The 144,179-nt window shown below is 41.4% G+C and overlaps 4 protein-coding genes across 13 annotated transcripts; all 4 read right to left on the reverse strand.

The window, feature by feature from the left end:
• Window positions 1-200: 200 nt before the first annotated feature.
• LOC110080463 (sodium/hydrogen exchanger 9B2) lies at window positions 201-24,922 on the reverse strand. 6 transcript variants are annotated; one of them, XM_073001850.2, is made up of 13 exons: window positions 23,660-24,922; window positions 20,044-20,186; window positions 16,587-16,686; window positions 13,539-13,719; window positions 9,087-9,257; window positions 8,320-8,462; window positions 6,299-6,426; window positions 5,629-5,804; window positions 4,293-4,399; window positions 3,921-4,070; window positions 2,485-2,593; window positions 1,820-1,956; window positions 201-1,307 (listed from the first exon to the last, which is right to left on the reverse strand). In XM_073001850.2, the coding sequence occupies exons 3-13, from the start codon at window positions 16,674-16,676 to the stop codon at window positions 1,068-1,070; spliced, it is 1,632 nt and encodes a 543-aa protein (XP_072857951.2). In that variant the 5' UTR covers window positions 16,677-16,686; window positions 20,044-20,186; window positions 23,660-24,922; the 3' UTR covers window positions 201-1,067. The 6 variants fall into 6 exon arrangements, with proteins under 6 accessions (XP_072857951.2, XP_078250750.1, XP_072857952.2 ...); XM_078394624.1 differs by lacking the exon at window positions 23,660-24,922 and adding an exon at window positions 23,352-23,630; XM_073001851.2 differs by lacking the exon at window positions 23,660-24,922 and adding an exon at window positions 21,414-23,308.
• Window positions 24,923-26,416: 1,494 nt separating this feature from the next.
• On the reverse strand, window positions 26,417-41,784 carry BDH2 (3-hydroxybutyrate dehydrogenase 2). 3 transcript variants are annotated; one of them, XM_020796398.3, is made up of 10 exons: window positions 41,700-41,784; window positions 41,076-41,155; window positions 39,396-39,474; window positions 37,545-37,641; window positions 36,493-36,601; window positions 33,611-33,671; window positions 30,733-30,846; window positions 29,190-29,248; window positions 28,400-28,492; window positions 26,417-26,818 (listed from the first exon to the last, which is right to left on the reverse strand). In XM_020796398.3, the coding sequence occupies exons 2-10, from the start codon at window positions 41,145-41,147 to the stop codon at window positions 26,765-26,767; spliced, it is 738 nt and encodes a 245-aa protein (XP_020652057.3). In that variant the 5' UTR covers window positions 41,148-41,155; window positions 41,700-41,784; the 3' UTR covers window positions 26,417-26,764. The 3 variants fall into 3 exon arrangements, with proteins under 3 accessions (XP_020652057.3, XP_078250751.1, XP_078250752.1); XM_078394625.1 differs by lacking the exon at window positions 41,700-41,784 and adding an exon at window positions 41,462-41,670; XM_078394626.1 differs by lacking the exons at window positions 26,417-26,818; window positions 28,400-28,492; window positions 29,190-29,248; window positions 30,733-30,846; window positions 41,700-41,784 and adding exons at window positions 31,678-32,643; window positions 41,462-41,670.
• A 4,152-nt stretch (window positions 41,785-45,936) lies between these two features.
• On the reverse strand, window positions 45,937-97,421 carry CENPE (centromere protein E). Of its 3 annotated transcripts, none has more exons than XM_078394628.1 (43): window positions 97,283-97,421; window positions 96,466-96,560; window positions 95,924-96,013; window positions 95,729-95,847; window positions 94,789-94,911; window positions 94,437-94,518; window positions 94,249-94,316; window positions 93,446-93,517; window positions 92,581-92,632; window positions 91,425-91,512; window positions 91,011-91,140; window positions 90,212-90,331; window positions 88,867-89,013; window positions 86,677-86,812; window positions 85,780-85,877; window positions 84,957-85,013; window positions 84,718-84,873; window positions 81,134-81,208; window positions 80,786-80,926; window positions 79,774-79,905; window positions 77,573-77,750; window positions 74,718-74,869; window positions 72,909-73,214; window positions 69,989-70,300; window positions 69,689-69,847; window positions 68,409-68,609; window positions 67,825-68,124; window positions 66,801-67,091; window positions 65,128-65,442; window positions 64,917-65,039; window positions 64,524-64,682; window positions 63,627-63,827; window positions 62,621-62,695; window positions 62,073-62,285; window positions 59,058-59,267; window positions 56,148-56,354; window positions 54,432-54,650; window positions 53,658-53,861; window positions 52,252-52,364; window positions 50,045-50,142; window positions 49,158-49,317; window positions 48,159-48,418; window positions 45,937-46,261 (listed from the first exon to the last, which is right to left on the reverse strand). In XM_078394628.1, the coding sequence occupies exons 1-43, from the start codon at window positions 97,336-97,338 to the stop codon at window positions 46,164-46,166; spliced, it is 6,591 nt and encodes a 2,196-aa protein (XP_078250754.1). In that variant the 5' UTR covers window positions 97,339-97,421; the 3' UTR covers window positions 45,937-46,163. The 3 variants fall into 3 exon arrangements, with proteins under 3 accessions (XP_078250754.1, XP_020652025.3, XP_072857950.2); XM_020796366.3 differs by having other exon boundaries at window positions 79,774-79,908; XM_073001849.2 differs by lacking the exon at window positions 81,134-81,208 and having other exon boundaries at window positions 79,774-79,908.
• Window positions 97,422-100,163: 2,742 nt separating this feature from the next.
• LOC110080449 (radial spoke head protein 6 homolog A) lies at window positions 100,164-110,319 on the reverse strand. The gene is made up of 6 exons (XM_020796361.3): window positions 109,485-110,319; window positions 107,449-107,683; window positions 105,185-105,943; window positions 103,383-103,521; window positions 102,401-102,518; window positions 100,164-100,661 (listed from the first exon to the last, which is right to left on the reverse strand). The coding sequence occupies exons 1-6, from the start codon at window positions 110,108-110,110 to the stop codon at window positions 100,430-100,432; spliced, it is 2,109 nt and encodes a 702-aa protein (XP_020652020.3). The 5' UTR covers window positions 110,111-110,319; the 3' UTR covers window positions 100,164-100,429.
• Window positions 110,320-144,179: the final 33,860 nt, after the last annotated feature.

The raw sequence follows: 144,179 nt of genomic DNA on the forward strand, positions 1-144,179 counted from the left end.
TTCACTATCTGGAAAACCATGAAAAAAGGTTGTTGTAAGCCAGTATTGACTTGATGACACCAGATTCTGATCATTATAATGTTGAAAGACCAACAGCGAGGCCACTCAGCTCCTCCTTTATACTGTCCCCCCTGTACTCCAAACTTTCATGTGTTCCATGCATTTTTTATAAGTAGAATAGGAGTAGATTCATTCAACAGTTTTTTTTTTGAGAGCAAAATATTTATTTTTAACACAAGTACTTATAAAAACGAGACAGCAAAAGGAGAGGCATTCTGACCTGTGCATGACAGAAGGGAAATGCCTCTTCTACAAAGATGCCTGCTGTCCTGCATTACTTTGTAACAGACAATTTAAAAATAATAGAAAATGTATGCTAATTATAAAATATAATTGACAGAGGTTGGAAAACTGAAAGCACTTGTGTAGGAGAAAGTCCATTGAACTATGAGATTTACTTTTGAATACACACAGGTAGGATTTCATTAGTTACACTTGCTTTTGGGATCACTTTGTTTTAATGAGACAGAAAGGGGAAAGATGTATCTTTTCTTAGAATGATGCAGAATTGTTCCAAAGACTGTATATGTCCAGGGTCAGTTTAGATCACCTTTGTCTGCTGACGACTGATCATCAGAAGGGCATCTGCAACCTCTCCCATAAACTTTGTATTTGCTTTGAGTACTGAAACTGGATGTCTTTCCACTCCACAATCAACTCCTGGGAATCATCGGAAGATCTTAATCTTCTCCTGCTGGTTGGCACTTGTATTCCGAATCAAGTCACAGACTGTATTCCAGCAGCTAAATGGCTTCTCCAAATTATGCACTTTGCTTCTTCCAGATATTCTACAAAATTTCCACATCAAGGGTGACAGTAAGATTGGATCCTGATTGAACATCATAATTCTTCTTCTGTCAGTGTATGAACTGCTGTTTTCAGAGTATCTGTAATGTACTCCAAAGGCCTTCAGGTTTCTGCAGGCCCTTACTGGGCACTACGGTTCCTAGCCAGCCACCTTGAGCATCAATCCATAGGTCTCTGTGGAAACACTTTTTGCGACACTCCTATACTGTTCTAGGTGTCGCCATTTCTTCTCCTGTTACAGGGCCATGATCTTCTTGGTTGTTTGAACCAGTAGCTTTGTGGAGAAGCTGAGGTCCTGCAAGGCCAATTATCAGAGCTCCAATCGGAGCTGTGATCAAGATTGCCAGGAAAGCTACTGTCAAGACATCCATGCCGTATTTTTCTAATGTTTCATCTTGTTGAGCTCGTGCTGTATCTAAAGCAACGGAACCAATTGCAGCCTAGCAGGAAACCAAAACAACAGTGTCCATTGTTAAGAAAACATAACCTTTAAAGTTCCCTCTGCACAGAATCTCCCTACTTGTTTTGAAATAATGAAATGTGTGAGTTGACAAGGATGTTTTTAATTACTTATTTTTACATACATAATATTCACTATATAATTGTTTAGCTTTGTTTGAAATAAAAATTATGTAATAAAATATATTTTATTGTTATTAATAAACTATCTGTCCAGTGTAAGAAAAAGAAAAGGGGAGTATGAGAGCCTGCAGCAACTTCCAGCCATGGCTATGGGACTAGAAATGCACCATCAGGCTTTTGTATTTTGTTGCTTATTAAGAAGTGATGTTGACAAAGTAGAAAAGAAGAGGGAAAGATTTACACTACAGAGGAAGACGAGCACTTGATTACATTAGCTCCATTCCCCCCCCCCTAATTTGTTTACAAGGATCAAAATATCCTTCCTACTCATTTGCAAACAATACAGATGGGCTGGAAAGAAATACTGTACCTGAACAGTTGCCTTGGGGATCCATGCCAGTGAAATAAATATTTTCTCTTTGATGTTAAAGCCAGCAAAACACACCAACAGGAAGGTTGCTGTAATTCGGGCGGCTAGTCCAATAAACAGTGTGGCCACACAAAGACCTGCAACAGAAAAATGTCAACATTCCCCTAAGAAAACAACAACCAACAGTACCCCAAATATATTCAACGTATGGGTAAGAAAACCCCAACAACATTAGTCACATATCAGGCAATTTAATACAATAGTACCTCGGTTTGCAGATGCCTCAGTTTACGTAATTTTCAGTTTACAAACCAAAATCGTTAATAAATAAAGCCCCGGTTTACATTGTTTTCTTTTCTTTTTTTCATACTACGAAAGGGTTTTCTCAGGGTGCATTGCGCATATAGCGGTGTCCCTTTTGTAGCATAGTTGCCATTTTGGTTTGCGAAGTTTCCATAATACATAATGTCACATAGAATGGATCCGTTTCACAAACCAAGATACTACTGTACATATAATTGTTGTAATATGCAGTGTTATGTATGTGACCTTCTTTTACTTTGCTTAGAGATACATGCGTTCCCATTTTTAGAAAGATGGTAACCTTTGAAAGATGAGCTACCCACAAATTCACTAACTGTCACAGCTCCTCTAAAATGACTTACCAACTGTTTCAGGTGAAAGGGACGCAACAGATATTTCTGCTCCAATTAAGCCAAAGAGAAAGGGTTGAAAGATCTCCCAGGCAACTGCAATAATTTTTTCTACTTCTTTCTGCAATAAAAAAGACAAAGATCAAAATCATGCACTGCAGGAACTATTTCAACATTGGTCATCAAGTATGTATGACAAATATAAAATCAATTCCCTGTATGGGGTGGTATTTTAAAAAATCTTTTAAATAAATGAATATGAATTGTAGAACTTAAACTGTTTATAGCTTTGTCTCTCTTATTCTATTCTCATAGTTTTTCCATCACTTTTCCAAGATATGGAGGCCTGAAGAGACAATTCTGATGACTTAGTAGACATTTTGGACAAGTGATAAGCAAGCAGTGGTAACCTGTGGGGCCACATCTATCCCTCCATGAAATTTTTTTTTAAATCATGTTTGCTTAAAAGCACACAGACACAAGTCAAAATCCTTTTGCATTGCACAGTAATGTTTGTTACAGAAGATCACAGTGAAATCAGAACCAAAGAAGACTTGAACCCACATATCCTGAGCCCTAATCCAGCATCCTAACCACTATAGCACAGTGGCTATATTGATTCAAATGGGCTTCCTCTATCTATGCCTTACTTTAGCACACTAAGTCATAATAAGAGTTAGGACCATATGAATCAATGGAACCTATGGATAACTTGATTCACTAAATACCCATTGGCCCAATGTGCTTTTACCCAAGTGCGATTTACTATACTAAGGAACAGGATGTTGGTAATATGATAGGTAAAAAAGGTATAAGGAAGCTGGAAGGCTTCCAGGAGTAGCAATACAAGCCACTGTAACAAACAATTGTATTCAAAACAGAATAAAATACACATCGAGGCATTCAAACATCACAATTCAGGGACAGGAGTGCCTGTGTACTGGCTGAATGTGGTATGGTCTCCCTTGCTGGGCAAAACAACACTGCTGATATAATTCTGTCCTGTCCCCACTATTGAAGAAGTTCAGTTCAACTGCATGTCCAACTAGAGGAGCTCCACCGAATCAATGGAATTTATACATTTTTTGTGCTGACTCACTGTTCAGTGTGGTTACTCTAGGTGGGAAAAGAAATCTGTCTTCCCCTGACTTTGATTTTGTTATGTACCCTGAATAGCAACATTCACACATATGGGAGCCATGTCACTTGTAGGAAAAGTAAAGTAAAGAAAGAAATAAGGCCAAAAACAAAAAACAAAAACACCCCACAACTCTTCCAAGCTCTGACTATGTTTGTTAGATGTATGAAGAACCTGGATGGGAGGAGAGAGGAGGCACTCCATGCTTCAATATTTTGTTGCTTATGCAACTTACCATGCGTGCTTCACAAAATCTGGCATTTTGGAATCAAAATGGTTTCTCAGTTGGCGGTTAACTTAAAACACTTACTTTCTCATCCGCCCAGGCTATACCAGCCAGAAAGGCCAAGACGATTGTGCAGAGCCCTCCTGTTCCAGGGAAACCAAAATACATGCTGGCGAAGACGGCGAACATAGACAGGCCCAGCACAAAGAACGCTCTCTTCCATGCAAGGGATACCTAGAACCAGGGGAGGAAAATGGGAGACAGCAGTTGGCCATCTTCACACTTAGTTTGACAGAGATCTTAATTTATCACAGCTGCCTTCAAAATAAACATACAAACAATTTGTTAAAAAGGATTCCTACTCCAGAAACACAGAGCTCATTTTAAGCATTCCCTGCTCCTCCATATTCCAAGGGATTGAAAGATGGATGCTATTCAAACCATTTTCTTCTTTACCTGATCCTTGCTTGGAAAATAGCGAATGAAAATTCCCAAGAGGCCACCAGCTGCTATGCCAACTGCAACTTCCAGCACACCACGGAGGATATTGTCAAGGGTTGAGCCTGTTTGGACAAAGCAGAAGAAGGTCTCAACAGATTTCTTTAAGAGATCTATGCAGGCTCCTACTTATAAGCTCAGTTTTAACTGCCAGCAGTAAGATCCCAAGCCTTGATTAACAAAAGGACTTTCAGCAATGGTAGGCTTTCCCAGCCTACTGCCCTTCAGCTGTGTTGAACTACATTGCTAATCATCCCAGGCAAAAGACATGTAGGGGATGATGGGATAAGTAATCAAACATCTAGACGGCACCAAGTGCAGACATCCATTGCATGGCAAGACAGTTCTGAAGCTAAACCAGACATAAACAAAAACAATGGGTGCAATCAGACAGTGGTGTAGTTTGCATTCTGGACCCATTGTGGTGGTCCAGTTTGAGATAACTTCTAGTCACTAAATTTGATTTATTTATTAGATTTTTATCCCGCCCTTCTAGACAATGTCTACTCAGGGCAGCTTGCAATAAAAGTATTCATAAAACTGTTAAAACAACAATTAAATTGACAATAAAAATATTAATCAAGATGGGAAAATATAAATAAAAATATTTGTTTCATTATTCATTGCATTTAAGGGCTTTAAATGCCATTGTTTCATTAAAAAGAGTATTGCCTTGTGAAAGGAGGATTTGTTCAGCTTCAGCCAAAATGCTGCGAGCCTAAAAATGGCCGGTATAGATCACACCCATGGAGGGTAGAGCTACCACTGGCTGCTAGTGGAGGACCAGAAACAGCATCTCCTCCAGATACCCATTAGTAGGAAGGAACAAGAAAAGGCCATTGCCAGTCTTTTCCATGTGGACATCCTAGATGTGTAGCCTGCATAATTAACTTGTATACTGCACAGCGAATGCTTTAAGTGCTATGGGGTGGCATATAAGCAGCATGCTTTTTTTTTATTTGTACAGGATGTACAAATGGTGCACAGGAAATCCCAAACTAGCCTGATCCTATTCTGTGCTGAATTTGGACTTTTTGGTTCAGTGACATGGGAGTGCTCTCTTTTTTGGAGCTAGACTGGAGCAGATGGGACCACATCATGTACGCATGGAAGAGTTGCTTGGATCCAATGTGATTCTGTATTGCCATCTGATTGCATCCTCTACTACCTAATGCAGGTGATAGTAGAGCTGCTATTTTTTTAAAATGCAAACTACTCTTATAATGTGTTCATGCAAAAACATCAGCTAGAAAAACTGATGTGACGTATCAGTTCTGTGCAGTAGCCAGGGTACCTGAAGAGAAGGCTATGCCTAAACAGGTGTTGAAACCTGTGATGGCCAGGATATCGTCGAAGCTTCCAGCAGCCATTAACAAGGTTGGGACGCCCTTGTCAACACCATATCCTCCTGCCTGTAAAACCAACATAGAGGGGACCACAACAGCAGGAGAAACAGCGCCTAGAACAAATCTGAAGATATACAGGATCAGTCCTTCTGTCCATTTGTGAATTTTTCTTTCTTTCTTGATTGTTTACTGCAGCATGCCCCCCAGCTCACTCTCTCCCACAAAAAATAGGAACTGTATTTTCCCTGTGTTATGAGATGGGCTGTCTCCCCTTCAGTCCAAATAATGCTACTCCATATGTGTCCATGCATGTGCACAGCTCATGGTTTCACACACATATCCTTTAACAATGGAACATAAATATCACCAGGCATCAGAACTCATATACTGTCCAGAGTGGCCTTGGCTGCCAGATGGGTGGTATATAAATCAAATAAATAAACAAATGTCTATTATTTTACAGTGCCAAAATACAAGAAAACAAAGTGTATGTGATGGGCATCTTTGTAACTTAAGCTTTCATTGCAAGTTGGGGAAAAGTTACTTTTCCCCACCTCTGGATTTTATAACTGCAAGCAGAAGAAATGCAACACTTAGAAGCTGGAAAAAGCTGCTTACCCTAATATAAATCCCCACTGCCAAGGTAGACCCATGAGAAAGTGAGACAGGACAGCTGTTGTACATGCTTCGGTCACACAGGGTCCAAAGCTCAATCTTAAGCAGACAGCCTTCAGCTTTTTCAGAGCCTGAGAGATAAAATATAATGAGGAGTTACTAGTCACATTTTTAGTACAAATAAAGCCTCTGAGAGTTTTTCTGCTCTGCACAGCCTTCAAATTAAAGTGTCAAATAAGGGCTGCCGAGATCTGATGGTTGTGAGATTCACATCCTACTCTGAAAACAGCAGAAGCCACTGCCAAGCTTAGAAAAATTGATTTTTGCACCACTGTCCCCAAAATTCCCCTACCTGAATGGCTACATTTCTAAGTTCTAGCTCTCATTCTGCCAGAAGCTAGGATAGGGAGCTGTAGTAAAAAATGTCATGGAGTGAGCATGTGAAGTGAAACATGGTGGATCAGAGGATCTTCTCTCATGAAAAATTCTTATACTAGCCTTATATGTATCTGAAGCTAAAACCATAGCTTAGTATTCATTGAACCTCTAGCTAAGTGGTTCCCAACCTTGGGTCCCCAGGATTTTTGGGAGTTGTAGTCCAAGAACATCTGGGGACCAAACGTTGGGAACAACTGCTCTAGCTCATGCACTTCCCTCTCCTATTATGTAACCATGAGAAGAAGTTTGGAAGCTTTCACTACGTTTCAGATTAACTGTGTCTTACTGCCTTACTTGAAGTGATTGCCACTTGTACTCTACATGACACGGCCTGGCATCCTAGCAAAACAAAGACAGAAACTTATTAAAATTGCAGTGTATGAGTCAAGAATGGACTAAAATGAACAAGATGCACAAAAGGCCACAACCTACAAAATCCACTCTATAAGGGGAAATGGGTTTCTATGCACCGAACATGTAGCTTGTGCAAGAATGTAGACCATATTTCTTGAATGTCTCCCCATAAGGAAATGATCAGAAGATGTCAATGAGGTCTGAAATAGGTTTGTGTTCCTACTCTTGGGTGTAGGCTGAGTTCCCTCCAAATTGTACACCTGTGCTGAGGTGACACTAATTTAGGATGCATTTAGGAGTCCTTTCCATATTTCCCACCATTAAAGACCAGTATGGCACAGTGGTTATTGTGCTGGGTGGAGGCTTAGGAAATTCAGCTTCAACTATGCCATAACATTCACTGGATCACCTTGAGCCAATTATCCTTTCTTATCAACCACACAGGGGTGTTGTATGATAATAATATGAGGAGAATAAGCCATGACCTCCCTTTAAGCTTACTGGAGAAAAGTGGAGAACAAAGGTAATGAAGAAAAAAAATAAACAAAATAAAATAAATTTCAGACAGAAGCTTAGCCTAACCTTCTTCCTGACATGCTATTTTCCTACACAGTGGGAAACTTGTTTTTTTCCTACACATTATGGAGAAATATTCAGACATCCCTGTAGCAGCAGTACCCCCAAAATTCTCAAGTGATACAGTGGTGCCTTGCTTTACGATTGCCCCGCATTACGACGAAACCACTTAACAACCTTTTTGCGATTGCAATTGCGATCTCAAAACGATGGTCTGAATGGGAAAATTTTGCTTTGCGATGATCGGTTCCCTGCTTCGGGAACGGATTCTTCATAAAACGATGTTTTTCGAACAGCTGATCGGCTGTTTCAAAATGGCCACTGGGCACTTAAAATGGCTCCCTGCTGTGTTTAGGGACGGATTCCTTGCTATACAGACAGCGAAAATGGCCGCCGTATGGAGGATCTTCACTGGACGGTGAATTTTTACCCCATTGGAACGCATTGAACGGGTTTCAATGCGTTTCAATGGGGTTTTTATTTCCGCTTTACAGTGTTTTTGCTTAACGTCAATTTTCCTGAAATGGGTTATCGTCATTAAGTGAGGCACCACTGTATAGTCCAGGCACAGCTTTACCACTTCAATGCAGTATGCACCGCATTCTAGTCCAACATTTTGTATGCTTCAAACAAAATTAGATGATACAATACTCTACCTTTGGGTCAAGGCCAAGACCTGCACGGACCAAGATAACAGAGAGGGCAATATTTCTCAGGGTGGCTCCCCATTTCACATCAATCTGGACTATATCACTGATTGAAGGAATATTTCTGAGGAGAAATCCAACAAGTAGCATTCCTACAAGGGATAGAGAGAGTCATCTTAGGGCTTGGTTAGATGGCCACATTGGAGAGGGATGGATCAATATAAATTGGGCTGTTTAAGGTCGCTTAGAGAAGTGTGGTCTGATCCTTGCATCAACATGCAAGAATTGGGTAGTTTGGGGTCAGGAAACCATACCACATCTCAAGCAATCCTGTTTAGCATGATCAAGATCTTCCCTTTAATAGGAAATATTGTTTCCTTTTAAAGATTTCTCAAGATCATTAAGAGGCTTGATGGCTGTTCCTCTGGAGAAGCTGGTTAATAAACTTGAGGAATGCAAATCTTCTCAAGACTTTGGAAGATTTTTTTTTTTAAAAAAAGCCCTGTCAAAGCATTGCTGATGTGCTTTTATCAGTCAGCATCCATTAAAAAGATATTGAAAACTTTCCCTTGCTTTCCCTCCAAAGGTGAGCTGCAAGGAAGGTTTAAAGAAAAGGCTTCCTGTTTCTCAAGATCGTTAAAGGATTTCTCCAAAGCGATAGCCATTTTTTTAAAAAAAAAATTGTAATTGGGCATTGTTGGACGGGGTCTGTAAAAACCAGAATTTCCAAACTCTAATTTGGTTATATTGCCATGATCCAACAATAAAACACTTACCAAGAAGAGGAGGAAGTGGAGGCCAACCAGGAAATCTAATGAGGCCCATAATATTTCCACCAAGGACAGCAAAAAAGAAGAGGAACAAAATTCCAAAGAGGTTCCCACCAGGAAGACATTCATCACCTGTTATAGACCAGATGACAGCCCAGACCAGAACTATGCCCATCCCTAAAAGAAAAAAGGTGAAGACATTTAAGCATTTCACAGAGTATTTTTAGCATTTCCTAATATATGTATTTATAAAAGCCTCCTATATGAGAATGATTTGTAATTAAAGCACTAGAGGAAACAAAAATTGTCCTTGTGATGCCAATATTTTTGGAGCCGTTTATTTTCTTTTGTCCTAGGGCTTCTTTTATTATTATTTTTCAGAAATGTTGATAAATATGCAGTTTGTTGGCATGAATCTTCCAATACAGAAAGTTGTTGGTAAATCAAAAATACATGGGTGTGCAACCAAATTGGAGGAATCCACGTTGCAGACCATGATGACAGCTGTGCCAGCATCTCACTGGGATTTAGAGAATTGGTATGTTTTGATACTGATGGTATTTATCATTTTAATATTAATATTTGTTTAATTCCTTTTTAATGTTTGTATACTTAACATGTTTAGCTTTCAAATACTGTTTTTAATGATGTAAGCTACCTTCAGTCCTTTTAAGGACAAAGGTGGGATCTAACTAAGTAAGTAAGTAAGTAACAGGACTTCCCACATCATGCCAAAAAATGGAAAAGTTACTTTAGGGGACTTCAACTCTTAGAATCTCATACTGGCTACAGGATTCTAGGCATTATGGTTGATTCCACCCCCACCCACCCCAAACTCTGTATCATACACTATTTGCTTTTTAGAGGTAACAATTGCTTTGCAAATCCTTAGGCTTCCAGCCAAGCCAGTTGATAGCACAGAGGAATTAAGGAATCTTTCAACTACTGAGTTTTGTGAGAATTGGTAAGCACCCACATTAAATTTTATTAGTATGCAATAACAACCCCACTGCATGCTCATCTGTTCTCAAGATTACACAATCACCCAGTCTAGGAAAACTGCAGTGCAGCAATTTACAATGTGGCAAACAACCTCATCCCTACTCTTAAAATGCTGTGGAGCAAGCCTTATCAAATGGTAACAGTTGAACGATGCTGTTCTGATGGCCTACGGCAGCCTCTATGTAAGAATGGGTTTAGGACTTATGACTGATGCCTGCTTGTGCTACATGTTTAAAACATTTATTCAAAATTAATTTGGGCTCTCGGTGGTTTCCTATCCATTGGATCCACACTTTTAGTGATGCTGCATCCAGTATCCAAGATTGCTCCTTGGACCCCATTTTTTTCGAGAAGGAGTAATCGCCACTGGCTGTGCAATTACTTTGGTTGAGACTTTTTTTTTAACTGCAAAGCCCACTTGCTTCTGAGCTAGGCACCTTAAACACTTTGCTGAGTGTGCCAGAGGTAATTTTCCTTCTGTCTTCAGAAGTTTTTAACAATACATTTTGCCTGAATAAAAGAACAAGGCACTTCTGTGCATGTTCCTGGACATGGTCCAGTTTCAATACATCTTTGTAGCACTGCAATCTCACTTCCATCTTTTTTGGCTGCTCCTTTCTGGGTGTGAGAACACTAAGATCTGGCATAATGACTAAGAGCTTGCAATTACGCTTAATACAATACTGAGTACGAAGAGAAGGCAAACAATGGTAATGGAGATGTTAGAAGTCTCTACGATTCAAGGAAATAATTTCATGAATGTTCTGTGGGGTCTGCTTAAAGCTCCTTAATTATTTACCAAATTTATACTCTTGGGTAGTTTTTTTCTCTCTCCCAAGAACTTAGAGGGCCTACAGAGAGGTCTCAGGCATTCTGCCATTTAGTGGCGTTTCAGGGACAAATCTAATCTAATTGGGTTTGGTTTAGCTTGGCTCAAGCAGTACAGCTCCATGCCTATCTTCCTTATCACTCTCTGAGCCATCCAAAGTAGCACATGCCTCAACTTTCCAGATGACCCCACATGCCTGTTACTCTGGGATAATGACCCCTTTCCTTAGTTTGAACAATAGATTTATTTCTACATCCCAGAACTCTTCTGTATGTATGTATGTATGTATGTATGTATGTATGTATGTATGTATGTATGTATGTATGTATGTATGTATGTATGTATGTATGTATGTATGTATGTATGTATGTATGCATGCATGCATGCATGCATGCATACATGCATACATACATACATACATACATACATACATACATACATACATACATACATACATACCCTGCCTATCTGGTCGTTGCGACCACTCTCCTCCAGCACCACAATTCAAAAGCATCAATTATTCAGCGGACAGCCTTCTTTATGGTCCAACTCTCACTTCCATACATCGCTACTGGAAAAACCATAGCTTTGACTATGTGGACCTTTGTCGGCAAGGTGATGTCTCTGCTTTTTAAGATGCTGTCTAGTTTCTCATTGCTTTCCTCCCAAGAAGCAGTCGTCTTTTAATTTCGTGGCTGCTGTCACCATCTGCAGTGACCATGGAGGCCAAGAAAGTAAAATCTGTCACCGCCGACATATCTTCCCCTTCTGTTTGCCAGGAGGTGATGGGACCAGTGGACATGATCTTAGTTTTTTTGATGTTGAGCTTCAGGCCATTTTTGGCACTCTCCTCTTTCACCCTCATTAAGACGTTTTTAAATTCCTCCTCATTTTCTGCCATCAGAGTGTTATCATCTGCTTATCGGAGGTTGTTGATATTTCTTGTGGCAATCTTAATTCCACCTTGGGATTCCTCCAGTCCAGCCTTTCGCATGATGTATTCTGCATATAAGTTAAATAAGCAGGGAGACAATATACAGCCTTGTCGTACTCCTTTCCCAATTTTGAACCAATCACCTGTTCCATATCTAGTTCTAACTGTTGCTTCCTGTCTCACATATAGATTTCTCAGGAGATAGATAAGGTGGTTAGGCACTCCCATATCGTTAAGCACTTGCCATAGTTTGTTGTGGTCCACACAGTCAAAGGCTTTTGCGTAGTCAATGAAGCAGAAGTAGATGTTTTTCTGGAACTCTCTGGCTTTCTCCACAATCCAGTGCATGTTAGCAATTTGGTCTCTAGTTCCTTTGCCCCTTCGAAATCCAGCTTGTACTTCTGGGAGTTCTCGGTCCACATACTGCTGAAGCCTACCTTGTAGGATTTTGAGTATAACCTTGCTAGCGTGTGAAATGAGTGAAATTGTACGGTAGCTGGAACATTCTTTGGCATTGCCCTTCTTTGGGATTGGGATGTAGATTGATCTTTTCCAACCCTCTGGCCACTGCTGAGTTTTCCAAACTTGCTGGCATATAGAGTGTAGCACTTAACAGTGTCATCTTTTAAGATTTTAAATAGTTCAACTGGAATGCCATCACCTCCACTGGCCTTGTTGTTAGCCATCCTTTCCACTTGACTTCACTCTCCAAGATGTCTGGCTCAAGGTCAGCAACCACACTATCTGGGTTGTCCGGGACATCCAGATCTTTCTGGTATAATTCCTCTGTGTATTCTTGCCACCTCTTCTTGATGTCTTCTGCTTCTGTGAGGTCCCTCCCATTTTTGTCCTTTATCATGTCCATCTTTGCACAAAATGTTCCTTTCATGTCTCCATTTTTTTTTAACATCTCTGGTTTTTCTCTTTCTATTCTTTCCCTCTATATATTTGCACTGTTCATTTAAGAAGGCCCTCTTGTCTCTCCTTGCTATTCTTTGGAAGTCTGCATTCAATTTTCTGTAACTTTCCCTATCTCCCTTACATTTTGTTTCCCTTCTGTTCTCTGCTATTTGTAAGGCCTTGTTGGACAGCCACTTTGCTTTCTTGCATTTCCTTTTCTTTGGGATGGTTTTTGTTGCTGCCTCCTGTACAATGTTACAAGCCTCCATCCATAGTTCTTCAGGCACTCTGTCCACCAAATCGAGTTCCTTAAATCTGTTCTTCACTTCCACTGTGTATTCATAAGGGATTTGGTTTAGATTATACCTGACTAGCCCACTGGTTTTTCCTACTTTCTTCAGTTTAAGCTTGAATTTTGCTATAAGAAGCTGATGATCAGAGCCACAATCAGTTCAGGTCTCTTGACTCCCTATTTTTTCTTTGGTGTCAGCTCTAGAAGGTGTTGTAGAATTTCAGCCTTTTCAGCATCGGTGGTTGGTGCATAAACTTGGATTACTGTGATGTTGAAAGGTCTGCCTTGGATTCGTACTGAAATCATTCTATCATTTTTGAGATTGTAGCCCAGTACAGCTTTTCCCACTCTTTTGACTATGAGGGCTACTCATAATCATTGGAAGGATTACAATACGTTAAAATGCAAATCAGTAAAATAATGGTACACCACAGGATGCTTAAGAGGGCAACCTTTCTTCTTCATTCTTATGTTCCCAGCTCCTTTATTTCCTCAACTTACCATATGTTACCATTTGGGCAAGTATGCCACGTGGTGGACAAGCACATATTTCCTTTATTTTTCTTAAGGCCATTGACTCAGTCTGAGATTCCTGAGGTTGTTGCTTGTAGCTGTTCAGCAATGCAGTTTCTTCGGTTTGTACATTACCATCAGCAGCTTTGGAATCCAAAACACTAGCTTCCTAAATTAAAACAAAGAAACAAATCTTAACCACAATAATCTCTAGGCTTCCACTCATGTGTCCAGTTAATTAAGGCTGGAACTCATATTTACTACAAAGTGCTACAGAACTACATGGAGCTTGCTCCCGAGTAACTATACTTAGGATTCATTGTAAGTTCCTGACATCTCTGACTCAGGCAGAGGTTCTGCTGTGTAAATATCATACTAATAAATTATTATTAAAAACGTTTGAAGCACTGGGAAAGGCTAAAAAGCTCTCTTGCATTCACATCTGAATTATTGGAAGAAACAAACTCTACTAAAGACATGGATGTTTCGGCAGGCCTTCCCATCAGATAACTCCTGACGTCCTTTCTTCCCCTCTAATTGTTTCTCTTCTGTCTAACACTTAATGCAATGTAATGTTTTGTGTTTCCACTGTTTTCTTAGTTAGAATTGTTCATATCTTTTATTGTTGTATTTTTATGACTGTTAGCTGCCTAGAGTGGTCCTCACCCGACCAGATAGGCGGGATATAAATAAAATAAATAATAATAATATAATAATACAGATCCATTCCAAAGGAACCTGCCTATCAACTGCACTCATCTTCTGAGGACCTGTTCTCTCCCCCAATACAACAGAGAACAAGGCAGGGAGGACCTTTTTGATCAGCTTTGTATTTAGAAGCTGTTATCCCTCCAGCAACAGTGTTTTGTCACTGAGGTTGCTTCTATAGTAAGCAAATGATCTGTAATTGCTAATTTAATCTGTAATCAGATATATGGCACAAACCCAGTAATACCTGTACATCTGACCATCTTTCTGTTTGCTGGGGGGGCTGTCGTTAGCCTTCTAATTTGTTCAGCCTACCTGATGCCCTGTTTCAGTGTCAGAGCCGAGATGTTGGTTCCTGAAAAGCCTGCCATGAAATGAACTTTCCCCATGTCTTATCACGTGATATAATGGGTTCAAAGATTAATTCTCCAGCTTAAATGACAGACAAGTCTAACACTTGTAAAGAAGAAAAAGTCCTAAGAATCTTGGGAACTGTAGTTTGGCACAGCACAGAACTGTCCTATGCTACAACTGCAGACTCAGTTAAGAGAACAAGGAGAAGAAAGGATAGTACGTCTGCCAAAAGAGCTGGAATGAGTTTTAGGGGCTGCAAAGATATGTTTGCCAAACTGCCAGCTAAAAAGAAGGGAGAACTTCTCCATGCTAGCAGGGCCATTTTTCTGAAGAAGGAGGAACTCATTCTGAAACCTGAGGAGAACTAGAACTCCTGCAAACCAGGATTTGGACCTTAAGCTACTGGCCATGGAGGCGACACCAAGCAGCATCATTCTATCTTCAGAAAGAGGACCTTGTTAGCCAGAAGCAGGACAAATGAGCTCTGTGGTGCAGTGGTTAAACTACAATAGTGAACTCAAGCCTCTGCTCATGACCTGAGGTCAATCTTGACAGGCTCAGGTAGCTGCCTCAAGGTTGACTCAGCCTTCCATCTGTCTGAGGTCAGCAGAATGAGTACTTAGCTCACTGGGGCACAAAGTGTTCCTTGCATAATTATATTGTAAACCACCCAGAGAGTGCTAAAGCACTTTGGGTGGTATATGTCAAAACAACAACAACAAGAACAGCAACAAGGTCTGTGCCTGTAGGGTGGGAGTGGGCTTATCCCAAGACTATATATACCCCAAGAACCACATGCAGAGTGTGTGTGTGTGTGTGTGTGTGTGTGTGTGTGTGTGTGTGTGTGTGTGTGTGTGTGTGTGTGTGTGAGTCTGTGTGTGTGTGCACATGGTTCTTTGGGTGGGATCAGAGGAAATGAAATACAAAAGATCATGACAATTGTGTTATGAACAATGGTAACGAAATTTCAAAGGGTTTGTTTATATATCCTGGCAATATGTAAAGGAATGTAGCTAATGTGAAAAGTCTGCTAACACACTAGTTAGTTAGGGGTTTCTGTATGAGGTGTTGCATCAATGAGTTCACACAAACCTTTCTATGCAAAATTTCCATTTTCTGAGTCTTCCCCTACCCTGCAGTCTATACTGCCTTCTTCTACCTCGGATTCTCAAATAATTCCCAAGGATCCCCCATCTCTTACCTCCATCTCCAGTCCTCAATTCCCAGAGTTTAGAAAAGCTACATTATTTTTACTACAGTGCCTAGAATCTCTGAGCTAACAGAGCCATTAGCCCTGCTTGTTAGAAGATTCTTGGATTTGTAGTCCCAAAAAGTAACTTTTCTAGATTCTGTCATGCCCTTTACAACCCTTGAGCTTCCCTCTCATAGACTCCTCCCCCAGCTTGCCATTTCCAGTTGTTGTGCTGTACTCCTCAAACCCTTTCTATAGACTGACAATCCTGTGCTACTTTTTCTATCCCACCCACATCTCCATTCTTCTAACAACATAGGACTGGGAAGAAGACAGATGAGAATTTCTGGATGATGTGCAATAGACCAGAAAGGATTTCCAACTCCCACTTGTTTAAGAATGAACAGCAATGATGGGAAAGCACCTTGCCTATAAATTAGTTTGCTGGAAAAGAACATTTGAGGAAAACCAGGACTGGATTTCTATGTAAAAGGATTTTGATTTGTTCCAGATCATAACTTATTGGCATGTGCTCAAAGGGATCCTGTTTCTTTATTTTTATGTCTCTTTGCCCAGAGCTTCAAAATATTACTTTTTAAAGGCAGTCTGACTTCCAGAATCCCCCCACATACCTGGGGGATTCTGGGAGTTGCCTTCTAAACATTCCAAAGACATCCAAATTCTGTCTGTCTGTCTCAGCCTCTTTTTGGCATCTGTCTACAATACTTGTTGAAACCCAGTGTGCAAGCCTGAAGTCGGCCCAGCCCTAAGGAAACAAATACCGCAGTGCCTTGACATAGTAGTATATCATCACCGGTCACATTTGCAGCTGGTGCTGTGCTTTCACTCTCTGCCAGCTTATCTTCTGCCATTTTGAGCAACCTAAGATTAAAAACAAAGAAAAGAAAAGAGAGAGAGAAAGGTGCTTTTCTATTGACAGATAAATTTGCAGGTGGCCTGCTTTAACTTTTACCAGTTTCAGATAATTTTCAATAGGATCAATACCTTCTTATCAGAGTTATTTTTAAAGTCATAGCAATCTCCTGCTTGGGCTCCAACACTAGCTGTATCTGTTGAACAAAACACCTTTTTTGGGGAGGGGAGACTACTAGTCTCACAGTTTCATAGCCAATGTGCCCAAAAAGTAACTTTTCCAAGCTTGGAGTTATCTATCAACCCTCCTAAGTGAAGATTTTCATCATCAGAAAAGGGAAATCAGCTATTCAAGCAGAGTTGTGGAAACACACAGTTCTTTTTAACACGATCATTTCTGCATCAGAGAACATTTCTATGTATTTTGGCATGCAAGTTGCACAGAATTTATTTATTTATTTATTTATTTTATTTATATCCCGCCTATCTAGTCGCGAGGACTACTCTAGGCGGCTTACAACAACGTTAAAATACAATAAAAATAAACAACCAATACAAAAACAGGTAAAAGAGAAAAAAGACAATAAAGAGATAAGAAAATCAAAAAATAGTTTTATGAGAAGGCCTGCCGAAACATCCAGGTCTTTAATAGATTCTTGAAAGTGCCCAGCGAGGGAGCTCCGCGAATGTCAGGAGGTAAGTTATTCCACAGGCGAGGAGCCACCGCCGAGAAGGCCCTATTTCTTGTTTTCTCTTTCCGGGCCTCCCTCGGGGTTAGGCTCCTCAGCCTCACCTCCTGGCTCGCCCGTGTGACCCGGGTAGAACTTGGTGGGAGTAGGCGTTCCGCCAAGTATCGAGGCCCTAAACCGTTTAGGGCTTTATACGTAAGCATTAGCACTTTGAAGTCGATGCGGAACCTGATGGGCAGCCAATGCAATGCGGCCAGAGTGGGCGAAATATGTTGGAATTTTTTCACTCCACTAAGTAATCTGGCCGCCGCATTCTGCACCACCTGTAATTTCCGCAGCAGCCTCAAAGGAAGCCCCACGTAGAGCGCATTACAGTGGTCTAATCTTGAGATTACGAGCGCATGTACTAAGGTGGTGAGCGCCCCCACTTCCAGGTAGGGCCGCAGCTGGGCTATCCGCCTAAGGTGAAAAAAGGCGGTGCGGACCACCGATGCCACCTGTGACTCCATGGAGAGCACCGGGTCCAGATGGATCCCCAAGCTGCGTACCCCATCCCTAGCAGGGAGAGTCACCCCCCCAAAAGAGAGGGAGTTACCCAAATCCCCGACTGTGGGGGGGCCCACCCTCAGCACTTCCGTCTTGTCCGGGTTCAGCCTGAGCCCGTTCTCCTGCATCCATTCCAGTATAGTCCCCAGGCAGCGCTGGAGGCACAGGACGGCTTCTCCTGCGGTTGGCAAAAAGGAGATGTAGAGCTGCGTGTCGTCCGCATACTGGTGGCACGAAGCTCCACACCCCCTGATGACCCCACCCAGCGGCCTCATATAGATGTTAAATAGCATTGGGGAGATAATCGACCCCTGTGGAACCCCACAATTGAGGCTCCACGGGGCCGAGACCCTCTCCCCAAGCTGGACTCTCTGGGGGCGGTCCTCCAAGAAGGAACGGAGCCAGGACAATGCCAGGCCACCTATTCCCAACTCGGAGAGCCTCCCCAGGAGGATACCGTGGTCAATGGTATCAAAGGCCGCTGAGATGTCGAGGAGGACCAACAGGGACACTTTACCCCTGTCGGCCTCCCTCAGTAGGTCATCACACAGGGCGACCAAAGCCGTTTCTGTGCCGTGGCGCGGCCTGAAGCCCGACTGGAATGGATCCAGGGCATCTGTTTCTTCCAAGAGCGCCTGAAGCTGATCGGCCACCACCCTCTCGACTACCTTGCTAAGGAAGGAAACATTGGCGACGGGCCTGTAGTTGCCAATTTCGTCCGCCGCCAAACTAGGTTTCTTCCTAATGGGCCTAATGAGTGTGTCCTTCAGGGCAGATGGAAATCTGCCCTCAAGGAGAGACCCATTTATAATAGCCGTGGCCCACTCCGTTGTTAACGGCCTGGCCGCTTTGATTAGCCAGGCCGGGCAAGGGTCCAAAGAGGAGGTGGTGGCACGACAGCGATCAAGCGCCCTGGAGACAGTATCAGACGTAACAGGCTGAAAGGTGTCCAAAATCACCGGGCAAGACGGAGCGCTGGACATCTCAGCTCGACTCACTGTACTCAAAAAAGGAGAGAGGTCCCGGCGGATGGCCTCCACTTTTGATTTAAAAAATGCTGCAAATTGGTCCGGCGAAAAACTAGGGGGAGGCCCATCACCCGGACCAACTCCGGAAAGGTCGCGTACTATACGGAATAACTCCGCCTGCTGGTTGGACGCCTCGCTTATCCGGTTAGCGAGGTATGATCTACTAGCAGCCTTTACCTTAGCAAGATAAAGGTTAGTAGCGACCCTGACAGCTATCCTATTAAAATCCGTCGGGGCCCCTCTCCACCTGCGCTCTAGCCGTCTCCTGACCCGCTTCCTCGCCCGGAGGTCCCGGTTAAGCCAGGGTGCCGGGCGGTCTCTGCGCCGGAGAGGGCGTTTAGGTGCGATCATGTCAGCAGCCCTAGTCGCGGCAGCAAACCAGCCATCCACCAGAGCCTCGACAGGAGCGCCAGCCAGGTCAGCCGTAACACCTCTCATGGCATCTTGGAATCCAACAGGATCCAGTAGCCTTCGAGGGCGGACCATAACAATAGATCCCTGCTCCCTGCAGGGGGGGAGAGCCATTTTAATGGTACACTTTATTAGGTGGTGATCCGACCATGACAAGGGTACCGACTCAAGGTCAGTCACCATCGAACCACTCTCGCTCCCATTGGTAGAAAAAACCAGGTCGAGTGTATGACCCCCCACGTGAGTGGGACCGTTGACATGTTGGGACATGTTCAAGAAGGCCATGGTCTCCAAGAACTCAAGAGCTGGACCAGATGTCTCCGCCCCCGCGCGCACATTGAAATCCCCCAGAATAGAAAAGTATACAACAAATGCCTATTGGTTCCACAAAAGAAGTGAATGTTCTGCCCAAACGTAAAAGCAATAAATCCAAAGCAATAAATTCAAACTGGATCAAAGTCTTAATTTTTAATTTGTGGTTATTATTGTTGGCCAACATAAGCACATATTTCTAATGGAAATGTGGAGTGTGAATTCAATAAATACAAATAAACAAATTGATTTAAAGCAAAGCATGCTGCCTCAATACTGCCCCATAGCTCTTAAAGTAGTCTCTAGTAGCTTTACAATTTAATTATGGTGGCTACACATCGCTCCCCCCTCCCTCGCAACAAGCTGGGTACTCAGCTTACCAACTTCAGAAGGATAGAAGGCTGAGTGAACCTCGAGTTGGCTACCTGTGGTTGCCCTTGGATCATAAGCAGAGTTCTGGCTGCAGTACAGCAGTCTAACCACTATGCCACGAGGCTCCTTAGATGAACCTTCTCTCAGCCTGCTGCTGATAAAACAAGGATTATTAGAAACTCAGCTGATTCTCTCCCCCCTGCCCAGGTCCATTCTGAAACAGTCTACAATGACCAGTTGGCTGAACACACTTTGGATCCACACAGAGGCCGCAAGCAAAAATAAGAAAGTCACAGGCATTCTAGATCACTAGAGCACAGGGATTAAATTCGCAGTCACTGAACTGGCAAGGGGAAAAGGAACTTCCCTGCTCCCATCCAACAATTTCAAATAAACTTTTAAAAGGAACACTGCATGAACTTCAATATAGTATAGAATGTATTTCTGAATCTGGCCAAGATGTTTTACACACTTCCAGTTTATCTTAGAGTGTGGCTTGCAACATGAAGTTAAGTAACCTTATTATTTTAAACCTGAATTTCCTTAGCTGATGATTTTTCTGCTTTTATTATGCAATAGTTTACCAAGTTAGCTAACTAAAATCAGTGCCACTCCCACAAGGTTGAAACAGGGTACTTTCTAAGTGTCAACATGCTCTATCCATTAGTACACATGAAACACTGTTCTGTTTCTTACTGAAGAAAAAGGTGTTTTTGTATAATGGTGCTGATAATAAAGTTTGCTTTAAGGAAGGCAAATGACTGAAATGGGTGTGAAGTGCACACAGAAGAATGTGTCGATGATTCTATCCATATCACATATCATACAACATTTCAGAGGTAACAAAAGAATTACAGTGCCTGTTTTGGACTAGAATTCTCAAAACTCCACAGCCAATATGCCCAAGAGACATACCTGCTGGTGGATTCTGGGATTTGCAGTCCTCAAAATAAGTTTTTGAAGTTGTATGTTAATTTGTTTACGTCAGAGAATTATGGTCAATTCCAGTTTTCTGGAGCATGTACCTTTTTGACATACGCCAATGGTAAGCTATTTCAGCAGGGCTGAGAGTCAATCCAGCCCCCCCCCCCCGGCCCCAGATTTGCTGGAAGTCCAAGAGCCACACTTTCAAAAGGAAGAGCTGGGAGGGGGGCATAAGCAAAGAAGGCAATTTGAACACTTAGGGTCTTGATAATTCTTGAAAGGGCACTACAAGGGTTTTTTTTTGTTAACTGAAAAATGAGTTAAAACTGAAAGGGCCATCTTGGACCCTCCAATGCCCCAAAAGCATTTTTTGAAAATATTAAAAACATGATGTTATGCAGCAGGGATCAGGGGGCTGGGAAACAGTCAAACATTGTTTAATTGCTTGTCATACCTTCTAGAGAGAGCACATGGGTAGTTTCAGAACTATTTTTCTTTTCAAAAAACTGTTTTCCTTTTGAGAGATTTGGACAGCCCGGGGAAATGCAAAAATGCCCCTTGAGTGTGTGTGTATGCAGCCTACATGCCACATAGCATCCACCCCAACATATAGTTACATTCACATGTTATAGTTTTAAGAGTACAGTACATGTAAAATGTAGAGCATACGAACAACTCCTTTAGAGACACAATATAAAAAGACACAAGTATACAGTCACTTGCCCACTCCCTTCTAAGGAATAATATAAGGATGTCTTTCTCCGTTTCAAGCTGGTTCGTTCTCTCTCTCTTTTTAAAGGTGTGCCACAAATTATTTACAGAGTAACCAAACCCCTCAAAACAGCTGGCTGGGTAGAATTAACATTGTGGGAACATTCTACCAATGGTGGAGAACTGGGACCCTAATTATGCCCATAGAACTTTTAAAAGTTCCTTTTTGAGATATAAAAGTTCCCAGAATCCTGCAGGCAACATGTCCAGGAGTCATTGGGGATTCTGAGAGTTGTAGTCTAAAATGACAATCTTCATAAATTCTGACATAATTCTACTGCTGATGGCTCCCAGCAAAATTTAATCCCAAAGAGGACTGGGGTGGGACAGGAGGAGCTTTGGATCGGCTACATCTTTAGGGCTGGATATTATTTCTAGCTGAGCACATTATCTTTTAATAAGTACCAATTATTTATTCATGAAATGGATTCTGTATCTCTCCACGAAATGTTCCAACTGCTAAAACTAGAACAAAAATGTAAAAATTCATAATTGGATTTGAACCTAATCTTCTTACATGAACAGAATTCAGGTTCATGGAATGTAGCTTCTCCTCTCTTTGCTGAGACTTACTGTGCTGAGTTAGGTAGGAGAGATGCCACTTATCATAAAGACAAGAACACATGTTCTTCGACTACAACTTCCAGAAGCCTTCACCACTACCTCTGCTGGCCAAGATTTCTGGGAGTTGATGTCCAAGAATATCTGGAGGCCCAAGGTTGGGGACCACTGCTCTAGATCATCTGGCCTATAGCTACCACCACCCATAGTTGGCGACCATTCTTGCAATCCATCCCATGGGGAAGCTGCAAGCTTGGGAAGGCTGATCTATAAATTTAAGGTGATGCTACTCAGCTAGTGCTCTGGGAGTGCATACCTCCTAATATTAGCAAATCTCAGATTAATTCCTATCTGTCTTTACCTGGGAGTCCATCCCGCTAAATGTAGAGAGGCTTGATTCTAAACTGACAAATGCAGGATTGCTCTGTGTCACTGCAGTCAAGATCTGCATAGATGTGCATTGTATCGGAAACTTAAAAATTTGTTTCCAAACCATGACAAAAATTTATGGGTGCCATTTTTGTCCTAGCGCGAATCACAATTTCTCCTGCACAAGATCCACAGTCCAAAGATTACATCCTGTGGCAGGAGGTAGAATTAAGAGCCTGGGGAAGGTACCAGGCACTTCAAGAGATTATCATTGTTACTATTCCGGCCACCCAGCTACAGTATTAGTAACCCCTGTTCTGAGTCAGGCAGGGACCATTCCTATCACACCTGTGCTTGGCACATTACAACTGCTCTGAGGCTCTTTTGCCAACTAGATCAAAGCCTGGGGAATAACTAGGTTTGCATGAGAACTCCCAGGACGCCCCAACTGGGGAACCGTGGGTCTTCTAGCCCCAGATAAGAGAGGGCCGCTTAAAAATGTTTGACCGAAGTCACTACCAAGCCATGGAAGCCAGTGCTTGTTTTGCAGCGATATTCTCCTGACTCTTGCAAACGCAGTCTACAAATCCTTTCAGCTTTTTAAGACAACTCCTTTTCTCCCTAAAAGGACAAGGCAGCCAACGAGACAACCCGGGTCCTTCTGCGAGCAAAAAGCATCATCCTCTCTCACCAGAGCAAGCCACGCAGCCCGTTCCCGCGCGCCAGGACCGTCGGCGAGCCTAGTCCTCCATTCCTCCGGGATGGTGGGATCGTCGCTAGCTCTCCTGACAGACGCCCGCCCGCCGGCCCGCTCGCTCCAGTTTTATTTCCAGGGACTAAATCGGTTTATCGTTCGAGGAGACAATATTAGAGCCTCCCTCGAGGGGGAAGTGGGCCGGTTTAGAGGAAAGCGCACGTGTCCCCTCGCCGAGCTGTGGCGGGGCAGCGACGCGGGAAGGAAGGGAGGGAGGAGAGAGAGGGACAGAACGGGAAGCCTACCTATGGAAAGGAGCGGCTCAGACACGGTTATGGAGCCGGAGAGGGTCCTCCGGAGGCAGCGACGACGACGAGGCCCGAGCGGCCTTCTTGTCTCGCTGTTGGCGCTCGAAGCTCCCTCGGTGCCAAGTCATTCAAGCCGCGGCAGCCATGCGCACCCGCAAAGCCGGCGGGGAGGCGCCCGCGCAGCGCCGGTGCTTGGCTGAAATCTCTCTTTTCCCCCACACGCTTTTTTTTGGCCTTTTTTTACGGGAACCCCCTCACCTCACAACCTGGAGTCACGCTGGTTTCAGTAACGGTCCGCCCCCCGCCTCCGCCTCACCGCTTCCAGAAGCTGGAGGACTAGAAAGAGGCGGCAGAGCCAGGAAAGGGATTAGCTGTTCGCCGCGCGCCTCGGCTGAGGGAGATGTCCCCTCACCGAGGATGAGGTGGAAAGGGGAAGGGAGCCGTATCCTGGCCTCGAGCGGTTGCTAAGTGCCCGTGGCTCTAGACATGCCGCAGAAGGCGTGGGGGCCATACCCCAGGAGGCTGGGCGGGGATGCTACAGGGTTCCCTCATAAGGGCTTAGTCGTGGTTTAGCGCCTGCTGGAGAGCGCCAGCTAGAAAGGAAGATGGGGCAGACGCTGTAAACGGAGACTTTCAAAGGGCACTGTACGAATGGGTCATCGCTGAAACCCATGGGGTGTGGCTACACCCCCTTTATAGTCCTCATTCGTCTTAGAGGAGGCCAGTCGTTTTCGTCCGGTCCCTTCCCCCCCCCCCTTTCCAAACCAAAACACTCCCCACAAAAACTGCAGTGGAGTGAATGAGAGTATCTCTTAACAGGAAGCATTAGGGTTCTCTGAATGGAAGCACCCCAATGGGGCTTTTCTGTCTTCTCTCAGGTTTTTTAAGAATTGCCTTCTAATCTAGAGCTAGAAAGTTTGTACACTAAACAGTCACTCTTCTGTGAAATGGAGGATTCATTCTAAACCTCCTCAATTCCTTCAGGACACCTGACAATTTGCACAGGTGTGTGATGGGTAGTCCGCAACAGGATTTTGATGTACGCAACTGCATACATCACAATGGAGACAAACGAATTACATGGTATAGGCTACTTTAAAAAAAGCAAGTCATAAAGTGTAAAGAGTCTGAAGCTGCTGTATTAGGCCCCCGCTGGTCATCTTTCACTGAACTGAAGTAGCTCTGCTATGTTGATGCCTTTAAATTTGTTGTCTATAACCACTGAAAATCAAAGGAAAGGAAGATGCAGAATATGATCAAACATGGAACCTGTTTTATTAGAAGCACGTTGCGTAGATTAAGAGCTTAATATGCATTGTAGCTGCATTAACAAATGATTATAAGCTGAACCCAGGTGACACGATGGATTTTATAAACAATAATAATAAAAAGAAAATTTTAAAAATGTTGTCTATAACCTTGTTACTAGAATAAAGATAAAGCAAAACAAGGAAAAACAAGCTAGAAATTATCTTATAAAATGCTAGGCCATCAGTTTTTATGTACTGTACTCACAGTAAATTGATCTTACTGCTATTCATCACTTTAGAAAACCTTAGCACTAAATTTGTTTATAAACACCTATTATTGCCCTAGGGAATAATGTACAGGCTTGAAAAAAAGGTTTTTTGTGTGTTTAAATGTTACAAGATTTGGGGTGGATGTGCTGAAGTTGTTGCCTGCCATTAATCATATAACAAGTGGTGACTTGTCAAGGTTGCGCATAATGCCTGTGTAAGAAGTACGGTATTATGTACTGTATGTGAAATAGCTCACAGTATATGAAATGTTACAATGTAGAATAGTGTGTTAAAATACCCGCTAGATGATGCATTGCTTACCTTCCTAATTATGTATCTTGTTGCAATTTGTTAAGATAGCAGTTTGCTGGGTTCGCAAACATAATGTAGCTTTCCATAGAGATTTTAAGGTACAGTATGTGATTATTAGGTTAGCAGTTTGCTTCACCAGCAGGCATCAATTGTTGGGAGTTGGAGAGGTAAATAAACAACTAAAATGTATAAAAACAGCCTTAAAAAACCTTAGACAAGGAGCAAAGAGAGAGAGGAAAGCACCTGTAAAGATGAGAATCTGCTGGTGATGGTGGTAAGAATTTTTATAAAAATATATAAACATGCTTGACGTTATTATGTGACTGCTTATGGTTTAGAAGTTAAGATGCTATATAGCTATGATTTAACTGAGTTTTTAACTTGGTTACTATACTTTTGTGATACTTTATTAAGTGCTTATTGCTTCCTTTGGAAGCACTTTGGAAAACTACAGTTTCCATAACTACATTTTTGGATATAATAGATAAAAACACTATTACACACATATATCTGCTTGTGCGTACTGGTTTGTTAGGTAAATGGAAAGAAAAGAAAAGATTCTTCTTGGCATTGAGTTTATCTGCTTTGCATGGGGCAAGGAACTTAAAGGATATTCAGAAAAACAGAGTTAATCATACAAGGTGCAGAATATTTGGTTCACTCTGAAAGAAATCCTCACAAGGATAACGTCAACTGTGATGAACACAGGCTTTTGATTTTTTTCTAGGGGGTCTATAAAGGTCTATAGGGTTCTTAGAGAAAGTGTTCAAATGTTAGACTTTCTAACCTTACAGACGAGTATGGCTAGGAAGAAGGAAATGTTTTGTTTTTCCAGGTTGCAAAATATATTTTGTAAAGCTTTGGTGGGTTCAAAATGCAAGAGTCACCCAAGCTGGCCATAAGACACATTTCAGAGCCCCTGTTGACACAATAACTTTATTAAGGCAAGGAAAAGGCACAAAAACCTGTACAAGTTCTCATGTCCTCTCAGTCCCCTTGTTGGGGAAAGATGCAAGACCTAGGGATGTTGTAGTCTTGAGCCAAGTCATGCATATTGGGCATAAATGAAGTGCAATAAACATCTTCTGTAGAAAGGCCCTCAGGAAAGTTGTATCTTTCACATAGTTGGCAACAGATCTCTCATCTCTCATTTTAGCCATTTAAAGTGGTGCAGTCTCTGATTATCTCTGTTCAAGAGAGCTTCTCCTTTTGGTCCTCCAGTGTCCAAGGAGCCCTTTTTCATTTGAGAATGGCTACTCCAGAAACCAAGTTACATGCTCCAGCCACCATCAATGATGCATGGATTGCCAGTCATGTATGCAGACTGAAATATGTAGGGAAAAGTGGGGAGAAAAATAAATACAGCAAAGAGCATGGCAGAGGAGTTACAAGTGCCACATTAAGAAGCATAATAGCAGCATAAAAAGTGTAATGCAGTAGCAACCAATATTAAATATTTCAGAAGTTAATTTGATTCCATACACCTCAATGGCAAAATTTTGGAGAACTATTTGTCCCTTTTGTTGATAACTAGACACTAATCCCCTAAGAGACCACCTTCTCCAATGTGTGCTCCATAAGGACATAAGTAGAAGGCTATGTTGCATGAAGTCAGACATTTGACCTGGTTAACCCAACATTGTTTACACTGACTGGGCAGCAAGTTTGCAGGGCTTTAGAATGGATTCTTTCTGACATCTACCTGGAGTGGCTACTGACTGAACCTGGGCCATTCTCCATGAAAAGCTTCTGATCTGATACAGAAAATATGAAGTAAGTCTCCTTAGCTAGAAGAGCTTTTCTATTAGCACATTAGGAGAGCACATGCTTGGCATACATGAGGTTCCAGATTCACTGTGCAGCATCTTTATTAGCAATGGGCAAAGTGTTTCTAAAGGCCACTAAACCATTAAATTAAAGTATTTTCCACAGTATGCATATGAATAACTATTTTTAAAATGCTGCCTAATATGTTTTCCATGAGTTATTGTGACACATCAACAACAAGGTATTTGGTTTATACTGCAGGCTTTCAAGGGGAAATAAGGGCTGAATCACATCATGTCCACAATACTCCTGCTGGTTCATGTGATTTTCCTATTCATATAAGGCCAAGCTTAGGCCTAACATATATCCTTTACCTTCTGACCAAAGAGCAACATGCTGCCATTTTCTATTTTTTTCTACATTGCTTATACCATGTACTCATGCCCTGTAAAACTGACTTCAATTCCCCAAAATCCCAGGCAGCATGGCCTATATGGTAAACATTTATAGAATCTTTATTCACAACATTTGCTGAGCCCAAGTTCCCTGTGCAAGTCCTGCTACAAGTGCTTTATCTTCTAATAGAGAAAGCAGGTGTGGGACCAGCAATTAGGATTAAGATTGCAATGGGAGCCAAAGTTCCCTCCATCCCCATCCTGATAGGGTGCAATGTGAATCAGGCCCTGCATGCCTGCAATTTAACATGTGCTGTATGTCACAGTAAATTATTGAATGTTCCAATAACCACAAAAGTTGTTTAATTAACATCAAGTTTCGTTTGGAAGAAGCAGGAAATTAGTGATGATGGGAAGGTTTCAACTCAGCTGCACAGGCAGAAGAAACTCATGAAGGAACCTTAAATTGTGGTTCTGCTGTTCGTGATTGAAGACAACCACCTTTACATACAATGCTTCCTGCGAAGGTAAAACATAAGCAACCAGCAGCAAACTAATGGGATTAAGTGTAAAAGAGAAGAGTTTGCAAATGTTAGTTTTGAGGACTACAGGTCCCAGGATTCCTTAGAAAGCAAAGCTATTGGCCATGCTGGGAGCTGTCATCCACACAAGTATTTTTCCCCAGCTTAAAGCCATTTGAAACAAATTGGTGGATTGCTATGCAGATGACTTTGGGCACTTACTTCATCAGATGCCAAATACACAAAGAGGTGAGCTACTTCTTCTGCTGTTGCAAATCTGCCTGTCTTTTGCCTGGCCAAAAAGCCCTTCATTGCCTGGGGAGAAAAAGCATTCTCACAGTCAAGAAACTACCATGTAGTATGTAAGAAACAACTGTTCTGTGACTTGTCAGGACATGCCAAAATCAATGGCCTCTAATCACCAGCACACTGTTTTCAAAGCTCCCATGGTGAGGCTGCTCTGCATTAAAAAAAAAGCAGCGATCAACAGGGAAAAATGAATTCAGCCCACACCAAGTTGTGTTCTGTATTCGAAACTATAAACCTTTTCATCCATATGAGTATAAATGTACTTTGCATGTTGGAAAAAACGGTTTCAGGACAGCCTTAAGAGAACAATATGCTCTAGATCAGTGATGGCAAACCTTTGGCATGTGTGCCACAGCTGGCATGCAGAGCCCTCTCTATGGGCACATGAGCCATATTGCCAGATTGCTACCCCCCTCCCCCCTGCAGCCAAACCTGAGAAGGCAGCTGCAGTCGTGCTGGTGCCCTGACAGGTGGCGGGCCAGGATCCGGAGCAGCTAGCACTGGCGGCAGATCAGGAGTGGGGTCTCGAGGCACCTCCATGCCCGGGATTCCCCCATCAACTGCTACTTCTGGTTCTGCTACCGCCATCTGCCACCCACTGGTTTTTCCCCCCTTCAATTTGGGCACTCGAGATCCAAAAAGGGTTGCTGTCACTGGTCTAGATAGTCCTTCGTTGTGCTGAGATAATACAGTACGTGCTCACCTGTTCTGGATTTGGACTAGCCTGGATCCTTTCCCTTAGAGAAGGGGTGTCAACAGTGCCTGCAAAAATATTAGAACATTAGTTTAATGCCACTGTGCTGAATGGGAATGCAGATAAACCTTTTGAGTGAAATCTTCTCTTTCTCTTTTCAAAAAAAAGTTGTTTTACTATTGTGCTCCAGAAGTGGTATCATCAAGGTATCCAAGACCTCAAGAAGTCCAGCATTTTATTTCCATGGGGCCAACCAGGTACGTTGGAAAGCCCACAAGCAGGGCACAAGAACAAAAGCAGTTTACCACTTGCATTCCTCAACAACTATTACACAAGCACCGTTTTATGTCCCCTCAAGCTGTTTCTGGCTGCTAGCAACCCTGTGAATTAATGTCCTCCAAAAAGATCCCGCCATTAACAGCCCTACTTAGGTTTTGCAAACTGAAGACTGTGGCTTCCTTATTTGATTCCTTCTGTGTCCTCTTTTTCCTTTCCTACTACCTTCTGCACCTTTCCCAGTAAATTCTGACTTCTCATGATATGTCCAAACCACTACTGCCTACTGAACTTAAGTCATTTTAGCTTCTATCTCTCTGTCTGTGTTCTGAGACTTTATTTGATCTTGAATCAATTTATTTTTCTTTCTGGAGGCTCATGGGGTCCATAAAGCTCTCTGCTCAACATCACATTTAAAATGAATTGACCCCGCCCCCCGGGTCAACTTTCTTTGCTAGGGTTCACATCTATCCATAGTCATTTGTAAAACCACAGTATGCATGATCTCGATACTCAACAACAGATCTATATATATGCCCCTGATTATTCTAACCTATGGGAAGAAGATCACAGTGTTTCCCCAGGTAATTCCCTCCCAGGCCATGATTCTTGGTGCCACCACCTCCTTCCTACTCAGCAGTTTTTGTTCACAAATTACACAAGAAAGCCTGAATATATTATTTTCATAAAATAGAAATGTTCCAAATCTATTTATTTATAACCTAAGCTGTGGCTCATAATATAGTGAGTCCTTGGTCTAAGCTTTCTAGAACGTTTTGCCTGTAAGATTATGGAAGCTGCAAAAATAGAATTTGGTTAACTTCAGGTGAGAGGCAAATTTAAGGAAAGGATGTGTAGCCTTGGAAAATCAAGTCTTGTCTTACTTTAACTGCTCAAATGAGTCCCTGCAATGCCCTAAACTAAGTCAAACATAATGAAATTCTTGCTGTTTCTAAAATACATTAAATACCTTATTCATTCATTCATTCATTCATTCATTCTATCTATACCCCGCCTATCTGGTCATTTCGTATTAAATCCATGCATTAAATCCATGTACACTGACAATGTGAGCAATATAGCTTCTCCCTCATTTTGTCTTTGTGAATGTGATCAAGCTTTTTTATTCCTTATTTCTTCATCCAAATGTTTGCTGAAGAACTGAATTAAAATAGGCTTGGGTGGCATAGGCTTCATCCTTGAGCTGCAAAGTTCTGGACTCCTCTGCACAATCCTTGGAAGGCATACAAGACAGAGATTGCTGAACAATACTTACCGGGACAAACACAGTTGCATCGGATTCCATGTGCAATGAAGTCAGCAGCTACAGACTTTGTGAGACCAATAACTGCTGCCTTTGAGGTACTATAGACACACCTGTTAACAACCCCTGATAGAAATCAAAATCAGCAATTAGAAAACCACACTGTTTAGAAGGAAGGAAAGATGGATAGAAGGAAACAGCTGAATTATGTTGCATCTGAGTGTTGCTCCTTGTTTTTTCACTGTCTCCATCTAAATTGCCTTGAGATGCCCTGCTTCCTGTTATCTCATGTATACACATACCACCAGTTGTCTGTACCAAAATTTCTGAGTTTTGATTACATTTAAAGGGCTTTCTGGAGGTCAGGATGTACAGTTCATGGAGATAAAGCAAAGGAAATAAAGTGTGCTGCTTCTATATCAACCCATAATGCTTAAAGCACTCTCTGGGCAGTTTACAATTTAATTATGCAGGTTATACATTGCTCCCCCAGCAAGCTGGGTACTCAGTTTACTGACTTCAGAAAGATGGAAGACTGAGTCCACTTTGAGCCAGCTACCTGGGACTAAACCCAGGGCATGGGCATATTTAATGCACTTTAACTACTGCAGTTTAACTAGTGTACCACAAGATAAAACCATTTGGATAGTAAATATGATGAAGGATTGGGAAATAAGTCTTATGGGGAAGTGCTGAGGAATTTGGATAGGTTTACAATTAAACAATTAAAAACTTGGCTATTTAGGCAGGCCTTCCCTCCAGTCAGCTAAGTCTTTTTATTTCTTCTTATCTTACCCATCTTGGTAATTTTTTCTTAAATTAATTGTTTTAATTAATATAGTAACTGTATTTTTAATGATTATATATATTTTATATTGATTTTTATGTTGTAAGCCGCCCCGAGTAGACATGGTCTAGAGGGGCGGGGTATAAATTAAATAAATAAATAAATAAAATAAAAGACTGAGAAGGAGTATGATAGCCTTCTTTAAAAGATGTAGAAAGTGGTCTAGCAGACAGAATCAATGAATCCAAAGAACAAGACAGGTTTTTGACAAAAGATTAGGAAGAACTTCCTGGGAGAAAAAGCTGTTTAACAATGCAATAGACCACTGGTTCTTAACCTTGGGTTACTCAGGAGTTATGGACTGCAACTCCCAGAAGCCTTCACCACCAGCTGTGCTGACTGGGATTTCTGGGAGTTGCAGTTCAAAAGCATCTGAGTAACAAAGGTTAAGAACCACTGCAATAGACCACCTCCTGAAGTGCTGGTCTCTCCTTGCTTAGATTTTTAAAAACAGGTCAGAAGGCCACATGTCAGGGTAGGAGGTTTTGCAGTTGGGAAGAAATGTGTGCAGTGGGGAACGGATACATGTACCACTGGAGAAACAGAGAAACAAATAGGCAAGTTGTGTATATCTGCTTATTAGGAACTTAAACATAAGGGAGTGTCATGTACCACAGGTTATATACAGGCGAGGAGGTACCTGGCTTTCATACTTAAATCAAGCCACCCAAACCTTATTAAAACAATCTCTTGCTTTTTTGCTGGAACCCCATTGGCATCACCTTCATCGATACTGGAGGCATCAATACTTACTTTTCACTGCAGTGTAACAAAAACTAAAGGAAACACTCATCCTAAGGATTTGTGTTGGTCTCGTGTGTGTATTTGTCAGATCATTTGTGCAGTTGGAAAGCAGCATCCAGTCACTTTCAGCTGCCAATTAATGAGTTCCCACTGTGATTCTAGAGCATCCCCCAAGCCAATAGGCATGCACTGCCCTACCAAGAATTCCAGTGGCACCTCATTTAATGTGAGCTAGTTTCAACTGAATGTTATGCCACTTGCCTTCTACATGTGTAAGAAATAGGATTTTTCAGCATGTGTTTCCTTGATGTTCCTTCCAAAACTTCCTTCTGCTGAATGTATCACATGAAATAAAAAACCAAACAAACGCTACACTTTAAGCAGACTGAAAAGGCTTTGCTTTCATCTATGAATGTGAAGCACTTGAACTCTTGAAAACTCTACAGATGTGAAGTTTTCTTTCTGCCTTGCTTGCCTTTTTTTTTTCCTCATTACTTAAAGAAGTCTCACAGTAGTAATCTCTATAAACACATCTATGCACCCTTTCTGGAATCACATATCCAACGAGTTACAACAGCATGCTTATGCACAAGATATGACGTACCTAACGTTGTCGTTTGATGCTTGTCATTAAGCAAATACTGTATATATATATATCTGTGAAGATTCTCAGTCATCCAGGTGACGTTATCTGGAAGTTGAGTCATGGCAACTGGATTTGTTTCTTATTAGGTTGAAACATTTTGTTACTCATTGAAGTAGCTTCTTGGATGAGTAGCAAAATGTTTCAGCCTAACAAGAAAGAAGTCCAGTTGCCATGACTCAACTTCCAGGGTTCCATATACAGTATAATTCTTACAACGGCTCACTAAGAATTCTAGTGCCTCCCCTGAACAGGGCCAATATACAGTACTAACAAGTTAAGAAACAGGTTATGTTACTTCTGCTTCTCAGCATCATGGCTCACCCAAAAATGGTGTGTGACATGAGTGCATTTTTTTTCTTTGCTATCGTGAATTGCGCATATTAACAAATGACAGTTATAGTCAGAATGAAATTCACTTCCTCCATTGTACCTTACAGGAGAATAGATTTTTTTTCTCCTGAGATGAATATTGATATTTACTATAGAACTGTCATATATTAAATTATACTCAAACTAATATGTGACGATAGTCAGGATATCAGAAGATTGCAGCACCAAATGAAAGACATCTGCTCTCTTTGAAGAGAAGCACATAATATGTAAGTGTAATGCACAAGCGCACACACACACATGATTACACGGTGACTACTAACCTTTGATGCTGGATGCCACGGATGACATGTTGATAATGTTGCCAGATTTCTGCTCAAGCATCTTCCAATAAATGAATGAATGAATGAATGAATGAATGAATGAATGAATGAATGAATGAATGAATGAATGAATGAATGAATAAATAAATAAATAAATACATACATACATACATACATACATACATACATACATACATACATACATACATACATAAAACAGAATCATGTGATGCCACAAGAGTCAACAAAGACTATGTTTATACTACACGGTTATATCAGTGTGATACTAATTTAACTCTCTCACCCTCTTTACACAAGAACTGGAGGTTGTTCATGATTTGTTTACCTTGGCTCAATGATCTCTGGCACCCTCTCTCTAGAAGTCGAGTTGGATAAATGCATTTGCAAAGCATCTACCATGTTCTCTAAACTCACAAAGAGAGTATGGCTGAATAAGAAGTTGACGGCATATACCAAGATCCAGGTCTATAAAGCGTGTGTCCTGAGCATACTCCTGTACTGCAGTGAGTTCTGGACCCTTTGTGCACAGCAGGAGAGGAAGTTGAACATATTCCATATGTGTTTTCTCTGATGCATTTTTGGTATCACTTGGCAGGATAAAGTTCCAAATAGAGTAGTTCTAGAGAACAAGCTGGAATTTTTAGCATGTATACATTACTGAAACAGCAACATCTATGTTAGCTTGGGCATGTCATGAGAATGGCTGACGGTCGGATTCCAAAAGATCTCCTCAATGGAGAATTAGTGTAGGGAAATCGCCCCACAGGGAGACCACAGCTGTGATACAAGGAGATCTGCAAGAAGGATCTGAAGGCCTTAGGAATGGATCTCAACAGATGGGAAAACTTGACATCTGAGTGTTCAGCCTGGAGGCAGGTAGTGCAACATGGCCTCTCTCAATTTGAAGAGACACTTGTTCAGCAGGATGAGGCAAAGAAGCAGTCTTGAAACCAGCAAAATCAGGGAGCTGGACAGGGGACATACTTCTTCAGTATGGAAGGGATTTTCACTCTCGTATGAGCCTCCTCAGCCGCACTAGACATTGTTACAAGACCTCTATTCAGAGCATGTTACCATAGTCTCTTGAGACTGAAGGATGCCCACATGACCAATTTAACTGGCATGACTCCAGCCTGAGCAATCCTTAGATTTCTAGATGGGTTAGTAAAGATGGCCATGAACCACCAAAGAGGTGGTTTGAGGTGCTTCCCAGCCCCACCTCCTCCAGAGGCTACCCACTCAGAGGCAGAGGCAGCGAACCGCCAAGCAGATGTTCATCGGTTCGGCAGTTCGTGCCCATCTCTATCGGTCAGGTACTTTCAATGCTCTGCAGAAATCACCAAAGTGGTTGCAAGCTCACTAGCAGAGTCTTAGTTAAAAACAATGGCCAAAATCCTGTTTTGTTGCACCAGTGGAAGGGAAACAGCATAACCTGCAGCAGCTAATTCTAATCCGAATGTTGTTGTTTAGATTCCTCATTGTGTCCTGGTCAGGTAGCTCGACATGTGGCTAAGGATCCAAGGAGAAGCTCATTAAGCAGTGTCAATTTACTGCTGCAAGTTATACCCTTTCTCTTTTGCTGGCAGAGCTATGCAAGAGGATTTTGGCCAGTGGAACCCTTACTTCACAAACATAATCTTAATAATAATAATCGTAGAATTGCAGAGCTAGAAGGGACTCTATAGTTCACTGAGTCCAGCCTCTTTCAAGGAGGGATAGTGGGCAATCAAACTCCCAAAATCTGGCTCCACAGTCAGATACCTAAACCCCTGAGCTATACAGCAGTTCATATAGATAAAATGGTACTGAATCAGAAGAATACGTTTTCAAAAAGTGTGAAATTTTTGAAGGACACAGGACAATTGACGCAAACTTGATGTACAAAGGGAAGGCCTGTGGTTTCGTTCCATATGTATCTGTAAGCAGGATGGTCGCCTGCTAAGCTATATCAGTTATATTAAATAAAATGAATGGGATGATAAGCTCTACCAGGATAAAATGGCACCCTAAATGGCACTTGCTTCTGAAAATATGTTAGTGGACTTGATATAATTAGAGGTATTTAAATTACTGTTAGGAATCCTGAATAACCAATACTAAAATGTTAAATTTAGCTGGAGATGAGGACAACTGATTTTGACCTTGCAACAGAATTTGTGCAATAACCCTAACTTCAAAGACCTTTCTTCTTTTCAAATAGATGAAGGAAAAGGTAAGATTTAACATACCACTTTTGTTTTGTTCCAGATGAGTAAAAAGTCTATCTTCCCCTTTCTCGCACAAAGTGGTTTCTGTTGCACAAGACTGATATAGTGGGAATCCTAAAGGACTGAGCTGGAAATCCAGAGCTTCCTGTTTTGAATCTTGCCACTGCCGTAAACACAGTGGGAGATGGGATGGAGGTTAGGAAAACCATCCCTTTAGCCACAGGCTGCCTTAATGGGATAATAACACTGAGTGAACTTATGGCAGGAGTGGGTAACATATAAGCCCCGGTTTGTATAGGGCACCCTAAGAACACATTTTTTTTGTTCTTGCAGCTTTGATAGAATGCAGCTGCTGACAAAACTATGTTGCCAAATATCAGAGGTACAGCAGTGTCAACAAAAAAGGCAGCCCTTTTGCTTCTTTTTGTAAGAGAAGGAGATGCCCTGTTCAGAGCGCTTTGGCTTGTTGCAAAGATTATGAGACACAGCTGCGAATTGTGCACATGAAGCACTTTGAAAGCTTGAAAACTCTACAGATGCAAAGTTTTCTTTCTAATTTGCTCCCCCTTCTTTTCCTTCATCACTTAAAGAAGTCTCATAGTAAAGCAGACCTTGCACTAAACATTTTGTATAAAGTAGCAAAATTTGCCTTACCTTGGGCAGAAAGGCTTTGATCATCAGGTACATACTGCGAACATTGACATTCATGGTGAAGTCCCAGTCCTTTTCGTCACAATCCAAAATTGTCCCATGATGGACAAATCTGGTACAGATGGAGACATGGGTTGGGGGAGGAACATGGACTTTTACTTTGACATACATAGTGTTCAGAAGGACAGGGCAGTGCATTTTTGGGGGCCTTGCAGCTATTAGAGCCACAACTTCATCTTCAAGGCCAGACATTTACAACTGTACATACACAAGGGTTGCTTTCATATCTACAAATATATGTAGATTTCCTACAAATTGAAGTTTTGAGGCTTTCCTCAAAGAATCTTGGGGATTAGACTTGAGTAAGAAAGCTGAACTTTCTGCATTAGGAGAAATGCTTAGTCTGATGCATATCTATTCAGAAGCCCGCCCTACAAATTTCAACAAGCATTACTCAGGCATTACTCCAGATGTGTTACCATCCAGATGTTTTAGAGAAGAATTCTCATCACAACATTGCTTGTGCCAGCTAGAGCTAAAGGAAAGTTGAAATCCAAAACATCTTGAGGGCACCAATTTGGGAAAGTCTACTAAGTGGAAACGAAACTCAAATCTGCGCATTACATTTGCCTGAATTTCCCCTCATTTCTGTCATACAACTCTTCTTTTTCATTGGGACCATAACAGTGAGGATGTATAATAAAGCTACACACCACAGTCCCAGAAAATTGTAGTGGCTGTTTACAGCAGACTTGGAGAACCTGTGGTCCTCTGATCCCAAACCTTTGGCCATGTTAGTTGGCAAATGAAGGGAGGAGGTACTAGCTGTCTTAAATGTCATCATGGATTTAATGTCACATCTAAACATGGCTCTTAGAATGGCTAAGAACATTAAGAAACAGAGGTCACTGTAGATGGTTCTGGAAATACCCAATTATCTAGCACAGCTGACAGTATGCATGAAGGAAATCTATGACTTACGTGAATATAAAAAGAAGGTTTTTTTTAGAAATGACGTTGCAAATGGAAGGTCATTTAAAATGTGAAATATCTACCCTGCAATGTTACATAAAACGTCAATTTTCTTCACTTCCTTGGCCAGCTCTTCAATTTGTCCTTTATTGGTGACATCTAGCATGCGAATCTGGATGCCTGTTAAGAACATTAACATAGTATACGCTTTGATACTGATCATTACATTCAATAGGATGAGTTAGGTTCCAATTCCAAATGAGGAATATGTATAACCACATGAATTACTGAGACACGGTTAGCAGAATATTTAAGCCACTTTGACAAATCTCCTCTATGCAAAAGGGTATGGGTTAGAGATGGGCATGGATGAAGTCATGCCCCTTTGTGTGAAGTCCTCTGTGCAGCAGCACAAGTTCCGTGTGTTCCCTCCCCCCACTTCCCAGCCAGCTGGCCCGCTCACAATCCATTGCCTGCTTCTGGGGTCCCCCTTCTCCAGCACTGCTCCAGTCCAGGCAGGAGCTGGGGCTGCCCTTCCCTGCCTCCTCCGGCAGCCGAACACTCTTTGGCTGCGTGGAGAGAATCCCTGCACTGCCGCTTCCTCCTCATGCCCGTCTCTGGCATGGATGCATTAAAGCGCATGCATAGAGAATGGGAGCAAGACCTTCCATATGAGACACAGCGTGGAATCCTGAAGACATTGTCAAACTGACTATTCCTACTAACAAGAATGCATTTATAAATATTTGGGTTACAAGTTATTTAATTTCTGCAAATTTCTGTTTTGCTGAGTAATACAAAGATGGTATAAGACACTAAGTTCCAACTGTTATGACACGTGTGCACTTTCCACTGAATCACAATGAATAATGCCCTTGTTCTGAAAACATCAGGGTGGCAGAGTAGATAAGACATTTCACTTTGGATACTAGAGACCTCCGTTCCAAAAGTGGCTTGTTAAAGCCTGGCCCTCCGGGAGGGCTCACTGATCGCCTCAGACTCATCAGGACTGCTGCTCGGGGTCACACTTGCTTGCCCTCAGAGGAGCAGTGGTAGCTGCTGCTGCTACTACTGTCTGATCTCTCTGGAACCCTGTTGGGGCCTATTCCCCTATCATCTGGATGAGGGGGCGAGCACGCAATGAGCAGTTCCTTACTTTCACGATTTATTTATACAGTGGACCCTCTACTTACAGAATTAATCCATATTGGAACGGTGGCTGCAAGTCGAAAAGTCTGTAGGTCGAATCTCCATTGACCTACAATGCATTGAAAACCGATTAATCCCATAACTGGCAGTTTTTATTCTATTTTTGTTCCATTTTGGTTTTTTTCTGGTCTGTAAGTCGATTCTCCGGCTGCAAGTCGAATCTAAATTTTGCGGCCAGAGAAGTCTGTAACTCGAAAAGTCTGTAAGTCGAGCTGTCTGTAAGTCGAGGGTCCACTGTATACTGCCTTGCCCAATCTGATACCCAGAGGGAAGAGGCAGAATAATGTAAAATGGCGGTTCATCCTTGCCACCACCATCATTTATTTAGAGTGCCTCTATACGACCCAGTTGTAGCAGTCTGGTGCCACTTTGTCATGGATCTTTCCTGTGGAATCCTGGGATTTGCAGTTTGGTGAGGTACTTGGAATACTCTGGTAAAGAGCTCTAGTGAGCATCGCTAAAACTGCAGCAGAGTCTAAGTCTCTCACCAAACTACAAAACCCAGGTGTCCACAGGATTGAACGACAACAATTAAAGTGGCATCAAACTGCATACTGTTACTCTCCTTGAATACACGTGTGAACAATAACACCAGCAAGGAGCAGCAACAGCTGTCTCTACTTGCAGTAGGTAAGCAGGCAAAAATATGAGGAAATGGCCAGAGGAGGAGAGGGCAAAGAGGCCTCTATCTACAGAGATGTGGTTCCAAATAACTCAAGGAATACCTGCATTGCCTTCAAGTTCTCGGAGATTTGATTCATTGATATCAGTAGCAATGACTTCTGCTCCTTCCTTTGCAAAAGCCTTTAAAAAATACAATCAGCTGTTAATATATAAAGATATTAAACCATGGACAATCTCTGATTTATGACTGATTGGCTGGTTTGATATTTTCTTGCATTGAGCAATGACCAAAGCTGGCTTGGGACTGATGTCCAACAACATACCTGAAGAGAAGATTAGAGAAAGCTGCTAAATATAACTGGTTTTATTTTGAGTGCAAGACTTTCCAAATCAAAATGAAAGACCTAGGTTCCATTTTTATTTTATTCATAGTTATAGCCCAGAGTTAAATACTTGATAGAGTAAGAACAGAAAATAAATATACTAAGAGTACATTTTAGTGTTAAGCTGTGCAATTAAGTAGTCAAAATAGGAACACAGAGAAACAAAAGGAAGATTTAGAGCTGAGTATGTTAGACCTGAGTCTCTGCTACAGTATTTTGTTTCAGGGCCTACCATTGAAAACATAATTCTCAGTGGTATATTATTCAGAAACCGGTAATGGAAACTAGCACATTATACAATGAATTCCAGGTGTTCTCATAGTAATTTTAAAAGGCGCTCTTGTTACTATTCTTGCTAATTTCAGAAAGCAGAATTCAAGTTGTTACTTTCGTAGGTCTTTTTTTCTAGAGACAGGAGCATAATGACTATTGGCAGAAGAAACTAAAAGCCTGATGTTTCCTGTCTTGCTACTGTAAATATTCAGGACCAACTTTCAACTTCTTCATGGTTTTGTATATTTCAAACCTGCCCCAACATTTATTTTCATACAACTGTGAATGAACTCCAAATATACTATTATTATTACTTGTTATTATGTGCCTGCAGGTGCTGACCCCAAGAATCAGTGATCTATAAAGTCCTGCCATTAACAGTCCTGTTCTAGCCTAATATACCAAAATCCGAGTCTTCCAATCCAGTGGTTCTTAACCTTGGGCTACTCAAGTGTTTTTGGACTGCAACTCCCAGAAGCCTTCGCCACCAGCTGTGCTGGATGGGGTTTCTGGGAGTTGCAGTTCAAAAACACCTGAGTCACCCAAGGTTAAGAACCACCATCTCATGTCCTATTTTCCTGCTGCTGTCAACTTTTGCCATCATTATTCCCTTTTTACACGAGTCTTGTCTTTTCAAATGTGAGAAGTGTTTTATCACTTCTATGGAACAAAAACAGTGCATTTGATACAGTGGACCCTCGACTTACAGACGGCTCGACTTACAGACTTTTCGAGTTACAGACTTCTCTGGCTGCAAAATTTAGATTCGACTTGCAGCCGGAGAATCGACCTACAGACCAGAAAAAAACCAAAATGGAGCAAAAATAGAATAAAAAACACTGGTTGTGGGATTAATCAGTTTTTAATGCATTGTATATCAATGGAGATTCGACCTACAGACTTTTTGACTTGCAGCCACCATTCCAATACGGATTAATTCCGTAAATAGAGGGTCCACTGTATAAAGAAAGTGTACTTTTGGTGTTACTTTACACATTGTTTACAATCAGCCATGTTGCCATCACTCTGATCAATGACATTTCTCCTTTTGTTGTTGCTGCTGCTGCTGGAAACAATTGCACAAGTCTGCCAAAGAGAGAACCCACTCAACATATCCACACTTACTATTGCTGCAGCTCGGCCGATTCCTTGTGCAGCAGCTGTCACTACGATTACCTTCCCATCTAACCGCCCCATGGTGCACCCTGTAAAGGGATTGATAACATTATCCATAATGTTTCATAAACATATGAAATGTTCACCAAATTTAAAAATAAATGCACAGTACAGAGCCAGTTGTGGCTCTGCCATTAGGTGGCATAAAGCAACCCTCAGGCAGCCAAGGCTTGGCCTTGTCAGGAACACAGTTCCAGGTCACACACCAGCTGTAACTTCCTGTAAAGATGTTTTGCAAGCCTTTTCCACACACAACCCCCACTAACTTTCCACAAGAAACCTGGAAGCAGGTTCCTATTCAATCACATTATCTGAAATAAGATGCAGGAAGCTACCAGCAGTCTTAAATAACTTTTTCTTGGAATACATCAAATGACAAAATCTTTGGTGCAGAAATGACCGATTAAGAGAAGTTTGCCTCCATTCCTTCTGTTTCACATAACCCAAAAGAAAAGAAAAGAAAAGAAAAGGTGGAAATAGTGGCTGAGCTCTCATGCTTCTAAACCACAAGTTAATCTTCTTGCATTTGAACCACTGTTTAAATCCAAAAGTAAACGCGACAGAGATACTCACTGCAGAAATCCAACCGAGTTTGGGAGACCTTTGACCAGGGGGCAGGGTCTCTTTTTCTCACACGGCATGCTGGGAATCGTAGTGAGGAGAGCTGACAAATTACTTTTAAGAACTCATTCCTGTGTTAGGTTATAGGCTGCCATCTAGTGAGAATCTGTGGTAAAATTAGCTGGCAAACATGCTGTAACAAAAAAGCTTATGAAGCAAGAATGAGGGTCCATGGGACAATTTCTAACAGAACTAGCAGGTAACCAGTTACATATAACTCACCATTTATGCTTCTTTGTTTCCCCTGAGAATGAAGGCACAATGCAATCACAGTGCAAAGATAATTCAATTAAGTTGGTTCATGTACTGAAGGATTCATTCTCTTCCTTGTGCACTTAACTTTTAACTCCTTGAAATACGGGGTATGGCCTCCCTCAACAATGGAGATGGACGATCACATGGTCTGTGTACTGGACTAAAATATTTCTTAATTTCTTTAGAGTGCTGGCATTAGAAAGAAACACCTAGAGAGTAAGTTTGATATCACAGGACAGCCCTGAGATTTTATGTCATTAGAAGTAACTAAATACTTTCAAAATATGTGAAATTAAAGAGCTATTTTTTCAAAATGTGTACTTATACCTGTAGTTAAGTACTTTTCAAGACATTCACTGTGGTATAATTGTTAGACCCTGAGATGTTGGACCCTGGGAAGTTGAAACAGGAAATGGGAAATCCTGTTATAAGCCTGCACTTAGTCATGAAATTCCTGGGAAGATGTCTGCACAGTCATTCTTTCTCAGCCTGGCCTACCTCATAGAGTTGTTCTTGTTGGGAGTTATTGCAACCTCACATGCAGCCCTTAGTAAGTTTGCCTGGGAGGGACCTTTCTAGGCTGAGGTGACTGTCAATCTATCCAGTACTAGCCAATCATTCCTTCTCTGCCTCTAATTCAAAGAGAGACCTGCTTCTCTGCTAAGAGCTCCACCCCCCACCCCCTTATCTGCTGGCAGTTAGTAGGCAGTCTGTTGAAGCCTCCTGCTGATAGTCAGTTAGCCATGTTGTTAGCGTGCTGTAGATCTGTTCAATTGTAAGTAAAGAATCATGTTTTATTCTTTCTCCACCTAATGTCTCAGGCAGTGGTCAGGGAACAGGGGTGAATTACCCCAAATGGGGTAAAAGTGAAAATCCTGGGGGTAATGAGCAGAGTGCTTGTCCGGATTGAGTTTCAATTTATTAACCCTCATCCAGTCCATTATCAGGTCCAGACACGAGTTCAGCACAGAAATATATATCTCTTAAGCTCACTGGAAGAAAAATATAGAGATTATAAACATAAACCCCCAAATAAATACAAACTATAAGTGTAAATAATTACTTTTCTAAAGGAATTTTCCATACACTGGAATAGCTAGAATTAGTGTCAACAGAAGTGATACACTAGGCTATATTAGATTAGGATGATCAATGATCAGATGTCCCCATTTTCTGAGAGAGGTGGAAGATGCAGTTTTTAAAAGTCATCTAATGTAGCGGAATTCATTACAGTGGTGCCTCGCTAGGCAGTTACCCCGCATGACAGTTTTTTCACTAGACATTGACTTTTTGCGATCGCTATAGCGATTTGCAAAACAGTGATTCCTATGGGGGAATTTCGCTGGACAATGTTTGGTCCCTGCGTCGCAAATCGATTTTCGCTAGATGACGATTTTGACAGCTCCCTCCGCGCTCGCAAAACAGGTGTTTTCGGGACCTAAGCTTTGCAAGACAGTGATTTAAACAGCTGATCGGCGGTTCGTAAAGTGGCTTTCCTATGGCTGATCTTCGCTAGACAGCGACGATTCTTCCCCATTGGAACGCATTAAACAGGTTTCAATGTATTCCAATGGGGAAATGCTTTTCGCTAGACAATGATTTCGCTAAACAGTGATTTCAGTGGAACGGATTATCATCGTCTAGCGAGGCACTACTGTATGCACATGCTAGGGCACTTTAGTCACTGCCAAGCCTGAATTTATGTAATAGGAATATCCATGTACAGGCTGTGAGTAGAAACCTGTGTATAAAGTACCACCCTGGCAGAAGAATAGGCCACTTTTGACAAGATGTTTGGCCTTTGGGTCACTGGCAGGGGTGGTGAGTTTTGGCACTTCACAATATTTGAATTGAGTCCTAGGCATTCTCCTCTTTCGATTTTTACCTGTTGAATGTGTTATGCATATGCCTGGGTTAGGGTCACACACGTGAGCAAAGGTTATTAGCATTTGAACGATTGGCAGTGCTCGGGGTGTGTCCTGGAACTTACAGTACCAAAAAAAAAGAGTAAATGTTTCCAAGATTCACCTATAATACCATAGAATATGAAATTAGATTGTACTGAAACCTTAGTGTATAGATAGGCTTTGACTGGTTTGGGGAAGGAATGGAGCCAAGACTACTTGCAAAGCAAGGATGGTTTATGGTTTGATAAATTTAAGAATAAATCAGCTGGTTTTACCACAGCCAATGGGATTTTCCTTGCCTCCTCTGGGATTAAGAGTTGTCATTCATTTTCTTCTTTAGAGGCAAGAGAAACTGAATAAATTAAGCTGTATTTACAGGCCATTTCCCAGGCTGTATACTCAAGACAACAGCTTTCTGCTACTAATGAAAGATAAAGGGAACGATAAAGGTTTGGTTAAATAGCTCTGCCAGCAGAAGGGGAGAGAAAGCCCTGTTGCTATGGCTACTAGTGATGATGGCTTAACAGTACCTTTAGGGTCACGGAAGGTAGGTCTGTGTATACCAGTTGCTGGAGAACACAACCTGGAAGACATATTTTAGGATTTCCAAGGCCAGATAATCTGATTCAAGCATGGCATTGGTCTAGCATGACATTTCTCGTAATTATGTGCCATGATGTTATTTATGATATATTGTGACTCTACAAATTAATGGCCTCCAAAACCTCCCTGCCCAGGTCTTCCAAACTAAAAGCTGTGGCTTCCTTTTTTGATTGGTCCATCTTAAGTTAGATCTTCCTCTTTTCCTGCCACCTCCTATGTTTCCCAGCCGTATTGTCTTTTCCAGAGAGTCTTCTTATGCTATGTCCAAAGTATGAGGGGTTATTGTCAAAAAAATGAGATTTTCCAAGTTCCAAGCTTCTTATATATCGAAGTCTGAAGGGAGAATAATAAAATAATGGAGTGAGGGGCTATAAGGCCATTGAGTCCAACCCGTTGCTCAGCGTAGGGATCCAAATCAAAGTACAGTGGGGTCTCGACTTACGAACGGCTCGACATACGAACGTTTCGACTTACGAACCGCTCTCATAGGAATATATGGACTCGACTTAAGAACTTAGATTTGAGTTACGAACTCTTTTTTCCCCTTTTTTAAAAAGTTAAGTCAGCTTAGGTTAAAAGGAAAAAAAGAAAAAAATATCCCCCTCTAGTGGCAGAAGGCGGAATAGCAGCTTCCCAATAGTTTCTATGGACGGAAAAGAGCAGATACGGATTAAATGGTTTTCAATGCATTCCTATGGGAAATGCAGATTCGACTTAAGAACTTTTCGACCTGAGAACTGCCTTCCAATACGGATTAAGTTCGTAAGTCGAGACCCCACTGTACCGTATTTTTCTGTATATAAGATCCCCCCACTTTTCAAATCCAAAATTAAGAAATCTAAGTGGGGCTTAGCAAGTGTAGGGGGAAAGGGATCAAAGCGCTGCAGGATCACTTTGATCCCTGCTTTCCCCTCCACTTGTTTTTGTTCTCTCCTCAGCTTACTTCTGTGTATAAGACGACCCCCACTTTTTAGTCTAAATATTTTAGACAAAAAGTATAGTCTTATACATGGAAAAATACGGTAGATCTGACAGATAGTTGTTTAACTTTCTCTTGGATATATCTAGTGTTGGAGCACTTGGAACTTCCTGAAAATTGGTTCCATTGTTGGTACTGCTCTTAAGTGTTAAGAAGTTGTTTCCAGCTTCCTGTAACTTGAGCCCATTATTACGTGTCTTGCACTCTGTGATGACTGAGAATAACTCCTACCCCTCTTCTCTATGACAACCTTTCAAGTATTTGAAAAGTGTTATCCTATCTCCCCTCGCTCTTCTTTTCTCAAGGCTAAACATGCTCAGTTCTTTCAGTCTTTCCTCGGGAAAGGAAGAAAAGGAAGCCTGAACTAACAAGCCATGTGGGGAAAGACCAACAATAAGTTTTACAAGAACGCTGTAGAAGGATGACTTCCATTTGAACAATGCGATCTCAGTGCAGTAGCTTTTATTTATAAATTTTTAAAAAATGCAATACAAAATGGATCCATAATAGATAAAACCAGAAAGAAAAAGGAAGGAAGGAAGGAAGGAAGGAAGGAAGGACAATCAAAAGTCAAAGACAAGACAGTCTGTGTCCTTAATAGAAACAGGATGGTACCAACTCCAGCAGCATTGTCCCTCAAGAATCTCTAGAATCCACAGATGAACCAGATTATTATTGTGTCTTGCAGTTTTTAGCATCATCTTTATTTGCAGTTGCAATCCAGTGCTTCAGAGTGTTTTCTGATGATTCTGCTCTTGTAGGTCTTCTGTCTGTTGGAGGCAAAAACATTTGTTTTAATAATAATAATAAAAATAAGTGCAATCAACTACATGCTTTCAAAACAGTATTTAGTATGGCCAGAAGAAAAACATTGGTTCAGAAAACATGGATGGGAAAGAAGCCCTTATTACAAACTTCAGAACACTGTGCTAGCTTCGTGAATGAGCTTGTAATACAAAAGAGCAATAAGCAGAACTTACATCTTTTCACACAACTTGTTTGTCATTTACTGATACTAGATGGTTTGCAGTTAAACAGAGCCACAAACAGATACAAACAGACCTCAAAATACTCATTACATTAGGGAGGTTAGTGAAATTTCAAAATTGCATTGAAAGTAGTGCTGTTTGTAGAATTTCACTGCAAAGATTAGCAGAAATAGCTGCATCGGGTTGTGTTGCAAGTTTAATACAAAGTATGTTCAAATACCCATCACATCTTTCAAAAGATGCTGCTTTCCTGGATTTGTGTATATTTATAAACTATTTTGATTAAGATTTTAAAGCAAGGTACACAAATAACACTGAACATATACATGCCGTATTAATGTTGTTTATGAAATAGATGGTTGTTGTTTAGTCATTAAGTCATGTCCGACTCTTCATGACTCCATGGACCAGAGCACGCCAGGCCCTCCGGTCTTCCACTGCCTCCCGGAGTTGGGTCAAATTCATGTTGGTAGCTTCGATGACACTGTCCAACCATCTCATCCTCTGTCCTCCCTCTTGCCTTCACACTTTCCAAACATCAGGGTATTTTCCAAGGAGTCTTCTCTTCCCATGACTTGAGGGTTAAACCCTGCTTCTCAAAGAGACTTATGGAAGTCTCAGAAATTGAGTTGGTCTTTTCTACCCCTAGGACTTTAAAAAAATCCTCTACTGTGCTCATTTCATTTTCAAAGCAATCAATGTTTACTGTGCTTAATGACAAGAAGCTTGGTCTAGAGATCAGAGAAGTTATTTTGGAGGATGACTCTCTTAAAACATTCCACATCTTATTCTAAATATTCCCACTGGTCCTAATGGATGGGAAATTTTGTAAATTATAGTAACAAAAGCAATTTTTCCAAGCTCTGGACCTACGAACGAGGTCAAGGCTCCATTCGCAAGTCAATGCCACTTTTTGCCAATGGAGTCGTTCATAAATGGCTCCCTGCAAAAAGGCAGGGAGAAAGGGCTGGAAATTCAAATTTCCCGCCCTTTCTTCCTACCTTTTTGGCTTCGGAGGGCTCAAATAGCTTCCTCCGATGTCGGGGGGGGGGAGTCTTTTGAGAGCTCTGAAGGTGCCGATCGCAGCGGCTGGGACCCCCAGGGAGGTCTCCCAGGGCTTGCCTGCCACCATGGGAGACCTCCCTAGGGGTCCCTGCCGCTTTCCGATGTCGGGCGGAAAGCCCTTTGAGAGCTCCGAAGGCAAAAAGGCAGAGAGAAAGGGCTGGAAATTCTAATTTTTTGCCTTTGGAGCTCTCAAAGGTCTTCCTCCAAAGTAATTCTAATCCAAGGGTGGGCAAAAGCCTTTGATGTGTTAAACTACAACTCCCATCATGCTCCCATTATTATTGACTAGGTCTGTAGATCAGCATCTGAAGGGTGACACGTTCCTCACTCATTCTAATCCCAGAACAGATGGGAAAGAATGGGCCAATAGACCAATTGAATACTGGAAAAACTGAGCTATTGTCTACTACCTTTTGAATCTGGATAAGGAAATTCACCGGTGCCTGAGCATCTGAAGCTTCAGATGTCTTACAGCCATGATTTAATAAAGGCAGACCCTGAAGGCTTTTACATAGTTGATTAGATGGCATTAACTCTTAACTTCATTCGGTTAAATGACAGGAATATATTTCCTTTGAAGCTGGTCTTATAAGTAAATGACACCTTTAATTACCTGTCGAGTTTCCTTGGCGTGGATCATCAAAGAAAGTTGGCCAATTCAACGCTGTAGCAGGAGGAGTATCCAGTGGCAAAACGGGCCTCAGAGACTGTTCCTTGGAGGGAGAACATGGCACTTCTGGGAATGCGGCAGGTGCTGTTCTCCTGGGAGATTTCAGCCTTTGCTCCTCATCAGTGCTTCTTGAGGCCTGCTCCCTTCTCTTCAAAGCTCGCTCCTTCCACTTCTTTATCTCTTCTTTCAAGGTAAGCTCGTTCCTTAAAACAGAAACAAGGCCCAATTAAAAAAAAAAACACACACACCAAAGTCCCTTCTTGTTCAAAATTAAGGCTGTTACCCCATTTTCCAAAAACACACTTTTTACAAGCATTTGGAAGCTGAGTCATGGCAACTGGACTTCTTTCTTGTTAGGTTGAAATGTTTCGCTACTCATCCAAGAAGCTAATTCGATGAGTAACAAAATGTTTCAACCTAATGAGAAACAAGTCCATGAGTCAACTTCCAGATAACCTCCCCTGGATGACTGAGAATCTTCACAGATGTATTCTTACAAGCATGAGGGAAAATTTGGCATTTAGCTAATGGGAGATGGCTTAGGTCATACAACACATGTTCTTAGGAATCATGGCGACCTCCAGAATAGAATTTTGGGAGCCATCATTCAAAAGAGTAGATTGTTGAACCTTGGGTTCAGTTTAAGGTTAAAACCTGTCCCAAAGACAGACAACAGTCGCTTGAAAGGACCAAAATATAATGCCATTATAAATCTTAGTAAGCCTGTCCTGGTATCCAAACCCCATCAAGCCACATCCTATGGATTGCTAGGCCCAGATTTTTAAATCATTGGCAGGCCAGCACCTTCTAATCAACCAAACTCATAAAGAGCTTATTTGTCTTGAAACAAACTCATATTTTATGACTAACAGAATCAGAGCTCAAAGAACAGACAAGGAATTATCTTGACAAACGGACTTCTAGTGGATTTTTAAGACTTACGCCAACACAAGGTCATATTCTTTCTTGAGCTGACTGTATTTCTTTTCCAGTTTCGCATGCTCTGTTTTCAACACCAGGACCTGTGTGTTCTGGACTATTCCACTTCCACCACCACAAGTAATTGGCAAGGAGGTCTGAGGAAGATCTTTGCTTGCTATTACTGAAAAAAAAAAGTTCACAAGTAGTCTATTAGGAATCCAAAGGAAAGCACCACATTGCCTGCCACTGCTCGAAGGGCAGATGATAACAGAACTGCATAAGGACCCTGCTTTACATGTCTCCTAGTAGATATTATTCCAGACACCAATGGGAAACATCTTTTGAGATCAGCAAATTGGAATAAAAGATACAATTTGAGGTGAAGCCCATAAGATACACAAATTGAGCCTGAACCTTTCGGTGAACAATTCTGGATTTCCAAAATGTATGAAACTTTGAATATGTCTGTTCAGGTTTAACACAATTTAAATGTACCAGGAATTATGTAATCTAATCAAAAGAAGCATTTAAATACCTTTCATGTAGAGTGTTATCAAGTGGTTGTAAAGTCCTTATCCGGAGCTTGGGATTACATGAAAACATCTGTGAACTCCAACTGTACTAAAGAAGTAATACTGCAATTTATTTTACTCTAGTACAGTGGTTCCCAACTGTAGGTTATCCAGATGTTCTTGGACTTCAACTCCCAGAAACCCTGCCCAGCACAGCCGGTAGTGAAGGCTTCTGGAACTTGCCGTCCAAGAACACTTTTGGGTTACCCAAGGTTGGGACCCACAGCTTTAGAACTGCCTACTTGATCACTATGTCATCATCTTCTTTCTAGAGGTCTACACCTTAGAAACATGCTTGATGCAACCAGAAGTTGTCCCTGCCTGTTTAATGCTTACCTGTTACATCCTGTTCTTGTTGCACTCTACGAAGTTCTTCCTTTAATTTTCTTAACTGATCTTCTCTGTGTTCTGCAAGGGCTTTTGCATTCGCCATTCTAAAGACATTAGCACAATATTTGATTAAGCTCACCAATAGTACCATTCTGCCTTTTGTAGCAATTTCCATTGGGCAGACACATTAGTCTGCTGGAACAAAAACAACAAAGAATTGCACGGTGCCTTTTAGACTAATAGTGCTATTGTGCAATGAACTGTCATGGATGCGGAGGAAATGGGCCATGTCCATAGAAACTTGTACTACAATAGATCTGTTAGTCCTAAAGGTTACTCCGCATGGCTATTTGTTGTGCTGTCTTTTGCTTATAGAAAAGAAATTAAAGCTGCAGTATTATATAAACAATCCTTAGAGTAAGCCTCATTTAACTTCCAAATAGGCATGCATATGCTGCAAAAAATATATGCAGTAATGGCCCTCTTCAGCTGGGGCCAAAGGGATAGCATTCCAGCATCTCATTTGCCGCTGTGTGAAAATAGGAACACTTTTTAGACAAAAAAGAAACACCTAATATACTACCTTCACCGGTCTGGCATAACAGTAGCAACCATATTAGTCTAAGGCAGCAAAAACAACCTATCTGTATGGGATCTTGAAAGTGTAACAAATGTACAGTGGTGCCTCGCACAACGATTGCTTCATACAACGATGAATTCACACAGCGATGGGTTTTTTTGAGGAATTTCCCCCATCGTTTAACGATGTTCTCTATGGGGGAATTTCACTTAACGATGTCCCTTTTTCGCTCCTGTAAAAGTGTCTTAAACTGTTAGAAACCTGTTTTAAATGCTTGCAATCGTTAGCCCACCTCCTGAACCCTATGCAAACTTAATTTGGTGTTGTTCTGAGTCGTTGTTAATTTTTGGTGATTTTTTAAATTCTCCATTGAAAGCCTTTGAATGGTCCGTATACAACATCACAGGGTAAGGTGACATCCTTGACTCCCTGCTGGAGGTACTAGGTTGAATTTCCCATTTAGCAGTTCAATTCCGCTCTCTTCCTTCCCTTTACAGAGGAATAGGAAGGATAAGCGAAGCACCATCAACTAATCTTTGCCTCTGCCAGCTAAGCAAGCCCTGACCTGATCATGACTTAGGACCAGCTGACTGTGCTTCAGAGTCATGCTACAAAAAAGGCAACATTTCATCCTTCATGAGAGGTTTTAAAATAGAGATTGGATGGCCATTTCTCAGGAACACTTTAGTTGTGGATTTCTTGCACTGGATTGTTTGTTTGTTTTATTCATAGGCCACCTTTCTCCCGATAAGCGGGCTCCATGTGGCTCACAATATTGAAAGGAAAATAATTTAAAACAAATGTTAAACATAAAAAAACCAATTTAAATATATACTAGTTAAAATGCAATTGAATAATTAAAAGCGAGTAAACATTTAAAATCATCTTAACTCTAAGAAGGCATTCAGGGGTTCAATCGTGAATTGAAGCTCTGTGAGGAATGACTGAAAGAACTGGGCATGTTTAGCCTTGGGGAAAGAAGACTGAGGAGATACATGATAGCATTTTTCAAATACTTGAAAGGTTGTCATACAGAGGACAGGCAGGATCTGTTCTCAGTCATTCTAGAGTACAGGACATGTAATAAGGGGCCCAAGCTAAAAGAAGCCAATTTCAGTTGAGTATCAGGAAAAATTTCCAAACTATTAAAGCAGTATGGGAATGGAACCAGTTACTGTACCTTGGGAGGTAGTGAGCACTCCAAAGCTGGAGGTGCATTCGAGAGAAGGTTAGACATACTATACTTTGATTTGAATTCCTGCATTGAGCAGGGGGTTGGACTTGATAGCCTTATAAGCCCCTTTCAACTATGATTCTATGAATCTCAAGATCTCTTTCAACTCTACAATTTCACAGTTGCATGCATGATACAATTCTGTAGTCATTGGAATGTCTTTGGCTAGGGAGTGAGGCTTCTGTCTGCTCCCTGAATTAGGAATTCACTTCAAACTTGTTAATTAGCAACTATTTGCTATTAAGTTACGCCAAAGCACTTACACAGATGTAAATATATATTAGCTTGGACTGGCCATTATGCTCCTTGTAAACCTCACTGGGGTGTCTGAGTAGCTGGACAATGAAACGCATCTACAGTACCTGACCACAAAAGGCTGTTAAGTGAGACAGGACTTACTCTTGGTCAAAGTATTTGGACTGCTTCATTCGTGCCATATCAGCTTTCACAAGTTGAGTTTTGAGGTCCTCAATTTCCTCTTTGTACAATTCTGCCCCTTTATCTAGTTGTGCCTAAATTGAGAGGGTGATAGAATACATTTTATGAGAAAGGGAGTTGTGATGCATTTCTGTGAACAGACATTCAAAAGGTTATTTTTGAAGAGTGATGAGTTATCAACATGGAATGTAAGAGATGAAAATATCCTATCAGAACTGAATGGTAGCACCACCTTCCTCTTAATATCCAGGGATAAGAGTTTTATTTTACTAAAGAACTTCACTTTGGTCTCCAGGGCTTTTGTCGAGGGCGCTACATCTAACTGCAAATCTGAGTACAGCAGGACCGCAGGATCCACAGGGGATGGGTTCCAAGCCCACCCCCAGGCAGATGCTGAAAAGAGCAGATACGCAAAGCACTTACTTCGTTTCTTTGGTGTCCGTGCAAAGCTGAGAGAGGGAGCCCTGGCCTCGTCTTGCCAGGGTTCCTACCCTCCTGGTTCCCTGAACCCAGCAAATGCCATTTCCCCGTTGCCCATCTCCCACAAATACGGTGTCTCCATTTCATCAGAAGTTGCTCCCCTTGGAGACTAAAGCAAGGAGTGCATTTCCACTTAGATTTAGATTAGGCACCCTTCAGTCTTGAGAGACTAGGGTAACATGCTCTGAACAGAGGACTTGGAACAGCATCAAGTGTGGCTGAGAAGGCCAATTCGAGAGTGACAATCCCTTCCACACTGAAGACAAATACAATCTGTCCCCTGTCCAGATCCCTGGTTTTGCTGCTTTCGTGACTTCCTCTTTGTCTCGGCCTGCTGGACAAAGGGTCTCTTCAAATTGGGAGAGGCAGTGCTGCACCGCCTGCCTCCAGGATGAATGCTCAGACGTCAACGTTTGCCATATGTTGAGGTCCATTCCTAAGGCCTTCAGATTCCACTTGCAGATATCCTTGTATCACAGCTGTGGTCTCCCTCTGGGACAATTTCCCTGCGTTTCCACTAAACTAGTGGTCCCCAACCTTGGGTCTCCAGATGTTCCTGGACTTCAACTCCCAGAAATCCTGGCCAGCAGAGGTGGTGGTGAAAGCTTCTGGGAATTATAGTCCAAGAACATCTGGAGGCCCAAGGTTGGGGATCACTGCACTAAACCACCTTTATATAATATAGGCTCTGGTTCCATGTATTGGCCAGTCCTGGTAATGCATCTTGGGAATATATATTTCTGGATTTGATTGATGGCGTTTTTTTTCAGGCAGCGGGTAAGGTACTGACCCAGTGGATATGGTGGTCCTACTGTAATAACATACTGTAAATATGATCATGAACCTTCTGGATTTCTGAACACTAGATTTTAATGAAGCCACATTACCTTTAATGTTTCTTTCCCTGCCAGTGCACTTTTTAAGCAATTCTCTTTTTCTTCGAGTGCAGCTTGAAGTTTAGCGACCTCACTCTTGGACGTTCTCACAGTAAGTTCTGCTTGCAATGCATACATTCTTTTTTCCATCTGCTGGCGATTTCTCTCAGCTTCAGTTGCTCCATTTTCTAGCTCTTGGATTTTCCGCTTCAGATTCTTGGGGGGGAGGAGGGGAGGAAACAAAACACCAATGGTTTTTTGGAAGCCATGCAGCCATTTTGGACTTCAGAAGCTGGGATCTTATTAATATCAATGGCACTTCAGTTTTGCTTACCCTCTTTGAGGAGGCGTCAATGCAGATAAACAATGACAACCAGCCTGATGTCACACCAGGCAGTGTGCAATTTTTCAGAACCAGGCAGTTAATGGAGGGCTGCTGTTTTCATTATCACTCCCATACCATGGAATAAAGTCACCATTTTGGACTACAACTCCTAGTATTCTGCTGCCAGCAGGGTCACTGGTTAGGCAGATGGAGGGAATTATTGTAGCTATAACCCCAAAAGGTAAATTTTCTAAGCTTCGAGTCATACATTACCTTTGACAACTAGTTCTGGCAAATGTCTATCATCATCTTTAATGAGACCTTCTATCCTTTCCCAATCAACCCCAACCCTCAGAAAATCATCATAGAAAATGAATCATGAGCTAGATGATTTACAGCAGCCCATATGCATGTTCTTTAGAGAGAACAGAGCAGATTTTAGCAGTTGAAACAAAACATACTTTTACATCTTGCTCTGCCACTTGTAATTTATTCTGCAGCGTGTAGTTTTCTTCTTCTAGTACAACATTAGCAACATGAGATTTCTGCTTCTCTTGAAGTGTATTCAGTTCCAGAAGCAGCTCCTTGGTTTGTTCTCTGCATGCTTTCAGGGCAACTTCTGTCTCCTTGCAGTATTCAGCATTTCTGCTTTCCACTTCTGATCTTGCTTGAATGTATTCCTAAAATACAACATTATTTCGAATGCCTCTGCCACCTTTGCTTTCCAAAATGGCAATGCCCACGTTTTCTTCCACATACTTTGGGGTCTCGACTTACGAACGGCTCGACATACGAACGTTTCGACTTACGAACTGCTCTCATAGGAATATATGGACTCGACTTACGAACTTAGATTCGAGTTACGAACTCTTTTTTCCCCATTTTTTTAAAGCTAAGTCATCTTAGGCTAAAAGGAAAAAATATCCCCCTCTAGTGGCAGAAGGCGGAATAGCAGCTTCCCATTAGTTTCTATGGATGAAAAGAGCCGATACGAAATGGTTTTCAATGCATTCCTATGGGAAATGCAGATTCGACTTAAGAACTTTTCGACCTGAGAACTGCCTTCCAATACGGATTAAGTTCGTAAGTCGAGACCCCACTGTATTTCTGAAATGGTTCCCTCCCTTTTAAATCTGTTTTCCATTATATCTCCTTTCCACACAACTTCATGTGTCATTGGTCCCTGCATCTTATGCGATACAGGTCACTGCTGCATTAATCTGACACAGTTAAGCACCCTGACCCCTATTGTATTTAATGGAGTTAAGCAAACTTGTATGTAGTTCTACAGCCTGTGCCCAAAACATCCATTACATTTGTGGCATGGGGTTATATATATAAAATATATATACGAAGAAAGAAGCTTTTACAGTAGTTTTGTTATAGACAAAAACAAATAAAGCCCATGTACGTGTAAGCAGAAATACTGAATGGGAAATGTTTTGTATTACTGACAAATACTTTGGCTGGAATCTTCTGCACATTTATGCCAGTGATTCCATCAACAAAACTTTTAGCAGTGAATTGCCACAAGAAATCAGTACAGTAGTGCCCCGCATAGTGACGATAATCCGTGCAGCCAAAATCGTTGCTATATGGATTCGTCGCTATGCGAAAAAAAGCCCATAGGAATGCATTAAAACCCGTTTAATGTGTTCCTATGGGCAAAAAACTCACCGTTATGCGAAAATCCTCCATACGGCTGCCATTTTCGCTACCTGGTAAGCGAGGAATGGGTGCGAAAACACAGCAGGCGGCCATTTTTTTTACCCGGCGGCCATTTTGGAACCGCTGATCAGCTGTTCTAAAAACATCGCTATGTGAAAATCGGCAAGCGAAACAGCTTACCGATCATCGCAAAGCGATGTTTTACCATTTAAAACATTGCAATGCGATCGCAAAAATGATCGCAAAAAATCGTCGCTATGCGGATTCGTCGTTAAACGAAGCACTCGTTAAGGGAGGCACCACTGTATAAGCATTTCCTGTTGCACACCAGTTCCTGTGACTGGAGTGTGATTTAAAAAATGCCTAAACCTATTAAAAAATATTATCTTGCAGCAGTTACACCACTGGGCATAACTAACAGGATTCTGGCCACCAAAACATACAATATTCTTCCTCCCACTCCCCCAGACATCTTTGGTTTTACAGTTGTATCTAAATCTCTTTCATACCTGAGTTTTAGTTTTCAGGAACCGACCCACGGGCATGAGTGTTTCGTTATATTGCTTGATGCCTGCCTCAAAGTCTTGCGCATCAAAGTTAACCAGACAATGTGCCAGCTGCTGCTTGGCCTCTTGACCATCACTTTCCATTTTTTGTACCCGCTCTTCTATAATGCGAAGTTCTTCCTCTAGTTCCGAAATATCTTTCAAGATTTGCTGCATCAAGAGATACAACGGCATGTTACTATCCTCCGTCTGTTTATACATGCTTGTGCCACATATTGCGTATTTCTTTGCCTATTATACATCACCTCAGCAAGGAGCTCTCTTACACCAAGTCACAACTTCGGTTCATCTAGCTTAGCAAAGTTTGCACCAGGAATGGGGCATCTGGTATCAAGATCCTTTTGAATTTTGTTTCTGTCTTATAGCTATTCCACCCAATTTTGTGACATCTACAAATCTGACAAGCATTCTCTGTACTCCCCTTATCCAAGTCATTAATAAAGGTGTTGAAGAGCACTGAACCAAGGACTGAGCCTTGGGGTACCCCACTTATTACCTCCTCCCAGTTGGAGAAGGAGCCATTAATGGTGTCTTTAGGACAGAGATACATTCAAACAATTTGCTGCCGGTTCCATTCAGTTTCCTTTGGGCTAGCAAAGATCTGAGTGAATTTCAACAAAAGAAGTGAGGTTATTTCAAATACTTTGCGGCAGCCTTAAGATCACCTGATCTCAGCCGCAGAGATCGCCCGGCGCCCTGGTTTAACCAGGATCTCCGGACGTCGAAGCGGGTCAGGAGACGGCTAGAGCGCAAATGGAGAAAGGACCCGACGGTTTTTAATCGCATAGCTGTTAAGGTCGCTACTAACCTTTACCAGGCCAAGGTAAAGGCTGCCAGTCGAACATACCTCGCTAACCGGATAAGTGAGGCGTCTAATCAGCAGGCGGAATTATTCCGTATAGTACGTGACCTATCCGGAACTGGCCCGGGTGATAGGCCTCCCCCTAGTTTTACACCGGACCAATTTGCAGCATTTTTTAAATCTAAAGTGGAGGCCATCCGCCGGGACCTCTCCCCTTTTTTGAATACAGTGAGTCGAGCTGAGATGTCCAGCGCTCCGTCTTGTCCGGTGATTTTTGACTCCTTTCAGCCTGTTTCGCCCGACACTGTGGCCAGGACGCTTGATCGCTGCCGTGCTTCCACCTCCTCTTTGGACCCTTGCCCGGCCTGGCTAATCAAGGCAGCCAGGCCTTCAACAACGGAATGGGCTACTGTAATAATTAATGGGTCTTTCCTTGAGGGCAGATTTCCCTCTGCCCTCAAGGATACACTCATTAGGCCCATAAGAAAGAAACCTAGTTTGGCGGCGGACGAAATTGGCAATTATAGGCCCGTCGCCAATGTTTCTTTCTTAAGCAAGGTAGTCGAGAGGGTGGTGGCCGATCAGCTTCAGGCGTTCCTGGATGACACAGATGCCCTGGATCCATTCCAATCGGGCTTCAGGCCGCGCCATGGAACAGAGACGGCATTGGTCGCCCTGTGTGATGACCTGTTGAGGGAGGCCGACAGAGGCAAAATGTCTCTGCTGGTCCTCCTCGATATCTCAGCGGCCTTCGATACCATTGACCACGGTATCCTCCTGGGGAGGCTCACCGAGTTGGGAATAGGTGGCCGGGCATTTGCCTGGCTCCGTTCCTTCTTGGAGGACCGTCCCCAGAGAGTACAGCTTGGGGAGAATGTCTCGGCCCCGTGGAGCCTCAATTGTGGGGTTCCACAGGGGTCGATCATCTCCCCAATGCTGTTTAACATCTATATGAGGCCGCTGGGGGGGGGGTCATCAGGGGGTGTGGAGCCCTGTGCCATCAATATGCAGATGACACGCAGCTCTACATCTCCTTTTCTCCAACTACAGGAGATGCCGTTCTGTCCCTTCAGCGCTGCCTGGAGACCATTCGGGAATGGATGCAGGAGAATGGGCTGAGGCTGAACCCGGTCAAGACGGAGGTACTGAGGGTGGGCGCTCCCACAGTTGGGGATTTGGGAAACTCCCTCATTTTTGGGGGAGTGACCCTGCCTGCCAGGGATGGAGTTCGCAGCTTGGGGATTCATCTGGACCCGGCGCTCACTATGGAAACCCAGGTGGCGTCCGTGGTCCGCACCGCATTTTTCCATCTTCGGCGGATAGCCCAGCTGCGACCCTACCTTGATGTGGGGGCTCTCAACACTTTGGTACATGCGCTTGTAATCTCAAGATTAGACCACTGCAATGCGCTCTACGTGGGGCTACCTTTGAGGCTGCTGCGGAAACTACAGGTGGTGCAGAATGCTGCGGCCAGATTACTCAGTGGAGTGAGAAGATACCAACATATCTCGCCCACTCTGGCCGCATTGCATTGGCTGCCCATCCGATTCCGCATCGACTTCAAAGTGTTGATGCTTACTTACAAAGCCCTAAACGGTTTAGGACCTCAATATTTGGTGGAACGCCTTCTCCCACCTAGATCTACCCGTGTCACCCGTGCGAGCCAGGAGGTGAGGCTGAGGAGCCTGACGCCGAGAGAGGCCCGGAAGGAAAAGACCAGAAATCGTGCCTTCTCGGCGGTGGCTCCTCGCCTCTGGAACAACTTACCTCCTGAGATTCGCGCGGCTCCCTCGCTGGGCATTTTTAAGAAACAATTGAAAACACTGATGTATAGGCAGGCTTTCCCAACAGATAATCCCTGACGATTTTTCTTTTATATTCTTTGATTTCCATTTTTGTCTATTTGTAATGTTTTTAATAATTTTATTGTTGCTCTAATTGTAAGCCGCCTAGAGTGGTCTAGTATGACCAGATAGGCGGGATAGAAATAAAATAAATAAACAAATAAATAAATAAATACACCAGACAAGAAGTTTCAGCAAATGTGGTACCTCTGTGTGCATGTCCAGGCACTGGCTCAGTTCAGCTATGTTGCGTTCTTGGGGCACAACCCCCTGTGGTTCCAAATGTAGCTTTTGGAGACACCGAAACTGAGTCTGCAGCTCATGTTGTTTTCTTCTGTCATCAAGCAGCTCAGCTGTGCAAGTGGTGATATTAGTGTAGTATTCAGCCTTCTTCTTGCATAAGCGGGTAAAAAGGAACTGTTGAATACAAGAGGACAGTTTCCAGTCAGGCACGGTTCAGAAGGGGAGCCTGAATTCTGAGCATACTCCAGGCAGCAGATTTAAATTGTCATTAAAGGACACATCAGTATTAAAGTTGCCATCACTGAATTTTTTTCCCTTTCAGAGACGGGAAAAAGTTGGCAGAATTTTTTCTGCCTCAAGTGCGGAAATAATCTTGTGGGTTTGAGATAATCTCAAGATTAGAGCACTGTAACGCGCTCTACGTGGGGCTGCCTTTGAGGCTGATGTGGAGACTTCAGGTGGTGCAGAATGCGGTGGCCAGACTCCTTACCGGAGTGAGAAAATTCCAACACATTTCTCCAACACTGACTGCATTGCACTGGCTGCCCATCTGTTTCTGCGTCAACTTCAAAGTTTTAATGTTTACTTATAAGGCCCTAAACAGTTTAGGACCTCGATACTTGGCGGAACGCCTGCTTCCACCAAGGTCTATCCGGATCACCCGCGCGAGCCAGGAGGTGAGGCTGAGGAGCCTGACGCTGAGAGAGGCCCGGAAGGAGAAGACACGAAACTGGGCCTTCTCGGCGGTGGCTCCTCGCCTCTGGAACAATCTCCCTCCAGAGATTCCCGCGGCCCCTACAATGGGCATCTTTAAAACCCAATTAAAAACATGGTTGTTTATCCAGGCCTTCCCTCCAGCCAATTCTTGACTTTCCCTTACTTTTTCTATTTTTATTTTATTGTAGTCGCTTTGTATTATTATGTATTTGACAGTGTTTTTACTTTCTGTTTTTATATTGGAAGCCGCCTAGAGTGGACCGTTGGTCCAGATAGGCGGGATAAAAATAAAATAAAATAAAATAAAATAAATAAATAATATGATGCTTGGTGCTTCAATAATGTTTGAAGCAGAGCTCTTAATGAGAGTCCTCCACCATCTGAAGGGAAAATGTTTTCACACAGGGAAAATGTTGAGGCCCAACAGGCATGGCACAAGGCCAGGCCTGAACTGAATGAGTGCCTTACAAAACCTCCACCAAAGCCTCTGCAGTGTTCAGGGTCCCTCTGGCAGGTGTCTAGGGATGCCCAGGTAGAAGAACCATCAATGTGGTGAAAACGGATTAACCCGAACATACTCGGTGGAAAGAGGGACAGACCAGGACTCTGGAGACCTGGTTTGAATCCCTGCTTGGCCATGGAAATTCATGGTGAGGGCACCTCAGAAAAAGAAACCAAATGCACAGTCACAAGATGGGGGATACCTGGCTTAGCAATACTACAAATGAGAAGGATCTTGGAATTGTTCTAAATCACAAGCTGAATATGAGCCAAGTGTGATGTAGGTGGGCGATTCAACTATGCCTTAAATCTCATTCCCTTGGAAAGCTCTTATTAGGGTCTTGGTTAGTTGGCAGCGATTTGATAGCACATCACACACAGAGTGTGCTATGCTGTACGGTTTCATCATGCATAAACACCCTGCTCCATCACTACAAAGAAGGACCTACAGTACTATCTAAAAATCACTTTATGCACAAAATTATAATAGAAGAAGAAAAATATTGACAACAAGAGGAATGATCTCTTCTGCCCTCTCATATCCCAGCATTTGGTAGGTTAAGAGTTTTAATTTGTATGTGAAGATAGGGCAAGTTTGGTCTTGGGGTTAGGGGTGATCAGATGTGCCAATGTTACCATGTTACCCAGAGCTCTTATAAGGGGATCACAAGGAGGTTCAAAACAGGATGCTTCCAGATAGGGCAAACTGGCAACATGGCAAATGTGATTCAATGCAACTGCAAAATGATGCTTGTTTGGGGGCCAAAATAAAACTGACAGGGTCTAGGAAAGAGATCTTGGGTGACACTGAAGATGGATTACAAAAATCAATGAAGGATAATTTATTAGTCAGAACGGCTATATTTTCCATCCAGTATCAGAGCCTGTTTCTTAGAGCTTGACTACAGAGGGGGAAAAATGCAGGAAATACTATGAGTTTGATTTGCATTTTCACGTTCATCACATGACACAAAAGGAGATGTGAATCAGGCAGGGGTCCTGCAGCCCCAATCCGTAGTTATTTCTCCCCACCAGAGACCCTTCTACTTTTAAAAAAAGATAAATCTCTTCACTTTGGTTCAAAGTGTGGGATTGCTTTGAATTGATGCAGAAAGACCACCAAACTCATGCTCTGGTAAAACAACCTTCTCCTCACCTCTTGGCAAGAGAGAATGAGGTGAGCACACACAAACACAGCCCCAACAGTCACCTCTCTCTGTTAAGACTATCTACCAAGCCATTTCCCTCCTTTTTCTACCACCTTCTTCTTGGACAGAGCTCTTGTTTAGTTTTATTTTACAGCTTAACAAATTCTACCAGCAGCAACATAAGATGAGGAAATGAGTGATTTAGGAAGGAAAGCCTTCTTAGGGCAGTTTCTTTGAACCATGCCACCTACAGGTGCTTCAAATAGAATTGGAACTAGAAGGCCTTTTTTCTCCTCTGCTTCTGTGTGGCCACTTATATCAAAGAGAACCGAATGCCCTGGAGCGACTTCACAGTGACAAATTGTGGATTAATTTGCATTTCCCTTGCTGTATGTTCACAGCATTAATGTCCATTGTTGTACAACAAAAGCAGGCTGTCATCTGCCTCTTCCACTTGTAGGCTTTTCTATAAACATCTAACTGGGCACTGTAAGGAAAAGGATAATGGACCAGACAGGATTTGTGCCTGATCCTGCAGGACCTTTCATTTAATATAGGCAACTGTATAGCTATTTCTTCTGCATGTTTCATTGGTAGTATTCAAAACTGGTACCTGGACTTTGTTCAACAAGCTGTGGAGACCATTACTAATGGACTCGTGTTCCATGTGAAGCCTTTTGACATTGCTTGCTTGTAGAGGAGACAGGTCAGCCAGTACTTTGGCCAATAGCGATTTTTGATTATCAAGTTCACACTTAATCTGAAGCGATATATTTTTAAAACATTCAGACCTGTTTTCCAGTACAGGGAATTGCTTTAGGGCCTCCTGAAATAAAGTGAAATTGGTTTGAGAGCCAGATGCAAAATCAAACATACTGATGCATTTATAAATGAACACATTTTTCTAAAAGCAATCTGTCTCACTCTCTGTGAAAGACAGACCAAACAATAGTGATCCATACCTAGAATTAAAGACAGAATATTTGAACTGGAAAGTGTTACTTGCTTTTATAGATTTAAAAAAATAAATGAGCATAAAAGGACAGAAACTAAAGACATTTGTTCCCATTAAATCTGGTAAATCAGCCATGTTAAAAAACAACAAACATTTATCAGTAAAATTATTCTATATGCAACATTTCTACATCCACAAATATTTACCTTTATTTTTAACACTTTCTGTTCCAAGTTTTCAATGTTGTCCTGTTCCTCCACTTTGACATTTATTTCTGAGAACTGAAAAAAGGCAAAAAATGTCTTAGATTGACAATGTTAGCTCAGGAATGACACACTGTGTCCCATATCTAAGATAGTCTGAAATGATGGCTTTGCTGAACGGAGACCACATTCTTCTGTGAAGGAAAACCCGAGGACATTTCTATCAACCTTGAATGTTATTTAACATGCCACTACAGACGGCGTTTACAAATCTGAAGTATCTGCGGTGACACAATCGGACAAGAACTACTTTACATTGGGAAGATTCAAAATTGGGTAAGAAAAAAAAACGAAATCGAACAACGCATGTGGTTTTGTGTTTGCTGAGTTCCACTGGCCACTGTGGCCAGGAAAGCATTTGCCTAGTTGCATCCCTTTGTGAGAAAAGCAGATGGGGCCATAGTGATCCACACTTTAAAAACTCTAATTCAAAGTACTATAATATACTCTATGTGGGACTTCCCTTGAAGACTGCTCAGAGATTTATCTGGTGAATATTTTAGAGAATATGGACCACTGGTCCTTAAAAGTGGCCACATGACTTCTATTTTGTGCTTAATCCAAGGGTGTTGCTTTTGGATCCCCTAAAGTTCTAAACAGTTTGGGATCAGGAGAGCTGAAAAGACTCCCTTCTTGCAGTCTTGCTAGAGACCCTGTAGTATGTCCTTCAACCACGAGGGGACAGATAAAATAGGTACGAAATAGGTCATTTCCTGCACCAGCTTACTGACTGTGGAACAAGATTCCAAGGGGCCCAAGTTGGCTTCATTCCTATTGAATTTTAGGCAAGAAATGTGGCATTGTTTCAGTAGGGGGTCTGATGAATGTTGATGTTGCTTTAGCCTATGTTTAGATAATGTGTGCTGTTTTTACTTGTTGCCACCAAACCAGTAAACAGAAAGACACATCACTTGGAGTTTAGTGTCCTGGAAAATCTTCCCTCACATACCTTTGCAGTGTTTTCAAGCAGTCTGGTCTGAAGTTGGTCATTTTCTGCTCTGATATTCTGTATAGCCTGCTGGAGCTCATTTCGCTCTTTCTGAAGGAAGGTGCTCTCCTTCATCAATTGTTGCACTCTTTCTGTCTGATCTTTAAGTTCAGCTAGCAATTGATCCTTTTCACCCATATGCAAACTTAACGCTTCATTCAACTAGCAACAAAAAGTGGTGTACAAAAGATGAATATTGTCAGCTTTCCTGATCAAACTTAGTGGCAAACTGTCAACATAAAAGAAAATATAAACATGTTTTCTTAAGGAGCCGAATTCACTTCTTTGGTCTTCTTAGACATTTTAAAACATTAGGTTTAACGTATTATGTTATGTCCTGTCCAGTCAGAACCGACTTACAGCAATACTAATAGTTTTCAAAGAAAGTGTGATATATAAAGAAGTGACTTTACCAGCCCCATACCTTCAGTAAATTTCCACAGCTGAGCAGAGATTAGAACCCAGGCATCCTGAGTCCTAATTCATCATCACTCTATCCACTACACGACAATGGGTATCAGGTTTAACGTATACTTTCCTTAGTCCCCCCCCCTCTTCAGCAAGTATGTATAGTCTACGAGAATAATTTTATTTATTAATTTATTTGATTTTTACCCCACCCCTCTAGACGTCTAAAATACAATGTTTATGTGTGTATCTGTGTTTGTCTTCACAACAGTTCTAAGGCTATGAAACTCAACATGGATACTGCCTGCTGTGCACCTCAAGGCTATTTGATTTTTTTTTTGAAACTGATTAGTGTTAACATAAATCTAATAGTATCCTGCAGCATCACCTTCAGCACAAGGTGGCAGAAATCTGTAACCAGGTAAGAGGAAATTGCAGTCATTTCCTTACCTTCTCCCTTAACTGTTCTTTTTCTTCTATGTATTTTGCTTCCAGCTGCTGATGCAACTGATCTCTCTCCCCAATCTGGTCCTTCAGTCTGTTCACCTGCTCCTCGCTGGTTTTTGCTTGGGCTCGCAATCTCTCCAGTTCTGTTACAGTGTCCTCAAACTTTAAAAGAATAATAATGTTGAGGTCAGCAGCCAGAAACCCTCAATAAGTAAGTGAGCATAGTAGCTACAAGAACAGAAACAGAGAAGACAAAAGCACTGCCAATGAAATGGAGGAGAATTATTCTTAAGAGGCTCTCTTAGCATGACTTTGTTTTAGAAAAAGATGCTTTAATAATGAAGGTGCAAAAGGCTGAATTTGAAAATGCCCTTTAAAAGCCAAACATTTTCATACCATTTGCGTCAGGGTTTTGTGAACTTTAGAAGTCAAAGAAGTCTCATCTGTGATCTCTCTCGATTCTTCCATCTCCTTCATGGAATTATTCGCCTGTCTGAGTTGTTCTTGCAGTTCCAAATTCTTTAAGAAAAGCACATGCTCACTTCAGTTATCTACACAGTTTATGCTGAACAACATATTTAGGTATGTTGTAAAAACCAAGACTCACCGTTGTAACTGTTCTCTCGACAGTTTCACCTAGACGATGGATAGTTTCGATCAGGTTGCCTTTCTCATTCTGAAGAGTCTGTAGAGTGGTTTTCAGACTCTCATTTTCCTGGGTTACAGATTTCATACGCGCCACAGTGGCATGAAACCTCTCAGCCAACTCTGTTTTCTCCAGTTCTGTGGCTGCCATTTTGGATTCAACAGTGGCCTTCAGCTCCCGTAGTTCGTTTAACTTTTCTTCATCCTGCTGACTCTGCTCCTCTTGCAACTCAAGCTGTTTCTTCAAGTCACATGACTCCTCTAATAGTTTTTGGATCTAAAGAAGGTTAGATTAGAACAATGGATCAAGCAATTTTGTGATTCTGTGTCGTTTTTGAGTCCACTGAGAATGCTGCTATATTAGGTGATTAGCATTGCAGGAAGTTTTATATACACTTCTTGAATATCCTAACTGATAGAAAATTGCATTGTTCCTGCCAAATGGGGTCACTTTGGGGGTACCCACAGAACATAACTTCTGCTTCTCAGTATTGCAGTTTCCTAAAAAGCTCCTAAGAGTTACATATGGGACAAAAGAGTACTCAAATGGTAAAAAAAGTATTTGCTGGAATAGGGTATTTTTTTAAAATGTAGGCCATTTTGAAAAGTTTATATGGCAAGGGGCTAAAATTTGTGGATTTTTAAAAATCAACTGTGTACAAATGCCACAAAACAGTTCTATGTACTGTATTTTTTCTGTTTATAAGACACTACGTTTCCCTAAAACCATTACACTAAAAATTGAGGGGTGCCTTTTACACAGATGTAAGCTGAAATAGTTGAGGAGAGAACAAAACGGCACATACCTTGCCTCTGTAAACAGGCTTCCCTCAGTCATGAGGCTTAGCCTCCTCCAATTACCAGCCTTACGGAACTGATATGGAGGTGGAGCCTATAGGCTCAGATTTAACAGGGACTCCTAAGGTCCAACATTGTGAGCCAAGAGGCTGAATCCTCAAAGCCAAGTTTTCTTAATTTTTGGGTTAGAAAGGGGGTGGATGGGTTCCTTATAAAAGGGCGTGTTATAAACAGAAAAATACGGTATATCTTGCCACAAAATGCAGTTTTGGGGAATAGAATATTTAAGTGTTCTATAATATTGCCGAAGGGGGAGGAGCGATGAAAATGATCAAGTCCTTCTGCAGGTTATCTGCTGCCAGGAAGCCCATACGTTAGAGCGTGCACAGCCACTTTTTACTCCTGGATCTGGAGCAAAGCCTTCTCTTAAGAGTTTACAAATCCCCCTGCTATCAGATTAATGCCTGCTTGAATCCATATCTCCTGTTTCACGTCCACAACATGTTCGCTCTCCAAACAGCATTCCTAAACCTGAGAGGAACAGCACCCTGGTTAAGGAAAGAGAAATGCCCCCATTTGTATCTCTCTCCTGCTCAGGGCTAGTACAGCCATCAGTTGTAGGTCAGGCAGCTGTTTCAGGCAGCTAATCTAGGGGGGTTGGCAAAAAGACAAACTGTTATCACATCTATTGCCAACGAATAATATTCATTGCTTTTCCAAGAAATGAGATAAATGCTTGTGAGACATTCAACATTAGATGCAAAATTATCTGAGATGGCCTTCGGGAATTTAACTCACATTATTGAAAAGCTCTAGGTTAACTCTATTCCTTCTTACCTTCAAGCTGGTCTCTTCTTCCAGTTCTCTGAATGCCTTGCTCTCAGTCTGAAGGGCGTCCAACTTTTGCTTCAAGTCATCCTTTTCCTGGATTAGAGCTTCCCTTTCTCTCTCGCTATCACAAAGCCTTTGGGCCATTTCAGACTTCGCCATTTTTTCAGCTTTTAATTCTTCCTCCAACTGATCCACGGCGTCCTGCTTCAACCGAGATTCACAGAGCTGTTGTTTCATCTCCAGCAACTCTTCTCGCTCCTTCTCTTTCCCTTGGAGCTCTTGTATCTTTAGAGACAGCTTGAAAAAAAAGGGAATAAAAGAGAAGGTTTGTAGTCAGTCATAGAATCTTGTGGCTGTACAAGGCTTGGACTCTGAAGGGGCAGAAGAGAACCATAGATAGGAGAAATATTTGATAATTTTATTTTTGAACAAGAGTAGGCAACCAATGGCCTTTGGTCTGATCTCGTGTGGCCCTTGACCTAATTTAACATCCACTCTGAAGGTAATCAATTTAGAGTAGTTTGTTCTCTCCAAACTGTCTACAGGGTATGGGGAGAGAGAGAGAGAGATGGGGGAAAGAGAGTGTTGGGAAGAAAGAAGGAAAGAGAAGGAGAAAAACAAGAAATCTGGCCCCATTGTTCAAGAATTCTGCCAATGAATAGCATGTTTTTGACCCATTGATTCTGATCCAGGTTACTTGAATTTTCTAGAACACTGGTTCTCTAGAACATTGGCCCTCCAAATATTTTGGACCTTTCCACACAGAATTCCTGACTGCTGGCTGTGTCAGCTGGCTTAAGCTTGCTATTGCACCTCTCACTGTTCTAGACAACTGTGGATGTTCATAACAATATGGTCTTAGCGGTAGCATGGACCAAAAGGGACTGAACAAGGCGAGAAAAGTTAGCTGGCTGACCTATTCCTGTAGCTTTGCTAAATAATATATATATATGTATCAACCCACAAAATTTCATTTAAAAAACACCCACCACTAATTCTATTCCATATATATAAATGAATTCTATTTTACCGTTGACTGAGTAGCTTGAAGCTCCTCTTTAAGTTGGTCCATCTCCATTTTGAGAACCTCCTGACTGGCTCTGAGATGATCTCTTTCCTGACTTAGAGCTCTCAGTGTGTCTTCATTCTGGTGAAGCTGCTGAACTAATGTCATATTGTCTGTTATTTCTGCTTCCATGACAGACTCGGTGGTTTTTAATTGTTGTTTCAGTTCTTCCATTTCACTTATTTTCTTCAGAGCTTGTTGGAGCTCTTCTTTTAGAACAGACACGGTAGCCTCTGTTTCTGGCTTTTGGCCCTCCCTGGCAAGCTTAGAAAAGAGGGAGAGAAAGAGAGAGAGAGAATCTCAAAATAATTTGTATTGTTATGCAGCTGTTTGAAGGCTATTTCCAAAAAGCATATAGACCTGGGCAAAATGCGGCCCTCCAGATGTTGCTGAACTGCAACTCCCAGCAATCCTAGCCCACACAGCCAATAGTGAGGTCTGGTTAAACACTATTAAATATCAAAGAGCAGTTCAGCGGATCAAATGTCACAAAGTATCTCTTCTGGAGACCTCACTGTAGCACATTACAAATAAGACATGACAATTACCAGCTGGTGCCTTTCCAAACACCGGTTCTTCTCTACTAGTAGGTCCTCGATTACTTGTTGTAGCGTTGTTTTCTCTTCCTCAAGGAATAAGATTTGCTCCTTCAGTGATTGGAGTTCATTATTTTCTACTTGGCTTGCATCAGCTTTAGTTACATTTTTCTCCATAGTGATCAGTTCCAAGTCTTCGGTCAACTTCAGTATCTGGAAGATATCAAGCAGCTATCAGGCAGCAGTTTTCTTCCTCAGGAATTACTAGACTATATCATTTGTGAATGGTTTATATTCAAGATATGCCCTCACTCATTTTCTAGATGGGCGTTGTGGATAGCCACTTCCATGGGAAGGGAACAACTGGGTCCTTCATGGAAATAAAGCGAGAAGCTCCAAACTTGTGGGAGCTATCATTCCAATCTCGTTGAGGTAAATTATATATAGAGTGTTAGGGCTGTCCAGTTATCCAATATCTGTGCATGCACCTCTGCTCTGCACTGCAAGTAGGCCACCATTTCTGACACTTTGTTGTTTCATCTCCTGCTGCCTGTCCTGACAAGTGCAGTAAAGGTAAAGGTTCCCCTTGACATTTTCAGTCTAGTCGTGTCCGACTCCAGGGGGCGGTGCTAATCCCGTTTTCAAGCCGTAGAGCCAGCGCTTGTCTGAAGACTGTTTCCGTTGTCATGTGGCCAGCATGACTAGGGAACGCCGTTTTACCTTCCCACCGAGATAGTACCTATTTATCTACTCGCATTTGTATGCTTTCGAACTGCTAGGTTGGCAAGGAGCTGGGACAAAGCGACAGGAGGTCACTCCATTGCGTGGATTCGATCTTACGACTGCTGGTCTTCTGACCCTGCAGCACAGGCTTCTGCAGTTTAGCCCACAGCGCCACCACGTCTTTTGATAAGCGCAGTGCCAGTTAAGTATTATTTGCTTCTACTGCAAGGACTATGGGCAGGTTTTTTAGGTATCTTGCAAATTTTTCCTCAACTGTAACAGTGATGCCTTTTTGCTTTTCAGATGGTTCAGCACTCTTGACTCCCATTCCTCACATTGGTTGCACTGGCTGAGGGCGATAGGAATAAGGAGTCTAGCATCTCATGGAGTTTACCACTATCCTTCAGGAACGGGTTGACTTAACTCAGAAATCCTTGACCATCAGCCTCAAACCACCAATAGCACGACCTATAAATCCAGGGGATTTTCTGCCCATTCACACTGTAGACCAATGAAACTCACCAAAGCTTTCCTATTCCAAAATGGGAATTTTATTATGTGCCTCTTACCTGTTGCTTCTGTTCATCAATAGCATTTCCTAGGGATTCTTTGACAATGGAAATCTGAGTGTCTCTCTCTGCAACAGCATCTTCCAGCTCTTTAATATGATTCTGATATTGTTTCAGGGAAGTATGAGTACTTCTCAGTTCTTCCTGTATTGCTATGTTCTTTATGTGCGTGAGAGAAACAAAGAGAAGAAACACTTGTACTGGAGTTATTGTTACATGGAAGCTTGTTGCAGTGACACTATGGAACTGTCTATCACGATTTGACCATCCTTTATTTTTACGCTTCCTGCTTCAACTTACCTTTGAAACAGTTTCTTGCATCTCTGCTTTAATTTGGTCCCTTTCCTGCTCAAGAACTTCCTGGTTCTGCTTCAGCTCATCTCTTTCTTGGGTTAGCACTCCTATTTCTTCTTCACCCTTGTGAAGTCTTTGAGCTATGGCCTGTTTCTCTGCTTCTTCAGCCTCCATTTTAGATTCCAAAGCTTGCAGCTGGTCTTTGACTTGCTCCATTTCACTCAGTTTCTGATGGGCTTCGTCAAGCTGTTCTTTCAGGCTGAGAAACTTCTCTTGTTCCAAGTCCTTCTTCTGTAGCTCTTCGATTTTGCAAGAAAGCTTTATGGTTGTTTTAAAGTAAGAGACATGATATATTTAATCAGACTAAAACCAATCAAAGTTTGAAATCCCACAATCCCTACAGTTTCTGTGACTTTCCAAGAAAACTGCCATTCAGCCTATTTTAAAAAAATGGACAGCAGATGAATACATGGCTTGAGAAAAAGTACACCATCTGATCTAAGCTGTCTTTTCAAACGGAATTTGTTGCTGTTTTTTCAAATGAAAAACCCTACTGTGAAACTAGCTCAGGCTAAATGTCATATGACATGAATTAAGTGTGCAGCTCCTTTCCTTGCTTGATTACTCTAAGTAACCTGGATTAGGACTACAGTACCATGCATAAGGAATGCCCAGCTTCTTCCCTTCTGAAATACAGTGGTGTCTCGCAAGATGATTCCCTCGCCGGATGAAAAACTCGCTAGATGAATGGGTCCGGCAAGGTTTTTGGTGCCTCGCAAGATGATTCTTCCTATGGCTGTTTTTTGCACGACGAATATGCTTGCAGAGGCTAGCCCAGTACCATTTTTGAAGACCACGCCCCTTTCCCCTGCCTTCAGCAAGCCTCCGAACGGAAAAAGGGGAAAAAAAAGGAAAGCCTTTTTCCATTTGGAGCCTTACCGAAGGCAGGGGGAAAGGGCGTGATCTTAAAAAATGATGCTGGACAAGCCTTTGCAAGCACCGCTTGTCGCTCGGAGTGACCCCCACCAGTCTTCCGATGGTGCAAGGGAAGCCCCAGGGGACCTCCCTAAGGCGGCGATCTGGGCGAGGGGCCCCCCACCAGTCCTCTGATGGTTCTTCCCCAGCTCCCTAACTGGTGACTTAAAAAAAAAAAACCCATAGGAACGCATTAATTAAATTTCAATGCATTCCTATGGGAAATCGCAGCTCGCAAGACGAAAATATCACAAGATGTCATTAACTCCGGAATGGATTAATTTCGTCTTGCGAGGCACCACTGTATGTTCCTGGCCCTGCAGTTAGAAAATGAAAAAAAAAAAAAAAGGGGGGGGGACTTAGTGGTCACCAAAAGAAACTAGTTTTCTTTTTTTAACTTCTGGAATGGGCAACCATTATAGAGGGAAACATGAAACTGTTTCACCCCATTCTGTGTGTGGTGCTTCTGAGCTAGAACAGCCCCCCCCCCATTTACTTCAGAGTAAATAATAAAATGGTGAGCTGCATCATGTCTATAGTTGTACTCTATAGTTCCGCTGCAGTAAGATGATACTATCAGAAATGCTGAAACAAACCAAAGGCCTGCTTTCTTTAGCCAGGTGCCAACAGGGTACCGACAAGTAGGACGTTAATAGATTAACACTTTCCCGCTCATTTCGCCCCCAACACTAATATTGCGTAGTTTGACCCTTAGCAACTTGCAAGCTTTTATTTTTATGTTTTCCAGAAACCATATTAAAGAAAGTAAGTCAAAACTCCTTTAAGTTCTTGACCGTATAATGGACGAGATTTCAGTCTGGTGAGAGGCAACACGCGGAGGCCACTTGTAACACCCAGTGTTCTGTTGGGACTGTCATGTATCAAACTGTGGAAGTGACCATGGCTACTTAGTGATGTGCCTGCTGCATGACCAGGCTCCTCATCTAACAGCCATGCCCGTTCCTACAACTTCCATTTTGTATGTAATAATCCAAGCAGGATACTGGTGGCATTTCCTGGTCATAGTTCCTTGGGAGGTACCCTAAAGGGCAGCGAGACTACCACTCTCAGGAAGCGCAGTTGTAGCTCCCTTCTTTGTACATTGCAAAAGGGAACTAAGAGCTGGAGCGAGGCCATGGAGCCTCAGAGCCAGGCAGTCCAGGTGAGCAAAATGCAAGTGTTTCTTGAAGGATGGGTCTCTGGGCTGGAACTCCCAGAATTCTTCCTGTGGAATTTTTGGAGAGAGAGCCCAAAAAATTTGAATGGGACATTCCTAACTTCAGGGGTTCCACAGATGGTCACCATTCCTCATTTTCCACCACACCACTGTATCACGGTTTTCCAGCTTTGACTTTTTCCACAATCTAGAATGCTCTAATGAAGGAGTCCCCAACCCCCAGTCCACAGCCATGCTAGGACCGGGCTGTGGAGACCAATCTCCTGCCCCCACTGCACACGCAGACACATGCACGCCCCTCCCATGCACAGACGGCCCCTCCCACGCATGGATGCACACACACCCTCTCCTCTGCCCACATGGACACTCCCCCACTAAACCGGTCCATGGAGGCGAAAAGGTTGGGGTTATAATGCACCTAGTAGGAGCTGTAAGCTAAAATGTGCTTGTACGTTTGGTCCCATCCTTTTTCTTTTTGGCCCTCCACTCAGGTTGAAAGAAGTTAGTTACCACTCTTTATTAAACTTTACTTTCTCCTGGTGGGATAAGAATATATTTTGTAGAAGAATGCATAAAGTGTCAGGCTTTGGCTGTATAATATAAGAGCACAGGAGCAAGGACTAAGCCTGCAGTTCCAAATGCCTACCAGATTCTCTGAACATTTTCAGATCTAATTTTTTTTTTGTGCAAAGCTGTTTGCAGTGAAACAGATGTTCACACAGATTACGCCATGTCAGCATCTTCCATCTTAGGAAGTAGCCACTAAAGACTCACCTCTTGGGTTAGATCATGAATGGCTGTATTTAGCTTGAGGTTTTCATCAGACAGGAGATCTACTTGGTTTTTCATCTGCTTGCTTTCTTCTGATGTAGTCAATAATTTCTGTCCCAGTTCATCGTACTGATGCTTCAGTTCTTGAAAATCGGCATCCTTCTTTATCTCATCAGCATCTGCAAAATTCTGTTTGGATTTTAGTGCATCAGTCATTTCCTGGAGCAGTATCTCCTTTTCAGCTACTTGAGAAAGCAAGCTCTCTTTTTCAGAAATCAATGAAGTGATCATCTCTGATTTTTCAAGAATCTGTTAAGAGAACATATACTTTCAATAAAGGATAGATCACAGGTTTAACGGGTCAGAGCTGGGTTTTGTAAGATGCCTTCCGGCTGAATACAGAATGCAATTATTTTTAAAACTGAAGTCAAAGAGAAACTGGAAGACTTTCTATTTTATCTCTTTATCCTTCTTCAAAATTGCTCAGAGCAAAGGGTTACAAGACATTATCCTGTTTTAAAATAACCCAGTTCCAATTAAAAACCAACCAGAACATATATTTTAAATTTTTTTTAGTAAAAGAGGTCAGTTGAGAAGATGGGAACTGCCCCAGCAAGCTAGAGCATAGTAAAGGCTAGAGCTTAGCAAAGTTATCCATTTGATCTATCACAGAGTTCAAGCTATATGAATTTGAGTCTCTCCTTCCTTCCAGAACTACCCCAAAAGCACTGCCTTGGGTTTGCTGGGGAAAGAAAAGGCTACCAACCTTCCCTTTTCACAGATGCTGTAAAAAAAACACCCCAAACCTCGGCCTTTGCTTGGTTTCAGCACTAATAGCTCTTGTGACTTTTGAACTTAATGGCACCCAGGAACCAGCAAAAATGAAAGCAATGGGCCACAACATTTATGATTCCAATGTGTTTTAGGTCTCGTTAGGGTGGCTTTTCATCCTAAAAATCTAATTTGAATGCAACACACACACACCTCTGAAACATGCTTCTACAACTTATACAATATCCTATAAATGCTTAGGAATACACATCCCTAACACTGCAACAACTCTAATCAATAGTACTCTAATCCACTCACTAAAATGCAATTACTTTACAATCCAGTCAATTTATAAAATAATTAGAGGTGAAAACAAACAAGCAGACAAACAGACAAAATTACAGTGGCACCTTAAAGACTAACTTTTCTATTTTTTAATGTGAGCTTTCATGGACAAATCCACTTCATCAGAAATCTTGTCCATGAAAGCACACATTAAAAAATAGAAAGCTAATCTTTAAGGTGCCACTATGTTTTTGTCTTTTTTTAAAACTTTAGTCTGTTTTCACCTATAATACTTGCACAGACTAACACGGCTACCCCTTCTACAACTATATTTATAAAATAAGACTCTTTGAATACCTAAAGAGAGAAAGGAGTGTCCATTTTCAAAAATATAATATTATTAAGAAACTATAAAAAGCAGAAGCTTAGATTACAACCATAATTCCCCACCTGCTGTGAATAAAGAAGTCAACAGCTGAGGCATAAATCTCTAAATATAAATTGCAATTACAATATAGTATCTGGGAGACAGCTACCTACATTGCCCATGCACCATTCATGGATTTTGTAAATGATGTACAGTAACAAAAAGAAATTGGAATAAGAAAGATCTCAGTGTACCAACAGCAAAAGTTAAGAACTAAGAGCTAATTGTGCTTAGTGGGATATGGGCAAAGAGGAACATTTTCAGGAATCATGCTAGAAACCCATAGCATAAGAAACAGCTTCTAATGTCCCATATTGTATTTTTTTTACCTCTTTTCTTAATATCTCAAGGTCTTGTCCTGAGCTGTCTTCTGAAAACACAGTTGCATCTTTCCTTAAAGTTGTGTTTTCTTCCACAGCTTTATTCAGTTCATTTTTTAATTCTTCTACCTTTCTTTGCAATTCCACAGATGATAGCAAGTCTAAGAAGAAAACAGACTGAAAACTTAACAGATAAAATTGACCAAACAGAATTAGAATACTGTACTGTAATTGTGCTGCAAGTTTTAACATCCTATATAACTCTTGCTCTTCATCTTTATTAACTGTTGACGAAGCCCTAACTGGCTGAAATGCTGTTGTTTAGCACAGTTAAGCAACAACTAGAGTATGTCCACTGAACCAGTGGAGATTTGGTGAATCAACTCCTTTGTAAGTTCCACCAATTCCATAGGTCTACTTTAGTTCCAGCTTACTTCTGTTAAGCAATGAAATTCCAGCCATTAAGATATAAATCTTTTTTACTGATTAATACATGGTTTCTGATTAGAGATGGGGGTATCCATATACAAATATGAATATCCCAACGCAGCTCCCTGGATGGCTGCCGAATAGCCAGCTGAGCAGGAAGACAGCAGCGCTCCGGGTGTGACTGGAAAGGTGAGTGAGGCCGCCAACCGCAGCAGGACGTGCGAGTGGATGGTCTGGCCCCGGGGGCTGGACCCTTGTTAAGTCCAGCTGCCCAGTGATATTCGTATTAGGATACAAATACCCTCTCTCTATTTCTGATGTACAAAACACAAACAAGCTCAAAGACCCTCCTCCATCCTTGTGTCCAGTTTATTCTGTTTCCCTCCCACCAGGGCTGTTAGGCAGAGCGAAGCACTGCCTAATGTGAAATATGCTGGGGGCAACAACACCGTTCTCCCAATTGTTCTGCCTGTACTTTCCAACTGTTTTCATAAGCTGGAAAACAGAACTATGTCTCACCACCAACATCCATCCTAAACAGTCTATTATGACTGAGAATATGTCCTGAATCCCCCAAGACAGCCAATTGCCCCAAATGTTGTGAAGGATCCTAGTCCATTATTAGTGCTGGCATACATGAAAACCAGCTTTTGTACATGAAGTGGATGGAGTGTGCCATATTCTCATTTCTCTCAAACATGAAACATCTTGACTATGCCCTGCCAACCAAGATCCATTAAACTCAGTTTTATTCAGTCCCTCTCTTCAAGGCCTCTTTCTGTCTTCACAAACTTTAATGCTCTGTTGCTCCTTATCTCTTACAAAATTTTTCCAGCTCTAGCATATAAACTCTTCTAAAGCAGGGAAAAAACACTCAGAAATTTTCTTCATCTGCAGTCACAGTGGCTCTGCCTACCAATATCCTACAGCCAGGTTAAAGTTATTTCAAAATAATACCCCTGTTTTTCTGAGGAAGATGAGAAATGAAAAAGAGATTCAGGAGTGGTAACAACCAATGGAAAACACAGGCATTTAAACAACAAAAAAAGTAGAATATGTATTTAAAAATGATGGCGTCTAAGTTCCAAAAACATCAAAGGACAGAAAAAACCTATAAATCAGAATAAGGGACATAAGCTCAAATCCTGAATCAGTTCTTTTATTTTTTGGACAAAAACCACCAGAAACCCAAGGCTAACAACCATGCATTTCTGAGAGTTGTAGCCCAAATAATTTTACCTTGGTCTGAATGTAGGCCAATGGGGCTACCTAAAAGCACAAGTCCTATGGTCTAGAATTTAAAAGTGTTGAGCCTTGGAAAATCTTCCAGTAAAGGCAATCTATAAAAATATTTCCTCCTTAAACCTTTAAGGCTGGTTGCACTGCATGTCTTTAGCAGCTTGAACAAGCCCATGAAACATACAGATTTCAACAAACCAAATATTCCTACAAACTGTTGCTTTACTGCAGGGAGTGAGCAACTATGAGCACTGAGCTACAACTTCAATCACCACTGCCCGTTCTGGAGCTGATGTAAGTTGCAACCCCCATGTCTAGAGGGCCACACATTGCCCACTCCGGATTTGAGGCATGGTTTCTTTCAAAGTATGTAAGAAAAATGAAAAGGAAGACTGCTATTAGAAAGCACTAGTGAATTCTTAAGGAAAGGCAGTAGCCCATATGAAATTGTTAGTGCCAGTTAGTGAAGATCCACTGGACCAATGAAGAACTGGTTGGTCCATTTTGTATGAACTTGGTTGTTTTCACACTCTAATGGGATCTAACAGTTGGATGTCAAAGAATATGGCTGTTTTATGACCCCAGTCCATTTTGAGAAGAGATGGCCTAATTTAGACTGTACAGCCTGTCTGAATTGTGTGCTAGGGCAGCATGCCATGCAGAAATAAAAGAAATATATTAATATAGATTAATCAGTTGACAATCAGCATATGCCACAATTTGGGGTGATACAAGGCCTCAGTAGGAAGCATCTCTATGATGGGGAGAGGAAGAAGAAAGAGAGAAGTGAGCATGCGTATCAGTGTTCTTGTCAGGACAAGACTGTTATATCAGGATTGGATCATTAAACCAACCAATCCCGCTTTAGATACAATGGGAATTACCCACTCTAAAAGAAGTCACATCCAGGGAAGAAGTAACTGGGGGTTCCCTCAAATATTATAATTGCAACTCTCATCAACCGTCAACACTGGCTTAGCTACTGGCTAGGGCTGATACGAACTGCTATCTAATAACCTCTGGAAAATCAAGTGTTAACCACTCCTGCTCATCCTTTCAGATGTGTATGCATGCACGCGCGCTGCTTTTCAAAATTTATCTCACTTTGCTCATCCAGCAGATGTCAACCACCACCACCACAACAAACACTCCTGGGGTCAGCAAAACAATCCAGAATAAATTCTTGTAGACAATACCTTTAGGAGCCTTCTCCTCCACAAGTGACACCAGCTTTGCATTTTCTTGTACATAAAACTGCAGCTCTTTCTGCAAGTCAGACTGCATTTTTTTGTAAGTGACTTTTCCGGCATCTAGCTGGCTTCTGCAACACTTAAGGTCTTTTTCCATTTGATTGCAAGTATCTGAAAGTTGGGTCTACATGGCACAAGATAATATGCTGTCATTTTATATCCAACTACATGCTAGAAAAACATCAGTTCTTCAAAACAAACAAGCAAGCCTTGGTTTATGAATGTGGGATATTGTGCTTCTGTATCTACAACTCAAAGTGCCAGCAAAGGCCTGATATTGCTGCACAATATCATGCCCACGTTGACAACAGGGAAAAGGATGTCAAGCTTTACATAGCAAAGGGCAGCCCAAATATTGATAACACCAATGGCATATTGAACACCAATGGTCCATATTCAGGATATCCTCTTGTGCTCATTACCATGCACAAAGTGACACCAAGCAAGGGAAAAATCCAAGAAGCTAAGTCCTTTTTCATCAGTTAACCACTTCTCATCCAAACACAAAGCAATAATCAGGCCTGCTTTTCAACACATCTTTAGCTGTGCAGAACTCAAGCTGTACAGAAACTGTGGTGACAGTCTGATGAGGTGCTGATCATTTAGGTTGTTTCATTCAGGTTTTTCTTCTGAACTCAGATTCTTAGAGTTCTCCAAGAATTCTGGAAGTTCCAGCTGACAAGCACACATTTCACTCAAGTAGAAGATGGCCTATTTACTAGGCTGCTTTTAACTGCCTTGGTGTTTCCTGGGAGGCCTAGAACTTTGTCAAAAGTGTAGTCTCATTGCCCATTAGGCTATGCAGAGGGCACTTCTCAAAGAACTACAACTCCCACAAAGACCTAAGTCTCTTGAGGAAGCACCAGGTAAGAGGTTGTTGTGGGGTTTTTTTTTTTGTATATTTACAATTAGCCCCAAGAGAGCCATACAGGCTGGAAACTAGGCCCTGTCCCAGATAAGTGAAGTCTAAGTGTGTATAGGTGTCTGGAGGTGTGTTTGTGGGCTGGAACTCCCAGAATTCTGCCCAGGGAATTATTGGACAATTTTATGAACTGGGAGTTAAAAGAAAGAAATGGCACACCCCTACTGATCATGCAACTTGCCACAAGACTGACAGTTCATCAGATCACTGGAGCAGTTTCCTCCATTAGAACTCTACACACATAAGTATTGAAAAGGATATCAGCCATTGTGTTTTGCCTCTCTCTTTGCTTAAGTATAATACAGTGGTGCCTCGCATAACGTTTGCTTCGTTTAACGTTTTTTTCGCTTAACGTTTATTTTTTCAGAGTCAGATTGTGCTTCGTATAACGTTTTTCCCTATGGGCGATTTTCACATAGCGATTTTGGGACCATGCTTCGCTTAACGTTTTTTTTTTAGGTCCCCTGCTTCACTTAACGATGTTCAGTTTTTCAATTACAAAAGTGTCTTAACATGTTGAAAAACGGTTTTAAATGCTTGGAATCGTTAGTGCACCTTCTAAAATGTGTGCATACTTAATTTGGCGTTGATCTGACTTTTCGTTAATTTTTTGTGAATTTTTTTCTCCCCCATAGGAAACAATGGAGCTGTCAGATTTTGACAGCTGTCAAAAGTTGGGGGAAAAAAATTCACCATAAATTAACGAAAAGTCAGATCAAAGCCAAATTAACTTTTGCATCCGTTTTAGAGGGTGCAGAAGCTAATCCAAGCATTTAAAACCATTTTTGACCCTTTTATGACACACTTAAATTTGCAAAAATTGACTTCGCAAAGCCATTGAAATGTATTGAGTCGGCTTCAATACATTCCAATGGAGGAAACATTGTATCGTTTAACAATGTTTCCTATGGGTTTTTTCGCTTAAGGATGCCAATCCGTGCCTATTGGAACGGATTAACCGGTTTCCAATGCATTCCTATGGGAAATGGTGTTTCGCATAAAGTTTTTTTCGCATAAGGTTTGTTTTTTTGGAACCAATTAAAAACGTTATGCGAGGCACCACTGTACTGCTAGTAGGCCACAAGAGGTGTGTCTGTTCATTCACATCTTGCATAGAGATATCCCAAGCATGAAATAGCCGCTTCTTTCCAAGACGGTTCATTCTCTTCATCTAGCAAGCCCTTATAACTATACAGCCATCAAATGCTACTAAAAATAATCTTACCATTTTTTCTTTTAGAGCTAGGTTTTCACTTCTGAGGAAAGATGATTCTTTCTTGGCATCCAGTGCTACTGCTTCAGCATCACTTAGAGACTGCTTCAGTTGTTGCATTTCATCCAACCCTTTATTTGAGGTCTGCTGCAAGAATTAAAATACCACTACAGGATATATACACATGTAAAAACTTGCAGAATCAGAAACAAGGAAAACTTGATTACACTGGCTTATGTGGATTTAGCAGGACTCCAAATTTAAGCAGGGTGGTCAGGAAAAAAAAGTGGACATAAGCTTTGTTTCCATCAAAACTGCCTCACCAAGAATTAGCTGGGCTTTCACCCCCCTAGAGGTTTTTGCTTGGAGACTGTGTCAATTTATAGAGATCCTCAAGTTTGCCAGGTAGATTGCAGTGCTTTTATATTCTATTTTCCCCCTGCTCTTCAAATGGGTTTGGGCAACTCACATGCTCCTTAGCAGCTTCTAAGCATCATTTCCCAAGCAAGAATCCCAGAAGGTGGGGCCATGACTGCAAGCATCCATAGTTATGGTGTAGATCCCAGGCAGGAGAAGACTGGACTTCTCCGATGAGACAGCAGTGTCACAAAACCATGTATGTGTCTTCTCATCTCACCCACATCCCTACTTTTTGGCCTCGGCAACTGATCTGGCCCAACAATATATAGCCACAGGCAAGGGGCCTGAACACTCTCTGTCCATTCAGGCCAATTTGGAAGCTCCAGCAGGCCTGGCCAGAACCCATGTAATTTTAACCAAGAACTTTGTGTGGAATCATTTGCCACTCCTGCTGGGTGGAGAACGTAACAAGACCTTTGGGTAGTGTGGGCGGCATATAAGTTAAATAAATAAATAAATAAATAAAGAGATTTGAAGACTAATGATATGTAATGACTCAATTTAAGAATTGTTAACCTGGCTGTAATCAATAGACCTAGAATTTGCAACATACAAATGTTTGTTTTTCAAGTTCATACAGCAGATAATAATGGTTCAAACTTACTATTGAGAAGGACTGATCCTTTTTCCCACTTTCAGCCTTTAATTCTTCTACCAGATTTTTAAGCTCAGTGACATTATTTTCTAGCATCTTCATTTTATCCTCCTGTTCCTTGAGCTGTGCATCTTTCAACTTAATTTCCTCCTGAGTAGTAAGGAAGAGAAGTACAAGTGTAGAGCAGTTTTTTGAGTTATGCTCTTTAGTTTCCATGCTTAATGAGATATGAGGCACTATCCAGTATTACATAATATGGAATAAGTAACCCGAGAATTCAGATGTTTGATTCAAAGTAAATACCAGCAGTACATTTTGTTGTATGCAAAGTCACCACCACCACTGCCACCAGCTCACCTGGATATCTTGGTTGTAAACTTCAGCATTTGCAATTATAGCCTTTAAGTTGGAAATTTCATGCATTAGTTGCATCTGTGAAGCAATTGAAGCAGAAGAGCACAGAGAGTTAAGCAGCACGCTTTAGTTTATCTGCCATCACCCATTACACATGCAAGCCGGCTGTGCAATTAAAACACAAGAATCTTAGATAATAACACAGTTGTTACTGTAGAAAACAGTGCCATCAAAGCTACCAACATGAATTTGACCCAACTCCAGGAGGCTGTGGCAGACAGGAGGGCCTGGCGTGCTCTGGTCAATGGGGTCACAAAGAATCGGACATGACTTAACAACTAAACAATAACAACTGTATAAAATATTGGGACTATCCCAATCAGTGGGAAAGAGTCCTAGGAAACATCTCAACACATTGAGCAGAATCAGTTTAACACCTCTCAATCTTTCAAAAACAGCAGGGGCATCCGAATATGTCAAGTGTGATCAACAAAAACAGTACTACTTTTCTTCATGATGGGTCAGTGTATTGATAGCATACGTTTACATCTCAGCTTCCTTTCAGTTCAAGTGTACACGAATTCCCAGATCTATAGAGTGGTCCAGCCCAAATGCCACAAAACAGTGCATGATGGTGTCAATGTTCTCCAAAATCCTTCATCAGGATGAATGGAGGATGAACATTTTCTTACCCCCCCCACACCCTGCGGCTTGGATGAAGGGTTCTAGAGCAGTCATTCTCAACCTTTTTTTTTTAATGGCCACAGTCATAACGGAAATATGAAATAAATATAGGCAGAATTAGTGGAGTAGCCCCCTACAAATGTGCCAAGCCATTGAGAATGGCTGTTCTAGATAACTCAAAGCTTGTACATTATTTGTGATATTTGACCTAATAAAGGTATAGTGAATTTTAGACTCTCCCTTAGGGCTAATAAAAGTACTGTACAATGGTGCCCCGCATAGCAACGTTAATCTGTTCCAGATTAATCGTCGCTATCCAGAATTGTCACTAAACGGAACTAAAAACCCCATAGGAACGCATTAAACTTTGTTTAATGCGTTCCTATGGGGCAAAAACTCACAGTTCAGCGAAGATCCTCCATAGCACCGCCTCGGTAAGCGAGGGCAGCGCGCAAAAACGCTTGCGGTGGCCATTTTGGGCACCCGGCGGCCATTCTGGAACCGCCGATCAGCTGTTCTAAAAACATCGCAATGCGTTTCGCTTACCGATCATCGCAATACGATGTTTTCCCATTCAAAACATCGCAATGCGATCGCATTAGCGATAGCAAAAAATAGATTGCTATGCGGATTCGTTGTTAAACGGTGCGCTCGTTATGCGAGGCACCACTGTATCCTTGTATTTTGCAGATTCCAAGATGATTTCTTCAAGGGAGCTCTTGTCTAGATTCAGACTTGTAGCAGTCCAAGGAGGAGCTTCAGCGGAATTGTTACATCGTACTGTATCTTCACATCATGATTTTAGATTCATATTTAGGGACTGCTTTGGAAAGACCCTTTGAGATGAAGGAGTGCTTTATTTATGAAGGCTTTTACTAGCCTCAATACTAGTAACACTGAATAGTCAGTGAAACATGTAAGGTAAGACAGAGATTTAATTTTATTTATTTTATTGTATTTCTATCCTGCCCATTAGATACAGCTAACACCACCTTCTTTCAGGCAGCTACCCATGCCCCATAAGTCTTAATGAGCTGTGATTGAGGTTCTGCCTTTCAGTAACACAGGCCAATTATTTCTGTATTTCATACAGTGATGCTGCATAGGAGTGTTGTAGGAATGAAAAAAACAACAACCAGAGGATTCCTTACAACTGTAATTTGATTATTACCCTGCTGCCGCCGATTGATTTACATACTGGATTTTTTTGTCATAGATAAACCCGACTCTGATATACTGTAGACCTACCAATTTATAGAGATCTGTCAACACAGAACAGCTGGCTAGAAAGCTCAGTGGCTTAGCTAGCTGGCTGTCGAGCCAGAGGTTGGGAGTTTGACTCCCCACTGTGGTTCCAGGGAGAAGCAGCAGCCTGTGTGACCTTGGGTAAGCTGTATACCCAGAGGAAGGGAATGGTAAACCACTTGTGAATATTCTTTTCCTAGAAAACACTTAAAAGGGTTGCCATAAATCAGAATTGATGGCACGTGATTATTATGTTATTATCAACATAGAACAGTTCAAAATGTTGTAACAAAATACAGTGGTGCCTCGCTTAACGAGTGAACCGTTTAATGACGAATCCGCATAGCAACACGTTTTTTGCAATCGCTAATGCGATCACATTGCGATGTTTTCGGTGGCAAAACATCGCATTGCCATGATCGGTAAGCGTTTCGCTTACCAATCTTCGCATTGCGATGTTTAGAAAACAGCTGATCGGCGGTTCCAAAATGGCAGCCGGATCAACAAAATGGCTGCCCGCAGCGTTTTCGCGCCGATTCCTCGCTTACCGAGGCGGCCCTATGGAAGAGTCCCACTTAGCGGTGAGTTTTTCCCCAATAGGAATGCATTAAATGGAGTTTAATGCATTCCTATGCGTTCTCCCCCCGCATAGCAACGAATCCGAATAGCGACATTAATTCTGGAATGGATTAACGTCACTATCCAGGGCACCACTGTATAAACAGATGTTAAGCCAAGCCATCTTGAAGGTCCTACAAAAGGAAAATGTGGGCTATCACCAGAATAAAAATCATTAAAAAAAATCTTTCTAAAACTAGATAAGCTAGTCCTTACTAGATGTTAAATGGCTACTGATAACTAAGCCAGGTAAGCATTTTGATAATAGTTCACAAATTTGGCAACATTGCAGACCGTGCTTTGCCCCATATGCTCATACTGTACTTGAGACCAGAAGAAACACATAGGCATCTTAAAAGTGGTTTTCACAACCTGGTTTTCTTACATTGTGTCATGATTCAGAGCTTGCAAAAGTTAATTTGCAAGCTCTGGTCAGAATGGTGGGAAATCAGAACATCCAGAAAGCATACAACTAGAGATAAATGTGTTAGATGTTCACTATATTAGAACCCACTTGTTGTCACTGCAGAACCAGTTGATTAATGGAATTCCACTAGATGAACCTGGTGCATGAGTTCTGTACACTCCACCACGGCTGCTTCATGGGAGAGACAGCTTAACCACAGCAATATATGCAGTGACCAGCTAAACAACGGTAACACTTTGCACAAAGAGCAATCTTTGAAGAGTGTTTGGAAATTCAGATGAACCATCTTATCAATTCTCAGCCCATTTGAGCACAATAAAAAATACACATGAATTAGGGACATGAAGAAATTTCACATCTGTCTCATTCACAAGACACAACACAAAATGACAGATTGTGAAGAAAATGAGACACCAAACACTTTCTCCTCCTTTGTGGTGCCTTTGCATAATTCATGCAATTGCATCTTTGCCCTTTGCGAAACTCAAGAAGCATACAACAAGCACCAAAAGACAGACTGATGGCTCACCAAAAGTAGCAAAGCTTCTATTTCCTTGTATTTACACACACACACACACACACACACACACACACAGAGTGCCCCTTTCCTTACCTCGTGCTCTTTTGCAGTCTCATTTTCAAGAGCCACAAACTCTTCAGTTGACATTTTTTCTCTCAGTTCTGTGAGCTCACATCTCAGCTGCTTATTCTCCAATTGCAGATTTTCAAGTTTTATAATCATAACTTGCTGTTCAGTGACTGCATTATCCTACATAAGTTAGGAGAAAGAGAGATTAGAAGATTTTACCCTCACTTCACTTACATTTCCTAAAGAACGTTGAAATGACTTGCCCTCTCTTCTACAAGGGTTTCACAAAGCTGGACAGACTCTGCAAAGTCCTTGTGAATCTAGAACAAGAAATATTTAAGTGAGCTATAAAATACCTCCTGAGCTTCTGTCCTAGCTAAATTTCCTCTTAAGCTCATGCATCATGTGTATAATTGTGGAAAATCCTTCCTTTCCTCCCTTAGAAGTTCATGAAAAACTCCTGAGCAGCAAAAACAAACAAATGAAAAAAAAAAACACCAAAAAACCAAACCCAAAATATTTAAATAACATGAGGTTTAATTATCTTGGAGAACTGAATAGCAGCAACAAATTTAGCAACTGCTACAGAAAAATAAGGATTTTTATCTTCTAATAGTGTAGGGAACAAGGTCTTCAGAGAATGGTATTTCAAATAAATCAAATAAATAAAGGTTTATTCAGTTGCATAAAAAAGGCAAGACGACAGGATATGTGAAAACATATCCAGGCCAGTGCTCACATGGACAAATTCTCTCAGAGAAAGGTTGATTGTGTACAATGCTGAGTAGTCCCACGCCAATACATGGATGGCTCAAAGATGATGCAACCTGAAGCTGTCATGAGTTGTGGGGAAGAGCTGGACATTATTTAAATACAACTGCTTACTAGAGATTACTGACAGTTATTTAACATTTGGTGATGGTGGCAGTAAATGCCGTCCACAGTGGAGGATGCCCCAAGAGTGGCCGTAGCTCCTACCCTAATTCTGCCCCCAAAGCATTACTGAGGAACCAAATATTCAGGGACAGAGCTCTCCCCTGGGCTGGAAAAAACAGATACTGTACTTTGTCCACCTCTACTACTTACAAAATTGATTTCAGATCCTGGAACCCATTCTTCTGCAGATTGTGCAATACTGGCTATCATGCCTTGATCATCATATTCTGAGAACTCCGATGACACAGCTAAAAATATTTTACCAAAAGGAAAAAAAATAAGAACTGCAAATTTAAGACAGAGCCAAATACAAGAAGTGCTAAATGACACGATACAATCTAGTTTTGATTAACTCAGCTAATGGTTCTTGCATGCTCTTCTGCAAGGCTGGAAAATAAAAATGTACTGCTCATCTTTCTATGGTCTAAAGAAACCCTTCTGATATTAGTGCTATTGAATATATACTCTATTAGCATCCATTTTAATTAAACATGTTTTGGGAATATGCTCAACTTACAATCATTCATATTCCTAACCCTCAGTTATATCCCATGTGCTTCCATTGTTTTTACTTTTTAGACGCCATCTCCCCCTATATTTTGAAGAAAATATTCTCTCCTATATTTTGAATAAAATATTTTAAAAGGAGAGGAGGGAATCTTGGGATCTGACAAGACTACAGTTCTCATATCATGGAGAAAAGTCTTTTTTCTTTACTAACACCTGGACAGCAGCCAGTTTCCCCAAGTACCACGAGTCCAGTGCCAGAATCAAACCTCTCAAGCAACCAGGACAAGAGATGAGCCTGTCAGGTTAAGCGAAAAAAATTCCTCTCCTCCCTGTCCCCTTCAGATCTAAAAGAAGTATTCTGTATTATTTAACCAGCATGTAGCTTAAACACCGTTTGGCATCAGTTTGACCACCGCAATAAATACTAGATAGATGACATAGTATGAAATACTGAAATCTCAACTTGCAGTTCATGGTATCCACTATTTTAAGATACAGTACTGCCTTAAGATGTTTTTCCCCAGGAAAAGCACTTACATTCTTCCATCTCTGTTAGAGAAGCGAAAGAAGCCTTGTAACGTTTGCTTTTACCAGGAAGATCTTCCAAGAAACACAATCCCCCATCCTGGCTTATTGCTCCTGGAGCCCAAGTAACTCTTCTCTTCCGTCTAGTCTTAAAAAGAAAAATATTACTACATTGAGGCATGTAGGGGAACTAAAGCAAGCTGAATCATTTTATATTTAAAGTGACCCCAACTTGCATTTACTGGTGACCTGGACTATGCTTTTAGATGGAATTCATGTTCAATGATGTTATTTGCTCAAGGCCTTTGACAAAACACAACCAGGGCAATGAGGAGTTAAAGGATGCTTTGAAATGTTATTTCTTGACTACACTGGCTGGGAGACTGAGAAAAGTACAGTGGTGCCTCGCTTGCCAAGGATAATCTGTTCCAGCAAAATCGCTGTAGAACGAAATCCTCGTCAAGCGAAAAAAAAAACCCTATTGAAATGCATTGAAAACCGGTTCAATGCGTTCCAATGGGCTAAATATCTAATCGTCCAACAAAGATCCTCCATAGGGCGGCCATTTTCCAGTGCCTGTAAAGTGAAAAATGCCTCCAAAAACAGCGGGGAGCCATTTTGCACAGGGGTGGCCATTTTGAAACCTGACAATCAGCTGTTTCACATCGTCGCAATGGGAAGAATCTGTTCCTGAAGTAGGGAACCAATCATCGTAAAGCGATTTTTGGCCATTGAAACATCGTTTTGCAATCGCAAAAACCTCACCGTCAAGCGGATTCGTTGTTTAACGAGGTAATTGTTAAGTGAGGCACCACTGTAGTCTAAAAAAGGTAATTTCACCCAAGTTCTGCTAAACATAAACAACTACCAATTCTGTATTTGCTCAGCAAGCACATCCATAGTTCTGCCTAGAGGGAATATGTTGCTAGTCTTGCACTACATGCTCAAGGAAGGTGGAACGAAGTAGGATCCATTTGAGGAAGTCACTTTGACCCAATGCCCTTCAGATATGTTTGACTCCAACTCCCATCATATCACTAGCCATGGGAGGATGGAAATGGGGAGTTGCAAGTCAACAGATATTGAAAGCCATATTATAGAATCATTCACCGGACCTTTTCCTTCTTAAGCAGATGACTTTCAATGCACAAACTAATGAAGTTTCCAAAAATATTAAGCTCCTCAGAAGCCTCCAAAATGCCCAAAGGGCGGCAGCCAAACAAAACTGTCACATTCGTACAACAATCCATTCTCTTTTCTAAGAAAATTGGAGAATGGAAACAGAATTAGAATTGCAGAATTAGAATTTCGTAAAGATGTATTCATCATTCTATGCAGGCAGCTAGTATTTTTTTCTCCAAAGAGTAAGTGACTCTGAGCCGCAGCAGAAACTGCTTATTGTACTTCTGAGGTGAAGTTGTTGAAGTTAAAAAAAACTACACTATAGCACAATTGCTACAATTTAGGTTTTGCTGGATGCGATATATGTACAAATGAAAGACTGCTCAACAGTTACTTCAAATGATACTACGTTTAAATCAACAAGATTATGCATAAGTGTATGCTTTCACTTAACTATTACACATATCATTCCACTTTTGTTTGGGTGGGGGAAGGGATGAAATAAAGGCCAAGGTTTACAAAGCGTTTCATTGGTTAAGAAAGCAGAAATTAAGGCAACACCATGCTTTGCAGATCTGCCTTGTAGATAGACAAAATGAAGAGGCATAAAGCAAAGCGTGTTGCTTATATACTGCCCCATAGCACTTAAAGCACTTTCTGGGCAATTTACAGTTTAATTATGCAAGCTACACACTGCCCCCCACCTCCCGAGCTGGATATTCAACTTACTGAACTCAAAAGGATGACTCAACCTTGAGCTGGCTATCTGAGACCAAGATTGAAATCAGATCACGAGCAGAGCCTTCGCTGCACCACAAGGCTCAGAGCAATGATTTTTGGACCAAATGAGGTGATCTTAAAAGTGCTCCATAACACAGAAGTTCTCAAACCCTTTAAGAGACATTACTTGATCCAAGGTCCACACAAACAACTTGTAGCTTTAATAAATATGCTTTGCTCACAACCAAAAGAGAATTCGAAATCTTTTTTTCTTTAGTTTAGATTCTGCTCTGTCCTAATACAAGATGTAGTAGAAATCATTTTCCAGGGTCCTATGGAATTTAAATCCTCCCAGCTTACTTTCAACTCTTGTTCTCGTGCAAAAGAGGATGCAGTAACAAGCATCTCGGTTAATGCTCTTATCCTGTCCTGCTGTTCTTTTTGAAGGGAGTTCTTTTCCTCCAGAAGCTGAGCCAGTTGATCTTTGGTGTGAGAAAGAGACGAAACCTAAAAAATAAATACATCTGTCTTAATGGTGAAAGGGTTCATGATTTCAATAAGAAGACCTACACAATTTTTCAAGAGAATCAGAAGTATTTTAAACATTGGCGTTTAAGATGGAAGCACTTAAGACCAATCCTATAATCAAAACAGCCTTAGGGTCTTGCAGACTACCCTCTTCTGGAATAAAGAGATGGTATGCCTGTTGTTGGAAGTTTCTTCTTTGGAGAAGCAGAAATGTGTCACTGCCATCATGTCCCTTCTATCAAAGCTCTGACAGCAGCAGAGCCTGAAAAGGGACATTTTGGAGGAGATCTCAGGACAGCAGAGAAACTACATCAGCCCTGGAGACAATATAACTATTCCTCTTTTCATTGGAGGCACTGGGAGCGAAGATATTAAAGCTGGACATGATTGATTGATTTTTTTTAAAAAAAACTCTTCCTCTGTCCACCATCTGGTCAGTTGCATCTAGCTAATAGAAGCCTCTTAGGATCTCCCACTGATGTCTTCTTTCTTGCCTCCCTAGGATTGCTCTGCAACCTAATGAGTGCATACGGATCTTTATGAGTCTGTTACAATAATTCAGCCAGATTTGACTCTGTACTCCCATTCAAAACAGGGTTGGACAAGTTTAGAACAGTTGAGAAAGGGGCCCAGTTCATTGGCTATGCAGGCAAATCTCTCTCCTCTCTGGAAGAAGCTGAGCATGGTTGGAAGTCGACAACTTTCCCATAAGCTTTATATCTGGTTGTGTAAACAAGGATATGGGCGTGGCTTCTTTTAAAAGAAAATCATAAGTTTCCAGAGGGGTTTTTTAAATTAAAAAAAATTCTCTGGAATAGTGGGTTTCTGGTGGTTGCTAAACTGGGCAGGGGTTGTTTACCCCGATCTAAATCACAGATGGGAAAGCTGTGCCTCTCGCAATACATTGAGACTGCAACTCTCAAGCTCTCCCCATAAACTGTCTGGGCTTAGATTGTTTGAAACTGCAAATAGCACCTGGAGAGCCACATCCTTGATTTAATCTCAGATCATGGTTTGGTTCTTCAGCTACTGAGAAAAAATGGGTAGATCTAAACAACGATATACAGGGTGACAAGAAAGAAGAGTTCTGTGTACGCAAGGAATATATTTTAAAACAGCTCATATCTCTGGAGTTTTTAAAAGTTTAGACTGTTTTCTAATTAGAAGATCAACTTACTTCTTCTAATTGTCGTTTCAGGTCTTCTATCTCTTTACGATACCTCTTCAGCAGAGCATCATCATCAAGAACTTCATTTACTTTGGGAGTATTTTTCATCTTTTTAGCTGTACTGGCAAACTGGGAGAGACAAGCAGAGAGTCAACATGAGCAAGACATGAGCAGAAAACACAAGAAATCCTTCTGCATGAACTCTCTTTTATGGTATGACATCGCAAAACAAAAATGTTGCTATTACAGTAACTGCCAATGGGGCCTGCAAGATTATGCTGTTCATAGTGCAAAGCTTTTAAAATGTAGCACCATGTCTCTTATGAATTGAACTAAATCCTGTCAAGTTAATTCTGACTTCAATTGACTTATTTGATTGCCCTTACACAGTTGCCCAGGTAAACGGGACATTAACTAAAAGTTTCAGATCCATAGTATGTAAGCCCTTTTTAGCATAGGTGGCCAGGGGCCCAAACACAGCTGTTGCTCTGCTTCAAACGTTTGAGAATGGATCACCTCATACCACAGCCCGCTCCACTTGTTACATAGAACTGGGTGGATCTTTCTTCCAATTCCATAGAAGGCAATCCATAAACCAGCATGCAGACCCAAATGAAAGGCATTAGCTAAAATCTTTATAGGCTGGACTGTGTTTGAAACAGAGGTTAGAGCGCATTGAAAAAGAAATTTTATGGCACATGTGGAACAGTATTCAGTCTTAAATTTTGTCACATCTCTCTGCAGGAATGTCTCCTACTTCCAAGAAAAAAAGGATCTGGGGGTGAAATCAATAGAATTCTAACTATACCTGAAGAGTGCTAAGAGTTTCTTCTAGAGATACTGGAGTAACTGTACAGATGATAACAGTCTTAGCATTTCCACCCAGTGAATTCTGTAGAATTCGTGTCAGCTTGCTATCCCTGTAGTTGATGAAGCCACTGGTGAAGACAGATAAGCAGAGAAGAATATAAATTTTACTCATTAGCCAAGATAAAATTTGGTCAAGAGCCTATGTATTATGCCTATGGCAGAAGTGGGAAATTTGACCCTCAAGATAGTATCAAGATGCTAAAACTCCCAGCCATGTCATACAACGTGGCGAGTGTTAACAGACTGTGACAAATGTGGGCTAAAGCATCCAAAGGGTCAAAGAATCCCTACTCCACTCTAGGACTTGTCATTACAGATTAAGGTAAGGGATTGGCAGCTCAGCAAGCCTTACCCAGACTGGTCCTCACAAAGCTTCTTGATAACTTGTCCCAAAATGAAAAGGCTTCGGTTGATGTTGCACCCTTCTTTCAGGCGAATCCCTACACAGGAGCACAACAAATGGAACAATGAATATGGCAATGCAGTTCCTTTCACAAGCTTGTACTTCTACGGTGATGCAGATAAGCAATATATGCCCAGTTTGGGTGCAAAAAGAATCTTGCTGGATCAGATAAAGAAACAACCTAGTCCAATGCAATACCAGAGAAAATGACCCATGAGAAGCTCACAAATACGTATGTCATGAGTCATAACAGCAATCTCCCACTTGTATTCCCTAGCATCTGGTATTCTGAGGAAGAATGCATGTGAAACTGGAGGTATGATAAACATCATGAGGAGAGGCTATCCGTTTCTCCATGACCTTGTCTAATCCTACTCTGAACAATCCAAGATGGTGACTAAATCTGCAGTATATAGCAGGGTAAATTAGGACACCTAACCAGAATGTATGAATGATTACAAATAGGAAGACAATGACCTGGATTAGCCTATTATTTAATAGATTCTCTGTGGTGGGTTAGAGTTCTAACCAATCATTACTAGTCATTTCTGAGGTGGATGTAAATATGACCAAGAGAGAGAACAGTGTATAAGCTGTGCAGGAGCTGTTCATCTAGGAGGAGACAATGTGTGTAATCTTCTACTGCAACCAAAGTTCCCTCTAAGGTGTATGGTTGTATGAGCATGCATGGGTCTGCACAGGGCAGCTGCTGCTCCACCACACATCCATAGCAATCATTTCCAGCCCTTTTGGTTCTGGTCAAAACAGAACCTGTGTAGGAGGGCAGAGTCATGCAGGCAGGGGGTGAAGCCCCACCCAGTGGGGCTTAAAATTAGAGGGAATGTTGGCTCCAACCCAACTGAGGTCAATAACTCCACGAGATTTTTATTGGGCAAATCCTTCACATTCTCATACCTACACATCTATCCTAGCGGGATGTGAACACAGTGTGAAAACCCTACTAGAGTAGGTTCCTAATGCTTAGAATTTAGCATTTTAATTTCCTTTGTTGAACGACTGGATGAGTGTCATCAAGCTAGGGTTCAGCAAATAAATAGGATACCACAGACCTTCAGAAAAATCTAATTCAACAACAGACACATACCTTCAGCACCTGTTTGGCTAGCTCGTTCACTTCCGGCCAGATCTACTAAATTCTGAAAATTGAAGGCAGACTTTGTTACATCCTATTATTCAAGCTCTTTAAGCCACCCACTGGCCTGAACACTGATTTTCAGCTGGAAGCAAACAATGGTACCCAAATGTACGAGAAAAAGAGCATTTAACCAGATAGAAGAAAGGGGTCCCTGGCAAGGAATTTACATTGCAGAATAAGAACAATTTGTGCATTATTACTCTGTACTTCTGAAAGGAATTTAAGTGCTACTGAACACCAATACAGTATTTTTGAAAGAAGAATAAGGGCATTTAAGATAAAGGAACTTTTAGAACAGCTTCTCTGAGCATTTCCATGTTGAATTACAGTTCCCATCATCCATATGCAACACTCCATAATGACTGAAAATTATATGTCAACATATCTGGTATAATATATATGGCATTTATTTGGAAATTCTGACCACTTTAGGAACAGCAGCAATGACTGCATTTCTGTGGCAATGCACTATCAGCAAACACTGATGCCAACAGAACATCTTTCGGAATGAAACAGGAACATGTTCCATTGATATAAATGGTGGGTCAAACTGGCTGTAATTCAGGTAAAAATGAAAACACACAATCCATATAATTTTTGCTCTTTTCAAGGTAGAAACATCTCTGCACAAATTTTTCAGAAATATATAAGACTTCCAGTTGCAAACTGAAACTGAGATGCTTGACTCTGCAGGCCCAAACTCAAAACAGGATGCAACACAAACTACAATTTCATGCCACATCGTTAAAAAATTAAACCCTTGTCTGATAATATCACACACTTGCAATTCCAGGGCTATTTTCCAAGAACTCACCAAGTGAGAGACCATGACAGCTCCTTCACAACTTGAGCTGGAAGTATCTGTCTTTTCTTTGCTCTCAATAATCTTTAAAAAATGCAAAATGTGAGTCAGTTTCAGTACCACGGACTATAGGCCAACAAGTGCATTTATTGTTCTGTCAAAGTTTATGGAGAAATCCTCGTTATGCTGCAGTATACCTAGCCTAAATTCTTCAGATGTTACCATAGAGGTGGGACATTTATTTATAGGCCACCTTTCCGCTGAAGGAAACTAACTAGAGATGAAAGGGGCTCTCCAATTCAGTTCTCTTACTGACAGATTTGTGTTCATCAATGGACGAGAGAGAGGGACACTCTCCTCTCCACTCTATAGAGTCGTCTCGGTCTCTTGGGCTTTCTGTCCACAAGATCACTCAGTACCCCCTATATAGAAAACTGAAATTAGAAAAGAAAATCTGGAAGAGATGGTTCCATTTCCAGACTTGGAAAATAAGTATTTGGGATTATCAAATAGTGCAGGGGACCCCTGAAATCTACCTAAATGTGAACAACAGCCTTAAAAGTGCTCCAGAATGTATGGGGACTCTGGGATAAGGTTGGATTTTAGATTTATTAACCTTACATGTTTTTGACTTCAGGAGGTACTAAGGTTCCAATCTACATTTCCACAAGCTGGAGTCTGTCATCTAGTGTAACGGTACACCTCAGCACCAAGAGTCAGCATTTCATTTGTATATACATTAGTTTACCAGTAATGAAAATGCTAAAACACTTTGCAAAGACGAAATTGAGGAAGTAAAATTTATAATCACTTACCATTCTGAAAATTGTATGAGAACGACTGCTTCTTTCATTCATTTTTGTCTCACCGTAATGTCTGTTCTCTGTTTTAGAAGACAGATCAGACAAATGCCTCGATTATTCTTTTTTTCTTATAGTGATAGATTTTTTTTTAATCCATGGAATTACACAGAAAGCTTTGTACAGAAGATTCAGAGTCTTACTTTCGCCTTTTTGTAGCCAGCTCAAAACTTGCTCTGGAGAAACCACCACCTCTTCATTCAGATCTTCAACATAAATAGTCCTCTATGAGAAAATGTAGTAGTAATATATTTTTACATTGCATGGCTACTGTCATTGGTATGCCTAAACTGATTCTCCATATTAAACAGAAGTACCTAAGACAATGATCCAAGGTATTTTATAATCTGATACACAAACTCACCAAATCTGAGAACAGGAAATGTTATTACTGCAAAAGCATCGAAGAGTTTTTTTTTTAAAAAACATCTATCAATGCAAAAAATGTTTCCATTTTTTCACACAATGTAGATTTTCCTGCTCCAGATTACTTACATTGATGTCTTCACGTACAACTAAGGGCTTCTTTTTCCTAATGTTACTGCACAGTAGGTCTTGTATAGTCTCATTGTGAATCTCCATATATGATATACGGAGTAAGAACTCCCTCTCAGGGATCTAGAAGTTAGAAGAGCATACATTCATCAGCATGCTTGAAGAATACTAACCAGTATAAAGACAACTTTATCTACAAACAACATATTTTAATAGTGATGCCATCACACAAAAATTCTTTCCCACATGTCTGATAATTTACAGAAATCGTCTCCATTTTCCAATGCCCAAATGTTGGCTGATAACCTATGCCCAGCCAACTTGGCCAATGGTTGCAAAGATACTGCCCAGCAACAAGCATGGAACCAGGGCTAAGAGAAGAGTTCAGAAAATTCTCCAGATCCTTGCTCCCAAGAAATTTCTTCCAGGCAAACAAGATGGTGGTCGCTTGCATTTTCTAAACAAAGGAAAAGAATAATGGAAGGCACAGTATAATTTTGTCCATTTTTTCCTCTTAAAGGAAAAGGATTTCCTAGGATCTCCAGGTGGTCTGGATTTGAACAGCCTCCTCTGCAACGTTATCTCTAATTTCAGCCCGCTAGGCAGAGCTCTTCCCTCCCAGACTTGTGACTCTGCCTCCCTCTGGGTGGGGTTCTGGTCAAAAGCAGATCTAAAGGGCCTGGAAACAGGCACTGTGGGTACGCAGAGGGGGAAGAACACTGCCTAGAGGAGGGCACCATGCGCTCTACATGCCCATGTGGCCGGGAACCTTGCCCCTCTGAGATGGTGAGTGATCATGCACTGCAGAAACATTGCCAGTTCCCCCACCCTTGACCTAAATGAAACAAGGACCTGTCACAGCAAGTGCATTATCCTCTTCACATAGCTTTGAAACACTGATCTGGCATCAGAAAGACAAATGTTTTGTAGAATGACTTACTTTGCAGATTGTGCTGAAGACATCATGAATTGCCATAGGCAGGATACCCGGGGTCTCCTTTGTGCCCAACATTGTGTAGGTTTTCCCCGATGCAGTCTGACCGTAAGCAAAAATTGTGCCTAAGGGAAAGCAATGGCATTTGCTCACGATCATAATCAGAGAAAATGTAATCAGATTAAGTGATGTTTAACATACCATTATACCCCTGAACAGCAGACTTTATAATCGGAGCAGCCACCCCTTGGTAGACTTCCGCTGTACTGTCATCAGAATGAAACACTCGATCTTAAAAAAAAAAAAAAACACAACATTATTTAGTTTTTTTAAAGTGAGCTCCATATCCAATACTCCACATCAAATTGCTACTTGTAAATAAGACTGGATCAGTTTCCAACAAAATCTATTCTTTGGTTTTTGTAGGCTAGCAATAGGTCCTTTATCATTTCCAGATACACACACACAGAGAAAGTTTTCTCTCAACTAACTGTATGACTTGCAGCTGACTAGAATATTCTGCTAGGCAGTGAGGCAGTCAAGCTATTCCAGGTTAGGATCAGTGCTCTTTTCTTTCAAAACTTACACTTGCTGTGTATTTTCTAAACATGGTAGAACCAGAAAGATTAGTAGTCTGTGTACCGCAAGATTTATGATGTTCAGCATGCATTGAGCCCACCCTCATTACTTCCTAAATACCCATATTGAAATAACTGTTATTTCAGTGTGTAAGAGGAACTTACCAAAGACAAAAGACTTGGCCCCATCTATTTGTGATACAGTACAGTCTTCACTTTTCCACGAAATCTGCACTTTGTCATCAAAATCCTCATTTTCTCTTAAAAAAAAGAAAGAACAAAACAGCATGTCCTAATAAATTGTCTGAGTGCAAAAAGATATCTTTCCCCCACACTGCATATTGAAGCCACTTCATCCTCAAAATATACCACCTTTGCAAGTTCTGACTATCAGCCTCCAGGAGGGTGCAATTCAGAGCAAGTATCTTGCAAGACAACCTCTTTAAAACTAAAATTACTCAACAGAGGTAACATAAGATCAAGGATTTACAGATATTCCCCTCCCTTCCCCTCCTTATTCTGATACAATGGACTAAGCCAAGTACCCTGAATGTTTCAAAGAATGCATTTGAATGGTCCTGAGATGGAGGGAGGAAAAAATCCCAGAAATGAAGTTCCGGTGAAGGGCTTTGGTTTGAGAAGAGCTCTTTGAAAGACAAGCCCCACTTGGTGAAATGGCCATCAGAAGTGCTGTACTCCTGTCCTAACTTAAGATCAAAGATTCCCAGGTATTCCCTTCCTTACTCAGAAGGAAAGGATTCAAGTAACTAAAAACAATGTATTCTCGAAGGCTTTCACGGCCGGGATCTGATGGTTGTTGTGGGTTTCTTGGCCGTGGGACAAGAGCATGGACAGAGTTCCTACTCCTGTCCTCTGGAGATGCCGGCCACAAGAGACACAGCCAAAGAGCCCGAAAAAGCCACAACAGCTAACTAAAAACACATGCAACAAATAACTGCTAAAAAAAAGAAAAGAAAATCACCTTGCAATAAGCGGGCGCACCCTGACACACACAGTCACACCGCCCTCTTCGGCCATGTCGCTGCGCTTCCAAGCCTTCTCTGGTCTTGCTTTTTATCCGCTTCGCTTTCGGAGTTTGAATTTCCACCCAGGCCTCTTCCGATTGGTCCCTTGGTGACGTAGGACATTCTTCCAGCCCACCGGTGGACCGTACTATTATCTCGGGAGAGGGGAAATGGGGTGGGCGATTTAAACATCGGAAGGGGGCAAAAAAAAGGGAGTGTACAATATTTCGCGAAATATTAGATGTATTTGATGTATTGATGCCAGTCTTTTCCCCTTTCGTCACCAGATGCGTGGAAGAGAACGCATAAACAACGTTTACACTCTCCTATTTTTACGGCTTTGTGGTAGTGATCGGGTTAAAAGGCGGGCCGTTCTTTATTTTCTCTGTTAGAAGATTGGTCAAGCCGCTGATTGACTGACGTGGGCTTGCAGCCGTCCAGTCCTGGAAAAGTCCCATTAATTGGAAACTTTTTTAAAGTGTAGGAAATGCAAGAGCGGCGCAAGAAGTGGGTTGGTTTATCGTTGACAGGCCTGAAAACGGGATAATGTATCGAGAGTTCCCGCCATTTGTCTCAAGGTTAGCCTCCAGTTCCGGTAGATGTGGCCCACCTGCCCATGGGAAACAATGGAAAATATCCGTAAATTTAGTATTGCGGCGATCACTGCACAAGAGGAAAAGACGAGGCAAGAATTCATTATTTTCGCTAACTCACAGTGGAGTCTCATGTATGTTTGCATAGAACACACACACCCTTAATAGAACTTGCTCCTTCCAGGAAAGTATGCATAGCTACAACAAGGCACTCTCAGACTGCTGATGGACTACACTTCCTATCATCCCTGACCATTGGCTGTGGTCTCTGTAGGTTTGGCTCACAAATTCCATATGCCGAATTAAAGGATAGTTGCTACCACTTTAAAAGAGATTAAGGATGCAAAGAAACTGCTGAGGAAGAGGTAATGTAGCAGGTAGTCGTGGTTAGTCTGTTGTAATGACAACTGGGAGATAGTTATGTAGCACCTGTAAGATGTCCTGGACTGCCCAAAAGATGAACAGTTGGGTATTAGAGCAAATCAAGCCTGAACTATTTCTGGAGGCAACAATGATGAAAATGAAATATCAACAACCTCCGATATGCAGATGATACCACTCTGATGGCAGAAAGTGAGGAGGAATTAAAGAACCTTGTAATGAGGTTGATAGAGGAGAGTGCAAAAAACGGCCTGAAACTCAACATGAAAAAAACTAAGATCATGGCCACTGGTCCCATCACCTCCTGGGAAATTGAAGGGGAAGATATGGAGGCAGTGACATTTTACTTTCTTGGGCTTCATGATCACTGCAGATGGAGACAGCAGCCATGAAATTAAAAGACGCCTGCTTCTTGGGAGGAAAGCAATGGGAGGAAAGCAAACTTGACAGCATCTTAAAAAACAGAGACATCACCTTGCCAACAAAAGTCCGAATAGTCAAAGCTATGGTTTTTCTTGTTGTGATGTATGGAAGTGAGAGCTGGACCAAAAAGAAAGCAGACCGCCGAAGAATTGATGCCTTTGAATTGTGCTGGAGGAGGCTCTTGAGAATCCCCTGGACTGCAAGGAGAACAAACCTATCAATTCTAAAGGAAATCAACCCTGAGTGCTCACTGGAAGGACAGATCCTGAAGCTGAGGCTCCAGTACTTTGGCCATCTCATGAGAAGAGAAGACTCCTTGGAAAAGACCTTGATGTGAGGAAAGTGTGACGGCAAGAGGAGAAGGGGACGACAGAGGATGAGATGGCTGGACACTGTTTGCGAAGCAACCAACATGAAATTGTCACAACTCCGGGAGGCAGTGGAAGATAGGAGGGCCTGGCGTGCTCTGGTCCATGGGGTTACGAAGAGTCGGACACGACTAAACGTCGACGATGTTACACAATGTAACAACAAAAAATAACGTGAATTTGCTTCAGTATCACTTGTGGATTGCAATCAATCTTCTAGATGCGTAACAATCTTATCTCCAAAGGTGGTTAAGTGAGATTTTTTTTCATACTGCACTTATTATCTGACTTCTCTACTAACAGAATGTATGTAAAATCAGAAATAATGGTTTTATGAAAAGCCATTGATGACATAATTTTACTGCCAATCATTTCCATATTTTTCTGAGCTCGCAGTCTATGGCTCTCACACTCCAGCCCCAAGGAAACCATGCATGCTGTATGAATATCTGCAGTTTCCAATAACATTTCATGTTATCTGGAGTTCATGTAAGCTTATAGATATACAACACTGGCCAGAAGGAGAAAAATTCATTTTACTCCCAAATCAGAAATGTTCCAGTCTATTGCTGCTTCCTTCTGTGTCTGCTTTCAGAGCTGGGATGTTGGCTTGTCCATACATATTCACAAGGTTATTCCCTGTCCCATAAACAGAGACACTACAAAGAAGTTGAGAGTTCAACAGAAGGGAAACACAGGTAGGGCCTTGACCTGTCACCTCTGGTGAGGACTGGAGGCAATAAGGACTGAGCTGGCTGATGGTAGCGTAAGTCTGATGTGGCACACCATAATGGACCATGCTGCACTACTCGATATCAATGAGGGAGGAAAATTTTTGTCTTGCATTCTCTCTCAGGACATATTTCTAGGAGTCCGTGTAGCTCTATACTCCCACTGTTGTCTTTATGTAAAAGATTCTACTGTATTGTCTGATGGGTTCTCTGTGCAATTGTTGTTTGTATCAGATACCCTGCTAACTAAAAAAGGAATTAACTAAATTCTCCAGCCCTATATGGTATAAAACTTCTGATCCGATGGCCATTAACCATCATTCTGTTTGTTTCAACTACAGACTTGATCATGTTAATTTTATTTAATAGTAAAGAACCATATTAATAGTGAAAACATCAATGTGAAACAAAAAAAACAGAAATGCATATTAAAATTGTGTCAGTGCAAACACAATACATCATCCCTTCCTTTATAATACTATGCTTTGTCTTATACAAATATTAGACAAAGCATAATATTATAGAGGAATGGATGGTGTATTGTGTTTGTTCTGACACAGCATATAAAAAGATTTAGAAATACTATAGATAAGCTAGCTCTTTGGAGACTAATCATCCTCATCCTCATCCTCATCCTCTTCCAGTTCTTCCATTTCTTCAGCTGCCAGTGCCTCCTCTTGTGCAGCCTTGAGGGCAAGTTCTTCTTCTACAGTTGGGTCGGTTGTTTCTGCGATTTCGGGTCCACTAGGGTATTCACTCTGCACTGGAGGTGGTAATGGAGGGCTGTAATTATCTGGACTGTATTTGTGACCCCAGCCAATGTAGATATTATCAAATCTCCTAGAAGAAGGAAAGAAAGAAAATATCATAAAATTTACTGAAAGGAGAGGAAAAAATCAGTTCTCTGTTTGCTGCTGTATTTGTACATGAAAGTGAAAAAAGTGATTTCTCTGGTTTGTTACATTTGAAGCATTCCACAATTATGAAAAAAAAAAACCTGGCCAGAATCCTATTAGCAGTCATGGAGCACCACTGCTCTGCAGATAGATACTCCATGATTGCTCCAGAAATTCTGGTTTGTAGCTACACAAGCTGTCAATCACTCCATTAAAAGCAGGCCTTATATGTGCACAAGGGGGTAGTGTTGCCAAACTGACCAGGTTTATACAAAATCCCTGCAGATTCTTACTTTTGCCAAGTCATGTATGTGTACTGTTTTAACTGGAAAACTTGTCTGGCCAAGGAGGAGTATAGTAGCTTTAAAACAGTGGCTGTGTAGAAGTAGCCTCTAGTTTCAAATGAATCAGTCCCAAGAGGAAATGAGAGGAATATAAACCCAATCAAAATTAAACAGAAGACATGAATACCCTAGCCACAGAGTTATCTCAGAGGGTAGGCCTCTTGCAAAAGAGGCCATAGAGACTGGATCACCTTCTGTTTTTCCATTGCAAGAATGGTCTGCCCTTCTTATTATGAATTGTCCCTGGACCATCAGAGAAGATTAGCCATGCAGATTATTAGGGTAGAACAGGACACATGAATAACACTATAGTCAGCCTGACCAGGAACCAGATTTTTTTTTTAAAAAAAAAAACCATATAGTAACCATATTAATTTATAAGGGAAGGTTCTGAGTTGAATGTTCTGGGGTGAATTTTCTTTCTGTGTCTATCTCTGTCGTTTATTCTTTCCAGTCCTCTTTGTGTTGACTTTATTTCTGAGCGGAAATCACTATCTGAGCTCCTCAGAATCTAGGATTTAGCCAGACAGTCCTGCTAGCTTATTTCATTCTGGCCTAGGACCTCTCTTAGTTTGTCCTCTCTTGGGATCCTTATCCAATAATCCCTTTACATTGTTCCTGCTGGAATTCCAATTCTCCTAGCACCCACACAGTCAAACAAGACTAAGGAGAGGTAATTTTTTCCCTCCCTTAATCTATTTCCTTGGAATATTTTCCCCATACGTTGGTGGCTCCCCAGTCTATCTCCACTTTCATGGGTTTGTGTGTGGTTCAGTGAAAGAGCTTTCTTTCTTCTTTTTATCCTTGTAGCATCTGTACAAAGAATTTGCTTAGGTAGTACAGACCTTTGCAGTAGCAGCCTGTATCTCAAAACTCTCTCAGCCATGCTGGCTTGCTTCATTTGAGTATCTTTCTCCATATTAATTATATACTTTATTGTGAATCTTTGCTTTATTTTAATTCTTCTGTGTTCCAAAAAAAAATTAATCTCCTTGTGAATAGTTCTGTGTGAGTGTGATATACTCAGGCCAGGTTGTGTTAAGATGTACTATTGCTATGATTTGAAGATCCCTTATCTATCTGAACATGTGTGAGTTCACACGTGTGATCTGAGAGCATACCTGGTAAAAAGATCTTAATAAAAATAAAAAATAATAATCTCCTTGTGAATAGCTCTGTGTGAGTGTGATATACTCAGGCCAGGTTGTGTTAAGATGTACTATTGCTATGATTTGAAGATCCCTTATCTATCTGAACATGTGTGAGTTCACACGTGTGATCTGAGAGCATACCTGGTAAAAAGATCTTAATAAAAATAGAGATGATCAAGACGGCCTACCTTCCAATAGCAAAGGCATATGCTCCAGGCCACAAGTTAGCTTGAAGAACTGCAAGGGCATACTGAGGAATTAAATTTGTTGATGCCTCAGCTGACCATGGAGGAATGTTCTGAATGTCTGTTTAAGGAACAAAATTATTTTCTGTTATTTGAGAAATATTTGGTTAGAAAGTAAGATTTCTTGCCTGCGCAATGCTATTATTTAATGACCAACCACACAACCTAATTTTAAAATTAATTTATTCTGAATGACAAACGACAACAGGATCCCAATGCAAAATATGCTTCTGAATTTGTGAGAGTTTTCTGCTGAAAAAACACACAGCCTCTTCCCCCACACTGTTATTTGTTTCCAGAGATGTTCTTTGTATTTACCTTCAAAGGCAAATAACAGCCAGACACAGGAGAAGCACATTCCAGTTTAAATACCTTGCAGCTACTGTACTTTTTCTTAAAATAAAACTGGTCACTTTAACCACTTTTTAAAGAAACGTGGTATAACCTGTAGTTTGAATTTAAATTCCAGTGTTGAGCAATGATGTTCAGAGGAATAAGCAAGAATGTAGGAGCAGTCAACACAAGGAACACTTAGGTAACAGCAGGTAGAGGTAGTAGTAGTAGTAGTAGTTATTTTAAATGTGAAAGCAAGAAAAGACAGAAAGGTGAGCAAGAACATAAAACATAAAAGGTTCTTTGATGATAATTCAGAATACAGTACATAGTTTAGAATTAACAAATTCAACAGCTAAACCACAAACTGTAGCCCTAAGCTGAAATATATTCCTGTTGTTCCACCAGGAACTCAACCATCCTGCTTAAAATCAAGATGGTGGGTTGATTCATTTTAATAAAACCACACACTTCATTATCTGTAATCCCATATAAGCATTTCTTTATCCTAATGGGGAAAGTTTTCTTGTTCAATCTGTTTGTAAAGGGGGGGGGGGAATGGCTCAGTCATGTGTGGTCTCCACTCTAGTACCTGCATCTTCAGATAGTGGTGTGAGAAGTGGAGGTCCAACTTCTTGAGACTCCTCTTGTTCATCCGGTTTCTCTTCCTCCTCATCTTCTTCTTCCTCCTCCTCTGATTTCTGAATGGGATTAACCCAGGTGCAGCGCCCCTATACCCAAAGAACCAAGGGTTACTAGGGAACACTGATGAGAATTCAGTTACACACTCAAGCAATATTCCTTTGTCTATACGAAGCCATACTTGATGGGGATCTTGTAAGAAAAGGAAGGAACAGAGGAAATAAGTAACTAATACTCAACAGGCTGTTTGTTTTTTAAGAACGCTTACTTAGGTTTTATATGTGTGTATGAGAGAAAAAGAGTCAACATTCCACCATTTCCAAAGGCCTGCTGGCTTGACTGAGGCCAGTGAAGGGATGAGGATTCCTATTATTTTCCCAGTAGAAAAGCTGGTGAGTCCTAATATGAGACCATGATGCAAGACTGAGAGTACTATTTTAATTATAGCATGAGCATTCCTGGACAGACAACCCTTTTCAGACGAAGAAATTCTGTATCTTCTGCATCTGAGGAAGTGGGCTGTGTCTTCACAAAGTTCATGGAATAAAAAATCTATCTGACTTAGTGGTGCCGCCTGATACTCGTTATCTTTTGCATTAAGGCTCTGGTTGGTAGCTCTCCAGATTCTCCAGAAAAATTCTGTGACAGCAGCAAAATGTCTTGGGCTGGCTGTTTCGGACAATGGAGATACACCAGGGGCAGATAAATCCTGATAATATAATTTTGGGGTTTTTTTTTTTTGAATTGTTATGGAATTGTTTTCAATTACTGTACTTTTGAAGTGTTTCAAATTGTTTTAGATTATTTTAATTGTACACTACCCTGAGAGCTGTTAATACAGGATAGCCTAGAAATATTTTAATAAGTACAATATATAAGGCCCTGCTTTCTTACTATTCTGTAGTCTACTCTGCTTGCATGGGTGCAGGATTTTTATGGCATTTCAGGCCTGCTATTCACAGAATGAGACCAAAAGTAATAAAACTCTCAACTTTTGACCACTCCTGAGAACACAGAGATGATCTCAAAGAAGATATTTTCAGTGGAAGAGCAGGGAGAAAGCACACCAAATACAGTGGTGCCTTGCTTAACGAGCGCTTCGTTTAACGATGAATACGCTTAGCGATGACTTTTTCAGATCGTTTTTGCGCTCCGTTTAACGGGTGATTTTCGCTTAGCGATTTTGGGACCATGCTTTGCATAACGATTAAATTTTGGGGTCCCCTGTTTCACTTAGCAATGGTTTAAACAGCCTCATGTTGGCTGTTTTTTAAATGTTATAAAGTTAAAGTTTACTGTTTAAAATGTTTGAAATCATAAAGTGCACTTAATAAACCCTTTGTTAACCAAATTTGACTTTGTTATGACTGCTTTTAATTTGTTGTTGAATTTCCCCCCCATTGAGATGCATTGAATAGGTTTCAATGCATTTCAATTGGGGAACCACGTTTCGCTTAGCGATGTTTCCTATGGCGATTTTCGCTTAAGGATGGCAAATCGTTCCTATTGGAATGGATTATCCGGTTTTCAATGCATTTCAATGGGAAACTGCGCTTCGCTTAGCGATGTTTTCACTTAGCGACGAATTTTTTGGAACCAATTAAAATCGTTAAGCGAGGAACCACTGTATGGTCGAAAATGATAGCCAATGCTTCTGCATCTGGGCAAGGAAGAAACAATATATGCAACACTATTTTCATTCTGAGAGACTTTGAAGCATTCTGAGATCAATATACGTTTTACTACGCATACCTGCATTAGAATATTCTGCACATGGTGCACCCAGTTGGAAAGAGAGTCCACCATTTCTAACACAGAAATAGGTTCAAAGTCAGGATTCTCTTCATATGTGTCTCTTCCAGCTCCTCCTTCCTCCTCTTCATCCCCCTCTTCTTCTCCAAACTGATAAAAGCCCAACGGACTGATCTGGGTTGCTGCCGAAATGCGAGCGATCTGTGCCCGCAGGTAATTGGATTCGTTGCCTGGGAAAGGTGGGTAGCTGACAACGGGAGCATCCAGCTTCCCAGTGAAGAACTTCTTGATTTTCCTGGCGTTAACTATGTGTGCAGGGGTCACTGGGGGTAATCTGACCCAGGGTTTTCCAGGTTCATTGCAAACAAAATAAGTATATTTATTAGCACCAGTCCGATTTTCTTCTTTTGGTATTACTGGTGGTGGCTTGTAGTTGGGCTTTGGTGGCTCATCTTTTTCCTCGTCTTCATCTTCCTCTTCATCCCTGACTTCACTCCCCTCTTTCAACCCCTCCTCAATTATTTCTTCCTCCTCCACTTCTTCCTCCTCCTCTCCCTCACGGAACTCCACTTCAGCTACAATGTAGTTTGCTTCAACGCCTAGGATTTTGCCCCAGAAACGACAGGTTTGGATAGGATGTGTGGTGACCAACTGCTTGAGGGCAAGGAATATATGGTAATACTCTTCCAAGCTCAAACCGATTCCAGCTTGTTCAAAATAGAAGGCTGTCTCCATTACATTGGGTAGAGGAGTTTCTGGCTGAAGAAAAATGCCTGAATTAGATGGTTATATCCTTCCAATAAAAAAACACATTTACTCAAATGAACTTTAAACATATGCTTTAGAGTATTTTGATTTTTGTGCCTATGTGCAAACCACTTATATGCACTCAGTTTAATGAGATTTAGTCCCAGGAAGTACACACAAGATTGCACTGTTCAGTTGAGTTAATTTTTCTGAACTATTTAAGAAATGGGTTTAAGAAATAAATATGTTTTAGAGTATGATGAACCTAACCTAGATTCAACTAGAATCTAAATTAGTTCTATTCTGTATGAATGAGCCTATTGCCCTGAAGCAAGTTTAGTTAAGCAGTTCCACACCAAGAAATTTTTTACAAAGAGGATGTACAGTATTGGATTCAGGAGTTTAGTGCCCCTGTAAGATTGAAAATAAAACTGAATTTAAAAGCAATATAGAGAAGATGGAAGAAACAGAATGAAAGAGAAAAAGAAATGTGACATTTAAACATGATATGCATGGCTTATGATCAGTTATTGTAGTATGTAGTTTTAGATTCAAGATGTACATGTTATGCAAATAATAATGCCAGGATTTTATGTGATGGAACTGTGGCAGTTAAATTGGTATGAAACTGTTATAACGTGTAGTGGATATATGCACTTTGTCTTCTAAGAGAGCATTTGACAATAATCCAATAGAAATAATCTTTCAGATGGTATGCAAAGATGTAGAAAGTAAGATGAGATGAAGAGGTCTGTCTGAATCTTGACTCAGAACTTTATTACAAGCTTTGTAAGAAGCCTGTAGAAAAAGGTAGGCAAAGGGTGGCCTTCCAAAACTTGTTAGACCACAATTCCCATCTGACCTTACTAGCAAAGCCAGTATTGAGGAATACTGGGAGCTTTAATCCAACTCTGACAACATCTGAAGGACCACTCTTTAACCATTTGTGTGGCAAAGCAAGGATCTCTTTCCTTTGAACATTTTGAGAACTAATTAAGGTCTTTTAATTTGGGCTGAGTTATTGAATATGCATGTCAATACAATCTTTGTAGACATTTACCATATCTGATATATAATATTAGCAAACCATTCTTTCTGTATGGATCTTTATGTAGCCAAAATGGCATCACCCACACACATCCACACTTGGCACTCTCAAGAAAAGAACCTCAAAATACTGTATCTGAAAAAGTATTTTAAAAAGTCTTTAGGGAAAAGTTCAAGGATAAAAGATTTCAGCAAAATACTAACTCTTGTGGGGAGGGGAGAGATAAGTATCTTGGAAAAAAAAACATGATTGGCTTGAATCCTGAATAAAAGCATTCCACATACAGTATTTTGTAGCAGATTCCAATTCTACATACCAAGAGCAAACCCCAATGGCTAAATGTCTATAAATTTTCAAAGAAAGAGGGGCCAGCAAAATAAGGATACTGAAGATAGAGAAATATGACGCAATTGGTTTGCTGAATTCTGAACTAGTGATACAATGTATTTTCCAGTTTACAGAAACTCACCGCCTCTTCTTCTAGATCTTGCTCTGTTCCATCTCCACCACCCTTCTGGAAAAGTGTCTTATACATTTCAGCCAGCTCAAATGTTGGATGTTTCTCATATTCATCTCGTAGAGTGTCCAGTTTCTTCTGGAACCGAGCACATTTCACATCCTTACTAATGTTCTCAATTATATCAGCTGGGTTTTCAGGCCGTTCATCCAGAATCTTGGCCAACATTTCAGCAAGATGATCATACCTATGAAATTAGGGAAAGAGATCCCCCTCCCCAAAGGAGACACATTATTGGCTTACTGTTTTATATGTTCAACAGAGCTAGTTTTTCATCATTACTTTGAATATGAAAAACCACAATGGATTATCAGCATTTGTGATAGTGGGAAGGGCTGAAACAGTTATCCTTTGAGCTATTGTAAAGAAATCACAATCTCAGGATTTCAAGTTCAGGTGGTTAGAGCTAGCCAGGTAGGTTGGTGGAAGCAAATTTTCATGGTCTTTCCCAGCAACATCCTCCCCAGCTCCCCAAAACTAGAGGGAAGCATCTTCCATCAGCAGAAATCTTCTCTTTCCCCTACACTACAGTCTACCATAACCAAGGCTACCCAGCTTTCTCTGGAGCATTTTCAGAAGCTTGGAGGGAATGTTTTCGGTGGGAGTGTGTAGATCTTCCATTTGCATCTGGCTAAATCTGGATCCAAATTACTATTACTCAGTTGTTGAGAAAAGGGCATTTCCCATTCTTGTTAGTGTCCCTATTGTTCTTATCAGTGTCCTATGGAATATATTGGTTTCAAAGCACATATGGGATAATGCCCACATTATCACTACAATTAAATGACCTTGGTTTTCTGCCTGTGCCTCTTGTCACTTTGTCAGTTTTCATGTCACTTGGTCATTTTTTCTGTTATTGATACAATTTCTGGAAGATGGGTGTTCCATTGTACTTAAGTCCTTTACTATGATAGACATGTATAATGAGGATTGATGTTATCATTTCAAAAATGGGAGGAAGAATTTCTCTATTATTATGTTATGTCATTTTAGGAACCATTATGTTACCGTTTTAAAAAAATAAATAAGATAAGCATGTTAAAGTGGATGTGAAAAAATGGCACAGGAAATCTGGGATTCTGTACCCGCAGTGGCAAACCAATATTGTGAGATACTCACAACCAGGATGTAAATGAAATAGTATCCTCCCACTTGTTTTTCCAAGCAACTGGCATACAAAGCCTAAAGGTAATACACAAGCAGTACAAGTCACCACTGATAACCTCCATGGTTTTCTCTTTGTGATCTTTTCCCTGCAGTGAATACATAGTTTGCAATTATGTTTCATTTTTTTGGTTGACTTTTAAAAAAATGAATTATTGCACAATCCTCTATCTGTTTATATGAACGTGGCTCACTATGTTCAGTGTGGATTTTTAATTCCAGGTAAGTGCAGAAAGTATAGAAAGTATATTCTACCTGTGACAAGACAGCTCCCTTCCCACTACATATATTGAACTATATATCATTTCCCACCGCTTGTCAAGGCCGTCGTAAATATTTAAACACAGCTCGTACAGGCTTTGAGTGGAGTTGTTTCTGCATAGATGTCTGCTAGTATGACAAATAATTGTGCTGCTGTTCTCTTTTCCCCTCCTTAACATTTTTTTGTAGTGAGAACAAAGATGAAAGAATCTGTAGGGGGACACCGGAGGACTACAAATGGAAGACAGTGGTCTGGATACCCAGTAACGTTTTGTGAATGAGGCAGCGCAGCTGCGCAGTCAGAGCTGTTTCTGGAAGCACCACACAAGGTCTATATAAATGGTGCCTCATTTTATGGAAATCTGGTAAACTTGTATGTCTGGAGTGTAATGCTGAAGAGTCCTTTTGCTTGCCATGCTGGGTGTGAATTCTGTACTAGTTAAAAAAATAAAGTTGAATTAAAAGTTCTGCATTATGTATTCAATTCTGACATAATTTATGCAAGTGCCCAGTTACACATGCATCTTTCTTTAGTCATTCGTCTTATTTCTGCCTCTACTCACAAGCTCACTCCCGTTTTGACACTTGTCTTCAAAAGGTAGGCTTTTGCATTCTTTATGGCCAGCGCCCTGGGTCCTGGATCTGGGATCTGATCTTCATACAAGTTGACTCCCGCTTGATAAAGGCCATAGCCAGGTTCGTGAGGTTGATAGGGCCCATGCCCCCCAGGATCTGACTGCAGAATTTGGCTACTTCTTGTTGCCATGGGGCCATGGAAGCTGCCTCTGGGTCCTGACGGCAGCATGTGCTCTGGTGGCAAGTGTGCACCACTTCCTGTGGCGTTGTGAGGAATGGTCCCTCCGGCCATGGGCTGCTGCCAAGAAACACCGCTCCTGGGGTCTGGGATGCCAGGCCTTGTTTGGAAAAGGGCTCCTCTCGCTTGAGGAGGTTGATACAGGGCGCCTCTCCCTTCCTGCTGCTCATAGATGCTCAGTCTCGGTTGCTCAGGCTGGTAGATGCTCCCCCTTGGTCGTCCTGGCTCCAGTGGCTCATCGGATTCATTTTGACCCAGGACGCCTGGATCTTGCTCAGCAAATACCCAACTGCCTTGGCTTGGAGGGCCCTGACTGGGCTGCTCAGGGTTCTCCCCACCTTCGGGTGCTGGGGGTTCTCCAGGGGGCTCAGCCATGGAGCTGGGCCACCAGGGTTGGGGCACAGGGAGAAAGGCAAAGGAAAGTGTCTGTAGCTCTCCTTTCCTCTGCCGGTGGCTTTTACTTCTCTCTTTTTTGCAGCAATGGCTCCCAGCAGCAGCTGTAGCGGCGTTGCTAAGGTAAACCGGGCACCGTTGCTAGGGGGAGCGGATTGGCTGCCGCGCTCCAGGCGCGGCTCGAGGAGGAGGCATCCGGGAACCAGACCCCAGAGCCCAGCAGTTGCCGTAGTGATGGGGGGGGGGCGGCGGCGAGGTCCGCCTTGCTTCCAGCGGCTGCCCCGCACAGCCCGTCGCTTCTTTAGGGAGAAGGGGAGGGCACTTTGTCTCTTTCAGCTCAGAAGGCAAACCCAGAGCTTTCCGAAGTCACGCCGTTGGACTACAACTCCCACAATCCCCCGAGCCAGCGCAACGGATTCTGGGAGTTGTAGTGAGCAACGTAGCTTTCCCTAACGCTGGAATTTGCTGGGTGGGAAAAACTGGAGCCACTCTTTTGAGGCAATTCAGTTTGTCTGGGTTTGTGCCCTTTCCTTCCTTCTCTCTCTGTACCTCCAAATCGTGAATGGGGAAGGGCCGCCCTCCTCATTATTGGGGATACTTCCCCTAAGACACTCACCCCTGCACTATCCACGAGGTGTTCTGCCCTGCCTACAAACAAGGCATATTTGGAAGCATGCTAGATGAGAACCACTCTAAAGATCACAAAAGAACAGGGAACGCAGTTGGTCTTGATTAATATATATATATATCAAAGAATAATGTTTGAAGATAAACACTTTTCCTCTCTATAGTGTTTAATGTTTCAGCACAATTCAAAAATTGGCCTGTGCGTGTATTCTTGTATGCATATCCCACCGAACTGAGAAGCTTACTTGCCATTAAGTATGCGTTTAGATGACCTAAGCAGCAACTCTCTCTACACCTGAAAGTCTGTACCTTTTTGAATTATTGTGCTTGGAGCTGGGATGTATACATCATGTTGGTTTCAAATGGAGAGAATTTCCCACTTACACTAGTAAGTCTTTCATTTTGGTTGAGTTTTTCTTGTTTTGAGTGTTCTGGACTCGCAAGAGAGAGGTAAGTTCAAATTTTACTTCTCACAAATTTGCTCCTGTGCCCTCTGACAGCTCAGAATGTGTTTTAAATCTGAGCTAGTATAACAGACAATTCTATATTGCTTCTCTGTTTACTGCAGTTCATATGATTTGGGAGGAACCTGGACTTTCTACCAGCACCAGCACCTCCTGGAGTATGGACACACAAGAATATTAAAGTGCCACAATATTCTTGTTTATTATTGGTCCATGGCTATGTCTTAGAAACATTGGCTCCTTCCCCTTATTATAAATGCCATTTCTCCTTGTGCTAGTCTAAAGCATTCTGTGCTACTGTGATTTGCACAACCATGTTTGATGGGACCTCAGGTTTAAATACTGTATCCAGTGTTGCCCCTACTCAAGCAGACGTCAGCTCAGTAACTGGGAAAACAGATTTCTTCTACTGGATGATAAAGAGCTTACTTTAAATTTGTCCTGGCCCTTTAGCCTATTTTCCCCACAGGATATCTTGTGGTCCACAAAAACCATTGTCTAGTCTAGGATCACAATCCTACTGGGAAAGTATTGTTTCATTGTTAAGTGCTAACTGGGGACAAGACCTTCAAATCCCTTTACAGCCATTGAGTCATCTTGAGACTGCATATTCTGGAAATAAAATTCTTTTGCTTGAAGGTCATGAAATCTCCTGCAGACCATGATACTGCCTGGGCAATAAAGTTAAATAGAGTTTTAAATTGGTGCTTAGCAGTGACTCTATTGAAAATCATTTTCAGTCTATAACAAGGCATTTAATTCATTAACTGCCAGATTGGATATTCAGATTTGTCAGTAAAGAGTGGGAGGAATTGCTCATAAATCACACGTATTAGACATTATGCACCTAATGCGGGGGTCGGTAACTTTGGTATGTCCAGGAGGACATTTTTAAAAAAACACCCATAATACTTCAGGGGCTGCAGAAAATGTTACCAAAATGCAAAACCCAGGTGTAACTCGTATGAGAATTGTAGTATACGTCTGCTCTTTCTCCTGATGTACTGTATTCAAGAAAAAACATTATAAGCCCAAGCAAGCAATAAATAAGAAGAGTACCAACTATCTCAGTAAAGGGAACATTGGAGTGGTGTTGTAGACTTCTGCCAGATCTCAGAGAAGTTGCTCTTCATTCTATAACTGAAAATCTCTAAGGTGGCATGGTCAGTAAAATTCTGGAAGCTGAAGTTGGAAAAGGTAACTTTTTAAAGTTCTGGTTTATCTAATTACCAACAGGTCTTTAAGTATAATAAAAAGAAACCTACAAGCCCCCTACCACAATGCTTGATGGATAAACATACAGTGGTGCCTCGCTTAACGAGTGCACCATATAGCGATGTTTCCGTATAGCGATCCCTTTTTCGGGATCGCTATACGGAAACATACCTGATCGTCGCAATGGGGAAAACCCGCATTGCGAAGATCGGGTATTGCGGCGGCCATTTTGGAGCCGCCGAACAGCTGTTCGGCGGCTCCAAAATGGCTGCTGGAAGCCTGGAAATGGCTGCCGGCAGCCGTTTTCACGCCGTGCCCTCGCTTAGCGAAGGCGCGAAAATGGCTGCTGGCAATTGGAATCCTCGCTGAACAGGTAAGTAAGAAAGGTATTGGAACATTTTCCCTACCCGTTTAGCGACAATTTCACATAGCAAGGGTTAATCCGGAATGGATTAACCTCGCTATGCGGGGCACCACTGTACTTGAAAGTTATAGGAAGTAAAATGTAATTTGAGAATACCGTAGAGTGAGGCAAAGCGAAAACAGTGGTTTAAGATTTCCAGTGGGTTAGACTGTGATACTATTTAATCTCATGGACTTCTTATTGGTAGAATTACCTGACAACCCAAAGCCATTGTTTTAGATGTCACGAAAGAGCACAAAACTGTTAGTTGTGTAACTGCAATGTATTATTTTTAATCGATCCCTGACACTATGCGCAGTTCCCATCTGTCTCAAGGCTTCTGTCATCGTTCCACTGCCTAAAAAGTTGCCTACAAACAGTCCGAATGACTACAGGCCGGTGGCACTAACTTCAATCTTAATGAAGTGCTTTGAGCAGTTAGTTCGGAAATATATTATCTCCTGCCTTCCTGATCCCTTTGATGGGCTTCAGTTTGCTTATAAAGAAAATAGATCAACCGAGGATGCGATCAATACTGTGCTTTATATGGCTTTATCCCACTTGGAAACACAAGGGAATTATGTAAGAATGCTGTTCGCGGACTTTAGCTCTGCTTTTAACACCATTATACCCCACAGATTAATAGACAAACTTAAAGATCTTGATTTTCCAGATTCTATCTGTCTGTGGATTTTGGATTTTTTAACAAATCGTCCACAAAGGGTTAAACTGAATGACTACATCTCTACTGACAAGATACTCAGCACTGGCACTCCACAAGGCTGTGTCCTTAGTCCACTACTGTTCTCCATTTATTCATCGGATTGCACCAATAACCATCCCAGTAATAGGATTATCAAATTTGCAGATGATACTGCACTAGTAGGACTTATCTCTGGGGATGATGAGTCTGCGTATCGGGACGAGGTATTACAGCTATCCCGCTGGTGCAAAAAAACCAATCTTTTATTTAACGTCCAAAAAACCAAGGAATTCATAGTGGACTATAGGAAAAAAAGAGCAGACATTCAGCCACTGTATATAGATGGAGTTTGTGTGGAACAGGTGGTTGAATGTAAGTTTCTTGGGACTATCATAACAAATGACCTGACTTGGAGTGCAAACACCGCTGCGTTAATCAGGAAGGCACAACAACGGTTGTATTTTCTAAGGATTCTTAGAAAGCAACAATTGACTGAGAGTTTGTTAATCACCTTCTATCGGAGTTCAATTGAGAGCATATTATCCTACTGTCTCTGTGTATGGTTCACGAGCTGCACAGTGGCAGAGAAAAAGGCAATTCAAAGGGTGATTAAGACGGCCCAAAACATCATTGGCTGTTCACTCCTCTCTTTGGAAGAATTGTATAAGAACAGATGTAAGAGGAAGATATCTAACATACTGAAAGACTCCTCTCATCCGGGACATCAGCTCTTTAAACTATTATCATCAGGAAGGAGATTTAGGGTATTGAAAGCAAGGACAAGCAGATTCAAGAACAGTTTTTACCCAAGTGCAGTATTGAGTTTAAATGCGGGGCCATAGGTTTTTGGTGGAATTTTAATTGCTGAGAGAAAACGGGGTATCTATATTTGGATGGTGAAAGTTGTGTATAATTTAACTTTTTTTTGTAGTGTTGTCCAGTTTTACCTTGGGGAAGAGCACCTCATTTCGTTGCACCCACTTGTGAGCGCAATGACAAATAAATTTCTTATGTTTTATGTCTTATGTCTTATTGTTATGATTGTATTTCTACCTAGATAGAGACACTTATGGGGTTTCCTGTCTTGGATACCACAAAATAGTGTGGTTATCCTTGAGCACATTTGAGCTTGTTGTTTCTGAGGTGGGTGAGCTGCTGTTCTGCCTCAGGCAGCAAAACAGTTTGGGCTGGTGTTGTAATCTCACGGTTAATGCTTACATACTGTATAGTTGATTCTTATTTACGGCAACCGTCTGCAGGAATTTGTAGGTATAAAATACTCAGAAGTGGTTTGGCATTCCCTTCTTAAGGGGCTGTGGGATTGTGTCGCTTGATGAAGAACAAACAGTTTGGGTCTTTTCCTACAAGGCACAGTGGGGAATAAAAATCCTAATCCAGGTCCCCTAACTCACTGAGCTGGAATTGAGCCGGACATCTGTTAGGCAATAAAGCTGTTATACTGCTGATGAAGAACAAGAGTCAGAGTTGAGAACTGCATCCCCAAAGTCCCATGGAATTTAATGAGAAAGGGAGAAGCACATGCATCACTGTTTGACTGTGGTTAGTGGGAATTAAAAGTGCCTAACCTGTTGCAGTTTAGCTGGTAGCTTGCCTCAATCCTCAAGAGAAGGATTTAGCTTTCTAAAGTACCTTATGTGATTTTCACGTCCGCCTACTTTTGCAGAATAATCCCCATAGTAAAATATATACCTGGTAATTATGACTATGAAATGTTTATTTCCTTTCATTTCCACATGTAGGCACAGTAGGTTGCTATCTGATTTAATTAACATGCAGGGAATTTATTAAAAGGAATGTGTTTCCAGTGGTATCACCATGAGAAGACTTGAGGACTGAAGGATATCGAGCAGGATAATGAGGAAGGCACTCAGTGCAATAAGGCTAATTTACAAAGTCATGCAGTGATAGAGACAATACAGATTATCATTTACCTGTAAAGAGGGGATCTTGCAAAATCATTTAGTCCAGAATCTAACACCATCTAACTGCACCACTGCATATTCCCATATTTTGCATTTAAAGAAAACTGTAAACATATTTCCATTAGAACAATATTTTGTTAACCCTCTTGTTCCTACCAGCTAGCATAAGAAAAGTGCTAGATACATGTATGTAGATTTTGTGATATAACAGGAAGGAATGCATAAAATGATGTTTTATTAGCAACTTCAGCCTATGTGAAAAGCCAGATATACTGGGGCTGCAAGCTATAAGTTGAAGTGGAACCTGAGTAGTACTAAAAACGGAAAAAGAAAAGTAGTACTAAAAACGGAAAAAGAGAAGTGTTGTGCTAACCAATACTTTGTTTTCATCTTTGGTTGTTTGTATTAGGCATTTTTCATAATCTGAAGACCTTAAATTCAGTTTACTCAGTTTCTGCATAAATCTGGCCCCATCTATTTGGATAGCCAAAATTATAAACTGCTGGAATTGCTAGCAACAAGTACTGCCAGATCATCAGTGTAGGAAGACAAGTATCCAGTAGATGGCAGCTGTAGACTAGAGATGGGTGCCTTTGTTGCTGTTCAAATAAGTAAAACAAAGGAGTGAACAATTTAAGTATGACTATAAAGGAGATATTGAGTGCAAAGGACTTGCGTTAAAAGGGAGATAGCACAGTGTTTGAGGAAGACTCCAAAAGAAGTTATGCCAGTGGGAGTTAAAATGTCCAGTGTCTGTATCTCTGAAAAAACAACAAACTAATAAACGAAGCAAACATACAACTCCCCCCCCCCACCAAAACAGTTCTCACAAAAGCACAGATGAGGAGACAGGTTGAAACAAGTGCTCTGGGAAACAAATTCAGATTTACACATAATTGCTGAATTTGAATTAGAAATTTAATGTGTTTCACTATAGTGCGGAAGACTGGTGTGACCAGGTGACTTGTGTGCCTGCTTCATTTCCCGGCCAAAGTCAAAACCCAGTTATCACCCCTAACTGGAGTGAACCTTTTGAATCACCAGCCAAAATCCTATTGAGTTTTTATGCTGGCCTAATGCAGCTGGCCTGCATTTCAGTGGTGAATCACTGCAGGTTAAGACATTGGTGTAAGCATTTGTGCTTGCAATAGCAAATATCTATGGTAACTTCTTATCCTTATGATAACTTCTTATCCCCTTCATGGATTGCTGCCTTGTCATGGCGAAGGGGCTTGAGTAATTCAGAGAAGCTATGGGCCATGTTGTGCAGTGACACCCAAGACGGACAGGTCATAGTGGAGAGTTCTGATTAAATGCGATCCACCTGAAGCAGGAACTGGCAAGCCGCTCCAGTATCTTTGCCAAGAAAACTCAATGAACAGAAACAAAAGGCTAAAAGATATGACACTGGAAGATGAGCCCCTCAGGTCGGAAGGCATCCAACATGCTACTGAGGAAGAGCCGAGGACAAGTACAAGTAGCTCCAGAGCTAATGAAGTGGCTGAGCCAAAGCCGAAAGGACACTTAGCTATGGACGCGCCTGGAAGTGAAAGGAAAATCCAATGCTGCAAAGAAAGATACTGCATAGGAACCTAGAATGTAAAATCTATGAACCCTGGGAAGCTGGATGTGGTCAAACAGGAGATGGCAAGAATAAACATTGACATCTGGGTGTCAGTGAACTAAAATGGACGGGAATGGGTGAATTCAATTTGATTATCTACTATTGTGGGCAAGAATCCTGTAGAAGAAATGAAACAGCCATCATAGTCAACAAAAGAGTGGGAAAAGCTGTACTGGGATACAATCTAAAAATGACAGAATGATTTCAATACGAATCCAAGGCAGACCTTTCAACATCAGAGTTATTCACGTTTATGCACCAACCACCAATGCTGAAGAGCTGAAATTGACCATTCTATGAAGACTTACAACACCTTCTAGAACTGACACCAAAGAAAGATGTTCTCATTATAGGGGTCTGGAATGCTAAAGTAGTGAATCAAGAGATAAAAAGAACAACAGGAAAGTTTGGCCTTGAAGTTCAAAACGAAGCAGGGCAAAGGGTGATAGAGTTTTGTCAAGAGAACAAGCTGGTCATCACAAACACTCTTTTCCAGCAACACAAGAGGCGACTCCACACATGGACATTACCAGATGGGCAATACCGAAATCAGATTGATTATGTTCTCTGCAGCTAAAGATGGAGAAGCTTTATACAGTCAGCAAAAACAAGACCTGGAGCTGATTGTGGCTCTGATCATCAGCTTCTTATAGCAAAATTCAAGCTTAAACTGAAGAAAGTAGGAAAAACCACTGGGCTAGTCAGGTATAATCTAAACCAAATCCCTTATGAATACACAGTGGAAGTGAAGAACAGATTTAACGAACTCGATTTGGTGGACAGAGTGCCTGAAGAACTATGGATGGAGGCTCGTAACATTGTCCAGGAGGCAGCAACAAAAACCATCCCAAAGAAAAGGAATTGCAAGAAAGCAAAATGGCTGTCCAACAAGGCCTTGCAAATAGCAGAGAAGAGAAGGGAAACAAAATGCAAGGAAAATAGGGAAAGTTACAGAAAATTGAATGCTGGCTTCCAAATAATAGCAAGGAGAGACAAGAGGGCCTTCTTAAATGAACAGTGCAAAGATATAGATGAAAAGTGGAGAAATTAAAGGAACCTTTAGTGCAAAGATGGACATGATAAAGGACAAAAATGGGAGGAACCTCACAGAAGCAGAAGATATCAATAAGAGGTGGCAGGAATACACAGAGGAATTATATCAGAAAGATCTGGATGTCTCAGGCAACCCAGATAGTGTGGTTGCTGACCTTGAGCCAGACATCCTGGAGAGTGAAGTCAAGTGGGCCTTAGAAAGAATGGCTAACAACAAGGCCAATGGAGGCGATGGCATTCCAGTTGAACTATTTAAAATCTTAAAAGATGATGCTGGCTGGACTCAGGTAGCTGCCGTCCAAAAAGCAACAAGTGCTAGGGATGATCTAAACCTAAATATGGAGCAGAAGGGAGGTCATATAAGCATCGTGTTTGCTCCGCAGGGCTCCCTGTTGCATGACTAGTTGCATGACGGATGCTGCAGTCAGTACAAGAACTGCCTGGTGACAATGATCCTGCCAGAATAGGTGAAACTCGCAGGAAGAGGATATTAGCCGTTATGGATACATTTAATAAGTAAAATACACTAACTTTTCATCTGCTGCATGAGATACACTTTGCTAATTTTAGGACTTGCCCTGGTTAAATCACCGTTATGTTTTCAGTGAGTGCTTTTAACTGCTGATGTTAAAAAAAATCTACCATTGGGCTCTTTGTGAACAATGCTTCTAATTCTCACTGTTTTGATCCAAACTTATTTATGTGTCTGTAGTTCCCACTGAGATCAATTGGAAAAATCAGCCATCACTTAACTTAGTTTCTATTGATTTCAGGGGATTTATATTCAGCTAATTTAGACTGGATTGAATCCATCAGTCCTTGCCTTAAATTGTTTCTATGGGTTTTAAAAAACCTGATACATTTTGTTATCGCTCTATTGTTACTTTGGTTTTTATCGTTTTAATCTGCACACTTTGAAAATAACTTTTGTTATTGGCTTAAAAAAGTAGCAAAGAAATAGTAAATTGCTGTGCATTGGATTCAGACAGATACATTGCGAATTTCAAATTGGATTAGTCTGATCCAAACCAATTTGTGTGAGGTTCACTATGAAATAAAATGGCCAGGTTCTCAGTGCCATAGTCTGCTATGGAAGGGACCGCACTGAGTCCATCTCTTGGCCAAATCAGGAAATATCTACCTAAAGCAACCTTGGCAAGTGGTCGCCCAATCTCTGTTTAAGCATCTCCAGCGTTGGAGACAATGGTGGGTAAACAGCTCAGTGAGTTATGTATTTGGCTGCAGAGCCAGAGATTAGAAGTTTGATTTCCCACTGTATATCCCAGGAGAAGAGACAGCCTATGTAGCTTTGGGCACGTTGCACAATCCCAGGGCACTCCTCAGAGAAGAGCATGGTAAATTGTTTCCATTACTTAGGGTCTTACCCTCTGGAACCACAGAAAACAAATTCACTCCATATTCCATCTGATAGTTTCTCAGATTATTCAGATGGCTGTCATACCGCCCCTTAATTTTTTCTTCACCAGGCTAAATGTACCCAACTCACTCAACTCTGCCTGGTAGGTTTTCGTTTCCAATCCCTTTATCACCCTCATCACCCTTTTCTGGATGCATTCCAGCTTCAGTTCTGAGGTGAAGCAAAGCAAATTTACAAACTGACTTGTGTCCTGAACATAAATCAAACAGGGTGGGACATAAATTGCTTCAGCTTCCTTCCTTGCCTTCTGGGTTCTGGGATAGAAATTGAACGGGGTGAGGCACAGATTGCTTTTGATTGAATTGCGATACTTTCCAAAACCCCGATTTGGCCTCCTAATTGGACCAAGGACCTTGTGTAATAGCCTTAGTAAATCCTAATACAACTGTAGAAAATAAGACACCACAACGTTCAGTGCATTTCTTTTGTATTATGGTTCTTGAAAAATTTGAAGTCTGAGACTTAAACCAATTCTTCCACAGGCAAATTAGATGTAAAACAGCCGACAAGCTGCTCAAATATCATCTTTAATCAGGCCACCACCAAAACTAGATGTGGAAGGTTTGATTTCCTCCTCCCCCTCACACTGCTATTTGAATATCTAATGTTTTCTGAAGAACTTTGACTAGACAGAAAGTATTTGGAGCATTTTTAAGCAATTGAAGTAATAACCTTTCCTTCTGTTTTCTCATTTTATAGGATAAATTTGATGACCTACTCAAAATGGCTTATTTGTCATGCATACAGATAGATTCCTGTCAAAAGGCAGGGCCAAAAAACTTGGGCCAAAACTGTCTGTCTAGCAAGCAAAGAGGATGACATGCTGAAAACACAATTAGGACTGTTACATTTAATTATCTCTAATCACAATGATGGTATGAACTCATTGCTTGTTCATTTTGACAGTGTGCTGTTATGTAATGGACTCCATTGCCCCTTTTCTCCAAATAGTCTGGCTATGGCTGACTATGCAAACTGGCAATCCAGCTGTGGCTGAAAGCAGAAAGATTAGTGATGGCACTTAGAGCATTTTCCTTGTGTGAAAATGCTATCAGGAAGTGAAGAGGGGGCTTATTTCCTGCAGGAGGTTGATAGACAGCACAACTATTGCTGAGAAGAGAATAACACATTTGCAGACTTCTGATGGCTGAACCAAGCACTCCGAACCAATAGAGCTGAACTTTTGCCATCACTTTATGGCACTGGAACCAGAGCTTGGAAATGAACCATTAAAACAATTACCTGTAATTATTTTATCTCCCCAATTATTAAGGTAAATGAGTAACTAGGGTTACTATCTAGGGCTGTGCTCTGGCTCCAGCTGAATGCTGCATTCTGGGTTGAACTGGGGCTATTTCTGCCAACTTGGGCACATCCCCAGCCCAGTTTCTGATGCTCAGAAAATGAAAAAAGGGGAACAAGGAGCTAGTACTGTATCTCACAAAAGACTCTTAAAGTCATGTGAGATGATGAGAAAGAGGACAGAGTTGGGCTTCCCAGGTTAACAACTTCACCCACATTCTCATGAAAACAAAGGACCTCTCTTACAAACTCCAGTCACTGAGAGTAGAAGGAAGGACCTTGCATAAGTTGGTTTTGGCTTTATATTGTCTTCCATGCCATGTTTTTCCTTAGTTTGCTTAGGTTAATGTTAGGGTAGATGCTGTGTTATTGTTGCTGTTGCTGCTGTTGTTGTTGTTTAGTTTAATTGAGGACTTGAGTGTATGTGCAGCTCTGCTGGTGCCTGCTTTTGTGTTCGGGCTCTGAAGGATTAGACTTCTGTCAGTTTTAACATGGTGGGTTCTACCTTTCCTTCCTTCTTTCTCTCCCTGCTGTACCAGGTTGTCCTTCCATTTTGCCACTTTCCGTTCCCAGGCTGGGGTCTTCTGCCTACTATTACTCAACTCGCTGCTTCTGCTGCTGCATGCAAAGTGCTTGCCTTCGCAGCCCTGCACTGACCTCCAATATAGAGAATATCCATTTCTGAACTGGAAAGACTGAGCAACCACCAGTGATAGCTTTTGGAAAAAATGAAGAGAACATTCAAATTTGAGAGATGGCTTATCCTGAATAGCTACCTGTCTGCAATTGGGCACATTGCAACCTTCTCTTTGTGGTCTACCATATATAGTGTCCATTGAGGAAGGCCTTTGTAATGGCAAAGATGTTTTGTGTGGTATGCAGCAATATTCTTCTGTGCCCAGTGTTTAAGATACTTAGGCTAATGCTGGACACTGGCAAAACATCAGAGGTCACCTGGGAAAGGTGTCAACTGCTGGAAACTTTCACCACAAATCCCATCTTACAGAAAAACCGAAGTCACTGGTTTTTGTGTATTCTGGATATTCTAGGATGAAGGGTTTGAAAAATGGTAAGATATACTTAGGTTGGAAAGCCTTAGTAAGTGTTATGCTTTAATGTCTGTCCTTTGGTGTCTGATTTGGTTCTCGTTTGCTTATTAATGAGATGCTCTGTTATCATTTTGCCAGTTTGTGATATGTAAACATCTGAGAAGTAGATCTATGCCCTGTAAAGATACAGTATACTTTAAAAAGGCTGGGTAGGTTAGCCATTACTGAGCTTCAGTATAGGCCTGCTCTGTGAGTTTTTAGCTTATACAATCCTAAATGACTTGGGTCCAAGCTATCTAAAATACCTCATCTCGCTTTATAAGCCTACCAGGGGATTAAGATCATCGGTGGATGCCTCTCAGTCCCATCACTCTCACAGGTGCACTTGGTGAGGACATGAGGGAGGGCCTACTCTGTTGCTGCTCCCAGACTCTGGAACTCTCTCTCATGGGAGGCCAAGTTGGCCCCATATTTGCTATCCTTCCTCAAGCAGGCAAAGACATTACTCTTCAGGCAAGCTTTCTCGCAGTGACTAGCTGTCTGAGAGGGTTTTCTCTCTCTAATGGATTGTTGTGCTCTGTTGCTTTTAAATGTGTTTTTACTATTGCTTTTATTTACCCTTTTTAATATAATACTTATTTAATTCTTTTTAAAATATTTGTATACTTACTTCAAATATTGCCTTTTAATGATGTAAACTGCCTTGAGTCCTTTTAAGGAGAAAGGCGGGTTAAAAATATTTTAAATAAATAAACAAGGTGCTGCACAGCTATTGACTTCCCCCTTTGTTCTTTCACTCCCTTATGAACAGTGTAGGGAATATCTTTGCTCCTTTTGAACTGTAACTGTAAATGTTTGGTTATTTTTTAGGATTGATTGATTGATTGATTGATTGATTGATTGATTGATTGATTGATTGATTGATTTATTGATTTATTTATTTATTTATTTATTTATTTATTTATTTATTTATTTATTTAATTTATACCCCGCCTATCTGGCCCATCGGACCACTCTAGGCGGCTTCCAAATATAAAATCAAATAATAAAACATAGACAAATACATAATAATCAAACAAGAACAGCAGTAAAGATAAAAAGGAAAAGTAAGAAAAAAATCAAGAGTTGGCTGGAGGGAAGGCCTGAATAAACAGCCATGTTTTTAATTGGGTTTTAAAGGTGCCCAGCGTGGGGGCCGCGCAAATCGCCGGAGGGAGATTGTTCCAGAGGCGAGGAGCCACCGCCGAGAAGGCCCGGTTTCGTGTCTTCTCCTTCCGGGCCTCTCTCGGCGTCAGGCTCCTCAGCCTCACCTCCTGACTCACGCGGGTAATCCGGGTAGACCTTGGTGGGAGGAGGCGTTCCGCCAAATATCGAGGTCCTAAACCGTTTAGGGTCTTATAAGTAAGCATTAAAACTTTGAAGTTGACACGGAAACAGATGGGCAGCCAATGCAATGCGGCCAGCATTGGAGAGATGTGTTGATATTTTCTCACTCCTGTAAGGAGCCTGGCTGCTGCATTCTGCACCACCTGAAGTTTCCGTGTCAGCCTCAAAGGCAGCCCCACGTAGAGCGCGTTACAGTGATCTAATCTTGAGATTACGAGTGCATGCACCAAGGTAGTGAGCGCCCCCATGTCAAGATAGGGTCGCAGCTGGGCAATCCGCCAAAGATGGAAAAATGCGGTGCGGACTACCGACGCCACCTGAGTTTCCATGGTGAGCGTCGGGTCCAAATATATGCCGAGGCTGCGGACCCCACTCTTCGCGGCCAAGGTGGTCCCCCAAATGTGAGAGAGCCACCCAAGCCACCTACCACGGGGGCACCCACCCTCAGAACTTCCGTCTTATCCGGATTCAGCCTCAGTCCGTTCTCCTGCATCCATTGCAGTACGGCCCCCAGGCAACGCTGAAGGGAAAGGACAGCATCACCTGCAGTTGGTGAAAAGGAGATATAGAGCTGGGTGTCATCGGCATATTGATGACACGAAGCCCCACATCCCCTAATGACCCCACCCAGCGGCCTCATATAGATGTTAAACAGCATTGGAGAGATAATCGACCCCTGTGGAACCCCACAATTGAGACTCCACGGGGCCGAGACGCTCTCCCCAAGCTGAACTCTCTGGGGACGGTCCCCCAAGAAGGAATGGAGCCAGGCAAGTGCCAAGCCACCAATTCCCAGAGAGCCTCCCCAGGAGGATACCGTGGTCGACGGTATCAAAGGCCGCCGAGATGTCGAGGAGGACCAGCAGGGAGATTTTGCCACTGTCATCGTACAGGGCGACCAGTGCCGTCTCAGTACCGTGGCGCGGTCTGAAGCCCGACTGAAATGGATCCAGGGCATCCGTTTCGTCCAGGTGAGCCTGGAGCTGATCGGCCACCACCCTCTCAACCACTTTGCTCATGAAAGAAACATTGGCGACAGGCCTATAATTGCCAATTTCGTCCGCCGCCAAACTAGGTTTCTTTCTTATGGGCCTAATGAGTGTCTCCTTGAGGGCGGATGGAAATCTACCCTCAAGGAAAGACTCATTTATTATTACTGTGGCCCATTCTGTTGTTATCGGCCTGGCTGCTTTGATTAACCAGGCCGGACAAGGGTCCAAGGAGGAGGTGGTGGCTCGGCAGCGGTCAAGCACCCTGGAGACGGAATCAGGCGTTACAGGCTGAAAAGAATCGAAAGTCACTGGGTAAGACGGAGCGCTGGACATCTCTACTCGACTCACTGTTTTTAAAAACGGAGAGAGTTCCCGGCGGATGGCCTCCACTTTAGATTTTAAAAAGGCTGCAAACTGGTCAGGGGAAAAACTAAGGGGAGGCCTATCACCTGAACCAGTTCCAGATAGGTCGCGCACTATACGGAATAACTCCGCCTGCTGATTGGACGCTTCGCTTATCCGGTTAGCGAAGAATGATCTACATGCAGCCTTTACCTTAGTCAGGTAAAGGTTAGTTGCGACCCTGACAGCTGTCCAATTGTAATCCGTCGGGTTCTTCCTCCACCTACGCTCTAGTCTTCTCCTATGTTGCTTCATCGCTTGGAGCTCCTGGTTAAACCAGGGCGCAGGCCGGGCTCTGAGCCGGAGAGGGCGTTTAGGTGCGATCGTGTCTATAGCCCTAGTGGCAGCAATGGACCAGCTGTCAACCAGAGCCTCGACAGGAGCGCCAGCCAGGTCAGCCGGAACACCTCTCATGGCCTCCTGGAATCCAACAGGGTCCAGTAGCCTTCGAGGTCGGACCATAGAAATAGGTCCTTGCTCCCTGCAAGGGGGGAGTGCCACTGAGAGGTTGCATTTTATTAGGTGGTGATCTGACCATGACAAGTGACCATAATAAGTTTTGACCTCACTATATGGTGGAGGAGGAATAGCTCATTGTTCATGTGTAAGCCTGTGTTGCTGTGCTGTGGGTATTAAAGAGATATAGAGGAGGGTAAGAATATATTTTGATTTCCATAGATATTCATCTGCTAATTCTTGAATATAGAACAATGCCACAGTGAAAATCTCATGTTTTTTTTTTTTTTTGCTTTTTTAAATTAAGCATGCATATAGAGCAAATGCATGAAAGAGGCTGATTGGTCAGAAAGACACAAACAATGCTTCAAATGCTTCTCATTTTATTAGTTCACACACCAGGTAAACAGTAATTGTATATTTTAAAAATACTTTACTTTTTATAAGAATGTGTAAAAACTACTTAGGTAAATTCCAGGATTTTCTCAGACAGTGCCCCCCCTCCCCAACAAGAGCTCTCTGATTCAGGAAAAACCAAGGCAGGATTTATATCCATGTTGTGAAGTAACCTCAGGGTTTACAAGTTACAGCATACTCATCCCATAATTCATCCAGAATCTGGTGGGTATGTATGCGCGTGTGTAGCTGAAATAGAGAATTAGAGTGTTTTTCTCTCTGTGCGAAGTTTACTTTTGCCATGTTGATACCAGAGGCACCTGTAATGGTCTCTTTAAAGAACCACAAGAATAAACACATTTTCTTTAATAATCTTCATTTATTTCCACTTTTCCTCTTTTACTGCCACCAACCTTTAGCCGCTCCTTTCTGTGTATGTGTCCCTTTATTCATGCTCTTATAAAACTCTCCATATACCTGCCTTCAGCTATTGAATTCAACTTGAATAGAACTAACGTTTTATCAAAATAAGAGTGACAAAAGAACGGTGTTGATTTCTAGGCTTTAAGTTTAATTAGCACAGTTCTTCATTGCCTCCATCACTTCTCCCTTCCTCAGTCTCTCTCACAGCCTGCTCTCTTAGACCCCTGGCTCCAAAACCACTCCCTCCTCAATTTTCCTTACAGGAGAGGGTGCCTAGTTCAGCGCCTTCCCTCATTTATCCCCAGACGCTGCTATCTCACAAACATCCTCCTGTACTTTTCTAGTTTCGCTCCCAGCCAATCAGAAACATTCTTTCACCATTCCATGCACCTCACTCACCCCTTCCCACCACACACTTATCAAACCAATCCATTTTAAACAATAGATCTACCATCATAATGCATTTAAATAAAACCATGCACCACAGCATCTCAAAGAATCTGTCTCCAAAATCATACTCGTTTCTTGGGTACGTAATTGAGTGGTTATGCAACACTGGCTGTCTTCATGATCTCTGAGACTGCATCATCCCATACCAATCAATAATTTTTTGTTCCTCCTCACCACCGAGATGCAACTTGGGACCAGGACATTCAGATGATCACATTCTTTCTTTAAAATGCACCCGCAATTTAAGATCTCCATAAGGAGTCCTTCTCTTTGTCCCCAGATTCTATAAGGAATTATGAATGGGCACCACTGAAAATAGGAACATCCCCCAAGACATGTTAGCAATATAAGGCTGTTCCCAGGGCAACCTACTGTACTTGCAAAGAACTCTTCTTTAAGCTGAGTGAAGAAGCTGTTTTCTTTCTCTAATAAAATCATTTGGACAAACTGGCAATCCAGATGCTCTTTATTGATTATTTAAAGGGAATTTCAAATAATAAGTGGTTAACTATGGAGATTCTTGAGACTGTAAAGTAAAACAGAGTGCTTCCAGATGAGGTATTCATCCTGGAATTACAACTTCTTGTATACTCATGTTTTATGGGGCAGCCACATTAGTTGAACACTCACCTTCCTCGGTTTTCCCCATGCTCCCCAATCATTCCTTCCTTCCTTCCTTCCTTCCTTCCTTCCTTCCTTCCTTCCTTCCTTCCTTCCTTCCTTCCTTCCTTCCTTCCTTCCGAGCACAGAGGGATCGTCACTAACAACGAAAAGGCATGTCTTTACTCTTTCTTTAACTCAGCCTAATAGTTGCCTTGACCTCCTGAAAAAAATCTGCAGTCAAACAGTAGAATTGTACAACAAAATCTGCATCTCAAATCACCCCACCAAAAAGTGCACCAGCCAGAATCCTATTTGTGATTTAAATTGGACCAATTGCTGCTATCTAACAAGATGCTTCTTGTATTCCTAGTCACACGCCTATAATACTACTTGCAAATGACTTGAGATGTGAACAGCCATTGTTTAGTTAGCAACAATTTCATACTGCAGTTTATTCAAGTATACTTATGCAGGGATAAATCCCCAATAAGGCACAGGCAATCTTTTCCCCCCATTCATCAAACAGAAAAGCAGTTTGATTTGTCTTGATGGATAAGAAAGAGCACAACTAAGACAGCCTCTAGAAGGAGCAGTCCATATTTCAGGGACGACCATGTTAAGATGTGCTCCATTGTGTGGGCTGTTTGGTGTCCTGTGGGATATGTGTGCTTAGCATGAACTTCCTTTACACTGAGCCCAGGTGGCCTGTGTACTGCATAGCGAAAGGAATTTAACCAAAATTTCAGAAATCTGAAAAACATTTGATTTACATTTTTATAAATCAAAACTGATTTTAACGTTCAGCTTGTATTCATGGTGCATTTTTGCTACAGAGTTGCAAACAGGGTGTTAACAAATTGGATATGGCCTTTTCATTGTCAATCACAACTCAACACAGCACTAAACATGTGTGATGTCACTGGACTATGTTCTTCCCTTCTCTGCCTTTCCCTCCTTTCTTCCTCCTAACTGTTGTTTCCTTACTATCTGTTATGAGGTCCTTTGGAAAAAGGGTGTGTGTGTGTTACTGGTGGTCCATGAAGATGGGTCATGGAAGACTGAACTGGTTGATCAAAAAGGGTCTACTCTCCAAGAAGGAGTGAAATGGAGGAGCACTGCCTGGCACCTAATCTATGTCATCTATACATAATAATAAAAATATTGAAATTGCTTGCTCACAGGCTAAAGGTTTGCAGTGGTCCACACAAAGGGGAATGTTAGAAACTGCTGAATTAAAACAATGGCACATTTCTAGTTGTCATGGATTTGAATATGGTAAATTTCATCCTCTTGCTAGCTGCCAAATTGAATCTAATACACTGATGTACATGTCTGATTTGCACATACATTTAAAGCACAATTGCTTGATATGGTAAATGCAAATAAATGCTGATTAATTTCAACTTCCATTACTTCTGCACTGTTCTCAACATTGCTTAGGAGTCCATAGCATACAGCCAGTCCAGTTTTCTAAGAACTTCAGTAAGAAATTAGAAACTAATTGAACTCTTATAATGAACAGCACATGCACGCACGCACACACGCACAGAGAGAGAGAGAGAGAGAGAGAGAGAGAGAGAGAGAGAGAGAGAGAGAGAGAGAGAACTGATAGAGAAAATCAGCTTGGCTGTCACTCTTATAGCTCCTTGATTCCTTTTTACATTGTAAAATCATTCCTAGAAGAAAGTTAATATAATGCATCTTGTTGCTCTACGCTATGTTCCAGTCTGTCAATGAGACCAAATTTATACAGTCATCAAAGGATCAAAGGCTGATTTGAGCTTCATCATGCTAATGTAGACCTTTATTTATGGAGGTAGGATCTGTCTGAATAATGTTAATGATAATAGCTTTGTAGACATCAGTTACTTCCATCAGAGCTTTCAGAAGCCAAAAATATCAGTTCAAATAGCTGATTCTGTTCCCACTTTACTCTTTAAACAAAACCATATTATTTCAGTTTCATCTGAGGTTGTAGGTAATGCACCAAAATCTGAACAAATTAAAATGTATAGATTTAGTTCAAAAGAATTCATTGAAACACTTATATGACATAAATGATTTTTATATCACTTATGTAATATTTGGTTTATTCGTATGTATGAAATACCTTGTTGAAGTGATACATAAAGATGCATAAGCAAAACACTACTCCTCAAAGATATATAAAGTTAAAAGATAACAGAAACTGGTACAATCTAATTCTGAAAAATGTACTGCACAATTATTTTGACTAAGATCTAATTCACCTGTTCATTATGTGAAGTGGGGCTGCTTCCAAATGACCATACTCTGAATCATTTCAGTAACACATGAAAATAAGAACCACACTATAACAGTGCAACCACATTTATTTCATTGATTTAATTCATTTTAAAAAAATCTATACCACTTTTCAAGGCAGACAGAAAATATGAAACAAAGAACTATAAAATATAGTTTATTAAAACATAGAGGATTTAAAATAGTCGTAAGTAAAAAACTCAAATTCTTACAGTATTAAAGGTAGCTCTGCATTCAGTTGAAACAATTCCATTGATCCAATGCCTCCCCCCAGCTGTGATTTACTACTGGATTTCAGCTGATATCACCTAACTTTTTTCAGCCTACCAATTAGCAAATGCTTTTAGGGCCAAGATAAACACAAGAGTATTCTCACATCTGCCAATTGTGTGATTTTTTTAAAAAAACAACAGCAATACTTATACAGTAATTAATTGGAGCAGTGATTCCCAACCAGCTGTTATTTGACTGCAAGATCCATCATTCCAACCTCAATGACCAGAGACAATGGGAGTTGTATTTAAAACATCTGGGCATCTAGAGTTAGGAATTATTGCATTGAAATCTTTAAAATTCCATGAATGGGGTAAGGAGTTTTCTTCATCCTTCCATGATGAAGCCATGTCTTTATTCTGGCTCTGATCTATCCCAACACCTCAGATTTACACCCTTCATACTTAGCATTTCCCTCACTCATTAGCCCTCGCTAGCCTCTTTAAAGCCATATAGGAACACGTGGCCCTACCATGAGCACCCTGTTCCTTCAACATGAAGAAGGAAAAAGAAGCTTGGCTTTTCATGGCGAGGTTCCATCAAGAATATATGGCGTGGGGGAGGACTAGTACCATGTTCTCTTGGATGTGGGTGAGGCCTGGTACCATGCTCCAGACTCACACGGTATTGGATAATCAAACAATGGAGCAGGGCTTGTGGAAGTGCCAGCCAGAGGGTACACACAAGATGGTTGTGTGAACTCTATCTCCCTAAATCCATTATAATTCTGGTATTATTATTTGTAAACTGCATTACACAACATAAAAGTACTGTGGCAGTGGAGATTTTAAGCATTGTGGCCACAATATTCTTCCGTAAATGAAAAAATGGTAAATTATACACAACTGTTAGCTGTCCTGCAAAGTACTTTTATCTCATGAAAACATTTGTTAGGCTGGCCTCATAAAAAGGCGCAAGCCCCTTAAATACATCTGATGGGATACAAATGTGGGTAGCTCTGTCAGAAACAATTGCCACAGCACTTTGCAACAAAGATCTCTCAGAGTCATTTGCTTCACACTGCCCGCCTCTTCTGAATGGAGACAATTTATCAATATTCGCTTCTCTCTCTCTCTCTTTCTATTATCTTCTCCCACCTCCCTCCACTGCCTCTGTTATCAGACTGATGTTTTTTTCCCTGAGCACTGCCAGTTGTTGGGCTATCTGCTAGTGAGGCCAGCTGATTAGCAGTCAAAAAAGTCTCCAGTGTTGGCTATGGAAATGAAAGAAGAGAGAGGAAATTGCAGGCATGGCATGGGGTGTCGATTCAGCAGCACTTAATGGGGGAGGGCACACTTTAATTTCAAACGGAAAGCCAAACCTGAATGGAGCGATAGTGAGAAGGCCCACCAGCATGTTAAGTATGTCCCATATAAGATTCCCAGCTGAGGCTTTGATTAAACTTTAAAAAGGTGGAACTCTGTAAGCAGATGCTCAATATTCTCAACTCTATTCTGGTCTCTTAATAAACTCCATGCTACCCTGGGAAATCTGTGACTGGATATAGTTTCAGCTAGATTAAGATATGTTGAGGGTTACACTACATGCAAAGGGCGATATATACTCCCTACAATCAACACATTTTCCCCTCTCACAATGGGATTTCCTCAGAACTAGTGCTTCATCAATCAGACTTGCAGATTAATTTATTTATTTTATTTATTTATTTATTTGATTTTTACCCCGCCCCTCTAGACCATGTCTAAGCCTGTGTTTACCTTTAAAGGACAGGTCACACAACAGATCATGTCAAATGCAAGATACACCATTCACAACAATCACATTCTGTGACAAATAGATGTCTTTCACCACTTGAGGGAGCATGTATAAATATATTGCCTAATTTGACCCAGAATCCCTAAGGAATGTGAAAATTAAGAGTCTCCATAGCATTTATGCTTCAAAAGCATTATTCTAACTATAATGCTAGAATTACTTGATATTCTATTGTTCATGTTCCAATGGTTTTCAAATTTAGATGGTTGTTTTATTTTACTTCATTTAGAGATCCCTTCATAATCCGAAGCTGGCTGGACAGCTCAGTGAGATGGAGCATCAGGCAGCAGAGCTAGGGGTCAAGAGGTGGATTTCCCATTGTTTCCTTTCCCACAGTTTTCTCTCCTTGTAGAAGTGCCAGCCTGTGAAGTCTTGTACAATCCATGCTGTCCCCGAGTACTCCCAGGAGAAGGGAATGGTAGAACTCATTACTCTATACCTAGAAAACTCTGGAAAGGGTTACTATAAATTGGAATTTACTTGACAACACATTGTTATTGGAATTGATAATTTGGGATCCTAAAACATAGCCAGACACTCATGCCTATTTCAAGGATACTCTATTCCTTCCCATCTCCAATTTCTCTTCCCATTTCAAGCCTTCAGTCAGCATTAAATGCCCTTTGAGCATTCTAAGTTCTCATGGAGCTGCTTTAGATTTCTCCAGTCATCCCACTCTTTAGGCACATTTTTTCTTTTAAAAATTATACATTTCTTCCCAAGAGTGGTGAAGATCCCTTCATATGTGTGTGTAGTGCTGTTTTAGGCACTTAATGATCCACACTGAAAAAAGTAAAGATAAATTTGTCAGTTCCAACTAGAGCAAGCCCATTCTATCAGTGGGACTTACGTACATTGGTACTGACTTGCTTCACTGATTCAGTAAGTCTCTTGTAGCTGAGACTTAACTGAAATTCATTCCATGTTGTTTATTGTTTCTGTTCTTCTTATTCTCCTCTTCCTTCTTCAATCATCATTGTTGTTATTAATATTATTCCCTGCACCATCCAAATGAGAAAAAAAGCTGATACCATAAAATATTCCTTTTTGTACAGAGCCATCAAACTTTTCGATGAGTTTGCTACGACATTTTAAAAACAATTATGGAAAAATATGGCTATCCTTTATTATTAAAGCTTGCTGTTGAATTATGACAATTCACTGCATTCTAGAAAATAGATAAGAGATACTGTACTTTCTTTTAAAGGTAATTATCCTTAGCAATTGTGAATGTATGAATCAAACTGGTACCATATGGCCCCTCTTTGAATAACTGAATTGTTTGCTTCCCTTTCAGTTTAGTGCATTATCTAAAATTTCACCACAGGTGGATTTACATGAGACCGTGATCTGGCTTTTAAAATGAGTTCACATCAGTGAATATTTAGCACTCAAAGTTTCCCCCAATATTTTTATGGATTTTTGTTCTTATTTCTTGAGACCTTTGGCTTCTCCTGCTGTGGACCACACCTCATTAATTTTGTTATTTCAGTCATTTAGAGGAAAAACTGAGAGCTAATGATGAGATATTTTTGAAAAGTTTCTGTGCTGGTCACAACAGATACAAAATATTTGATCGTCAGATGTAGATCAATCTTTTATTTAGTTCCAAATTAAATATCCTCAGATACTTCATTATTTGTTATTGTAGTGGTAGAGCAAATCAACATTGCACAATGCTTCTAAAATGGCGGCAGCACAAATAAAAAAATTATACCTTTGAAGCTGGACTTTGGAACAGCATCAAATTTGCTACAGGTATAGCAGACTGCCTGCTCTTGCTCTGTGCCAAACTTGGAAAAGTTAGGCCAAAGAGTTTTTGAGTTGTGATTTTTCAACAGCAAAACTCTTTTACACACCTATGCAGAAACAATCAACTGCTAAATATCCCCAAATTTAAAACAGATGAAATGAATTGAAAAGACCAATCTTGCTTATCTTGAAAGAGACTGATTGGCTCCACTCTCTTTTTTAATTAGAAAGAAACCAGGTTTCAGGGGCTGAAATGTTAATCCTCAAAAAATGCCTTTCAAAAGGAGAAGACAACTATCTTGTTATACATAAACTGAACATGTGTGGAGTAGGCTTACTTCAGAAGTAGATTCATTCTAAAGTAGATTCAAGAACATTCTGAAGTAAGTTAAAAAAACCCCAAACCCTGTGGTTTATGAAAGTGGGATATTGTGCCTCCTGTATCCATGATTTAAAGCACCAGAAAATGGCCTGATAGTGCTGCAAAATATCATGCCAATGTTGCCAGTAGGAAAAAGCATGACATATTATACATAGCAAAGGAGGGTCATGATGTGTGCTCCTAGCAAGCCATTCACCCTCAACCCACACCCCGAGGAAGGCCTGAGGGAGACTGCGGCTTCTGCGTCCCAGGAGGGCACAAACACAAGAGAACAGCTGACAGTTGGAGGTGAGAAGGGGTGAGACAATACAGCACTGCTGTGCAAGGGGGCAAAGTCTGGATCTGAGGAAGGGCAGTCAGAGATAAAAGGGGTGAAAAGGGGGAGGATTACACAGGGGACTTATTGGATTCAGCTGCTGAGGAGTGGGGCAAAGTTGAGGAGGAGCTGGATCCAGTCTGTGCCATCAGAAACATTAAATACAGGACTCTTGGACAGGATCCTGGGTAGAGACTCTGGTAGCTAAGGAGAGAGATTGTGGGGAAGGCTCCCTCATCTTCACTCTGCTGATATCTCTAACCCTGTCCTCATGGAGACCTTGGTGACCAGTGGAGTACCTTGACCCCGTCCCAATGCGGAGGAGGCTCTGGAGGCACAAGGCCCAGTAAGAATGCCAATGGCAGCAGAAAGAGTGGTTGGGGACTCATCCCCATTTCTGGGCAGCCAGCATGACAGGCCCTCCCTGAAGGGAGTGGGATGGCTTGTGTCTGTCTTGAAGTCTTGATGCCCTGCCTGGATTGAGATTCCACCCAGCCCTAGTGATAGAAACTAGGGGTTGGGAAGAAAACTGAACTGTTTGGTGGGGTCCAGCAAACCACTGGGTGGTTTGGTGGAGTGGGGTGCAGTTAGCACTCATCAGTATTTTGTACCCCACTCTCCTGTTCTAATGAAGTCTAGTTCAGGCAGTAATGGCTTGACCAGTGCCACAGCCCTGGGTGGAGAGAGTGGGACTCATACATATACGGTGCTTTGATTCATTTGAGAACATTTTATTCACATTGTTAATCTTGAAGAACATATTTCAGCTATTGTAAAAATAGTTCTGCTACCATTTTGCATATTGTTCTTTCATGAAGAAGAGGAAAGGAATGTGCTGACGTCTTGTTTAGAGCACCAGCAGTGTTTCCATGGATGCTGGGGACAACTCAGTCACCTTATACCATTGTCTGATTTTATGAGTGCTGTGTTTTCCCTTCACCTCCTCATCTGAGTGCATAAAAAGTATGACATCTGTTGTACCTCTGTTGCAGCATCATATCTTGTAACTGGGTGACATTATTTCTTATCCTCCCCTTTTTTAGAATCCCTCCAAGAGACAAAAATTGTCCATAATCCGGCTGTCACTTTCTCCCAAACTAAAACGTTCTCTGTTATTCAGCTAATTCTAAAGGCATTATGATAAAAGACTGATGAGATCGAAGCTGGATCTGAAAAGATTGCTCACTTTATCACAGTTAAAAGGGGTTATGGCAGAGGAAGTTTGATCTATATTTTGAGGCGAATTTCTTCTTTTATACCGTAATAATGTTTTTAATGGGATTTCTAAGCTATATTGTTCCTGATAGAGTGAAAATGTTTCAGATTGAGAGGGAAAACCACGTTACCATGGCTACCATTTGTGACAAATAGTAGCTTGATATTTCTGAGATTTTTCTTTGGATCTTCCTAGACTGCTGACCACCAGTGATAGATGTCTTTGGCAGATTTTTCCCATTGCATTAAAGTCACCATAAGAACATGAAGATTTCTCTTTTAATCTCCGAAAGCAGATAGCTATTACTAACTTAATGAGGCATCATTTCACTGCTTTTGCAGAGTAACAAACTTTGATGTTACTTCTATACTTAACAGATGGGACCTCAATAAGTAGGAGAAGAGGAATAGGTAAAGGTAAAGGTTCCCCTTGACAATTTTTTGTCCAGTCGTGTTCGACTCTAGGGGGCGGTGCTCATCCCCGTTTCCAAGCCATAGAGTCAGCATTTTGTCTGGAGACAATCTTCCGTGGTCACATGGCCAGTGCGACTTAGACACGGAACGCTGTTACCTTCCCACCGAGGTGGTCCCTATTTATCTACTTGCATTTGCATGCTTTCGAACCGCTAGGTTGGGGGGAGGAAGAGGAATACCACATGGTTTATGTAGCTCGTTGTTGGGCCTAGTACCTAGAGGAGCTGTCTGTCTTCCATTTTGATCTACTGTCGTCCATTTTGTGTATCTAAGCACCACAGTTCAGAGATAGAACAAAGGTCAGTAGAAGCTGCATTAATCAAGTTTTGGAAACACAAAGGGAACTGGAGGCAGACCTTGCCTATCAAATGCTACTAACAAGCTTATTTACTTCAGTTGTGTATACGTAAGTTTATAATGTAAGACCCTGCATGGGGACTAACTTATTTGTTTTATTGATTTGTGGGTTTAAATAATAGGCACACTTTCTCCTGGTAATTCGCATGCTGTAAAGCAGCGGTCCCCAACATTTTTGCGACCACGGACTGGTTGGGTGTTGCGGGCTCTGTGTGTATGTGGGCGGGGCGCCCCTGTGCTCACGGGTGAACGTGTCACGCTTGCGGGTGGGTGTGTTGCACTTGCAGAGGGGAGTGTCACGCGCACGGAGGGGCATGTTGCGCACACAGGGGGACATGTCATGCTCGCATGCATGTGAGCGTGACACGCCCACCCGTGTGGGTGACATGCCCCTCCCTGTGTGGGCGGGGGGGGGCAGAGATCTGTCTCTGCGGCTCAGTTCCAGGAAGCCCATGGACCGGCACTGGGCTGCGGACTGGGGATTGGGGACCTCTGCTGTAAAGCATCACGTAGTAATCCAGCTGCAAAGTGTTAGTATAAATAGCAAACAGATTGTTTGCTGTACTCAGTGGTGACATGGACGTCTTGTTCTGGCTTGTGAACCATGCTGTTGTCTGTTCCTGCTATTGGGCACAAGTGTATGTTACCCAATAAAGCTGTCTCCTTATAAGCCTGGAGCTTGTCTAATTGGTTCCTTGATAGTTTTAAATCTTGCTATGATACACTCACGTAACTGCATTCAGATTTTTTTAAAGGTAACTAAAAGTAATTTCCATTTTTATTGAGAAACAGGAAAGTAAAGGGTTCCTTTAAAACTGTAACTGAGGTAATAACAGAACTACTCAGTGCCTTGGAATATTAACTTTTACTCAATACTTTTTAATGATAAAATCCCTCCTGAAAGTCTTCCTGTCCCATTGTGGTGTTTGATTTACTCCCTACTTCCCAGTGGTACCCAACTTTAAGTCAGGGTGGGCAATGAATGAACTTTCACATGCTTAACTGCAGTTCACATCATTTATTAACACTGGCTATGCTGGTTAGTTATGACGGGAGCTACAGCATATCTAGAAGGCCACAGATTCTCAGTCCTTGCTTTAAGTACACTATATGCCCATAGCTATTCCCTATATATTCCTTTCTGTTTTCTGTAGTGTTAGATGGTTTGCTGCTTGGTAGTAGATCCATAGCTGTACTGCCTGTTCAACTTTGGCCAAATAACATGATTTCTTTTTTCCATGCACACAATGGCCCCTTGAGTGCACAGTTGTCTTTCCCCCCCAGTTGAGCAAGGGCACATCTGCTACTTCCTTGCACATGAGTAAGCCTCTTTTGCTTTCAGCAAGACAATCTCTGGTTTGTGTAATGAAAGCTGGCGATTGCTGGGACAATTGTAGAGCACTCTATTATGTTTTGCTACTGTCCATAGTCAAGGCCCATACACACTGAAAACTCAGCCTGACACATTCTAAAAATCTAAAGAAAATCTTAGAATGAGAGCAAGTGGAAACTAGGCTGTTTTTATATTGTATGGCAATCACCACTTGTATATGTTCTTGATCATCCCGGAGTGCAGGACACATAATAATTACAAGTAATTACAAGGAAGCCAGATTTAGGCTGAATATCAGGAAAACCTATCTGTTAGAGCAGTATGACAATGGAACCAACTACCTTGGTTTTTGGTGAGCACTCCAGTGCTGGAGGTATTCAAGAGAAAATTAGAAAACCATCTGTCAGATAGTGCTATGCACTGCTGGTGGTTTCATGACTCGGCCCAGCAAGAAAGTGGTAGATAAGAGCCTGAAGGACTCGCTGACCGAGTGCCCAGTGATCCTTTAGAGGGCCGTGAGCATCATAGTTCCCAGCCTTGGTTAACCCAGGTGTTATTGGACTGCAGCTCTCAGAAATCTTGGCCAGCACAGCTGGTGGTGAAGGCATTTGGGTATTGGAGACCAGGAATGTTACCCAAGGTTGGGAACCATTGTTCTATAGGGATTGGTACTCCTACATTGTCTACTGAACAGCTTCAGCATTCTGGCATTGTCTCTAGAACAAAATACAGTGGAGCCTCACTTAACGATTGCCTTGCTTAATGAGGAAATTGCTTGACGATTAGGTTTTTGTGATCGCAAAAGCAATCACAAAACAATGGTTTAAATGGGAAAAATCCGCTTCACGATGATCAGTTCCCTGCTTCGGGAACCAATTTTCGCATTACAACAATCTAAAAACAGCTGATTGTTGGGTTTCAAAATGGCTGCCGAGTGTACAAAATGGCCCCCCACTATTTTCTAGGATGGATTCCTCGCTTTACAGGCACCAAAAATGGCCACCCCTATGGAGGATCTTCGCTGGACGGTGAGTTTTCAGCCCATTGGAACGCATTGAAGGGTTTTCAATGCGTTTCAATGGGCTTTTTTATTTCGCTTAACGAGGATTTCGCTCTACAGCGATTTCGCTGGAACGGATTATCCTTGTTAAGCGAGACACCACTGTACAGTATGTACATCTCTCTACATACACAGTGTACTCCCTCCACTGCAGTGTTAGTAGATCTGAAATGGTGAAGCAAATTGACTCTTCTGTGGACATATACTGGGCTGGTAAGACGGCATTCCTGTAAACACCCTTCATTTTATTGGATTTGATTTTGCTAATGAAGTGGGAGATGTACAGCTGTGGGGGGAGAAAGCTATTCATCAGCTTGACAGACTTGGTACTCAAAATACCATTTGTACAAAACAAGGGAGCATCAATAAACCTTATTGAATGATGTGATATGGTTTGCTTTTTCTAAAGCACTCTGGTCATGGGTCAGTATAACAAAATTTATTTAAAGAACCAAACATCTAAACAAGAAAATCCAATGCATGCAAATGTAATCAGAGTTTGGAAGTAACTAGTTATAACTAGTTACAAATAACTAGTCCATTTTAATTAGTTCCTCTTTCCCCACAGCAAATACTTGTTCGCAAGGTTAAGCCTGCTGTATAGGGACATATAGTGGTGCCCCGCATAGTGACAATAATCCATGCCAAAAAAATCGTCGCTATCCGGATTCGTTGCTATGCGGGGGAAAAAAACCCATAGGAACGCATTAAAACATGTTTAATGTGTTTTTATGGGGAAAAAACTCACCGCTATGTGGAAATCCTCCATCCGGCCACCATTTTCGCTGCTCGGTAAGTGAGGAAACGGCGCGAAAACACTGCGGGTGGCCATTTTGTTTACCTGGTGGCCATTTTGGAGCCGCCGATCAGCTGTTTTTAAAACATCGTTATGCGATAATCGGTAAGCGAAACGCTTACCGATCATCACAAAGCGATGTTTACCCATTGAAAACATCATGATGCGATCTCTTTTGCGATCGCAAAAACCTCATCGCTATGCAGATTAATCGTTAAACGGTGCACTCGTTAAGCAAGGCACCACTGTATGTGGAAATTGCAGCTTCTTGAAGTCTTTTATCCTGGGATGTTCTGATGCTCCTGTCCACATGCAAGGCAGGCAAAAGCAACACTGCTACAGCAGATCCTTGTTGCATTCTCTTCAACTGTTTGTCCACCTTATCCTCTGTCCTTCTCGCCTGCTCTTCTTCCATGTCCCCTGTGCCTACCAACCTCATCTTCTTCCGAGAATAAGCATGGAAGACCTGCTTTGGGAGATGAAGCAATGCAGCATTTCTTGAAACACTTTAAGGAAAATTCCATAAAGAGTCTGAATAATTCATCATGAACAGCTAGGTTTAGATAATTCATCACAAACAGCAAGAGCTTCTTAGGTGAGAAAATTTCAATATTCGTGGTAAATTGCTAAAAAGACAAGCAAGCGAGAAGTCCAAAACACACTTCCAGTGAAAAGAAACATGTTTATAGTGTCCCTCCAAAGTTTTTCAATGAGTTTGTGTCAAAAGACAGCTGATTTGCAATTCAGACTGAGAATGGAGCAAACTTCTACTGCTGACAGCAGTGTGGTTAGAACTAATCTCTCCTGCCCACCAAACTAAACCAGAAGAAAATCCCCAAAACAGAATCATTCATTTTTTAAAGGGTTGCTGGCAAAGACAGCTAATTTCAAAGGAGATTAAGACAACACCCAGTCACTATTGAAGAGCATACAGTTAAATATTTTCAAATGCTCAGTGGAGATTCCTTCATGAAGCCTCTTTTTTTGGGGGGGGGGGAGCAATGCTATATGGTTTACATATCTTAAATAAACTCACCTATAATATAGAACAGTGTTTCCCAGCCTTATTCATGGTGTGACACCCTTTTGTAATAGCCAAGTAGCCTGTCACACCCCCCACCATATTTGCATAAAAAGGCATCTTTAATAGTTAAAGTCATCCTTTCTCCCCCACCCCCCAAGGAGCCTGTTGCTCATACATACACATATATACGGTACTAACTTTAATATCTCATTCTGAAAGGTCAAGGAAGAAATTGTTTAGCAAGGGCTACAACTTACTTACTTACTTACTTACTTACTTACTTACTTACTTACTTACTTACTTACTTACTTACTTACTTACTTACTTACTTACTTACTTACTTACTTACTTACTTACTTACTTACTTACTTACTTACTTACTTACTTACTTATACAAGGACTTTCTCCTTAAAAGGACCCACATATAAGGCGAGCCCTCCAGAAAAGACTTTGCGATCCCCCTGGGGGTCTAGACCCCCAGGCTGAGAAACACTGAGATATAGCATGCATCCATATACACACAAACTGGCCTGGCAGCAGTCCCATTCTCCTTCTCCATTATCTGGTCAGCAATTAATCAATGCCAATTACAAGCAAAAGCAGGGAGCTTCATTACCTGGGTTAACATTTTTATCAGGCTCTTCCATTCTATTTACCACAAAGCTGCTTTCATTTTCTGGCTTTCCAGGATATTGTTGTCAATGCTGTTGTTGTTTTAACTTTGAAGGAATAAAAGGGACAAATTTGTCTTCTCCATCTTACTGCTTGCCAAGCCCTGTTTCTTGTTGTATCATCAGAATATTCTGAGAATACGAGGAACAGTTGTTATTATATGTCAAGCCAATTCCGTTCTTTGCAGGTTGGCCCCAGTCAAGGCATCTTGTCAGCCACTCTTAATATTGCTTCCTTGTGTCTATAACTGGCTAGAAGAAGTGTTGTTAGATGTAAATATTTATAGAAGACCCAGAGGAAATGTGGTTTTATGCAAATTGCTATAAATAAGCTGTACTGTAAAAACCTCAATTCTGGTTGAAGCTCTGCCAAAATAATTAATTTGTCTCTAAGTATTTGAGTTATTAGCAGTAGATCACAAGAGTTGGTTTGAAGATTATGTTAATTATGTCTCAAAAAGAGGGCTGAGTTTTCACTTTAGACAGTCTGTTCTCCATGGAGATTCAAGGCCATTCATCTTTTAGAAATTAAATACTGTGGTTGGTCCATCTGAGAGGGAAAAATTCACTCTAATTACAGTATCTTATTTAGGTTTCACTCCATTACTTTAGCACCATAATATAAACTGATAGACTCTGTAGACTCTCAGGGAAGAGTCAAGGTTTCTTGAATGGAGCACATATATTGCATGCAGAAGATTCTAGGTTTAGTCTTAGGCATCTACATTGAACTGGACCAAGGCCCGTTGCTTCTTTGAAGAGACAGGCTTTTGGCCATCTCCTAGGGATGTTTTGCTTGTGGATTTCCTACTTTGGCAGGAAGCTGAACTAGATGACCCAGCAGATCCCTTCTAAGCACACATTTCTATGATTCTAATACAGTTAGTTATCTTCATAGATACATCTTAAATAAGTAACTTTTTCTTGTTATTCAAAAGTACCAAATTGCTACTTTTTGCCTACTGAGAAAAATCAAAATGCTGCAGTAAGTACAGAGGCCATACATCCGTAAATATTAAAGAAACACAGTTACAGTTACATTTCAAAAGAGTGTGAAATTATGCAGGTACAATCATATATGTAATTATACTTTCATTATTAGAGAAAGGAACCAAGCAAACTAATTACCAGCAAGCTCTTACTGAGCCTCATCTCTACATTGTAAGTGTTCAGATGCCAGTTTGAGAGATTTTTATTTACCTTGGTATTTAAATATGTATGCAGTGCTCCAGTGTTGTGCTGTGGTTTTATTTGTGGTTCTGATTTAGTGATGTTGATCCTACTGTTTTTATTATACAGCACTCTAAAATCAGGCCTGATGAAGTGGGCTATAAAAATGTTTTAAATACATAATCGTGGACTAGTGGTTTCAGCATGAGGTAATTTTATATATCCACTATAAGAACAACATACATCACAGCAGCAGAAACGGGACAGCTGAAAAGTGGGTTCTTCACATTTCTTTGAACATTTTGAAAAACCTAAGCATCACATAATGACTGAATAAATATAGCAGTTGTATTTCACTGTACAAATAAAATATTTTAACAGGCTTTGCGAGATTATCATTGTAGGCTGTCCATAGACAGACAGACAGACAGACAGACAGACAGACAGACAGACAGACAGACAGACAGACAGACAGACAGATAATTATGTACCTTCAAGTTGATTCTCATTTATGCCAACTCATCTCAGGTATTTTCTAAGTGTAAAGTACTTACCATTCTGTCTCTCTGATGGCATTCTGGGACTGGGCAGATTGCCCATGATGGCACAGGTGGCAAGGCACACATATTCCAGGTGATTTTAGCTGTCCCCTCTTTCAGGAAGCACAATGGGAATTTGAACTGCCAGACTCTGACTCTGCAGCTAGGCACTCCAGCCCACTGAGCTATGTTAAACAATAATGCTTTTACATAAACAGAGATAAAGGTCTTTTATTGGTGGATAAGTCTGGCTTGTCTCTTGGAAGCATAAATAGTCAACTAGAGTTGGTAAACTTTAGGAAAATAGTAACTGTGGTATTCACCCTTGTGGTCCCTGCCTGTTTTTCCCTCACAAAGGCTAACATCACTTTTTCCTCTCTCTGCCACCAGTGGATTACCTCAATCCACAATATAAATGACATTTGTCTGAACACTTGACTTGTGAACAGAAACAGAATTTATTTATTGAAGTGAAGCAGATTGAATAATAACAGCAGTTTCTCAGATAAACATTATACACAAGTAAATCATCAACAGTTCTCTCAGTACATATTTCTTTTCTCTTGCTATATCATTACGACCTTCTCTACCTCTTTTCCTAACCAGCTTTACAGTGGTGCCTCACATTGCGACGTTAATTTGTTCCGCAAAAATCGCTGCAGAACAAAATGTCACTATGCAATATTAAAAAGCGCATAGAAACGCATTGAAACCCCTTCAATGTGTTCCTATGCCCTTAAAACTCACAGTTCAGCAAAGATCCTCCATAGCGCGGCCATTTTCGCTGCCTCTTAAGCGAGGAATCCGTCCCTAAAAACAGCGGGCGGCCATTTTGTTTACCCGGTGGCCATTTTGAAACTGCCGATCAGCTGTTTAAAAATCATCGCTTTGCGATGCTCGGTTCCCGAAACAGGGAACCGAGCATCGCAAAGGGAAATTCCCCCATAGGGAACATCGCAAAGCGATCGCAAAAAATGTGTCGCAAAGCGATTTCATCACTAAACGGAGCGATCACTATGTGAGGCACCACTGTATCTCTCTCAGTATCTGTTCCCTCTCTCTCAGACTAACCAGCCCTATCTGACTCTCCCACCAAACCTCATGTAGCTGCTGACTCCGCCTCTCCAGTCCTCTCATAGGTTTATGCAAATCAGCTCATGAATACGAATGGTATGAGTGATGTGGGTGATCATCACAGTAACATCAGAAAATTCAAAGTCTTAAAGTGGTTCTGTTTGAACAAAATGTCAGACTGGGAGGATGAAGCTCTTTTTAAACACATCAAATAATACTACCACCCTCATTTTCAGTTCTCTTAAAATGCTAATTCATAAGAAAAATGTACAAACATTGCAAATATATAAAGAAGAATGATTTGATAAGACAGGCAAAGTAATTGGAAGAAGAGGAAAGACATTACCAAAAAATAATGGGACTGTCTTCAGTAACGTATATGGCAATGCTGTCAGGAAAATTGATGGAGAAACAAACAAATGGGAGAGAAAACCTGGGAATTAGAAGTAGCAAACTGACTTTGAGGACGAGAAGAGGAAGACTGAATAAGGTGAGAGAATTAAGAGTGCTTAGAAAGGAGAGAAAAAAAGCAAATGAACAGGATTAAACTATGAATTGATAATGAGTGAAGCTGACAAGTGAGATTTGAGTCAGAAATGTCAATGGAGAAGATGTGACAACCAAGAC

Source organism: Pogona vitticeps, chromosome 5 (assembly GCF_051106095.1).
Source record: "Pogona vitticeps strain Pit_001003342236 chromosome 5, PviZW2.1, whole genome shotgun sequence".
Lineage (NCBI taxonomy): Eukaryota > Metazoa > Chordata > Lepidosauria > Squamata > Agamidae > Pogona > Pogona vitticeps.

Excerpts from the sequence above, each read along its gene's own strand:
- LOC110080463 (XM_073001852.2), bottom strand. The coding sequence starts at position 16,676 with ATGGCAGAAGATAAGCTGGCAGAGAGTGAAAGCACAGCACCAGCTGCA. Across the intron at positions 8,463-9,086 it reads TCCACTTCCTCCTCTTCTTG|GAATGCTACTTGTTGGATTT; the intron begins GTAAGTGTTTTA and ends TATCCCTTGTAG. Across the intron at positions 1,308-1,819 it reads TCCCCAAGGCAACTGTTCAG|GCTGCAATTGGTTCCGTTGC; the intron begins GTACAGTATTTC and ends GTTTCCTGCTAG.
- BDH2 (XM_078394625.1), bottom strand. The coding sequence starts at position 41,621 with ATGAGAGCTCAGCCACTATTTCCACCTTTTCTTTTCTTTTCTTTTCTT. Across the intron at positions 41,156-41,461 it reads AAAGTTATTTAAGACTGCTG|GGTGCACCATGGGGCGGTTA; the intron begins GTAGCTTCCTGC and ends ATCCCTTTACAG. Across the intron at positions 30,847-33,610 it reads CGTGGCATCCAGCATCAAAG|GGGTTGTTAACAGGTGTGTC; the intron begins GTTAGTAGTCAC and ends GATTTCTATCAG.
- CENPE (XM_020796366.3), bottom strand. The coding sequence starts at position 97,338 with ATGGCCGAAGAGGGCGGTGTGACTGTGTGTGTCAGGGTGCGCCCGCTT. Across the intron at positions 94,912-95,728 it reads TCTTCAGCACAATCTGCAAA|ATCCCTGAGAGGGAGTTCTT; the intron begins GTAAGTCATTCT and ends TCTAACTTCTAG. Across the intron at positions 69,848-69,988 it reads TGCAAGAAACTGTTTCAAAG|AACATAGCAATACAGGAAGA; the intron begins GTAAGTTGAAGC and ends ACGCACATAAAG.
- LOC110080449 (XM_020796361.3), bottom strand. The coding sequence starts at position 110,110 with ATGGCTGAGCCCCCTGGAGAACCCCCAGCACCCGAAGGTGGGGAGAAC. Across the intron at positions 102,519-103,382 it reads ACCACTATCTGAAGATGCAG|ACATTCAGAACATTCCTCCA; the intron begins GTACTAGAGTGG and ends TTCCTTAAACAG. Across the intron at positions 100,662-102,400 it reads TATGCCTTTGCTATTGGAAG|GAGATTTGATAATATCTACA; the intron begins GTAGGCCGTCTT and ends TCCTTCTTCTAG.